This window comes from Cinclus cinclus, chromosome 8, assembly GCF_963662255.1.
Source record: "Cinclus cinclus chromosome 8, bCinCin1.1, whole genome shotgun sequence".
Classification (NCBI taxonomy): domain Eukaryota; kingdom Metazoa; phylum Chordata; class Aves; order Passeriformes; family Cinclidae; genus Cinclus; species Cinclus cinclus.
The window spans coordinates 27,339,818-27,483,996 of NC_085053.1; the positions used below are offsets into that span (position 1 = coordinate 27,339,818).

At 41.8% G+C, this 144,179-nt stretch overlaps 4 protein-coding genes and 1 pseudogene across 7 annotated transcripts; all 5 read right to left on the reverse strand.

The window, feature by feature from the left end:
* Positions 1–28,601: 28,601 nt before the first annotated feature.
* On the reverse strand, positions 28,602–43,797 carry OMA1 (OMA1 zinc metallopeptidase). The gene is given in 9 exon segments (XM_062497778.1): positions 28,602–28,820; positions 34,794–34,943; positions 36,631–36,705; positions 40,129–40,257; positions 41,483–41,590; positions 41,675–41,848; positions 42,320–42,548; positions 42,910–43,441; positions 43,737–43,797. Coding segments are annotated over 9 exon segments (1,677 nt in total).
* An 8,388-nt stretch (positions 43,798–52,185) lies between these two features.
* TACSTD2 (tumor associated calcium signal transducer 2) lies at positions 52,186–53,115 on the reverse strand. The gene has a single exon (XM_062497835.1). It carries the CDS (start codon positions 53,113–53,115, stop codon positions 52,186–52,188), a length of 930 nt encoding a protein of 309 aa, XP_062353819.1.
* Positions 53,116–58,381: 5,266 nt separating this feature from the next.
* Positions 58,382–72,941, reverse strand: MYSM1 (Myb like, SWIRM and MPN domains 1). Of its 4 annotated transcripts, none has more exons than XM_062497355.1 (20): positions 72,867–72,941; positions 70,878–70,953; positions 70,612–70,682; positions 70,280–70,357; positions 70,123–70,149; positions 69,530–69,608; positions 68,947–69,045; positions 67,595–68,349; positions 66,663–66,793; positions 65,733–65,836; positions 64,793–64,870; positions 63,645–63,733; positions 63,271–63,325; positions 63,142–63,192; positions 62,257–62,331; positions 61,811–61,999; positions 61,488–61,620; positions 59,653–59,758; positions 59,476–59,533; positions 58,382–58,687 (listed from the first exon to the last, which is right to left on the reverse strand). In XM_062497355.1, exons 1-20 carry the CDS (start codon positions 72,923–72,925, stop codon positions 58,529–58,531), a joined length of 2,472 nt encoding a protein of 823 aa, XP_062353339.1. In that variant the 5' UTR covers positions 72,926–72,941; the 3' UTR covers positions 58,382–58,528. The 4 variants fall into 4 exon arrangements, with proteins under 4 accessions (XP_062353339.1, XP_062353341.1, XP_062353340.1 ...); XM_062497357.1 differs by lacking the exon at positions 72,867–72,941 and adding an exon at positions 72,547–72,641 and having other exon boundaries at positions 61,488–61,536; XM_062497356.1 differs by lacking the exon at positions 72,867–72,941 and adding an exon at positions 72,547–72,641 and having other exon boundaries at positions 59,476–59,530.
* Positions 72,942–74,808: 1,867 nt separating this feature from the next.
* LOC134047024 (CARD- and ANK-domain containing inflammasome adapter protein-like) lies at positions 74,809–77,083 on the reverse strand (annotated as a pseudogene).
* A 17,832-nt stretch (positions 77,084–94,915) lies between these two features.
* On the reverse strand, positions 94,916–97,041 carry JUN (Jun proto-oncogene, AP-1 transcription factor subunit). Its single transcript, XM_062497365.1, has one exon. The coding sequence runs from the start codon at positions 96,751–96,753 to the stop codon at positions 95,809–95,811; it is 945 nt and encodes a 314-aa protein (XP_062353349.1). The 5' UTR covers positions 96,754–97,041; the 3' UTR covers positions 94,916–95,808.
* Positions 97,042–144,179: the final 47,138 nt, after the last annotated feature.

Sequence of the window (144,179 nt, forward strand, 5' to 3'; positions counted from 1 at the left end):
GGAAATATTCAGGAGAAAAATGTTGCCTTTTTCTTGTGCTCTTTCCTGCAGAATGAATTCAATGCAGAAATGAAAATGCAGTACAGGAAACTCCAGGATTCTCAGCTTTGGACACCTGCCCCTTTCAGCAGTGCCTCTTGGACTGATGGAATCACTGGGAGCTCACAGATCTACTTTCATCCTCACAATGAAGTCTCTTTTAAGCAATGGCACATCCTGCTAAACTCCAGCCAGAGTTTCCCATGGCTTTTTTTGTTTTCCCTTTAGACATGGTAACTACAGCAACAGGAACCCAAACAAGTCTGTTCCCTGCATGACGTGGCTTTGCTGGGTGTTTCTTACAGCTGGAATTCAGCTGTGATCAAATGTCCAGGTGCAGCTCTGCTGGGGAGGTCTAACACACACCCAGCAGGACCTAATCAAGCTGCAAGGAAACCTGAGGAGATCAGAGCAGTGGGAGCTGTGGGCAGCACAGATGGATTCCAGAGTACTGCCAGCCCCACACAGCACAGGGAGGAAATCAATCGCTGTGACACTAAATAAAGATTAGAAATAGGAGTTTCTTCATCCGAGTGTGTAACATTAATCCTTTTTAGTGTGCTCTTTTATTGAAATGTGCTCTGGCTTTCAATGAGAATGGCTGCTGTGCTTGTAAGCAGGGGTGGGGAAGTGCAAAGGGCCATTTCTTTGGGGAAAATGTGTAAATGGTTCAAGACTCTCTGCCTTGGTGGCTTTTTCTGAAGGCCACTGTCCTCACCCTGCTGTCATGGCTCACTGGCACTGCCTCCAGCAGTGAGCACAGCAGTGCCTTGTGTTCATCTCTTGGGAACAGATATTTATACAGGTATTGATTGAGCAGGCTGAAGGGCAGGCAGACTGATAGCAGCAAGCTGCTTTTATAGTGTGGCTCACAAGCATGACAGTGAAATCTTCTTTATCCCTGATCATTACTTCTGTCAGTGCATTTTAAAGCAAAGTTACAAGATTTAGCTTTTGATCACCAAAGTGTGTTTAACATCCAAACACTAAATTTAAAACACATTCTAATGCATTTAGAATAAGCAAACAAATAATTAAATATTCAGCAACTCACTGGTATCCTCTAACAAACCTACAGGGCCTTTTGCTTGGAAGTTCTCCTTAAAAGGAAGCTCTGCAGCTGAGCCGTTCTTCCCAGGCTGTGGGAACATGGCTGAAGGCTGAAGAGATTCCTCTCTGGAAGATGCAGCCATCTCTAGATAGAATATGGTTCAAACACATCTTTCTTTGGACTTGAGTGGCCACACACTCAAACATCCAGGCCTGGAGTCTGGTGTCAGAAGAGAGACATCCAAAATTTCAAAAGATTGAGTCAAATTATATTTTTAAGCTCTTTTTCAGAAATCTAAATCCTGGAGAGTAGGTAAAGAAGGGTTGCAGAACAGGGCAGCTAAACGACTGCAGAACATTATTGAATACTTCCAGTCCTTCCCAGTGTACAAATAAAGATATATCTGTATCTGACACTGCTACTGCATAAAAATCTGCCCAAATCTCAGTGCATCCAATCCCACACCTTCAGCCTGATGCCTCCCCATAGATTCCACAATACAGGGACATGAACCCATTCATTAAGCACAAGCACTACCCAGCCTCAATGTAATGCAGCAAAGAATACCAAATTGGTCATAAAACTCCTCTTATGGTGTGATTAATTTATTCTGCATTCATACTTGTAGCTAATAAAAATAACATCCACTGATAAGTAACTCCTCCCAAGTTCACTCCAGTGAGAAGAACAGGCATAGCCCATGTCCCCATTACCTAAATTGTCCTGGAGATGAGTTTTAATTTGCCATAAATACTTTATGCTGCAGCCTTTACTACTGTATTATTAATTTTCTAGCAAAATGTGAGGCACATGGGAAAATTGCACATGGGAAAAGACAGTAGACAGATATTAGCTGGGACTTTTAAACTTTTCCAGTCAGCCTTCAGGGTTTTCTGGAAAGCAGGAAAGACTTCTGCTACTGAGAGAAAGTGGCAACATCTCCAAAAAGCATGCAAAAAAGTTGGGAAATACTTCAAGTTTTTTAGTTTTGCTAATCCAGACAACAACAGAAAGTCAAGATGTGAATTATATAAGAGAATAAACTCCCTCAGTCCTGGGAAATATTTCATTTAGATTTCAAATACTCTTGATTCAATAAGAACTCCAAAAGGAGTCATCATTTCACACTAAAAAAAAACCCCTAAAACTATTCATTTTCAAAAGTACATAATAGTTTTGTGTTTCTCCTCAAAACTTTACCCCAAACTCAACTATGCTCTAATGAGCTGACAGCTCAAAAACTTTCCATCATACTAAGTTGTTGTCATATTGTGAAAATACCTAGTGTGATTTGTTGATGCAAATCTTTCTTTTAAGAACCCCTAAACTGAACAGTTTGAACCTCTTGCTTTATTGCTCAAATAATTTAACCCTAACAATCTAAAGCATTTTAGGCAGCTGACAGTGGAACAGAACTTCCCAGTGAGCACACTCCTGGGCAGGAAAAGTGATCTGCTTTTCAAGGAGAAAGTTCTTGATTTAACATTATTTTTTCCTGACAAAAAGCACATTATACATAGCTCAAAGAACACAGAAGCTGTTTAGATTGGTTTTTATCTGATTATCAGGACCTAAACGTATTTCCTGAAAATGAAGGAAAATAAAATAAATCCCTGGTGTTTCCTAAAAAACAAGAAACCTTCAGTGATGGGCTCAGAAGAAGTATTAAGATTGAGACCTTAGAAAGCACTCTCAAATCTCCAGCTCTTTCCTCTCTCATCCTCAGATCCCTCTCCTTCCTCCCCTCTGGAAAAACTGTGCAAAAAGCCTCCCCTCAGCAGTGTTACAGAGTCCACCCTTGTCACAGTCCACAAATCTGCACATCTCAGCTAGGCAGGCTTTGGCAGACAGGAAATAAAAAGATAATAAAAACAACAAGGGAAAGAAGGGACTCCAGGATCCTGCTCCAGTCCTGCTGAAATTTGTTCTGTTTGAGCTAAAGGTGCAGGTCCTGTAAGATCTTTTCAGAATAACTGACAAGAACAAAGCCCACAATTATTAACCTTTCCACTTGTTCCCATAGTTTATTGTGACAAGACAATGCAATAAGCTTGAAGGTAATCAAAAAGCAATTTTGTAGTAGTGAGCTTAAAATGACAAACCTTTCCTTTTCTAAATAAATCACCATTATTCCCACACGGTCCATACTTGACAAGTTTGTTTCCTTAGTAACAGAGTACTTAAACAGGGTTTGTGTGCAAAGATTATACCTTTAGCCACAGAAGTGAAAGAGGAGACAATGGGACAAAAATTGGTCCACCTACCTGAGTGTGTGATTTCAGTGTTTAAGGACAGAATCCAAGGCTGTGCAGAAGCCCAGGGATGCTCCTTCCCTCTGTGCATTTTGTGGAATTTCTGGAGTGTGTGGACTCAGAGGGATTTTCAGCCTCCAGTGCCTAAACTGAATGTAACACTCCCTGATGTTTGTTCAATAGCTCACCTAATGTTGAGGTCAGCTGTCTTATAAATTATTGAGCACATTAACAGTGTTAGGACTACAATATAAATAAAGGGTATGTGCCAGGCAGAGAAGACATCCAGGGTGTCTGGCTCAAAGACAAAAGAGGGAACAGACAGAAGAAAAGACTAATGTGCCCTGGACATGTTCAAGAGCTTTCTGTTTGCTTTCATTAGTAATTAAATGACTGATTGCTTTGTAATAGTAGTGAATGTGTTTGACTGGGTACACAAAACCTGATGTCATGTACTGAGCTCAGTCCAATGCTGGAGAAAATCCTTCAGCCCCCTCTGTTTGTCAGTGCCTAATTCCTAACTTTTTGCCATCAAAATTGGTGAGCTCAAGTAAACACTATATGGCCAGGCCTTAGAATAATTGAGCTTGCTCTGTAATTAAGGGAGGCCACCTTTTTGAGCCACAAGTTAAATCAGTGAAAAACAGATTGATTTTAAGTCTTTCAGCAATTTTTAATACATTTTCCCCATTGTCAGCTGATGGGTTTAAAATTCCCCTTGATGAGGTGTAGAAGTCTCTACACAGCCAGCATGTTGATAAAACTAAATCAGATAATATGGGGTCTATCACTGCTACAGTCCTTCATTCAGCTACCAGCCAACAAAAAAGTCTACCAAAAATCCCCTGCATATCCAAAATACAATTCTCTCTTCCCTCCTCACCCAACCATTTCAGCAGCTGTCCCAAAGAGCCAAGTAACAGCAGTCTGTCAAGTGCCAAGTAATTTGATAACAAAAGAACAAGAAAGGGAATATTTCTATTTCCTGCATCAACACCAACACTTGAAAGGCAGTGTTGCCAACTCTAAGTAGCAAAGATTGTTTCTGCAGAGAAATTGTCTGCTTGAGTTCAAGATGAGATTCTGAACTTATTTTCAGATAAAGTTGTGAGATTGTAATGATGGTGAATTTTCTCTGTTGTTTACAAGTACATTTTCTCAGCATATGTAGATGGGTGTTTATAAATGAATATTAAACTCTGATTTATACAAAAGTAAGGCAGTAGATATTCTCCCAAGACACAGCTAATTTTAAATTTCAGAAGCAACAGATTCCAACACTCATTATGGCTTGAACTGATGTTCATCAACACTTCAAAATGACCAGGATGAACAGAATTCCCCCACTTTCTTACCCTTCCCAGAGCTGTACAGCTTCCAGGCTTGACCAGGCTCCTCAGGATTATAAAATGTGCGGCCACTCTCAGCAATATTGTAAATGCTACTGGCCAAGAGGCAACCAGGTAGGTGGGGTTGAAGGTCACCTGATGGTTACTCTTGAGGAGAGGGTTCTTCCCTTCTTTAAAGTCATCTGAAGTGTAGAGATGAAAAGGATTTAGGCAATTCACTTGTATTCAATCAAGAATTTTCACAAAATTCAATCCCAAGAGTTACTACTGAAGATATCAGGTGTATAGGAATGTTAAGTCTGACAGTCAGAAACTTCTTTTCACCTTTCTCCTGCCTCACGAGCACCCACTCTCCCTCTTGCATCTTTCAGTGTAAACAACATTCAATACTGAGATATAGGATGAAAATCAATCCAGAGTTTTGCTAGTTAAATATTTTCTCTCTGTTCATGGGGAATAATGAGCCCAATTCCTTTAACTCTGGAAATTAGGCTGCCTTTTTTTCTTTTTAATTTTCTGAAACATGAAACTTGCTAAAACTAAATTACCGACTGGATAATATATTTGGCCAAACATTCTTGGATGAAATGTAAGTTTGGAAGAGGCAGCAGATTAGATTCATCAGAAAACATGTTGCAGAGGAATTTACAAAATATTAAAATGTCAGCTTGTCTCCAGCCCTTCCTCTGAAATGCAAGAGAGGATTTGCTCAGTAATTCTATACCTTTGTTTCCTTTTTCCTCTTCCCACATTATGTTCTTTTCTAATTGTCTCCTGTTAGAAGAGAGGAGGAAAATGATCCATTATTCAATGTTTTGCTGTGTGTTTTATCTTTACCCTGTCTTATCAGGAGTGAAACTTTCCCTACAAGTACAACTTCCATCTTCTCAAGCCACCTACTGAGATTAAATTCTGTTGTTCTACACACTCAGAAAGAATTTAGCAAAATCCACACAATTTTTAAGAAATAAAATTTTGATATTCCATCTGTGACAACCCGAGATTTGGGAAGTCTTTCAGTAAGAATGCAGCATTCTGCATTACAGGGTTGAAATTTATATATATATATATATATATTTGGAAAAAAAATTTGCTGTTTGCACAAACTTCAAGCACTGCAGTGCAGATTTATGCATTTCCTACTGGTAATTTGCATTAGCAATAATCAGATGAAAAGCAGAGGCTGCAAGAATGACATTTCCTTCTGCACTTAAGAAATCAAGTGTGCAAAGCCATTTCCTAGCATCTTTAAAAGGCAGTTTTAATCCCATCTATGATAGTCATAGGTACTCTCAAACCACATATTTAACCTGTGGTTTAGAATGCTTTTTCATTAACCTTGGTTTACTTATTTATATTATTTTATGGAACAGCTAAAACTGAATCTTGCTGCCAAGCAAAGACTCCAGGTTACCATTTCTCACTTGTTCCACAGTTGTCCTGTGTTGATCTTTGGCTGATTACTTCCCTTATCTTTAAACATGAATATTTACACCAAGTAACTGTATAGAGTATTCAGCCCAGTAAGGGGAATCTTTAATCACAGGAAGGATAATCCACATTCAGATGGTCATCAGGAAGCCTATGAGTTCTACTGATTGGATTTAACCTCTGATATGGAAATCCTGACACAACTGGGAAAACAATAAACTATTGAAATAGAAGGCCTGAATCTCTGACCCTTTGACTACAAATTATTGATGCCAGTAACATTGTCAGGAGAGATCTCTCATGTAAATATTTAAACTGACAGAGGGAAGGGTCAGGATGGATATTAGGAAGCAATTCTTGGCTGTGCAGGTGGTGAGGCCCTGGCACAGGCTGTCCATAGAAGCTGTGGCTGCCCCATCCCTGGAAGTGTCTAAGGCCAGGTTGAACAGGGATTGGAGCAGCCTGGGATGGTGGAAGGTGCTGAAAAGTACTTGCATAGAAGGAATATTCATTGTTTGCGTTTGGGCCTTTGAACACTCAGTGTCAATTAGGAACTTCAGCATCCCATGGTAGGTTTTGCAGGTCCTTATGGTAGGAGCCTGTCCCTCTCGAGCCAGTGGGAAATAAACTGCTTATGGCAGGTGTCACTCAAACACTAAACTACTAAGGAACATTCCCTTGTCTTGCTGGCCAGAGAGAGGATAATCACTTGCAGTTTGAGTGCTCTTCTTCACCTCTTGTAACACCAAAGTCAAAATCTTCTATTTACATGCAGAGATGTCTGAGATCTGCAAAGTTGTGCTTTAATCTCAGCCATCATAACTGCACTTCACAGGAACTAAGGTGTGTGATAGGAACTGAAGTTTACAGACAGATCAGGGGCACCAGGTTATTAATTACCTCCTGTCTGTGAGTCTCTTTGAAATGCAATGTGTAAGCTCTAAGATTTATTAATAAATTCCCAGTTACCTCGCTGATGTGTAGTTCAAATGGTTAGAATAAACTGTTACTCTGCTTATTATTCAAATCACTAAGATAAACTGTAAAACCCTGGAATAGCATTACTGAGTGGCTGGCTGGAATCTAATGTGTTTTACAACTTGAAGTCCTGATAATCTGTTCTAAATGCAATTGATATGGTGGTGTCCATCTGAATCTGCAGATACCTTGAGACAGAGCTCTGAGAGATGTGAGCATCCACAGTTTCAAGACTTGTTCCTTGGCAGGTTCATCAAGAGGACTGGCACACACACACAGAGCACAGTGACATCAGCACTCCCAGCCCAATGCAAAGGGACAATTTTCAGCCAGTGGGGTCACTGTTTCAGCCAGACCCTCTTGGGTCTCCCTGAGGTTCAGTGATCCCAAACCAGAGGAGGATGCTGCAACCCTGCTGCTGTTAGGGAGCACTGCAGCAGAGAAGGTTCCAACAGACATACGAGGGCTGAATCACTGCAGAGATCTCCAGTCTGTAGAGTCCCTGAAACCCTGAATTGCTTCAGTAATCACTTTAGACCCAACTGCTTTTAGTGAGCTCTTCAGCCTCCTGTGCCAGCATTTCTTACGCAGATATACAATTTTAGATTAATTTCTTGATTAGAAGCTCATGGTTATCCAAGTCCTTTGCTCATCAGTAGTGTGACATTCACAATCTGCCAACACACCACTCTGGGAGATTAAGTAGAATAGATTTTAAATAGTATGCTATTGACATTTCAGTTATTTAAGTTTCAGTAGAAAGTGACCAGATGAGGTTTAGATTGCATGATTTGTCTCACAGAAAAGTTCTGCTGGATAGGAGCAAATGAAAAACAAGGGCAAGAGGTAGCTCAGGTGCCTATAGATCATGGCCGAGGAGAAGAGGGAGACAAGTTGGAGAGATTCACTAAGGGGATGGATCCAAAAGTGCTTTATTAAATAGTCAAAGGGATATAAATGTTTTTCATAAATACCTCAGTAACACAAAATACCTCAAAGAAGTAGTAGGAAGCGAAAGGGCATTAGCAGTAAGAATGCAATTATTTAGCCCCAAAATTATTGGTATAAATCAGCCACCAGCCAAATGAGAATATTTGGTTCTGTTCTTCATGAGAAGACCAAGACTGTGGAATAACGCCAGTGGAGGCAAGACAACCTAACTATTTGTGAATGGGATTATAACTCATGCTTGCCAAAGGCAGCAACAGGCAGTGCTCAGGAAATCTTTCTTAGCCCCCTTTTCCCAAGCACTCCATTAAAACCAATCATCCTATTACTGTTAGGAAAGTATGACATGTAAAACTACAAGTGATGTAAAGGCCTGAGATTCCTGCTCATAAAAATGAACAGAGGATATCTCAGGGTTACACAGTGTTCTGTGTGACAGCACCTGCATTCTGGCTGAAAGACCCCAACCATGAAATGTCAGAACCACTGAAAATCTGTCATTACATGAAATTCTCATGTAACAATCTGCCTCAGTTTCCTTAAATCCTTGGTGCAAATGTTCTGTGTTGTAAAAGGTTAAAACACCTGGCCAGAAATATTTGTATTCTTCTTGCTAATTATATGCTTACAATAGAATCAGATGGACTCTCTAAACAGGAATAAAATGTATGAGGTTTTTTATTTTCATCTACTAGAGAAATTATTTTACTAGTAGGTGATTTTCATCTACTACTACCTTCCATTTCCAAATAAGCATAGATGCACTGAACCTCTTGATGACAGCTGCAGGGTGGGAACAAGCAGTATTTGGGAAGTATTTGGAGGTTTTGTAGTAATAATTACAATAATTAAGACTGTCACTGGTAAGTACATGATGGCCAAAATGTTCAGCCATTAGTGTCTTCAGACGTTAATGCAGACATCTAATTCCAAATCCAGCCATATGAGCAGGGGTCTTCTTTTAGCTGAGCATCTCTGGTTTCTCTGGGGCGGATCAAATTAATCCAAATGATCATCCCATTTCTGAATAACTGCAAAATCATTTGTCTTTTCAGGAAAACACTTCAGCACATGCTTAAGTGCTGATGTAAATTGGAACATTATTTGGGAAATTAACCAGAGTTTGGTGCTTAATTTAAACACACAAGTTGAAACACTCTGGCATAAATTGTACATTTCTGCAAAGACACTCTTGCTCACACAAACAACCAATCAGGCATTTTTCTTATGCTGTAAGACCTCTTGCCAAAATGTGAAGATGAGGATATTCTTTTCAATTTTTAGAGAATATCTGAGGCACATTTACTGCCAGGCTAGGAAGAACCCTCTGGCAAGAAAAAAGGAAAGATTTTCCAAAGTTTATTCCTGAGGAAAAGGTTTATCATGCTACCTGAAGCCATGAAAAGAAAACAGTAAATATAATGCAGCATTAACACCCATCAGGCAGCATGTTTATAGGCAATTGTCTGCTTCACACACCTTGAGTTGTATAATGAGACACAGTGAGTTTTACTACCTCTGAAGTAGAGCAATCATCCTCAAATGAGCTGCCTGGAAAGCATTATTGCTGTTATGAAATTGAATTTATATGTAAAAATAACAAAACAGATTCAAGTATTAGATAGGTCCTTGTTGACACAACTGAAAACAATGAAGCCAGCCAAAAATAGCCTGTGATTTATCACAAATGAAAGTGAGATCAGGGAAAGCACTTTTCACTCTTCTACAGACCCTGAAACATTTATCTTTTATCTTGAACCTTAATTTATCCATCACCCTTAGGGCACCTTGAAGTTTCCATTAATAGCTAATTGCAAATTTGTCCCTACCTCAAAATTAGTAAATTCCTCTTTGGTCTTTGCTGAAACTGAATTTTTACAAGCCTTAAAACAGGTTCACAAAGCATCCAGTGAAGTGACTGCCAGTGTGAGAGACTAAGTCTCCAAGAGGTGCAGAAAGGTCCCCTCATATCTGAGAGAGCCTGGAGTAGGTCATGGACAGGAGCTCAGCACCATCCAAAACTGGCAGCATCACAGGCATGGATGTAAGACAGATTTAGGGACCAGACATCACTTTCAGAGCTTTCTCCAGAAGGAGGACTGAGATTCAGGGGTGAGTAAATGAAGGGGTCTGGGTGTGATTAACCAGCAGCTCAGATGCTGAAACCACTCTTCCTCTTCCCCTTTCCCCCTGGTGTTTGTCTCCTGATACTCTTCTGTTACAGAAAGCTCAGACACAGACAACCATCAAATGTTCAGCCACTGGTTATTCAGGGTGTAAAGATGGGAAAGTATTTCCTTTGTAAGTGCAAAGAAATAAAATCTGGGATTGGACTGCACAACAGATGTCTGATTCCATCTCCTCTGTGGTGAGTGCACTTCAGAGAGAATAACTAAGAGGGGCATCTCTACATGGAGAGCAGCAGGCAAGTAAATATGAAAAAATGTATAAGTGATGACATTTTGCCCCACATGTGGCACTCTGCACAATTACAGATTTTCTTTATAGGAGCAGAAAAGGAACCTGAGTGTTCTGTGAGCTAGGCCAGCTGTCATATGATCTCATACATGCAGCCCAGAGGATTTGTTTTCCTAAACAAACTTGCAATCATCTGTCTTTTTAAATATAACTTCTGTGACACATAGAGGAAAATCAGAAAGCGATGCTGAAAGCTTTCTATGCTCTATTAATTTTATTATGTAAATCCACTCCCCAATTGATATTTTCATTCAAAACCAGCACAAGATCCGTCATTATTCCTGATGTAAAGGGAAGCAAAACAAGTAGTATTCAAGCAAGTGCTCTCATTTAGATTATTATTTTAATACAGCAATATTGTCTGTAGGTAATTTTTAAAGCATGTTTGCACAGCAATTCAAGGCTGCTTCTTCCCAGAGACTATTTAGCTTTGTCAATATTTATTAATATTGCTTTTGTAAATACAATAGAAAGAAGAAATGTTTGACTTAAACCTAATAAGCAGATTGTGAGAAATGGACAACATTGCTTTTTGAGTTATCTGTCTCCATTCCTAATAAAGCAGCAACAAAGGGAAAACAAAAGTCACAAAGACTGAAATCCCATGGAAACATGAGCAAGGCATCTTCAAAGTTTGATCAGCTCTGCTGCTAGAGGTGAGCATTAAATAGTTGGTTTAAAACTGCTTTTAAGGTAGTTAATACAACACACTCACCTAGTCTGTGGATATACAGACAAGTGTATGCACTTCCTTTAAACACCACACTCCTTAAATACTTGTAAGAAGTGTTCCACACTGTCCTGGTCTATGATTGCACTTGGTCCAAAGGCCAAACATGGTTTGACTCCACTGTGGATATTGGAGCTCACTTTCTCAAACCAACACAAACATAAAGAAGTTAATTGGAATTGCCAACAAATAAAAGCAAACAGAAACTTTTCCCCTGCAGAAACACATTAGCTGTGTTTTCTCCAAAATACTATCCAATTGTGATTCACAGTACAGAAGCACCAGCATTTTCAGGTACAGTTTTTGACTGAGCGTTCCAAATACAGAGCAGGAATTAATCACCAAAGCAAAGAACTTCAAAGCAAAAAAAGACAGTAACAGTGGGGAAATCAAAGCAACACAAAGGCAGTGTGATATGCTCCAGCCAGGAACAGACCCACTCACCAGTTTTGTGTGCTGTTTGTCACAAACAATGAAATCAAAGTACAGCTTGTGAATCACATTTGATGGTTTCAAACCCTTACAGATTTACTGAAGCACAGTGTACCACGAGGGACAGGTTTACCATTTCCTAAGGGAATTTAGCAGCACCTAGCAGTGGCCATATCATGGATTTGCCAGGTTGTCTTGTAGGTTCTTTCAGGTACTGGAAGGCTGCAGTTAAATCATTCTGAAACTTCTATTCTTCACTGCCATTCTTTTCCACTATCTCCATTTGGGTCAGGGAACTCAACACTATCATATTCTCCATGGTTTTGTTTTCAGCTAGTTTTGAATAGAGCTTAGTTGCTTATAGTTGTATTTTGCTTATTCTTAAATGCTTTGAGCATGTTTTGGGTATCTGGATTTTATGGCTCAGTTATTTGCCTATGGAAAAACTTCAATAGGTCCATGTTTTACCAAAGAAAATAAGGCAAGCAAATTTCCCAGTTTTCAAGTCAATGTAGCATTTGTGTATATCATCATGAAGCTGTTAACAAAAATGTTACATTTTCATTAGCTAAAAAGCTATTTATTCCTAATGGGTTGTTAAAGACTGGGGGCAAAATTCTGCTTTCAGTTACACCAGCATAAATCTGTAATCCATCCATATGCCTCTGGATTTATATTGGTGTCAGTGAAAGAAGAATTTACTTGGAATATTCTACATGTTTCTATTTATTATTCACCAGTAAGGACCAATCAATAACAGTAATCAAAGGAACTTCTTCCCCCCACCATTAGATTTAATGGGTCAAAGTATAGAAGAGAAGCTGCAGTGGCCAAGATTTTAAGAATCTATAAAATATCACCTTTCTAATGGTATGAATAGTCTATGCACAATGTTTGTTTAGAGGCCTGTTGGCTCCAGAGGAGACTGAAGCCTAGGGTATTTGGCCACCCAAGCCCTCCAGGATGCATTTTTGACCTTTGCAGAGGGCTAAGAAGCCTTTGGTCTCTCAGTCTGATCTCGTGGCAGCCAACCTTACAGGTCTGCTTTGTACAGAAAGATTTGGAGGCAAAGAGGTCTATTTGCTGTCCTGCATTCTTGTACAGTGATAGTAGTCAGAGTAACCAGAAAGTATCACATTCTTGCTTGCCCCAGTTTTTAAAAGCCAGCAGACTCTTGCTAATACATGTTTTTCCTTCTGTGATTGATTCATCTATTCATCTATTGATTAATCTATTCCTTTTATCTACTTTCATCTATGGAAGCATTTGCCATCAGTAAACAAATAATAGAAATATAATTAAATGCAAAAGGGAAAGGAGATGCCTTGCATTGTATGAATTATCACCCAGGAATACATTATAATAAGCATGAATAAAACAATGTTTACTGTGAAAGAAATAGAAACATGCAGCTGTGTAAACATTTCTCAGTAGTAGTAAAAGTATGATTTCTCACTCTCCTTTTTTTGACTTAGTTGAGTTTAACTCTATAATCCCATAAACCACTAAGCCCTGGAGAGCATAAATACAAGTAGAGTCACGGAGGGCCAGCACTAATTCACATTACACGGCACAGTAAAATACTAATTTACAATGAAACACAGGGTTTAGGAATCACTGAGTCCAGCCTGAATATCTGCATGGAGCAGATGGGGGGAAAAAAGTCTTTTCAAGCTAAGAGAGGAGGTTCCTGTGACAATGACAGTATTTCAAGATGAAATGTCCTAGCATATACCTCCCAAAATATTTTTACTTTCTCTTGTTTTGATTGACAAGAAGATAAAGTTGCAAGCAAATAGGGACTAATGCCATGATAGCACCAAGCACCCTGTGGTCTTTGTGCATAGTAATCAGCTCTAAAACATGTGTTCTCCTATCCTGTAAAGGTAAGGAAGCAATGAGATCACTTAGTGCTGCTGGACTGCAGCACAGCTCCAGGAGCTCGATTGCCTGGGTTTGTCAGCAGGAAACCTGTGAGAAAGCAATGAAATTAACCCAGAACTCTTGAGTACAATCCTGGGGCTGCTTCTACTCTCTGGGGTGAACGGGTAGGAAAGTAAATCTGTTTCTTTAATAGCCTCTAAGGAAGCAAAAGGGAACCCAGTACATGAGCTCATGAGGTTTTGGGTTTGGTCATTTGTGTTACTGGAGGGTTTGCCCACTGCAGAGCACATGTTCATTTGTCAAACGTTTTCAGTCTTTGCTGAAATTCACCTTTCTTTGGTTTCCACATGCGCATTTCTCATTTTTTTACCCTCGTTCCCGCTGCCATCTGGGGTGCAGCCTTTTTTCTTCCCTTTATTCCCTTTGTTCGCTGTTCTCCCTTCTAACATGTTTATCACATCAAGCCAGTGGAGGAACTGTGCACCTGCTGCTGATGTGTGGTGTACAGGTAAGGTAAAATCATCCCACTCCTCTCTGTGTCCTGGATATCTGAGTCAGGGATAAATAAGGAATTGAGCAATTCCTGGCTCTCCTAGCTAAATAACTTGTACATTGTATTTTAGAGTCCTGGGAGAATTTCCTTTCTAATTCAAAGAGGGAAAAAACAGATTCACTATTTCCTCATTAAGGAGAATGATGTTTTTAAAGCCACAGGGCATGAAGCTCAAGCCTTTACTGTTTACAGGTTGTGATGAATAAGAATGTCACAGAGAATTAGCAGGTAGTCTTTAGAAAGCATGAGGGAAAAGTCAACCTTGAAAGACAGTCCATGAAAGTGTTACTGGGGACCTTACAAGTGAGCAAAAGTACTTTAAAATCAATATAAAATGTCAGTCATAACAAACAGATTACAGAACTGCACTTGGGACTGATGTGAAAAGTGAAGTCTGGAATCAAACCACCAAACTAATTGCAATTTAAGACTCAAAAGAAGATTTGACCCTGGGCCTCTCAAGCCAAAGACCAGTGGAGCAAATGATCAGTCCCTTATATTGTTTGTCTTCCTTCCCCATTTGCTTTAACTTCCAAGTCTCCTGTGACCTTTCAAAAGCATAATTTCTTCATCTCTAATCTTAAAGCACTTGCATGATCTTCCGAATGCCCTCAGTGCTTCATCAGCCAGCCAGACTTGTTCCAAAGCATCATCCCAATTCCTTTTAGTTTGTGTCTCTTTACACTTACTTTCCCATTAGTCCATGGGCCAGAATAAAAAGCAGGTTCCACTGAAAATACTCCTTGCACAAGCCCATGAAATGCAGCCTATTTCCCACTAGGATCTTAGCACATTTACTTTAAAAGCTGAATCCTATTATTGATATGCCACTGATTTATATCAGGAAGGCTCAACATCCAGATATAATTTATCTTAGCCCAGTGTTTGGAAAATGAAGCATTCAATATTGTGTCCTTTGACAAATGCACATAGGCACTGGATCCCAGAGGTAGCTCTAACAAATGGTCTCATTGTTGCATCATTCTAGAAATGCCTAAACCCAGCAGCTTCTCAGAATTGCTTTTGTAGGTTAATGCCAAGCAGTCTCACTGCTTTTGGAGAGATTAAAATCAAGCCACCAACCCTCAAGCTCAAAAACTACAGAACTCATTTATTTTTAAACAAAATAATTAGAAGAAAAACACTAACCACAAAGACTTCACCTTTAGAGTCAAAGAACTTGATTGACTTTTTCCCTGGAAATCTTACAGCAGTAAGGAAAAAAACACGTTAAAGCCCAGGTTTCCTTTCAGAGCGAATGTTCCACCAAGAAGTAAAAATCTCTCTTTGCCTTGGATGTAGTCATGTATCTAATCTTACCACAAATACTGCATGACTGTGTTAGACTGATTTAATAGCAGCCCCATAAATAAAAAAACCCCTTGACCTAAAGTACAGGCTCTGCTTCTGCCATGAAGAGGCTTGTTGGAGCTGAGGGTGTGGGATAGTCACAGAGCTGGCCTTGGAGACAGGATTTGGACACTGGAAACTTGGATCCCTCCTTCCCCAGTGGCTCAGGCTGAGCTGGGAGAGGGTGGTCTAGCACAAATTTCCACGTGCCAGAACACCATTTGTGAGTTGTTGTAAAATGCTGAGTGCAGACAGATTTACAGGGATTTCCATGTTGACATTTACAGCTGGCAGTGCTTTGTGCAACTGAGGTATTCAGGGCACACAGGGCACTGCAGGAACTCTGTGTGTGTTTCAGAGGGCTCGGGGCCTCTGCTCACTCATGTCTGGCTGTTCTTGGCTCCAGAAGAGCCAGCTGGGAGGACAGAGACAGCCACATTTCACAGCATCAAGGAGATGGATTCATGCTTTCCCGCAAAACACAGGTACCTTTGACCATGACATGACACAACAGCAAATTCTCCACTGGCTCCAGCCATGGAGCAAGAGTGACACGAGAACCTGCCTTGCCTGTGTCCTGTCCCAGCTACTGCTGACCTGCAGATGACCAAAACAATCACCTTTCCCAGAAGCCATATTTCCCATATATGTATGGTTTCTGCCAGTGGCAGGGAAAATTGGGTTCAGAGGATATAAAAATCCATTTTGTGATCAGTCCAGAGAAAAGGCTGGGCTGGGAAATGGAAGCTGAGCTTGCTGTGCAGCACAGCCATGTGTCAGCTGATGGCCCTGCCTGGGCACTAGCTCTGAATTCTCCAGGCAGCCTTGAAACACCTCTGTGGAGGTGACATCATGATATCAAAATGAAATGAGACTATTTAAATGCAAGACTATTGTGGTGCTGGTACAATGTGAAAATGAAACTGAGTCAATGTAACCCCACAGGGAGCAAGTTACCGTTTGAGAGAGAAATAAAATAATGTAAATGGATGTTACAGTGGACTTAAAGAGCCCGCTGAGGCCAGGGTCTGTTGCTGAATTTGTTTGGGCATTCAGCTTAATTTGTGCCATATATCTTGAGCTGGATGCATTGTTTTACTGAATAGCTATTAACTAAAATTAACATGCAGCCAAGTATGTTAGTGTGCAGGCAGGGTTTGACCTAAACTGTGAAAAGCAAAGACACCGTGGAAGTCTGACGTTTCCCTCCTAAGTGGGAAATGTCATTGAAACAACTCAGTGATACAGAATTGACACAATTATGAGTGTCCTGGCACTGTCAAAGAAAGATGTTTACAAAATCACCTGAAACTAAAATGTGAAAGCATAAATAATATGGGTGTGTTGGGATTCAGTGTGAATCAAGGCTGGATTCAGGGAAGGCAGGGAGAAGGGAAAATGCAGTGTCATCATCAAGTATCTGAAGGGTGTGCAAGAGCATAAAGCAAGTTTTAGTCCTCAGGGGAGCTATTGAGGGGTAATGGCATAAAATTGAGGATAAGAACTATCAGTCTGATTACCAGAACAATCCTGCATTAGTGGGATCTGCTGGGCTGTGAGAGGATCTCCCTTGGAAACAGCAGATTTCATCTGGATGTCTGCAAGGAGTGCTGGGATTCCTAGTACAGCCCTGCCTGTTCCTGTGCTGCTGAGAGTAACAGGGATGATGCACTCATAAAGCACATCCTGCAGCTGCCCTAAGCAAGGGCTAAGGAATATAAGAAAAACTTGAGTTTTTGGCAGCCATGTTTCAGGAGATGCTCTAGACAGTCCTCCAGACATCTGGAGGTCTTAAGGTCTGCCCAGGCAAAATGTCCAGCTGGAAAAAGGATATAAGCATGTAGATCCAGAGGTATGGACATCCTCCCACTGCAGTACATCTATTGCTCACCATTTTTATACATGCGATAGCGACAAAAATGCAAGTAGATATCAATTCCCCAGATAATCACAAACCTTAAGTGAATTAACCAGCAACAGGTGTACAAGACACAAAAATGTTTTACTATAAGTTTTTGAAGAAGAACCTGAGATTTATCAGCAATCTTCCAGGAACAAGAAGGGACACTAAAATTTTCCCTCTGTTTCCTATAGTGACAAAAGGGAGGAATTGAGAGATACATGAGTGAAATGTCCTAGGTCACCCTAATTCTTTTATTGACACTCATTACTGCAGTGACAGAATACAGATGCTCCCAAAGAAGTATTATATTCTACCAAGCCTATAATGTCAATAATCTTCAGGGAATCTGTAATCCAAATAACCAGGCTTATTTTAACAGGTCCTAAAGAGCATTTAGTCTATAGAAACTGGCCTTGCTACAAAATGCGTGGGAAATTTTGGCTTTGAACTACATGCAGCCACTACACAATTCCTGCTCTGTTGAAGTTAAATGTATCGGCTACTTGTTTAATGAAAACAATAATCTTAAAAAAGACATGAAAAATAACTCAGTCTAGATTAGGGATCAAAGACATGATCCATGTTACAGCAGTTTTTAGGATACTGGAGACTAAAATAATGTTAACACTCTGCTTTGCTGTCCAGCATCATCATTATGAAATTCTTCAACTTCCCTGCAAAGAACTAAGAAGAAAAGCACAAGGAAACACAGCTGGATCTGAAAGCATTGAACTGTGGAGGGAAAAAAAAGAACAAAATCTTTCAGATCCAAATCAGTTATGGTTGCAAATTGTCATTCTGACTGTACTTAAAGAACTTATTAAGGTGTAGAAAAAAATGCAGCTGAAGGCATAAAAGTCTCAGAAGAGGATGCAAAGTCTTAGCTTTATAGAAGGCAGAAATATGGAAGAAAATGATGAGACACAGAATCTGCACCTCATAACTCACGTAGTTGTTTGGCATCTGAAAGAGCTTGATAGAAACTCTGGCACTGGGGCAGGGATTCAGTCCAGGTAGTGCAGCTTTCTTAGCACACGTGCCTGGGTCTGCCTAGACATCAGCCAAAGTTTGTAACATGATTTCTATACCTTTCCTGCAGCTCTCCTAAAAAACACAGCACACTACTGCTTTAGAGAGAGAATTCCAAAATCAGTTAATTGAAGTGCCAGTATTCTTGGATATTGATGGAAAAAATGAGACAAAAACCAGAGCTGCAGGCTGGTGTCTAACATTCAACATGGAGAGAACCAGACTTTCTGACTGCACATCTTGCACCAGGCCCAGCATCCCTGCTCAAAGCAGCAAGGCTGCTCCCAGGTACAGCAAGCCTGTTTCCAAGGCCTGCGTGGATCAAGCTCCGGGAAGATCCTGATCTGGGGGGATGTGACAGTAACAAATGGCCAGTGCAGGCCCTGTGACAGGCTGCTCACTGGGTAACTGATGAGCTGGTGTCCCGCCAAGCAGAGCCCATGTATTTAGCGAATGACAGAAGTGCGATGTTGATCGAATCTATGTGAATAGCAAAGAAAAGCAAATACAGGCTCTACACTAAATGCCCATGATGGATAGATTCGTCTTGCTGTGCGCTACTCTGATTCCAATGTATTCATTCAAACTACACATGTAATTCAAAATTTTCCTTGAATTTATTCTTGTTTACAGGAACTCTGAAGCACTGTGCTTCCAAGTGTTTGCAAATGACAAAGTACTCCACTCTGCTCCAGGGAAGGATTTGAGTCCATATCCTGAATTAAGTCTATAGCGCGCTCTTGCTAGCTGCAATAAATAAAGGGTAAGCTTTGATTTGTCTACATGACAGTGTAAATCCAAGGAAGCAGAGGGAACAAAGCCCCAGCCACATGGCACCTACGAAATGAGGAGTGGTGGAGAACTTGGTTCTGCTTCTACCACAAAGCTTTGGCCAAAATCTAATTGGCTTTGAACAAGCAAAAATCTCAAACCTCCTGCTTGGAGAGACCTCAGACCCTTCACCTTTGTGTTCCACACACAGTGTACAAATCCACATATTTTACTGAAATAATTAAACACAATACTGAGCTTTTTAAAAAATGCTTATACCAAAGGAGAGAATTCTGGAAGATTTTAGGTTTCCTAGGTGATTAGTTTTGGGTATTTGAAGTCCACCTGTGAGGATGACAGTGACAGATATAGACTCTTTTTTCCTTTTTTCGTCTTTTTTCTTTCTATAAGTCACACACAGCTTCATGATGTAACTTTGCACCAGAATGTCTGAATCATCAGGAAGCCTGTGGAAGCTGTTTTTTGCCAAGGATTTGGGGGTTGATTTTTATTTTTGTATTCTCAGTGTAGGCAATTCGTGTGGAAGCAAAATACTGTAATTAAATTGTCTCAGTATTGACAGTTTCTTTGTTACATTTTTTCTATTCCCTTTTCACTGGGTCACCCTGATGGACTGGAGCAGATTAAAAACATGATCCCATTGAATTCAAGAAAGTACTGCAATCCAAACCTAGCAGCATTAACCTGAGAATGTTCTATTCCATATTATTCAATACAATTTTAAGAGATGCAGGATTTCCTAGGTTAGGAAACTAACAAAGATACAGAATACCTTTTTCCCACTGAAAGCATGAAATCACTCCTCTCTGCTTCCAAGACTGGTTTCAGAACTGGGAATTGCACAGGCCAAGCTGCCCATCAGTGCCTGTGATCTGGCAAAGGTTGTTCTCTTGGTGGAAGAGTTTTCTGACCTCCTAAAGATGGGGGAATCACTAAGCAGCTCCAACACAAGCCTTTTATCCCTGACCTCCAGGCTGGATTCCTGCAACTCATTAGACAGTTACAGTGCAACATGCTAATAGATTGCACATTCAGAGTCACTGATGCCTCAGCACCTGGGGTGAAAGTCTCTGCAGGCAGAGTTCAAGATGCCATTACTTGCAGTCACTGCCACATGCCATGGGTTAAGTCACCTCATCTCACCTGGGCTCTCAGCTGTCAAAGGTTTTCTTGTTATTTGGAAACAGAGGCAGAACAGAGTACCAAATAGTCTAATAATCTGGATTTATCTTTACAGTTTTCACAAGCAGCCAAGTTTAAAGTACAAAAGCAGGGTGTAAGAAAAAAGGTTAGGAGGAAGAAGCCTCAGAGGAAGGCAGAGATCACAAAGCAGCTCTGCCTAGTGGTAGAGAGGATGAGCTATGCTTAGAGCTCCTGCAGTAGAGGATTAAACAGGTGTGTTTTATTCCAGGAAGCAGAATTGTGTACACACTCCATAAAAATGACACCAACTCCCAGTGGCTGTAAGGAACATTTTTTTTTGACATATGAAAATGTGTAAACCATTAGAGCAGAGTGTTTCTACATAGACAAAGTTACACATGGCAAAAATGTGTTATTAGTGGAATAAAATAAGCAAAACTAATACAAATATTGTGTGGGGTTTTTTTTCTTCTAAAATAACAATACTTTTATTATGGCATCTTGGAGTGACCCTTCTGCTTATCAGCACTCACGTCCCTTCACAGCCATACCTGACTGCTCCTGGCAATGACTTACAGCCTGACTCCACCTCAGTGGCAATAAAAGGGAAAGTAAAGACACCCAAATCTGTTCCTGTTCAGGAAATGATCAGTGCTATCAGGTATCAGTGCAGGAGAACCTTCTGAATGTTTCTCTCTGCTAATGCTGTGCTCATTTTATTGGCTGTCTTTTTTATCCCTATCAAATTCAAGGTCCTCCTTCCAAAGTCCTAGATGGATCAGGTCATGAAACATCCTCCAAGATGTGATGCCTCTTGACATTTATGTCCCACAGGCACTATGAAACATTAAAGTGACAAACTGAAAGTACAAAGTTAAGAGATGGAGATTTCTTCAGGGACAGCCTGATAGACTGGGACCTGCTCACAGAGAAAATCAAGAGGTCTGCAGGTGTCAATGTCTTCCACAGCCATAACTGAAATCCACATAATTCACATAATTGAAAAGTTGTTTCAGTGAATCCTCACACCTACGATGATGACAGCAAAGAAAGAGAGGTCAGCACATCATAAGTTACTAAAAACCCAGTTTGCCAGAGCAAGAGAGACCACAAGGAATTGAAGCTGGAGCACATTTAAGTTCTACACCCCAAGATGGACATGAGAAGTTCTCTAATTCCATACAGGGACTTGTGTGATGTGTGTGATGTTTTCTGTGCCCACAAACACCTCTGGTCACTGAAGCTGCAGCTGAGGCAGAGCAGAGATGTAACAGATGTGGGAGTGATGATGCAGGACCACGCCTGCCAGCAGTCCCCGCTGAAGATGGGCAGCACTCTCAGCACAGCCCCAGAACACACTTCAGCTGAAGCAGAATGTGTCTTTTCATGGCAGAGATCATAACCCACTACATCACCCAAAACTGTGTCCATCAGTTATTCACAATAAAAAAGATTTCAGAGAAAGAACTAAATCCTTGCACTTATCCAAACTCTGGTTTAAGGACTGTGTGTGACCACATTGTGCCATCATGAATCACATCCTGAAGGAGCATGGGGTGAAAAGTCCACATGAGGAATACCTGATATCTGTGACTCTGACACACATCACCAACAGTGCGCAGTTACTTCATCTGGGTTCAAAAATAATACACATCACTTGGGGACATGCTAGTTTACTTGTCACCAAATCAACATAATTAATTTAACTACTATCATTACAGATGAACTTTCCAGCCCAGTCAAGTGAAATAAGTCAATTCCTTCTGTGTATTTTTTTTTATATTTTCCTTCCTCTGTGGCTAATTATTGAAGATTTTCTTCTAAGCCCTAATTCATGCCTCCTTCCTGCTGACTGCAGATAAAATGTCATCTGTGCAGGAGCTCATAATCAGCTGATTCTGACAAGCAGAGGATAAAGCACAAAAGGAAGAATATTGTTTTAAGGAGGGAGAAATCCAGATCTAACTACTGGGACCTTTGCCAGGGATTTCAGTGTGAACAGAATAGAGACCTCATTGAGACAGTGGAAATTAGACCCTGTTGCTTCTCAAGGGTTTTGTTTTCTTCTAGTTTTTTGGATGAAAAGATGATGAAACAGAGCAGTGTAGCCTTATCTGCATGATCAAAGCAAAAGGAAAGTGATAAAGCTGAGGATATAACAAAGAGAGAGTAAAATCCCACCAGACAGGGTGCTAGCTGAGGTCTTGAGCACTTTGAGGATTGTCTGCCATTTTGTTCATGTGCTTAAACAAAACATAGACACTTTCTCCATGCTCAGAATTTGAAGATGCTCTTCATATATCTGGCAGTTTCTAAAATTTGAAAAATACACGTTCAACTCCTTGAAACACCAAGACCAATGACTGCCCTTCAGCTTCTTAGTTCAAGAAATGCCTCACATGGAATGGGGGGGAGGGAGGAGAGAGAGAACACCGAGCATTGAGACCAGAGAACAAAACCGGAGTCCTCCCATTTCATCCCTCTGGAACAAGGTCTGGCTGACCTCTTATTCTCTCCATATGCTTCATCTCTAAAAGGAGAATTCTAGAGAAGAAAATAAGAACATCCTAGCCTAATACGTTCATTTTCTCCTCCTGATGTTTCGAGTTCACTCTAGGGAGGAGTCGCTGTCGTTAACACTGAGGGGAAATGGCCAGGATAATTTACTGAATCGGGACTGAACCCTGGTGTTGCATCCATCGGCCTGAGCCCAGCTCGGGCAGCCCAGCCGCCACCTGGTGCCTGGAAACTCACACTGCGTTATTCCCTCTGCATTCGCTCCATTACTTATTCCAGATATGCATGGAATAAATCCGACGATGTATCCCAGGTAGGAGGAAGGAGCTCCGATTCTCTAGAGTCCAAATATACAATATAGATCAGTGTTAGAAGGGAAAAAGAGATAAATTTAATTAACTCAAGTTTTAGATTGCAGAGTGGTAGGAGGGGGAGTGGTTGGGTTGAATCTAAATTCAGGTACTAAAGAGCTTCCTCACATCTGTGCCTCCAATGACTTTCCACAGGATGGAAGCAGCAAAATTACTGCATTCCAAACACCCATTGCCCTTCCCTTTGTACCCTGCAGTCCTGACTGGCACCACTGTTCTGAGCTCTCTCACAGATTTGCTCTGAAACAGGTGACTTCAGTAAAAAGATTTGCAAGCTGAATGCTACGAAATCGATTCCAAGGGCATGCATTTTGGTGGTATGATCAAAAAGTGCTCTCACTCAATATTTTAATAAGCTGTAAGAAAATGTTTAGGACCATCATTTATAGAAGGCAATAGATACCAACAAACAGAACACTGCTTGAAAAATGTTTATGCTTAAAATATAATGACTACTGCATATATTCTTTTCAACTTTCACCTTTCATGCTCTAATCAATGTATTATAATTGAGCTCTACTGAATTACTTTTCTAGTGGATAAATACTGTACACGTTGTACTGTGAAGAGACATCATGTAATGTATACTAATTAAGCCATTATATCTGTAGAGAAGATCGTATCTGAAATATCAAATTAGCAGGAATTAAACATCTCAGAGGATTAATGAAATGTTATGGAGCCATTCACTTCCAGGTCAACAGGTTCAATTTCAGCTTAGTTTAATAGTTATAATGAATTTATGTGCTGGAGATAACAATTCTCTGCATATGTCCATAAATCAGGGTAAGAGCCCCTGGCTCGTACCAAGAGCAGCAGGCTTGAACCAGCACAGCCAGAACAAGGGAGCCAGGAATATTCTGCTAGGCCTGGGTTTGGCACACAGCCTGGGGCTTCAGGAGATCAAAGAGCACATTTACTGCATGGCTGCAATGTGTATAGGCAGCAGCAGCGACACCAGAGACACTCAGTCAGTTCTCTTTACAGACCTGCCAACAATTGTCAGCCCCAGCAATAAAGTTATCACAGGCACAACATCCAGCCCCATCTCCTCTTCGACTCAGTGAGGAGCCCCTTCTGCTTATCCTGATTTCTCTCTCAGCAGCCTTTGCTGTTTCCAGCAGAGACACATGCAGCTCTAGGAAAACGTGGGGCTGGGGAATGGAAAAGGAGGAATTGTAACCAACTTTTAGGTGGCTTTATCTGACAGCTAATGAGACAATAACTACACAAAACAACCCCTGGTTTTGTTGTGGAAACACAAATTTGAGACTAAACTTTTTTTTTTAGATTAAATAACCAGCATGTCAAGAGATGTAGGCATGAGATCCTTAGTGAGGATGGGCAGTGAGCAAACAACAATCAGTTTATGGATAAGAGAAAGTAGCTAAGAAATAATCACATTAAGAACAAATAACTCTAACCTAGTGGAGTATGCACAAAGAGGCACCTCCAAATTCTGCAGGTAGACATTGAAAGGAGGCAAACTCATAAATGCAGAGATCACCCAAACCCATCACTTCAGTTTGCTGTGAGGACTGGCTTGTTCACACACAACCACTGTAAGCTAAGGAATGGTTCAGAATGCCAAAGTTCCTGCTCCAAATTTTTTATGGAGTTTCTGTGGAGCTTCGCTAAAATCTCCATCTTACTCAGCTCCAATATCTCCAACAGAACTGCTAGAAGGATCACCCATACAGGTAGTATGGAAAAACTGTATTTATGAGGTGCTTCAGGTGATTTAGAAATGCAAGTTGTTAATACCAGTCCTTCCTGTGAGTGTTTAACCCACACTCTGCAATATGGACAGGAAACCTAAAGAAAACACCCTGTACTGCTGACAGGAAAATCATCCTGTCATCTCTACCATCACCACACTGTGATCTTCCTGCTCCCCTTTCAAAGGCTCCCAAGATCTAGAAAATCAAAGATCTTTACCAGAGAGAATCTGGATGGCTGTAAAATAGCTTACACAGACTATTACAGAGAAAGTAGTTTTTCAACCAAGGGTATTGAGATACAAACATCACACCAGAAAGAAAAGCTCAGGCAGCCTACATAATATATGGAAAAAGCATGAAGCTTGCAAGATTGTTCTCTTTTAGAGACTACAAACAGAATTGGAGAACAAAGAGCATTCTAACTGCTGTTTGCTTTGCTTTCCTGGCACTTCTGTCTTTCAAGTTTAAAGACAAAAAAAAAAAAAAAAAGAAAAACCTAACCAATGGAAAAGAGTAAACTTAATAAACCAAAAGGTAAAATGAGCCATTTTTATTGCAGGACTGCCTTGAATGCACATCCCCTGGTCACAAAACCTCTCAGCATTTCCACTACAGTAAATGCATTAAGAGTGAAATTTGTACCATGTATTCACTCTTCCAGCAGGAAGCTGTGAAGTGCAGCACAAAGTACTGGGGGTGGAAATCCAGATGAATTTTTACTGGTCTATATTAGCTTTTTTCACTTTAGCCACTATTCTCCCTCCTATATGCTGTGTTTTCCAAGCACTGAATTCCTTCAACAGCACTTCTAGATCTCCTTTTCCTGTGCCATAGTGAGTTACAACTGCAATAGATAGTTTCTACAGATAATCAGAAGCTTGCAACCACAGTCTTTTCCTAAGGGATATAGTTTGAAATTATATTTAAAGAATAATAATAAAATAATGTATTATAGTTTATATATTAACATATTTTGCATATTCTTATATATGCCCACACAAAATTATTATACGTCCTTTGACTTTAGAAGTGAAATGTTTACTATGGAAGGCAACAATTTGTAATTTTTCTGTTCAAGGAAGAAAAAAGAAAATGCTCTAGCAATATAGGCAGATCTACTCTAGAGTATTCAGTAAAAATTTAAGAAAAAAGTGCCCTCCAAGAGGCAGATGAACATAAGGCATTTTCTGTGTTGGATACAAGCAAAGTACAAAGGAGAAAGCCTTTCCAAAGCACTTGGGAAAAGTATGAGGGATGAATGAAAATGTAAATTAAAACCTGGAATTTTCAGCATCCCACATTATATGTGAAACTATACATTTGAAGCAATCTAAACAGTATTTGACTATATAGTGTTCTAGTATAGAGGCCTAACTCTTGTGTGTGTTGTGTGGGCACTTTATATTTGTGTGTGTATGTGTTGGTAAAAAGAGGGGTGTGTTTTATTAGATAAGCATATTTGGAAAAAATACATAATCCCCTTGTCAGTCTAATATAAGCAATTACCCCTCCCTTGAAAGCTTTTTCTCTCACATTACCATGGTCATGGTTACAAAATTATTTACTTAGAAATTCTGAAAAAATCTCCCTTGGTGAACTTGAAAATTGCAATCTCCTCTCCTCAACTGCAGTACTTCAGTCACTTAAAACTGACAGCAGAAATATGAAATTTGTGCAGTTTCATACTTGATCCTGAATGCTATAAAAACTCATTTGTTCTCCTTAGTCCTACCAGACACAAGCATCCAGTTGCATGTCAAGCAGCAGCCCTGGATAACAAAACAAGCTCTGACACTGGAGCGAGAGAGAGGCAGCAGCGTTGGGGTTTTGGTGCTGCAGGATAAACTCTGAGGTCCACAGGGAAATCTAAATGGTGTGTTTTTCTGTTTACCTTCAGGTGACAATGTCCAAATGCTGCAACACATCACTGAGCGTCGGTTACAAAAACTCCTGTCACGAAGAATAACAATGGATGGATGAATAATGGTCAGGCTGGACCTTCTGCCTCCTGGCAGCAGGACTGAGCAGAGATTTAAAAACAGCTTGTAAGCAATATGCAGCCAATCTAGACCTATATAATCAGATCTAGAATCATCAGCATTACACAGACATCAACTTACCTCTGAACAGAGACCAGGGACTTGCTGGGGTTTCTCAAAGGACCCAGCCTCATCGACTGAAGTCAGTGAAAGCATTACTTGTTTCACAATCTGTTTTTCCAACTGAAGTCACTCACAGCCCTGAATAAGTTATTTTTTCCTTCTTAAAAACTTACATTCAGATTTAATTGAAGAAATATGATTAAGTCTATCCTCTTCCATATAGAAAAAGAATGTTTCACATTAGGACACACTGTAAAATATTTTGAATGTTTTCTTCAAGTAAGACACTACCATTAGTGAAAAAGATTTTTGTTTTGATCAAATGAGCAACAAAAAGCATAAAAACAAATACATCTTAATATATGAAGGAACAGGATTTCCCTTTTTTATTTTCATTCACCACCACCTCTTTCTACATCTTCCTTAAAGACCAACATTTCAGTATTTCCATTAACTGCAAAGCAAGGACAATTCAAATGTGTGCAAACAGAGATTAACATGCTGGGTACAGCAGCTCACGCATCCTGAAAGGCAGAGCTTTACCTACACTGTCCATATTTGTCTCCAGGGTATAAAAAGTGTGGTTTCAAGGGAAGGGAATGAAGGGAGAGAGGGATGCTCAGCATTAGATGCCAGTTTCCTGAAGAGAAGTCACCTGTCATGATAAAGTCATCCGCAAAAGCCGTGCAGTCAGGAAACTTTGTATTAATATCCTACATAATATACTCCACATCAGCAGTCATTTCTATCCAAATCAAATGTTGTGGCAGCAAAACTGCCCTCTGATGAGGCTCCCTGATCATTTAAAAAAGACAAGAGGCATCTTTGTAAAGCATTTGGTGCTACTGTGATTCTTTCAGTGATTCTTTCAGTGCTTCTTCCAGAAGGAAGAATCCCCTGAAAATTATTTCACTCCTTTTTTTAAACTGAACTTGGTGCAACCCTTTCAGGTTACTTTGAAGAAAAATGTTGAATCAATTCACATTCTAAAATGCCTCAGAAAGAAGCAAAATCCCAGCAGTAAATCCACCTAATTAAGTGAGGGTGTATCTAGCCCATAGCTATTATCTCTTCTCAGCTTAATATTTTTAAACACCCTGTATGTGGAGCAGGCAGTAAGCTCTTCTCATTATTTCTCAAATGAAGCTGAGTAGATCTAACCCAAATTATGGCAAGATAAACCAGACAACTTAAGTGATGAAAATTCTACTTTTCCCTCTGCTTTAGGGACGCTTCTAGCTCATCTGTCCTCTGATCAAGGTGAGCCTGATAAAGCTGAAAATTACACTGTGTGACTGGATTGTATGAGATTATCTTTCCCCTGAGAAGTGATTTATTTTAGTAACTTTTAATGAATAAGAAACTTTCTGCTCTAACACACTGCTCTTCTTGTGTGGGCATGTTTCCTTATTGCTTTGAGTGAGAGATCACATAAAAGGAATAGAGAATCTGAGTGGCTACATCTTCTCCATGGTTCAAAGACAATTTTGTGTTATAAGACAGACCTTCAGGGACCACCAGTTCCATAAAAAGTGAAAATTAATGTCATCAGTTTGTGGGTTTAACTGCAAAAGTCACTGGCATATCTTCCACTTTTTGAGTGTGAGGAAAGTCCAGTTTTGGTTTGGAGGGATCTTTCTTTGTAGAATTTGGGGGTTCTCGACCTTTAGATGATTCCAGGAGATGTTGCATGTTAAGTCTGAAAATAAGGCGAGGATCTGGTCCAGAAAGAGATGGGCAATTGCAGCTCTCTCTTATTTTAAGAGCCTGTGAATACATAGGAAAACAAATCAAGCTCATTCAAAGAGGAAAAGCAAGAAAGGTTTCAGTCAGTGACTTTGGCTTTCCAGTCAGGTTTGCATTTGCACATTGGTTAGTGTAATCATGAGCCTGAATTGTTACTGAGCAACATCTCAACAGAAACCAAGAATTCCTGTGACAAAATGTAGCAATATGGTAAAACAATGGGAAAAATTAAGAGTGAAATTATTTTCTCACACTGTGATCTCCAAGGATGGATACTCTAAAAGGTACAATATAATTAGACAGGAAGTTCTCCAACGTTTTCTGTGATACTTGTCCACATCAGTACCTTTCAATTTACATTCACATGTAAACGAAACTTTCTGCAACCCTTTCAGGCTACTTTGAAGAAAAATGTTGAATCAATCCATATTCCAAAATACCTCAGAAAAAAGAAAAATCCCAGCAGGAAATCCACTTAATTAAGTGGGGGTGTATCCAGCCCACAGGCTATTACTGCACTCAGCTTCATATTTTTATATTTATATTTACATTCAAATGTAAATGAAAATGACAGCATCAAGAAAAAAAAAATGCTCCGAATAATTTACTTCCTCTGATATATTCTATTATTGAAGTAACTATATATAGATGTCTAACCCAAAAAAGGAGGGAAAATCTCCAATAACATAGTGGACTTTTAACTGTTTGGCACAGAGGTCCAGATGATTCACCAGTATAGTTAAAGTCCTGTTACACAAGTGATGTCATCTCCAAGGAGCATTTGGAGTATTCTAAGTTTCCAAGTACTACAAGCAAATAATGTCACAAGAAAATATTGTATCTAGAATGTAACAGTTTCTCTGGATAAAAAGATCAGCAGTAAGAGAACAAACTTTAAATTAATCCTGCTCACTGAGTAAGTGCCACTGCTTGCATTTTACAAGTAAGAAAGTAGGGGCACAAAGGAGCCAGAGAATCTCCCAGGGAAACAAAATTCATTAGCACAAGCACATTCCCCCCAGATCGTCCTGTCTGGTTGGCAATCCAAGAAAGGTACAGCAGTGGATGAATCTCATGTCTCAAAGGCACTATGGAGAAACTGAGAGCAAACTGTTCAAAGGATGCTTAAGTTGTGTTCATTGTCACAAAGCTGAATATACCTTAATTTGACCACACAAACTGGCAGCTCCTGTGCTCAGCACACAACAGTGCAGTGCTTTGTAAGCAGCTGTACAGAGAGCTACTGATATCCCTGGATCCTCCTATAACTCATTTCAACTAATTAAGAAATTATGTATCATATAGCAAAATATTACATGTAGAACTCTAGAGGGTTCTACATCTCCCCTGAGAACTACTTTTCTGAGATCTGGAAAAAGAAACACCAAGACCAAAACAAGTCTGATGGTTACCATTAATTGATGGTCACTGTGGTGTGGTCACATTTTATTCCATTTCATAATCATGGATTCATGAAAAGCAGTGGCCAGAGTTGTCCTGAGTTGTAGCCAGGTGCCCCCTGGCCAGTACTTGGGACTGTCAGCAGAAAACACATGCTGATTAATTTGTTCTGGATGGATTCATGAGGAGGAAGAAAATAACACAGTTTTCACAGCAGTCCTAGCGCTGCATTGTAGACAGAGAAGAAATTTTTAATCTGCTTTATATCCACTAGCTTTGTCTGAAGCATCAAATCAAATCTTCCAGTACAGCTCTGCATAAGTATTTGCCCATCATTTTGAAATGCTTTGATATTCTTCCACAGGAGGCACTGAAAACATCTTACTACAGCAGATTTTAAAACAGTAGAGCAGAGCTTTTTAACTCTTTTTTTTTTTAAATAAGGAGGTTCCAAAACATATCTCCTCTAACTTTACTACAGTGAATTGATAGAGTTTGCTGTAAATGGCTAGAAAAAACAGAATTTAAAATTAACAAATTGTTTTGGGAAAAGATATTCCAAAAACGTAGCAAGAGTTTCTCCAGTTGTTTCTTGCTGAAATGTAAAATTCAAATTACTGGATACACAAGTCTGGACTAGGCATGGAAATATAGTTCCTGTCTAAGTTTTAAAAATATGACTAAAGCTTTCAGAGCTTGTTTTTCTACAGCATGGTCATCCATGTAGTCACCAAATGTAACTGTGCTGCTGAACATTCTTCTGCTTCAACGACCAATTAATTTCTAAACTGACATTCATGATAAACCAAGAGTTTATTAAGAGTTTGCTCTTGTTCTCTTCTATAGCATAAGCTGCTCCAAGAATGCATTAATGACAAGCAGTGTTATTCAAGGCAAATGGGAATACAAAGATTTAGGCTGTATCCTGGAAAAGGCAACATAATCCTCTTTTAAACTAATTTAGCAATTTTTTATCTCTGGGATTTCCTGGCTATACAATGCCTGACCTATTTCCACGGTTTCACTCACCTAAAGTTCCAACAGCAAAGATGAAAACCACTACTTCAGGTGAACATTTTTACCCTGTGGACGTCTGAGTTCCTGCTAGACATAAAGCTGTGCAAGAGGGTTGAAGGCAGCTATTCAACATCATCACCTCACATGCCTCTGAAAAACTCCAGATATGGAAAGAAAAGCCATGTTACCTTGTCACCTTCCTGCTCAGGACAGCTGTAACTACACATTCCAGTGAGAGCAGCTACCTGCCTGCTTATTGGTTCAGGAGATCCCAAATAAAACATCCAAACTCTTGCATGTAGGTTACAAAGGCAAAGCTGTGTTTGTTAGCTGTACTATCACAGTCACCTCCTGCAATGTTTGGGAGCAGGGAAGGCAGAAGAATTAGGGAGGTTTCCCTCATCCTATCACCTTCATGTAAAGCTACCAGCAGAGACAAATAGAGAAATAAGTAATTTTTAGCTCCCAATATTAATCCTTCACACTGTGACAGACACCAGGCTACCTGCTGGGTCTCAAGCCCTTACAGTTTTAAAGAAGCAGCAGTAAAAAGATGATTAAAGGAATTGACAGACTTTACTAGATAGAGAAGAAAAGCAGCTTATATATAATTTTAATACTTCCAACCTTCCACTGATATTGGACTAGGAAAGAAAAATTGTGAAAAATATTTAATAACTTTATAGGGAGGATAGAAATGCAGGTCAGTAGTTTTTATTCTTGTATCCACATTGATAGGGCTCAATTAACATATTCTTGTACTAGAATTATCTGAAGTAATGTTCACATCATAAGCAAAGGGCAAATATACCAATCCACTTTTGAATAGGAAGGAATATAAATGTATCACCCATATCAAAAGGCAGCAGAAGAAAAAGTATTAACTACACAAAAATTAGTAAAAATAATCAATAGCCAATGTGGATTTGACAAAAACAGGTGTTGCCAAAGTAAATGAATTAACATTTTCAGACAAGTGAAATGACCTAGGAAACAAGACAAGCAGTGCAATTGATATATCCCAGCTTATTAGTCTCTAAACGATCTCACCATGGCATTTCCACGAGAAAGTGGAAACAGGACTTACAGTGAATCAAAAATGGAATCTGAGCCAACAACATGATGCAAAATGTCACATCAAGATGAATTTCTGTATCACAGACAAGACTCAGTAGATAACCTTCTGCTTTATTCAGGTTAGCTTCCACTGATGAGCCGTGCTGCATTTGAACAGCACACTTGGAAACTGACACAGTAGCAAGTCAGAGAAAATGAAAATAAAACACTGAGATGAACTAGAAGATCCTGTATCTTTTCTCTGGCACTACACTCCCACAGACTCTCTGTTTCCAGAACAATTATCATCGTCTCCCCCTTATACAAAATTATTTTAAGATTCCTTTTTCTGAAAATAAAATGCCTCTCTCCAGCCTCCACGTAGGAATTCTAAGAAATTTCAGTTTCCTGTTTAAAAGTAGACTCTGTTTTCCTGGTTTACAATCCAAACACCTCCATGTCTGAGGGGGAGTACTTTAAAAACACAGCAAATCTTTTTCTCTTGCTTTATTTCATTTCTAGGACAGCAGCACTATTTAACTGCTTATGGCTCTCTTGTTCACTGACTCCTCAGAGTGGCTGTAGCTTCCAGCTTGCTCAGTAAACTAGATGTAACATCTTTAACACTCATTTGATTAGGTCTCACTCTTTTAATGACTTGAAAGGGATCTCTGTGATAGTCCCCCTTTAATTTACACTTCCTGAGACTGTTCAGTCATCAAATTGAGATGTGACATTTCATTATGTGAAGAAAAATTCTTACTTTATACGATTGCACCTTACAGGGAACCTGCTTACAAGTCTGTAGAGAAACATTAGAGAAGTCCAAAAGCTTGTCCCTTTTTGTCCCAGCTCTAGTAGCTGGTCTAATAAGAGACATATTGTCCTGAAAAGCATTTCAGCTCCAAAACCTGCAGCACATGAAACCTAATAATGCTCATGATGGAACTGGCACTGAGTCTTAAGAAGTACCAGTTTCTCCACAGAGGGAAACTAGAGATAAAAAGGCCTTTTTTTGATAATCTGTCTTTTCTCCTGGGCTCTGAATATCTAATGGCAATTAATATATGGTAAGCATCCTGTTCTAAAAAGCTCAAAGTACATGAGCAATGAAACAAAAAGGGGCTGATACTGAGCAACAATAAAAACATGGGATTCTCTTTCCATGCCTGAAGGCAGCAGCTCCCACAAGAAGGGGAGTCAGTGCTTCAGACAAGAAGCCTCCTCTACACATTTTCTTCCATCTTTATTCCAGTTTTGTAGTGCCAACCTCACTTATCTTGTGAACTTGCTAAAAACAGGAAGCCTTCAGGCCCTGGTTTCTCATTCTACTCCAAAGAATGTTTAAGGTAAAAGGCAAACAAAAACATCTCCCCTCAATTATCTTTTGGAAGATTTTCCCAGCCTCCACTGCTCTTGGAAGAGAGAGTAGCTGTAAAAAGATGAGGGATGCTCCACCTGCTAAACTAGGAGAGATGAGACAGAAATAACAGTTCTACACAGTTGCTCAGTTATTTAACTTATTTGCTCAGGCCTGGGATAGAACATAAGAAGTAATTTATTTCATTACCTCTTTATAAGCCAGTCAACAACTATATGAAAATAAACGATCCTGAACCCTTTATGTTCAATCTAGCTAAAACTGAGGCTCCACAACAAAAATAATTTTCTATTCAGCTGCTCAAATGTGTTAGAAAATCCATCAAAAACATTCTCCCAGCCTGCTTTTACAAAGTACACACTCTGTGTGTATTAATTTGAAACATCCAGTCTAGCCACTCTCCAGCCTCCTCTCCCTAATGCTGACTTTGATTTATGCCATCGTTTAGAATATTTACTGTATTCATTCTCATCAAAGGATTCATGAAACTTTTTTTCTCCTTTGAAGTCAGCAAACACCTCAACATTTTAGTGCTCCCTCTGCCAATAAATCTTCAAGTGTCTTTACAGTTTGGAACTGAGAAAGACTTAAAGTGACAGAATTTAAAAACAAAAAAAAGAAATTACTAATTGGTTATAAAAAGAGGATTTCCAAACACGGTTTAGATTGCTGAAAAACAGTGTCACAGTGGAGCCCTTTAATATTCTATTTTAATTTCTTATTTGCTACAAAAGCAAGAGAAGTCAAGACAATTTAGGGATCCAACTTAAAAACTGCCTTTCCAAAATGGCAAAAATATAGACAGAGTGGATGAGACCTGTGGCACTGTCACATCTATATCAAAAGGCCATTCAAAAGCAAAAATATTACACTTTGATCAGAAACCAGAAAAAAAAATCCAAACCACTTGTAATACAGTTACATTTTATCTGTGCTAGCTTACTTTTTCCTCATTTAATAAAACCTTTAAGCTTGAAAGCTTTGCAATGGAGAATTTCTGTAAAGATAAAGAAAAAGATAAGCATTGTTCTATCAGAATAAACTGTGAACCAATACCAAAGCAGCTAATTAATTAGTTAATATCAAACTACTTCTGGCAACTTTGCTAAGAGGAAGACACTTCCCTGAGGCCTGCTCACCTCTGGGATGAGGCGGTCCAGGTGCTCAGCTCTGTTTTCATGGGAAGGGTGTGTGGAGAGCCACTCTGGCACCTTGGGCTGCCCCTGAATGGTTTCTGCCAACTCCATTTGCTGCCAAAAGACACTGCTGGCTCTGACATCCACACAAGCCTGAGAACAGAAGGGAAATGGAAACACCAGTGTGTGTTTAAAGTAATAAATACACAATTTAATTGATATTGAGTTATAAAAGACATCTTAAATTTTAAGTCTATAAAGCCTGATTAGATGGTCCTTGTACCTGACAGGAAAAAACTGTTCCAAAAATATGTAAAAGCAATAAAAAAACTCATGCAGACACAGGATCTATTCCTTTTAACACATGTGCCTTAAAATCTTACACCTGAAATAAGAAAATTCAGGAGGAAGAAAAGGTTTACAATTTCTGGCATATACTTGTTCTTTAAAAAAAGCTCAGCTGCAAATTCGAAGTTTTATTTACTAGAACAAATTAATCATCCCCACAGATTTAGGCAAATTTACAGGAAGAAGTTGAGAGTCAAAAACACAAGGTGATAATAATTAATACTTAAATATACCTAAAAAGTAACTGGAAAAGCTTTTCTGTAATTGATTACACAGCCTTTCATGGGTGATCCGTGGAACCCCTGACACAGTAAAACAGTAATTCTGTATAATTCCTTCCTCCTTTCAAAAAGTATATATTTAACCATAGAAAAATCACAGAACAGTAACTTTTAGAATTGCTTTTGTGTATCACCACAGACTTCTCCATTTTTACATTTATGTAGAGAAGAAAAATAAATAAGATTCCTTACACTGACTTTTATTTGCTAAGGAAAAAACAGGAACTGCTAAAGAAAATAAAGGAACAAGTAGTCAGAAGATAAGAAAACTACTTCTTCCTATTCCCCATCTCAGGAATAGATGTGGTGCTTTATCCTTTGAATTTATTTATTTTAATTATTATTATAAAAAGGTTATCTGCACAAGCAGAGAAATATTAATATGTCACTTCACTTATTTCTTTCTGGTATGACCCTACTTTTTCAGTATTAGAAAGCAGTGAGCACAAACACAGCAATTAAATTTTTTTAAGGGATTGTATTATTCCCTTAGACAACTTCAAATTACAAATGCGGTTTTAATCCCAGAGTCAAAGTTAATTTTAAAAACCTTTCCTTAAAGAAACATTAATAATTATTAAAAGGAAATTTTGCTTATGAAATATTAACACTAGATGGTGCTGCTCTCACTGGTATCTCACACATAAGTCTATTGCACTTAGGCAGAAATCAAAGAGCTGCTTCAGTTCCTTTTATATAGAATAAAATTCCACAGGGGGGAAAAAATAATTGAAAAAATAAACTATGAAAAAATGCTGAGTAGCTTCTGACCAAATGTTTGTCTTACTTTAACAAAGCTGTATTGTTGTTATGGCTGTATTTAGCTTAAATCTTTAAATCTTTACATACAATTAAATCCTACTTTTGAAAGATCCTTATTTAGAGTTCTCCTGTTTACAAATAAGTTGGATTTTCTTCTAATAGCAATAAAATACACAGATAGGAGACTGTGCAGGTAATGCACAACTTTACACACTTCAGTGTTATTACATACAATTAGTCAGAATGACTTTGTCTTTCCCTGAAAACTATTTTATTTCCCACCAGTTCATAAAACTTCATATCTTCAAAAATTTACAGTTTATCTCCATATGAAGAATGAAACTTCCTCTGATTGTAAAAGAAACTGAAAAATGTCTGGTACTTTTTTTTTTTTTTTTTTTTTGCTAATTCTATGTTTATTGCTAATAAAACCAATCAGTTGTAGTTACCTTTGCTGCAAACTGAAGTCCCACTTTATCAGCTTCAGCCTCCAGGGTTCTGCTGTAGGGTCTATCAAACATGAACTGCAAAGAAACACATCAAAGGTCTATTCCTTGCTTTGGAATGTGTACAAAGATAGAGCCTCATTGCTGTCTTTTAACCTTCTCATAGGAAGTGGGGTTTATCCATCATGCTCACATTGCATGTGATCAGTATTAATTTTCTTAATGCAATCTCTAATTCCATTATATGTAACTCATTGATCCTGTATTCAGTTGACATTAATTCAAATTAGAGATATTTTCATGGGCACTCTCAGCAGCCAATCTCATTTCACAGCAACTGAAAGCTAAATACCAACTTTCACCAGAATTTTTTCACTTCACTCTTTTATTGACATCAAGATGTTTCTTGCAGCAACTGTATGCAAAAAAATCCAGTGGTTCCCTAAACTTTTATGATGCCTTTAAGCCTGGTACCATCTATTTCATATGGCAAACTGCCCACAACAAGGAATGCAGCCAGAAATATTTGCATGTAGAAATCACTCCTTTGCCATGACTGTCCCTAACACAAGCTGTAAATTGTCCTTGAGAAATCAAACTAGAAGACATAAAGCTGACCAAACTCCTCTCCCATTTTTGTAGAGCACTAACACACACTAAGAGACAGTGGTGGTTTTCTCAAATGTAATTGATGCAGATTTGGGCAACCTTACCCTACTCTGTCACGTTACAGTAAATTCAAATCAGGACTTGTTTAAACAGCCTGCTCCTGCAGAGATAAGGAACCTGTCACAACATCCTGCTTTAGTCATCCATTAGGAAATGTGAACTGAAGAATGGCAAATGTGCAAGGTTAGAGAAGAGAGAAAGGTTTATTGGCTCAAAAAAGTTTTATCAGCTCTTTATCTAGCTATAGAAATTTGTCCTCCTTAGAAGTTCCAGGAGAAAAAACACCAAAAACCAAGCAACAAACCAGTTTGAAATGAGTACCAAAGACGTGGTCCAGTCCCTTGAGTACATAAAGGTAAATGTAACTTCTTGCTGCTTTCCAAAGCAGTACTGATAGCTTTTCTTTGCTAAATCAAATATAGAAGCCAACCAAAGCTGGCTTTAAAAGCCAAACTTGCTGGTTTAGAAGTAAGCAGAGATGAGGTCACTTTCCAAATTCTTAAGTTTCCATACAGACCTTAAAAATTGCAATTAGAAATACATTGTTTAAATCCTCTGATGACAAAGTAATTCCTCGAAGTGGAATACATGTTTCTATTGCCTTGAAAAGTGCTCCAGGTCTGTTGGTGCACACATATTCACTAAACAGCCAAGAAACCTCATGCTAGTCTGTCATATACTCCTGAAGCACCATTTCTTAGTTAGCCAGATAAACTATTTGATTAATTATTGAACACTTTTCAGACAGGGAAATTTAATTGGTAACCTACAAAAGTCGGAGGTATCTAACATACAGCGATATTCATCAGCTAGTGAAAAGTTAAATTGTTTAAAAAATCTTTTGTGAATGTGCTGGAATGAAGAAATAGAACTTCAAATTCTGATCTAAAATCCTTGTCAAAAAGTGGACACAAAAAAGAAGATGAATTTATTTTTCAAATCAATTATCAGAGTTGCCTGTGTATGTTGAAAACACAGGTGTTCCAAGGATGTTGACTACCCAAAATCACCAATTTTCACATGAAATACAAATCTTAAGGTGTGAAGTGGACAAGAAAGGAGTATGAAGTACTGCATCTGTACATACTGATGTGTGGGACCGAGTGAAACTCAGAGTCATGCTTGGTGTTATTCCAAGAATTAGTCCTAGGCTTTAGTTCCCATATAAAATAACTGCTGCTCTGTAACAAAGCCAATGTGCTTCAGTCCAGAAATACATGTTTAAGGAACAACCTCAAATAAATGTTATAAGAAAAGTTAACAATTTATTAAGGAAAGAAAATCCATTAGCTTTGGGGGAAAGGCAAAACTGGAGCTCACATGCCCGAAGGCCTACAAAGAATCACTGGGAAACACTTAGAGTCAATAATAAAAAATTCACAATAGTCAGCAGGTCAAAAAGTCAAGCCTCTAAGGACATAAGAGAAAAACAAATATTGAAACAGAAGCAAGTACCACAGCATGGCTTAAATAACCCTTTCACAGAATGGGATGTTAAAGCTTAAAAAAAAAACAAAATACAAGAACAAAATACAAAATGGAGGAAGAGGTAGAGAAGCATCCTGAGAAAATGTGCAGTACAATTCACTTTCATGTAGGCACAACAGGCAAATACTGAATGAGGGAAACAGGCACTGCCCTCCTGGGTGACTAAAAAAAAACTAAATTTTCTATTCAGCTTCTTTTGTCTATGGGATGAAAGCTTTGCAAGTATTTATCACTTCAACATTACTGAAGTTTGATCAGCCTTATAAACCAGGATGGTATCCCATAGATGATGTTTCCCTTGCACAGAGCTCGGTGCCTAAACCCACATTCTCTTTCCAACCTAAAGCACAGCTCCAATCCATGATGCCAAAATACCCATTGTCTGTGGAGAGAAGACATGCTGACAGGGAGTTGAATCTTGCTGTCTAAATTATGAGCAGTCTCAGGATTCATTCACACTGTTTTGCCAAATTCAGCTCTTCAAAATGCTGGCTAGCATTCATCAATGTATTGGTTTCTTAGCTACTTGTGCAAATATCCAAGCTCTTTAGAGATAATTTATGTTCAGAATCCACACATCTACCCATTAGCATAAGAACTACCAAAACAGATTGGTTATATTTAATTTCATGTTTTTGAGGAACTGGGGGAAATCTCAGGAAAAGTATCAAGTCAAAGAAACCAAAGAGATTTTTCACTTTAATTAAGATTCCAGTTTTATGATCTAAGCAAATTTCTGTTTTAAAAACACACTTTTTAAAAAATAAATGGATCCGTAACTGTCCAGAGAGTAAATTAAACTGCTGAAGAAAACTGGCAGCAGAAAGCCTGTGAATTTTACTTTGCTGAAATATTTGCTGGCTGAAAAGATTATTTTAGTAACTTGTACTATAGTATGATTTATATAAAGGGTGTTTAGATTCTCAATTTTTTAATCTTGGAAACCATTCTTTCCACTAGCAATATATTTTAAGAAGTCCATATATTTGATTTGGTTTAGGAAGAATTTAACAACTACTTAAAATAAAACCATGGCATTTTACCATATACAACTTTAAAGGGCAAGTTACCTTTCTAAAAGACAATCATCTGTCTTAATTGGCAAGCATGTTCCTGGGCAACTAAATCCAGTCATTTAGGGAAACCTAAGTTCTTCAACATGACAAATGAAAACCAGCATCAAATCTACAAAAACATATCTCATTCCATAACAGACTCAAATATTAATTTTTGCTTACATTTCTCCTCTTGCCTTTTCCCCCAGACTTATTACTTAGTGTAGCAAGAGATTAAAAATATCTTTCCAAGGAAATCGGGAAGGACAATAGAAAATGTCAGTCTTACCTCCTGCAACTTGCTCTGAATCCACTGGCCAACAACTGCCAAACTATCACGAGGACAGATGGCCCAAATCATAGTGAGAAAAATGAGTGAGAGAAAATCCAAGAAGTGAACCAGGCTGGCTTTCTCTGCCTGTAAACAGAAATTATCCCATTTTCATTCCTTACTGTCTGACATTTCTTTAGAACATAACAGAATTTGGAAACACTTTAAAAACCACCAATTTCTTTTTCTTTTTTTTTTTTTTTGTGCCTGTGGAACCAGAGGAACAGGACAAGCACAACATTCCCTGCTTGTCCAAAAGAAATAAAAAATCCAATTGGATACAAGGCACCTTCAGGCATAAGCTGCACAAATACAGCTGGAAAAAAATTAATTCTGCCTATCAGCCTCTCTGAGAGATTCAAAGCTTGAGGTAGGATGGAGGCAACAAGCAGAAAAAGTTCTTCAGTAGAAAGGTCATTAAATACTTCAGTGTGAATGAAAAATCTACAAAAAGTCCTCAAAGACTGTTCTTTACATGAATTTGAGAAGAGATAAGACATCACTGAGACAGGATCACTAACGGGATAAGGGGACAGTAGACATGATGTATTTATCTTTTATTTTCTGCTGTTTTCCTTTAAATTCAGAAGCCAAGTGATTATCCCGTTTTCCAGAGTTCTATTTGACATTGCAACAAATTGATCAGAACATTTACAAGCAGGATCATGCAATACTTCTCTCTGAGCCAGCTGGGTGACACAGATGCCATATAAACAAGACAAGTTCTTTCTTATTATCAGAAATATTTTTTAGAAGTTTAAACAGTTGGTTGGCTGAACTGAGCCCAAGAAGCCACAATGTGAACAGTTGCTCCCCCAAAATCAGACCCAAGAACCAAGCTCCAGGTACCCTAGAATTTGACATTGTAAAACTGTGTGCTACAATAATAACAGGATCAAGTATTTAAGATACTTTTTAAAAGTATCCATTTCTGCAGGTAGAAACAATTACAGGAGTGACAGAGTCGCTGAGTACCTCCAGTTCCTTATGTCTGTGCTTTCTTTAAGAGAGGGATCTGCAGACCAAGTTCTAAATGACTCTTGAAAATGAGTCATGATCCACCTGTACAGCTGTGAATAAAGCCCTGGCAGCCTTTGTGTTAACAGAGACCACCACAGGTCTTCTGACAGTTATTAAATGCTACACGAATAATAAGGATCTACTGTAGCAGACTACTCATTTCAAACTCAATTTTGCATTAATTAGCTAGAGTCACACTGAAAACTTGGTTGGTAATGATAGGGAAAATCATAACTAGAGTAATTAGAGTTAATAATTTAAGAATATTAGACAGCTTTCTTTAAAGACTTACTGCATGTTCCAGCACAGCGTGAGCTATTTCATGTCCTAAAATAAATGACAGCTGATGAATATCAGAAACTGCATCCAGTAACCCAGTAAAAACAAACACTTGACCATTCTGCAAACAAAGAGAATAAAAATTAAATGGAAGACATATGAAGTGCTGTTTCAATATTAATTTTTTGTGTGATGTACAACTTACTGGAAGCACAAAAGCATTTACACCTGGTTCATCCACCACATGGATAACCCACTTGAGATCTGAGACTTGAGGGACATCCTTGTTGCTTTCAGACAAATGCCCAACAACTCTCTCCACAACCTGGTAGCGTGCATCTGTCTTAGGTAACATTTGGTTTTTGAATTGCTCCATCCACTGAAAAAAAAAAAAATTAATTGGTCCTAATTTTTAAGGTGGACAAATCTATGTAAAACACATAATTTGAAAACACCCTTCTTCAGTTCTTATCTCGTGTCTCTGACAGACAGGAATATGGATACATTTGGATACAATTTATCAAGTTTCACTTTACAACAGGAAATCACAGAACTCAAAATTACAGGGACTAGCTCAATGGACAAAAAACAGTTAAGAATGTTTGCTACATGCATGTCACTTGCTTTGTAACCATTACATGCTCCTGGTGGAAAGGGAATTCTAAGGAAGGATTGGGACAAGAGGAGGAGGTAACAGATGAAGGGACTCTGCAGAGCTCTGAGCATGAAGTTCAAAACTCATCAAGGACACTACAAGGTTTGTTTGTCCATCCATTAACAGGACTATCTCCTCACTAAAAAAAAAACCAACAGTTTTTGAGTACTTTCCATTTCTTGTCTAAAATCTTACCATATCATATTCCATCTGTGACAGTTCCCTAAAATGCTCTTTGCCAAACACCAACAGTCGAGCACGCCCAGTGATGGGTGTCTCCTCCAAGTGGGTAAAATAAAACATGACAAATACAACTCCCAGGCTGCTGACACCCAGCAGGATCTTCCATTTGTTTTTTCTTGCACTTTCTTTGAAGAGTTCCCGTTTATTAGGAGGAAGTGCCTTCCACCAGTTTCTTATGCTCCTGTAAGATACAGTGTTAACTTAGGACATAGGTAAAAAGGAATTTTTTACTGTATTCTTTATTATAGACTCATCTCATGTAGGAGCTTATGGGGGGGTTATACTGTAACTGGCTTCTACTCCACTGCATTTCTTCCCTCCCACAGGAAAAGAAGGAATGCCCCTTAGTGTCTTGGTTCATCTCCCTCTACCACATGTAAATGAGAAGGAAAAGAGAAAAAAAAAACACCTCTGAAAATGGAAAAAATCACACCTTGTTGAGCAAACTGTCAGTCAAACACTACAAACACACCTGCCATCCTACCCACACTCACACTTTGTATGATGGGTCTCTTGCTGAGAGGAAAGTAACAGTACTTTACCTGCCAAGAATGATGGCAAATAATTTCTGAGCTGGCTTCACAATAATCCAGAAAAGAGGAACTGGTGCAGCCTGAAGTAAAGGTGATGTGTGAAAAGACCCGCTGATCTGAAGGTTCCAAGCAGGAAAGTGACGTGGGGATTGCCCTACAGAACTGATGTGGAGGGATGAGATCTTCTCCCCCAGTGGCTGAGAAGACTGGGAGAAAAACTTTCCCGAAATATGGTGTGCATTCCTGTACACTTCCTGTCCACTTGTATGTGGGACATCCAAAAGACATCTCAGTCCTTTACCAAACAAGTTTCTATAAGTGTCAGGGTTTCCAGTCAAAAAACAATTTTTAGCATTTCCACTCAAATCCAACCTTTGGCATCTATTTCTGTCACCCTGAGTTCGGCACCATCCTGTGTAAGACCTAAAGAGATTATTGCACTTCTCCTGCTTGTACAGAGAAGCCAAATGAGACAAAATACAGTTCCTGCCTGACAGCTTTAGACCACAGATGATATTCATAACTTCTTTGGTTGGTTAACCTGAAACAGAAATAAAAGGAACAGATTGGTGTTAAGAAGCCCACCCAAAAAGAAACTGCATCATTATTTCATTTTCCCTGAGCAGATACTAGTTTTTCAACATCTGCATTTCATAAAAAAAGGTCACAGTTACAACTGCATCTGGTTACAGTAGTGAGACATCAGTCTGCTTCCGACTGAGAAAAATACCAGCATCTTGCATCGCTGAGAAAAAAACAAGGTGATTTAATTTTTTCCTTTCACTTTTATTACCACCAGATCAGAGTGACAGCAGGTGACCCTTGTGGGTCATCACCTTTCCCCGCTGGACTCGTGTCCGCCGGTGACATGAGGAAAACCAGGATCTGTGAGCACATTGCTCATACTTTACCTAGCAACAAAGCACAGCGAAACCAAGTCTCCGCCAGCCGGGAGCCTCTGGCTCAGGGACATGGAAATGCCTTGGCACAGAACAGACCCAGGCCCTCCCGCCTAAGGGGTCCCACCGCTGTCATTTTCACCCTCTGGCTCCGATCGCGGCCTCTGCTTCTCCCCCAGCCCCGCCACCCTCGGGGGTAACCGCGATTATCGTGACATGGGTTGATATGAGGAGCCGGGAGTGGGGAATGAGGGAGACGAGTCACTCTGAGGCGCCCGCTCGGGTAATGGCGGGCGGGGAGGCGGGGGACAGCTCCGGCCGCCTCACAGCTGCACGTCCCAGGGACCGGCAACAACCTCCTCCACCGGGCTCCCCTACTCACCACCGCGGGAGGCGGCGGCGGAGGGGCTGGATCGCGGAGCCGGTGTCGATACGGAGCCGGGGCGGAGGGCGGGATGCGGGACGGGCGCTGCTCCGCTGCAGCGGCCGCCGGGGCCCCGCGTTCCTTCCCTCAGGCGGAGCCGCCGCGTTCCCGCCGCCGCCGCTCCCCTCAGGCACCGCCCGCCATTTTGTGGCAGCGCGGGGAGCTGGGGCGCCCCTCATCAGGCGCAGAGCCCGTTCTCCTGAGTGTCTTAACCCTGGCCGCGCCCGCGGTGTTTCCGTGTCATCTGGTTGCAAAATGTGGAACATGTCAGGATTATTTTAAATCAGGGTGTTCTCAGATGTAAGGTATGATTTCAAGCCTAAATCAGGCAGCAGCCAGCGTCCCCTCGTCAAAGATATCCGGGCACTAAGAAGGTTTAAGGATGTAGCAACTCAAGGCGTTGATGTAAGTCCGTGTATACATTGCTAACTCGGCAGAGCACTCTAAGTTTGCGTACCCTATAGCTGAACTATGATCATTGTAATAATAAAAATCCTGATTTTACGAGTTAAAAATACCCTGCCTAGGTGAAGACCCTTTCCCTGACCACGTGTAGAAGTCAGCTGGGACTTTGTAACTCGGAAGTAAATTAGTCATCAATCATAATAGGGGGGGCTGTTCTTGGGAAGTCACTAACTCTGAATTCCTGCGTATAAATAATGGCGGGGAAAAGCTGGTTGTCCTGCTTTATTGAAGTGCAGCTCTGAAATAGAAAGTATCTCAAGTGTGTAATCATTGCCTTTTTACACACCAGGTAACAATCCCATTTTGTGGGCAACAGCCTCATGACTGAGAGTGGCCATGAGTCAGGACCTTCTCACTTTTACAACTCCCTGAAAGTAGTTTGGAGCCAGGTGAAGATCGGTCTTTCTCCCCAGGAACAAGTGTCAGGACAAGAAAAAACGGCCTCAAGTTGTGCCAGAGGAAGTTCAGGTTGGACACGAAGATCAATTTCTTCACGGAAAAGGTGACTAGACATTCTAATGGGCTGCCCTAGGAGGGGTTCAAGGAATGGCTGGATGTGGCACTTAGTGCTCTGGGCTGGTTGACAAGGTGGGGATCTGTCACAGGTTGGACCCCATGGTCTCAGAAGTCTTTTCCAACCCCATTGATTCTGCAATTCTTTTTCGGAGGATCTGAAATGGGAAGTGGTTGCTGCTGTCAGAGGGCTGGTGACACTCCTGGGCAGGGAGAAGTCAGATCTGCTGCCATGGTAGGAGCAGAGGTGATGCTTTTCCCAAGCAAATGGCAAGCTACTAATAATGTGTAGCTTTTGTCCTACTCCTCTGGCCGACAAATACCTCTTGAGCGATGTGATGTGAAAAACAGGTTATTTGCTGAGGGAGGGTGAGGCTGGGATGTGTGGTAATGACAGGGCAACCCAGGCTGCACATAAGCTCTGGTGCCTTGAATGTAAACAGAGGCCCTGTTGTTGTGGAAGGTAAAGAAACAAAAATCTTTGCCTTCCAGAGCCACATCCTCTTTGTATGAGCATAGCTGAGTGCTGGTCAGTGTTTGTTGAGGTGCTCCCTATTCCACCTTTTTTTTAAATTACCGAAGCCCTCCTGTGACACTTCTTCAGCGTTGATGTTCATTGCCAAGGGAAATACGTAGTGACCAGTTGTTACAGTCCAGGCCAAGAAGGAACTTTATTTAGTGATAATCTTATAATTTCCTCTGAAACAATTCCTTTAAGACCTGCCCAGGCTCCACCATCATAAGAAGCACAAAGAGTAAAATCTGTCAGTAACACAGCATTAATTTTTGTGACTGTCTGCTCCAGTCACAAAACCAGCTGAGGTGTAGCAGCAGAAAAGCACTTTGTCTAACACAAGGCTTATGTGTGTCCCAGCTGTCAGGAAATGAAGAACTGAGATGAAAGCTTTCATTAATATCCTTACTAGACTTCGTATTTGCTTACTTTTCTTGTTTTCTCTATCTAGAATTCTCCATTCCTAAGCCATTAAGGCTTTCTACTATTTCCTCTTCTGTCATTTTTCCACCTCAGTGTGTCCACTTTTCATTGAGTCTGCTGAACACGTACTGGTTTGGGTGTTTTTCTATGAATGTTTCTTTTTGCAATTATTTGTTTCTCTAACGCATTATTTAACTCTGTCTTCATAGAGGATATAGCAGCTATTCCTGAATTCCTGACTTGGCTTAATTCTTAAAATCAGTGGATGTTTTGAGTGTGCAAGGATGGGGCTAAAAGTTGTGTTCTATGTTCTGCACTACTAAAGTTTCCCAAAGTATCATCACTTGCAATTAAAACTTCAAAGCAGACAAGCAGCAAATACAGCACAGGTAATTGTAGGATCTATCAAATACCAGCACTAAATATATCTCTAGATGAAAATCTGGTAAACAGTTGAGCAATAAAGTTGTAGTGTGTTATTTTTTTTTTCTCTAAATAGATGTGTAGTGGAAAAAACATTCTAACTTGTAATTTATATTATTGCTTTTCTTGAATTTTAATGAAGACGTGCATACAACTTTATTTTTCCTTGAGGAAATAAAATAGAACATTTTATTAAGAGTAAGATGGAGTAAGACAGTTTTGTAGCTGACTTTTTGCTTACAAGCCTCATCTCTTCTAAAAAACCAAGATTAATTCTCATTAGAGAAGAACAGAAAGCAAATTTAAAAAATTTAAGACTGCAGAAGACTTATTTAGAGGTCATAAGTGATTTCCTAAGTACAATTAAACAATTAACACCTTAACAGGTACAATTTTACTACGTGGGTGTATCCATTAAAATTTGTGTATCTCTTTATATAAGTAGTTGTTCTGAACCAAATGAGGTTTTGCATCTGTATGAAATTACTCACACAAGCAATTGTTAAATCCAATTAAAGTAATGAAAAGTAGTTTAACTCTGAATATAAAAGGTATTTTTTCTGTGCTTGGTATACAGATACTTCTGTATTTGGTGCTAAAGTCTCTCTGGTACCAATTTTGATCATCACAATTAAAATGTTGTCAGTTAAAATAGATACTCTTCAGCTTAAAATGAAAAACCTTACTATAAAATATTAAAATATTTGCTTTTTATATAAATCCAAGGGAAAACTAATTATTAATTGATAATATTGTAATTCAAGTTTCAGTGTAATTCACTTCTGCTCATGAATGCTTGGCTAAAATCTTGGCAGAAAAAATGTACTCCATCACTTTCTGCAAGTCAGAAATTCGATTTTATTCCACTTAGTCTGTTTGGCCAGTTGAAATACCAGGAGTTCACGTTAATTTAAGAGATCAGACAGTGCTTTTCATTAATGTCAAGATTTTTTTCCAAATGCTGTGGACTAGATTATCCTGCCTTGATCCACTGAGTGTGTTGTGCTATGTACTGACTGTCCTTTGCCCTCCCCTACCCCACTGAGATACTGGTTAGAGGATGCTCTTTAAGAACTGAATAGGTGTTAACTGTTGCTGCACATTATCTCTGCTGCTGATGTTCTTTTAAAAAAGTAGACTTAAAATCCAGAAAATGGAGTTACTGAAGCAAACAGAAGTTCACTGTAAAACTGTTCCTCTAAAAGTTGTCATAAAATTCAATGCCAATTTTCATTCCAAAATACGTGTGAAGAGGATGTAAATAAGGAGTGCTCTTTTCATTGCCTCCTAATTGTTCCAAGTAGCTTTTCTGGGTGCAACCAAAGCAGCAAAAGTTATGAGATTTCTCACTTCAAGGCTTACAAGGGCATAAATTTATCTCAAAAGATAAATTCCTCTCAAAAGAACCATATGAAAAATGTTGGGTGCATATACTACCAGTACTTCTGGGCCCACATGTAAAAACCTCAGTGGAAAATTAGCAATGCTCATTTTCATAAGTCAGTCTTTCATTTAGATAATGCAAAGTCTCCCTAATTGTTTCTGTGGCACTTGATTGGTGCTGGAGCAGGGCTGTAGGAGTGTTATCACTCAGGAACCAGGGATCATCATGCAAATGAGATGTGAATCTTGCAGATTAAATTTTAACTAGGTAATGCCTGGGACAAGAGATTTGGTTAGAACTGCCGAAAAATACTAGTAAAAGTTCTGAAAGCTCATTTTTCCTGCTTCAATAGCAATGGTAATGACTAAAAGATTAATTTTAACAGTGACAAAATAAAAAAGTAATTGCAGTATTTAAAACCCTGAGGCAAATCAGTGGAAATGTTTTGGAAAGGATAATTATACCTGCATGAGGAAGAAGATCTGTTTAATAGCATTAACTGGCCCAATTAAGGAGAAGTGGAGGAAGGGCCAATCTGTTACTTCTTTAACTGTTCACTGAAAAAGTGATTTCAATATTCAAGCAGTAGAAATTGGTTTGGCTTTTTCCAGGGTGATTTGCCAAGGTTTAAACATTATAAGAACTATTGATTGGATCTTGTCTCCAGCTGTCAGTAACATCCCAGAGGTGCAGGTGTTTCACCATCCCAACTACCTTGGTGTATTTACATGGCAGTTGTTACGATTCTCATCAGTAACCTAACCTAGCATAATGCCAGTGTAAACATCTCTAAGAGATTATTCTTGAGTGGGGGAACATGGGACAAAAAGGGGATTCTTTGCTGTTCCACAACAGCAGCAGGTTTGACTGTTTTACCACTGGTAAGAGCTGCAGAGTGATGAGTACAGAGGAGGATCTGCTGCCACATGGTTTTCCTGAGGGCCTCCCTGCCCTGACCAACAGTGATGTGTGTGTTTTTAATGTAGGTGTGGAACACACAGGCGTGTGCACACACCAGTACCTACAAACCAACACGGGCATTTTGTGTCAAAGAATTCCAGGGTACATACTTAGAGATACAGGCAAACATGGATTTTACCGGGGGAGTAGAGGGAAGAGAGTTTAAGAGACTTTTAATCCTTATCTTTCTGTAGTGCTCCCATTGCTCATGGCACTGTCCTCAGCTTGTGAGTGGTACAAAAGTTTTAGATGAAAGCAAAGGCCAAAGCTCACTTTGTGCAGTTGCCCAGGGGTAATGGCACTGTGTGCAAAGGGCAGCACTGGCCTCTTCAGAGATGGAGTGCAGAGAGGGGAGTTTTTTCTCTGCATGTGTTTAATTTGAGGTTTCCAAGGCAGCCAGTTGGAACTGCAGAACATAATTTAGGCAACAGCCAGCTCTGGCATTGTTAAAGCAAGCACACCCCCTCTTTAACCCAAGTAGGCAACAGCACAAAGGCACTCTGCTGTCACCCACAGAACCCAGAACACGTTGCAGAGAGCACAGGGCTTAATAACTTAAATAAAATGAGCAAACATTCCATTAAAACAGGATCCTGTAATCAGGAAAAGGATAGCTAGAAATTTTAGAGTAAATGACCTCAAAATCTGAATAATAAAAAGCATTCTTATTTTGCAAAGTTTAAAGCTGCAAAATGAAAAGTTTAAAGCTGCACAAGGGCTCATTGTCTCTTTTCCAGTGAGAACATCAGGAGTGGTAAGAAAGTTGAGCAGGCAGAACATGATGGAGTGTTACAGTAAAATCCATGATGTGCCACGTGCAAAAAAGATTTGGTGTGAGAGGTGGGAAGTGAGAAACAAGTTGTCAGCAGGAGCAATGGGTCTGGTTTCAAGTCCACATCCTACAGCAGCTCTACACAGATTTATTCAAGTACAGTGGCCTAGTCCAATGGGAGGTTCTCTGAGCCCTGCACTTCAGTTAATCTCATTCTGTTGATTAACTGCAGATACCTTATCCCTCTTATTAACCAACACTAGTGCATTTCCAGTCCCTGACCAGTGTGCAGTCCAGTGGTGCTGAGGGACTAGCAAAGAGATAAAAAAACCACAATTCATGGCTTTCATGGGGCAGTCCTTCAATGAATCATAACAATTTGAATGGCACCACAACAGCCTCTTCTCAGTCTCAGCTACTAAAAAGAAAAGCAGGAGCTGAGAAAAGATGCTGACACTGTTACCTGTTAAGACTTTTTCCAACAATTAGTCGCTTTCCTACTGAATATTATGTCTAAATATTTATATTACAAAATCTCATAATCCACCTTGAAAATAATGTCTTTTCCTATGATGGAAAAGAGAAAAAAGCAAGGTTTTTAAAAGACTGGGGAAAGCCACCATAGATCTCCAGAAAAGACTGTACATCTCATGATTCCTGATCAAAAGACAACAGCAGCCTCTCAAACACATGGCTTTGATCTGCTCTGCATAAGTTAAGAAATTGGTTAAGCAATGTACTTGGAAAAATTTTATTCTCATCCTACATTTCTCCATCTGAGGGCTGCTCAGCTCTAGATTTTTAATTCCATTTTATAAATGGTGACTTGCAATACCTTGTGAAGTTAGGCTAAGTTCTGAGTCTTCCTATGACATGGAAAGATCCAGCCTAGATCTCAAATTCTCACTTCATCTTCTCTCAGACAAGTGTGTATTCCTGACTGACAAACAACCAGCTTCATTGTGTTGCTGTAAGGCACGCAATGAATTATAGACCCTGCTCCAAAACTGTGAATGCATTAATGCTGCTGCTGCAATTGCATAAAAAACTTACTTTGGGAAAATAGTGATGCATCTGCCCCAAACTATGCACCCAGAATTTCCCAGAAGTGAAAAGGTGTGAGGTCAAATGGAAATGGTGTATGTTGAACCAAATGTTATTACCCAGTGGCATCTACAAACCAAAGGCAGGAACAGAATCAAAACCTCTTCCCTTTTTCCCCTGATATCCTTTTCATTCAGCAGAACTAGAGCTGCATATTTAGTGGTTTGCTGTGGAAGTAGCACATTCCTGACTGTTGTTAGAATTACAAACGAGCAACACAAACTAATTCAGAGAAGAAAAGAGCTGCTGGCCCAGTGGCAGTGCCCAGGTGGAGCAGGTGCTGCTGAAGGAAGCAGATGAGAGTGATGGACTAGACATCCATACACAGCATAGAGAATGGAACTGACAATATCCCAACATTCAACAACCAGCATTATTTCCTTTAAAATGTCCTTCACAGTGAGTATGACTCTCCAAACCAGGAAAGCAGCAGATGAGTAGGTAGCAAAGCAGTCCAATTGTGTGCTGGCCAAATTCCAAGTTCAGTAATTAGACTCTGCTCTTAAACTCCCCCTGCAGCTCAGCTGGGATAAAGCTCTTTTCAGACTGTCCCGGAACATTGTGTAGTGTTTCTGTGAAGCTGTACAATGCTGAAAAATATCTCCTCCCATTAAAATTGCCCAGGGAATTTAGGTAGACAGAAAGCTATTACCAGAGTTGGAATGTGGGCAGAACATCAGGGTTAACTTACACTTGCATGGGGATCAAGGGATCTTTGCTGACGAGGAGTGTCAGACCCTCATTAAAGAGCACAAGTGGGAATAGCTCACTGTGCTGCCTGAATACAAACCCGGGAACTTGGGATCTCCTCACCTGGAAGTGAACCAACACTTGGGATGTTTCCTAACAAATCACTCTATAAAAGCCTCTGATGTTGCTGAGTATCTTATCATTGCCTTATTTGGTTATTTAGTAATATTTATGAAAGTATTTGTTGATAAAATAATTCCAAAAGCTTTAAGACATCATGAACTATAACCAAACTGCATTTTTAAAAAGTCTACCAAGAGAAAAGCAGCAATAGTCCAAATATGCTGAGGCAAGTGTTTTAATTTCAGTACGTAGATACACCAAGAACCCCACAGAGTATTTAAGTATTTAAGCAATCTGAGCCAGGCCTGCAGCAGGAGTGAAAGCATTCTGTCTTATGTTAAATAGACAGCTGTAACAGTTTTCTTACTCTCCAAAGTAGGAGTCATTTTAAATATTTAGGTAACTGACTCCCAAGTTCATTTATACCCCAAAAATTTTTTTCTTACTAAACAAGAATACTTTAGAACAGTCACTGTACAAATTCCTGTAGGAAGGGAAAAACTCTAAATCCATCACATATACTGAGTCTGTTATTTGTATTTTGTGCCTTTTTTTTCTTGTTCCTTCTGTAGTTGCCTTTCTTCTTTCAGCTCAGGGCAGTTCTAAGCTTGGGGCTTTAATTTCCCTCATTTCTTTACACTCAAATTTTTTATACGTCCTTGTGCGCAGCCACCTGAGGACGAGCAGCACGGTGATGCCAATGCCAGCAGTCAGGACCACCACGGTGACCACAGCACTAATGCCAGCTGCCAGCTGCCTCATGCAGAACTCTGGGGGCTTTTCATCCACATAGTAAATCCAGAGCTTTTCAATAGCCAGAGCATCTCCATTGACCAAGACAGTTAATTTACTGTTGGAATGAAACACGGAGTCATTGTTGATATCTTTTTCAAAGTAATAGGCCACATCAGCTATATCTACATCCCACCTGGGTTTCTTGTTCTGGTCCAGGCGGATTTGGATGAGTGGGGGGTCGTACTTGATGGCTGCGATGTACTTGGGGTGCAGCTTGTACCTGCTCTCAAACAGCTGCCTCAGGGCCTTTGCCACATCGGGAGCGTGGAAGGCGTTGGAGCTTCTCTTGTGTGTCAGCTCAATGTAGATCCACCTGGTCCGGACCAGCTCGCTGCAGTTCAGGCTCCTGCCTCCCTTCTCCGTTCTCCGCACGCCCGCAGTGTTCACACACCAGCAGGTGCTGGACTGGTTGCACTGCCTGGCTTTAAAGACACCACTGTCCTCGCAGTCGGGGTTGTAAATGCCGTCGCCGTCTGACACCGCATGGGGAGGTCTCCAGAGGCGCTTCTCCTTCAGGGGGATCATTTCTGCCTTCATCAGGAAGCATTTAGAAGTCAGAGTTGAGCAGTCTACAGGGTGATCTGAACCTGCCAGCCTGCAGGTGCAGTTCCCAGGGCCGTCCTGGGCACACGCTGCCCACTTGTTGGTCGCACAGGTACAGCTGCCGTGGGCTGGTGAAGCGACTGCCAGAATCAAACCCAGCACAACCCCAAACAGAGGCTCCATGGTGCAGGAGAAAAGCACGGATAAATTCCTGAGTGACACAGGCAGCATCCAAAGCTTGAATCCACTGATGGAAGCTGCTCATTCCTACACGCTGGCTCTCTCTTTATTGATTCAAATCAGACCCACCAAACAGGTTCTTCTTCCAAAACAACTGGCATCTGCTTCCCAAATCCCAGTCAACAGCTTCCCAGCTCTCTGTACTTCTCAGGGAGTGGCACCTGCCTCCAGCTGCCTCCCTCGCTCCTGCTTGATGAGGAAACAACAGGGAAGAGACAGCAGCCAAGCTCCTGCCATGGGCTTCCGTTACGGATTAAAGACAAGCAGCTGGCCCTTTTCCTGCTTTAGACTTTGTATGGGCTGTATGCAAATGGCTGTTCAAGGAATTTCTTCCCCTTCTGCAGGAAGTCCTACTCCTCCACTTCCATCATGGTTGTTCCTGCTTCTTTCACTGCACAGCATCTCTGTCAGTCCACTGTCTATATTGTTATCAGTTACAAACTTTCTACTTTCATAGCTTTATTAAATAAAGCCTTTGGGAGTTTGATGGTTGCTGCCTGGAGCAGCTGCTGTTTCAAGAGGAATCACAGCTAACCAGGTTGATGGCTACTTTTCTGCAGAGAGCAGCCTCATTTTCCAGCATGGAAAGCTTCTCTCCCACCTCTCCCTTGGCACATGCTCGTCCCAAGGCAGCACTAGGAATACTGATTTTCATGCTTATGTTACCCTTACTAAGTTGTTTGTTACTTCTGAAGAAATTTTTCAATCTCAACTTTAATAAGGCCTTTCACAGAACACTCCAGTGGCTCCCAAGTCTCCCAGTGCTCTACAAACCCATATTACCATTTCCATGTGCTTTGGCAGCAGCTGACAAAGATTTTCCAGTTTGCATTGTCGGTGCCATTCATTGGTTTTGTCAATGCCTGTCAGACTCTTTACATACAATTATTTTGAGACCAGTAATGACCACAGAGCAGTGTGTGCACCTGCCACGTGCCTTGCAGTCAGCTCCTACCTGTGTGCTGCTTACCTGAGTACTGCCCCACTTCCAGTCGCGGCTCTGTGTGCACACTGGGAAGGACCCTGCCTGCCAGGGAGTGTTCAGAACTCAGAATAGGTGTAAAATCAGAGCTCCACATGGAAATGGGATGTAAATACCCTCTGCCAAAGCAGGACACAATCTGGATAATCCTTCAGGTAATAATAACTGTAGTTACCTTTCTTGGAAAAGAATTGAGATCTACAGCTAAAACTATTATTAAAACTGCCAAGTAATTCAATTTGTCATGTTGATGATTCTATTATAGTTTAGCAACTCTTTTCCCATTTCTAAGTCATTCATTTGCCCACACTACAATAATGTCCTTTTTTTTTTAATTTTCACATCCCTCCTTCAAAGTCAAAATCCATTTAACTATCACCTACCTCCTCATTTCTTGTCTATATTTTATTTCATGTTATTTAAATGCCAAATGTGAAATACAGTTCAAAATAAAAGTGCACTTCTTCATTGATTTTTCTTTGACTGGTGGATTTTCCCCTTTGTAAATAAGGAAGGAGCAGACTTAGATTACAAACAAGTTTTTCCAACTATGTATCTCCCAACTACTCATATATATTTAAATATATTTAAAAATGTAATGCCTCTATGACATCAAAAAAAATATAATTTCTTTTAATCCATGCTAAACTGCAACAGTACTACAGGAGTTAATTATTTACAACAGCAGGCTGTAAAAGGAATAATCCTGTAGGAAATGTGCAGTGCATTATTTCTTTAGTGATCTCTGCTTCCATGGTAACAATTTCTCAGCACAATTCTAAACCCTGTAAAAGTAGGGCAGTAGGTCTATGTAAAACAGCAATTAAACAACCCGAATACTTTTATCTAGGCCATTAAATACTTTGTCCAGCATCACATGTGATTACAGTGTTTGCTGGGATGTTAAACCACATCCTGTGGGGATGGATGAAGTCCTTATCCCTCACTTCCTCGGGGGTGCACAGCACCAGCACAGCACCTCTCCCTCCATGCAGACACTTGGGGTGCTCAGCTGGGCCACACCCTCCTTTTGGGGAGCACTGTCCTCCTCCACAGCCTCTCTTCCCCCTACACACACCCTGTTCTCAGCCCTGCCCAGCAGAGCGAGTTCTCTCCAGCACAGCAGGAAGGAATCTGGTTCCAGAGCTGGGACCAGCACACTTGGATCAGATCTGGGGAGGGAATGTGGCTGATGGAAATGGAGCTGTTGGCCACCTTCAGGATTGCCCATGCAAACCCCTCGCGCTGCTGCTTCAGGACTGTGACACGTGTGTGGCAAACACTGGGGCACCATCGCAGCATCCCTGTCCCCCAGTACCGCTGGATCACCTTCCGAGGGGGTCTAAAGCACAGGGGTGTCAAACCAATGAGGGAAACAAGTCCCTAGCGAGGCGCTCCCGTCCTGAAAACGCTCCCTGGCCAGAAGTTCACACACACCGTAAGAACAGCTCTGCTCCCAGCGTCAAACCGCTCCCGCAGCAGCGGAGACAAAGCGCCCTCTGCTGGGACCCAGCTTTGTTCTGTCCTTGGTCATTGCCACCGACACGGGACAAAGAAATCCCAGACCCGGGCTCAGAAACAAGAAGCTGTTACAAATACAGGCACATCTTTCAGGGTATTGCATGTACAGTCTTTATTAGCAGACTCTTGTCTATCATCAGTCAGAAACAGCAGAGAAGCAAGCAAAGGAAAAAAGTACTGAGTATCAATGGCAACAGCATTAACTTTACTTGGTTATGGATTTTAGCTTTTTCAACTGAAATGTTTTTGGCAAGCTGGTTAGTTTTAAAAAAAAATAGGGATGTTCCCTCCCCTTGGACACAAGTTCTGCATCCCTCTGAGGCAACACTGATGGCAACTGGGAGAGCAAAACATGATTCAGCCAACAAATGCCCCTAGGGATATTTGCCAGAAGTGACATCTTGGGGAGGTTGTTTGGGTTTATTTTGTGTTTTTTTTGTTAATTTATGTTTTCCTTTTCTAACCTGTTGAATTCCAGTTTCAACTGTATCATTCTACTCACTACTCTACAATTTCTTATATCCTGAGCAACAACTTGGTAAGGTGTAATAGTAGTCCTAAGGAAAGGAACAGCAGATTAGTCCACACAGGTCTATTGAAACAAGGACTGGATGAGGGAAAAAAGGCTTTATAACATAAAATTTTCATGCATAAAATGTGTTTATATATTAGTCAAATGGATCTTTATTTCCTGGGAAGCATGCAACTTCCAAACTCATACCATTAACCACTCAGTGAAACTAAATTATGAAAAGTAGGTTAGTTTATTTTCTTACTCTGGCTTCTGTCAACAGAATCATTACTCAGCATCACAACTGTGCTCTTTCCAATTCCTATAGAATTGTGTGCTAGACTGGATCCTGATGGATCAAGCATTGTATTTTCTCCCACACCACCCTGCAACAAACACTTGGAAATCTGAAGCCTTTATGTCCATGTCAAAGGCTTAATCCTGCCCCATGTCCTCAAAAATCACTTCAGAAGTCTGGGTTACTCAAAAATCTCCTTATGTAACACCACTGTTAAACACAATAATACAAGTGTGTGACTTTACCCCAGTGACCATTAAAGAGGGAAGCAGCCAGGACATTGTTACTACTCCTGGGTAATCCTCCTGAGAAGAAGGAATGCTCTCCCACCTGGAGTGTAGCTTAGTCAGGAATCCAGGAATCCATGCAATAAAGCCCCACATATGAGAGTTTACAGTAAATGCAGACCGAGTCAACAGGCCAGAGAGAGATGGATACACCAAGTGGTAAATTACACACAGTAGTGGGACCTAAAGCTGTGCACCAGCACATCTGAATGTAGAGAGTACACACAACACCCACCAGTATTTTTGAGGCCACAGCTCTTGAATGTGGGAAAATCACTGAGTTTTGAGGGTTCACATTTTCATCTGATCAGGTTCTGCTCCTTCCCCGTAGTGACAGAAAGAGACTCAAGAGGCCTGATAAAAATGTAACATTAACTTCCTGTGAAGGACTTCCCTCCTTGGGATACAACTCTATGATTTTAAAGCTTTTCAAACTCTATACAAACAAAAGTTGAACCATATAAAATCTTAGAATTCCATTTATGTTATGTAGAACTATACACACACACACACACATTTTCATAAAATAAAGATTGGGTCCATTGTCTCCCCTCTAGATATAAACTCAAAGACTTGCTTGAGACTTTCAAATATATTTTAGACCTCTCTGAGAAACTCTGCCCAAGATAAACTTCTGTAAATAGTAATACCTGTAGACAAGTCAAGTTTCCTTACTATTTAGAAAGCAACATTTAAAGCACATTTTTTCTAAAAAGATTCACAGTGATACAGCTCATGAAGCATTTCCAAGTTGCAATCAGGAAACTTCTCCATCATGATCAATCTGTGACTGATTTATCTAAATATATACCTGTATGAAATCATAACTGAGGAACTGATATAAACAAGTGTTTTTCTATTGAACTGTACATTATAGAGAAGACTCTGAATATAAAAGTGTGGATTTTTTTTCTTCAGAAACACAAATCCTTTCCTGCTCGTTGCACTCAGTTTGCCATCCATCAGGAGCTCTTGTTTCCACAGGAAACAGTGGCAATTAGAAGTGGACAAACCACAATGATCTGGAGAATAACATAAAACCTCCCTGCAGAATGGAAGGTCAGAAAGAGGCAACCTGTAGTAAGACAGGAGTTATCATTTCCACTGGAAACAAGCACTGCCACTACTGAGGAGTCATGAAACTCATCAGCTTTTTCTCCCCAGTACAGAAGCAGGATGGCAAAGAATGTGCCAAAAAGCTACTTGACCATCAGAATCAATGGGGAAAAGCGGTAAGAGAAATAATAGTAAAAAAAGAAATCGGGTGATGTATTTTGCTACAACAGGATCAAACCTCTTACTGGACACCAGGAAAGTTTGAGCTACAAAACTCCCATTTCAGTTAAGTTTTCCTTCTGTGAACTCATTCAAACTTACACTCTCTAAAGCAAAGGAACAAATTCATTCTGAGTTAGAGGTGCACTTGCAGATAAAAACATTAGAGAAAATTCCCAAACTGAAAGACTTGAGAGAGGACAAACTCCTTGAAGGCTGATGCACAGCATTCTTGGCAGGGTGTCCTCCTTCCCAAACATCAGGCTGGTCTATCATTAACTCCATGGCACTCATTAGCATTAAGCATTCCTGGGCACACAAATCATACACATTAGGAGTTTTCAAAGTGTTTTTAAACCACAACAGTAAGATGGCACTGTCTTTTTAACAGTCACTATGAAAAGGAGTAACAATTCTGAAAGAGTTGACATAATGAAGAAGAGGGGAAGGAATTAAAAAATGAAATCAAAATTCCAAAGCCATCACACTGGCAATTCGTGTGAATGTTCATTCTCATTCTCTTCAGCATTTTTTTCACTCTTATAAGTGGAAAGGAACAAGTTTTCTATCTGAGTCAAGAACTCTTCAGCAATGAGGCAGTTTGTTACCTTGCCCAAAGTCTTCCTCATGCACTCCAAAAGCTAGGCAAAAGAAAAGGAAATCTGTTTTAAACTGTCATTTTCACCCTCTTTTATCTGGTAAGTATTACAAAGAGATTTTTAATTATTTATTTAGGATGAACACAACAAAAAGTGTTTGTACATTATACATTTAAAAGGAACAGGGTGATCTAAACCCAAACCTTTAAAACCAATTACCCAACAACTAAATTTCAGAGCATTCTACCAACTCAAGTTCAGATTTTCACTTTACAAGCAAAGATTGAGAGGAAAGAAAAACATTTGATGTGTGCAATCACTGTGTGCAAGTTTTCTGTTTATGTCTTTTGCTTTGGGCAGCGTTTCTGTCTTGTTTGTGCAATAATGGTACAGCTGCCATTAGTCAGAGCTCCAGAGCAGTGACTACACTGACTGGAAAATTAAAGCTCCTACTTATCTATAATAAACATGGCACAGCATTATTCTATTGATGGAACAAAGACCAGGAAGGCCAAATCTGCTCTTGAGACACGTGCAGGTCTTGACACCGAAAGCACACAAAATGCTGAGGAGCCCTGAGTAATTAATTGCCATTAATTCTCCTAACTGAGGGTTAAAACCTAGTGTCTGCACTTAACCACACTCCCACCTCTCTCAGAGGAAGATCTTTATTTTCACTGTGTTGTAAGTAAATAAGCTGTGCCACAGAAATCATTTATTAATTTACATCTCTGATTTGTAAAAGTGTGACTTCAGGTGACTTCTGACATGAAACAGATTTGCATTTAAAAAAACATCTAACATAAAAAAGTTAAGAGAAGAAAACTTACCTTCTGCAAACAAGTCAGGTCAGAATCTCTATGAAAAATTTTATCCATGGGGACACTACTGTTGGAAGAAAAACAAACAGGAGTGCTGGAGAAAGCAGCCACAGGTCTTGACTGAAATGTAGCAATAAATGTCTAAAAATTCCAACCTGGCTGTTTGTAAGAGAAGTGGACACATACCTGTGGCAAAATCTGTATTTCTCGATTATCCACCTTGTTTTTTCAAATATTAATTCCCACTGAGGCTCCTCCAACATCTGTTCCATTTCAAATCTGTAGGGCAGGCCTGCAATCAATTGAAGATCATTATTCAGTGTTTCTGCTACACTCCACTGTTTATTTCCTGTTCAGTTTAGGTGCAATCCCTTCCTTCCCCATAACTGTTCCTCATTTATTACTGACTGCAGAAGCCTGTAGTTCTGTTACTTGACAACATTAAGGAGGTTCAAGGATGACGTGTTTTGGATTCCAAATTTAATTCTGGTGGGAGTAGGAACAAATCTGTTCTGCTCCCTGCCCTTGCCAATTCCCATTCCATAAGGACACAGAAATCTACAACAAACCCAGAAATGGAAAAATTAATTGAGTGTTTCTAACTTAGTTGCACTTTTGTAGTCTAAGAGTTATATGGTTATTAAATTAATAAAAAAGATTTGGTTCTTCAGTATGAATGGGCTGATAATGAAGTGCTGAATATTGTTTTTGATTTCAAAGGCATTTTCAGAAATGAAGAAATTCTTCTAGTTTACTCCAGGTGGGGGAAGAGAATTCTATTTGCAGAACACAATTTGTTTACTAAAAATCAGGGAGAAGAGACTGTGCATTTCAGTAAATCATTTCTAAAGAGCCAGAGGAGATGGCATTTTATGAAACCTTGATTTCAGGAGCTAAACAGAAATCTGAAATCCTCTGAAAGAAAATGCAAATGAGTACAAAAACGTCTAATTCCTGGGGCAATAGAATTAGTCAGTATTTTAGCTCCCCCTCACAAGGGTGGGATGTGTAGGAAAAGAGGATAATAGTGCAGGAGTCCTAGTGGGGTAAACAGGAACTGGGGCACAGCTGTGGCCACTGCTCCCCCTGCCCCAGGACTGCAGTGAGGCTCCAGGCAGATGGGCTCCCTTGTCAGCTTGCACAGGAGAAAACAGAGGGAACTGTGGGCTAACAAGGCCTCAGCCACTGCTGCGCCAAGAGAACTGGAAACCTTGGAGTGTGGATGCAACAACCAGGACTTTATAAATAGAGGGAGGAGGAGAGAGAATGGGCAGCTACCAGAACCATCTACTGTTATCAGGAGAATTTTCATCAAATCCATGTCAGGAAAAGAGCAGATCTAATCATCACTTGCAATACAGAATATTTTATGTGCTATGTCCTTAACAATTCAAGGAAGGAAAGGGTCCTGTTTTCGTGAAATGCCAATGGTATTTTTAATCAGGAATTTGTTCCCTTAGGTGGAGGTTCATGCAGCACCATTTCAGCTTTCGTGCCTTGTGTTCCCCTAGCACATTTATTTGATCCTCTGACCTTCTGAATCCATGTTACTCAAAAATTAAGGATTTTTGGCCACTACAGCAGCCAATTCTCTGCTATCTACTTCCATCTCCTCAAGCAGAGAATCTGTTCAGAATGTTGCAAGTAAGACATGGGAAGCAGTTTCTAAGCTGTTCACACAGATTCTGTATGTAAATAACAGAGACCTGTGTCCCAACCCTTTCACTTCTTCCAGGAACTGTGAGCATTACTAACACAGAAGATCAATCTTGTACGTATTTATGCTTGTGTATTCCTGTCTTGACAACACAGACAACCCACTGGGTTAACTCTCTCAGTGAAATTCCTGGGTTTGTCCAGCACATATTACCATTATAAAATTACACCATTTATACAATGCCATCATACTACCAATATAAATACATAAATACCGATCTCTCAGGTTCAAAACCAGACATCTTCCCCTTAACACCCAAAAGGAAAAGGAGAATTAAGACACTGGATTAACCAGGGGTACTTACGATAGGAACCGTCAGAACTGATCTCGTCACTAATGACCAGACAGGTGATCTGGGAATAGGGAAGAGGATTATTCCTGTTGTAAGGGCTTATGATCATCCCGATGAACATGGCACCACCCCTGGAGAAATAGCTCTAAAAAACACCAAAACCACCACATACAACAATGCAGCGTTATTCAGAGCAGCAGTGCTAAAACGCAAAGAACAGCTTTGACGTCCCTTTACGCGGAGCTGACGCACGAGGCGTTGGCGCAGCAGCGAACTGCCCTGTACCGCCAGGGAGGCTTTAGGGGCGCGGGGGATTCGCCGTGCCTGTGCTGTACCTGGTACTTGGCCTGCGTGTCGATGTCGCGGATGGAGGGGTTGGGCTCGAAGGCTGGGTGTGAGTGGTACCAGCCAATGACCTGGAAGCCCCTGGCTGCCAGCGACTCCGAGGCCTGAGTCTGGGACACCGGGTCCATCTCGCACTGCAGGCCTGTGCTCAGGCTGTTGCACGGCTCTGCTGCACGCACCTGGGGAAAGAGCCTCCAGCTGCATCAGTGCAAGGAAGCTCCAGCAGTTACAGAAGACTTCCAGAGTTTTAAGAGTCATTTACCAGATCTTCCTCGTGATGCGGCTGACACTTAAATGTAAGCTCAACTCACATATTTCAAGATTACAGTAATGAACTTCAGCTTTGATATTTAAATAAGTTGCCTTTTAGAAATAAGTTACACTTATTCAAATTACAACAATGATTATTTCAGTTTTAATATAGAGAAACACTTACTTCCACAATTTTATCAGCTTCAGAGTATCTTCCACCAAGCAGCCCAATCACTTCTGCCAGAGATACGTGAGAGTGCTGGAATGAGATCAAACAAGCAGGAAAGTCCAAGTTGTGGGATTTCTCACAAGGCAGTGATTGTAGAAGGAAAACTCAATACAACTCGAGACTCCCAAATACCCAGTACTTCCATTTAAAGCAAACAGAAAAGATTAAATCTGCCTATTATACACACACCACAGAGGTAGTGCAAAGGTACGACACTTCCATACATGAGGCAATGGTGACTTCAAAAACTGCAGCCTGGGCAGTGCTGAACAACTGCACACATTTTGGTACAGCCTGTTATTCTTGGAAAAAACCCACACATTGCTTTGCAAACACAAAATCAATTCCCAGAATGGGAGAAAATGAAGCCATAGATTTCAGAAGGGCAATCTGTTTCAGAAAGCAGCTTTAAGCAAATTAAAGTATGACAGAGGATAGCAAGTAGTAAAGCTCTCAGTAAAGCAGCAAAGCTCTTATTAGTTTTTCTAGAAGGTCAATAGCTGTACATTAAGCACAATACAAACCCATTCATTTTAGGGGCTTTATTTAATACTAGATTCTCACTTGTAGGTCTGACTGGAAAGAATTACAGAATGGTTTGGGTTGGAAGGAACCTTAATGATTATCTCATCATCCCCCCTGTCATGGGCAGGGACACTTTCCATTAGAACAGGTTGTTCAGAGCTCCACCCAACCTGGCCTTGAACACTTCCAGGGATGGGGCAGCCACAGCTTCTGTGTTTTATTTTCTTGGTCTCGTTATGTTGTTCATTAAAAAAAAGAACCAAACCCACAGCATACACATCACAGATTTTTTGAAAGACAAAACTTAATGCTCACCAAATCCATGATTAAAAGTGCTTCGGAAGACACTTTCACCTGAAAGGGCTCCTGAAATGATGGACACAATAGTAAGAAAAGTAACCCAAGTGATGGAGCCCTCTTGCTTATTCACTCAGAGGTACATACCTGCTTTTCTTCCGAGAACAAGCAGCATGGTATCAGCTGAAAGGGATCAAAGGAACTATAAAATGAAAGAAAATTTCTCTAAAGATGTAGGACAGTCAGAAAATTTTTCAAGTTTCCCACTTTCTCCTTGGCAGAGGAGGAATAACTTTGTTTTCTTCACTGGATTGTCTCATCCCACATTAGGATGACTTCCACCAAATACAGAAATGTCACCTCCCACACTCCTGAATTCCAACATGGAACATCTGAAATGCATCCCTGCTATTTCAGACCAGGATGCATATTAATGCTGTGCAGGGTTCCAGCCTGACACTACACAGGACATATGTCCCCTTTCTAGCAGATCCATGTTTGAACACGATGCAAACCAATACCTTTTGATTTGTTTTGAACCTTTAGAAGATTTTGCAGGTTTCAGTTTTTCCTCCTCTCTCCTTCTTGCTAATTCTTCAGCTGAGAGATGCTGAAAAGATTTTTTTAAAAATTGAATGTTTCCGTGTCTGAAGTGTTTTTTCAGCCCTCATTGCAAAACCAGCCCAGAATAATTCTTGATATCCCTGCCCTCTTAATATAATTTGTGTATTACAAGACTACTCAAGATAGAGGTGACAGCCATGGCAGAACTAAGCAGTGTACAAGGAATGACAACCTGAGATCAAATCTACAAGGTGCCTGACAAGAGAATTCTCTCACTCTCCAAATCACTCAAATTCACTAAAAGCACAGCCCACATCACAAACCAGGTGTAAATCCAGGTGTGACAATTTGCAAACCACCAACCATGGCCAGAATTTATCATGTCCCCTCCTTAGGGATGAATGTTCTCAACCTTTATTTCCATCCAAATACATATTTTCCAGGAAGTGTTGGAATTATTAACCCACAGTTACTCAAAAACAGGTAAGGCATGATACCATTATGGAAGTAATTGTTACAGGTAATTGCTGGAAGAGTGAAAATTAAGAAGGTTTTCTATACCAGAAAATCGAATGCTTACAGTTCTTCACTTTTCATGTAATTTTTAATTGTAGGAACAGACATGTATTTTCTTTCCAATTCTCCCATAAAATATTTAACCTAGTATGAATTTTTTTAAGTATTTAATAAACCACGGTATTACTGGGGTTATGGCTGGTAGCAGAATTAATATTAGGAACTCATTATCACCTACATAATGAGCACATGGAAACCATACGGGACTGAAAAAATAACATTTAAATGTTATTCTCCCACCCCCTACCGCTACCCTAAAGGCACTTAACTGAAAGCAGCAGGTCATGAAATCTCCTATAAGACAAGGCAGAGTTTTATGGGCATAAAACCCCTGTGCAAACCCCAAATGCAGCTGTATTTATCAGAATGAAGATGTACCAGCTAGTGCAGTACTTTCAAATTACACTTCCACAAGAGAGGTTAAGTCCCTATGACACAACTGTTCCCTTGTCTGTTTGATGCAAGAGTACCTGCCAGCAATTAGCAAGAATTGATAATTTAAGGGAAGTTTAGAACACAGGAGGGTTACCTCAAATGTCTGTCCTTCCAAATCCTTTGCATCACACCAATTTCCCCAAGGGTCCCGCACTCGCCGTCTTCTCGTGCGCTGAGGCAAGAAACCACCATGAGTCAAAGCTCTCACCCTGAAAAAACTGCATTTCCTGCATCCAGGCAGCCATAAGGGCCAAAAGGTCACTGCCCCAGGAATGGTACTGACACTCCAACATGGTCCCAGAAAGTAAAGAACACCCTGGTTTTCTGTAGAATTAGGGTAGTTCACAATCTGTCATGAATTATCTTCAGTTAAGTTTACGGGGTTTAAGGCTTTAGCCTGTTAGTGTTCCATGGAATATCAGCACCCCTGACAGCAATAGGGCATTCATATCCAGCTCTGAATTAATGTTCAGACAACACACAAAGCTATAAACTCAGTGTGTTTATATTTAGTGTATGCTATAGTTCTTTACATTTCAGTTTATTATTTTTCAAGTGGGATTGACTTAGTTTTTCTCTCATCAGCTGATTTACTTTGCTGTGAAGTACTTAAAAATTAAGTGTGAATACAGAAATTAACTCTGGCAAGCCTTGGTAATTCATGCAGTTATGAATGAGTTACTGCTGCATTTAATTGTGTGCATAGGGCTCTCAGTAGGTCATAACATATACCAACTGTATTTAACAATTGAAATGCAAGCAACTTAATCACACACTGCGATGCACTTCACTATTTTGTGGCTAATAAATTATGGAGAGGTGGGGAGAAGGGGGGTTCAGGCTGCAGGGACAGCTGGAGTGAAGTACCTGAACATGTGAGTGTGCGTGAGACACCCGCACCAAGACTGAGCCTGAACCACAGAGCACTCTAAGGAAACTGCAACCTGAGTGAGAGGAGAAATTCCCTGAGGTGCCCTGGCTCGGGAATGCAGGCTGGGAGGATTTTGCCCGTTTGTGCTGCCCCCGGGCTGTACCATGGACTGCAGGCGCTGGGCCAGCTGATAGGCTTCCACCGTGTCCTTGGCCTCCCTGCAGCGGCTCCTGTCGGCGGGCTGGGGGCGGTTGTACACGGCCTGTTCTGCAGGACACACAGGGGACAATTCCCGCGTCAGCAGAGCTCAGGGCCACTCAGCACTGCCACACGCACGGCAATGAACACGGGTAAGGGACAACAGCAAATGGCACACGGAGAAAGCAAAAATCCCTCACGGTAAAGATACCTCGATAGTCGTTATCCTGAGTGACAACGTAGTCCTCTCCCAGTACACTTTTAAAACAACAAAACCTCCTTCTTGTTAATTAATTTTGAATAACACTACTTCAGACAAAATGCAATTGCAGGATATTGCTCCTCTTCTAGGTGACTGTCATTCATCTTTGGACCAAAATTCATTCAGAGCCAGTAGACCAACATCAAGTTACAGGCACATATTCACTGTTAACAGGTCTAATTTTAACACTTGAATTGTTTAAAAAATAGCCCTGAGGATGAAGGCATTGGTGTTTATTTGGGAAATAGTTATAATTTAGTGTGGGAAAAGAAGCAATCACTTGAATTCTGCCTAATAAGAAGGAGGGCAGAATTTCAGACACAGCTGGTTTCAGGACACACAGAAAATCATGAAACAAAACAAACATCCCAACAATTGGTGTGTGGTTAAACATGAGGAAAGGGAATTAAAATTAAAAATAGAAGGTTTTGTGTAAACCCAAAATTCCTAGTCCTGTTAATAGGTTACAAGCTCCTCTAGATTCTCCGAAGTTACAAGGGACAATCTGTCAGGAGGGTCTTCCTATCAAGAACGAATGTGCATCCTCAGTGTGAACAGCACAACCTAATGCTGGGCAGTCCTTCAGCACTGCACCAGAAGAGGCTTTTCTGCCTCGAACAGAACTATCTTTACCACAGCCAAAGTTGATTGCTCCTATCAGCTCCAGGTACGTGTGGATCCGCCCGATGCAGTTGACGTCCCCGCAGTTCTTCAGGCCTGGACGCACTGAGGTCTTGTTCAGGTATTTGGGTTTACATCTCTCCCTAAAACAAAGCACAGCACCTGGTCAAAGAGCAGAACAAACCACGGGGGGCTGAGGTTCTGTTTTCACTCTCTATGCATTTATTCCTTGCTTTAAACTGATACTGAATCTTCACAGTTCCACACTTCTCTGGTGTGGAATGGCATTTTAGTCTCTCTTCGCAACTAGAAGCTGTCAGAGCACAAGATAACTGAGTGATAACAGAGTTAAACTCAATAATTCTTTCTACTTCAAAGCAAGCACAAACCAAGACTGGCAACCCAATTATCTTGAGCCTCCTACCACAAGTCACTACAGTTCCTTACACAGATTTGTTGGAGATGGAATATAAAGCACTGCTCCAAATTGATTCTTAATCTGAGGCACTCTTTTGCTCTACATCATTTGCTCTAGCACAGACTATTAGCTCTTGCTGCCCTTCTGTAAAGGCATGGTTACAGAATTTAATGTAGTTGGTTGATTATTTTAAGAAACCATTTATTAAAACCATTCTTATATATAGGATGGCAAAAATGGCAAGAAAATAGCACAGCCAAAATAAATGCAGCCTGTTCTGGTACAGGGCATTCATTTTCTTAATGCTTCAAAGTATTTTCATTGCTCAGCTTCCAGAATGCCAGAGAAAAAAAATCAGGAACATGCAAAAGAAGCATTAATAATGAATGCTCTTTGCTGGCAAGCTACCACACAATTAATTTCACTCTATTCAGAAGTAAGCTATTAGTGCTAAGCAGTGTTTTAACTACATCAAACCAGGGCATCTTAATCACTTATTTCAGTAAAAGAAATTAATGCATCTCACCACTGATCCAAAATATAATTCCTGATTTTCAAATAACGCTCTGGTGTTTTGGCCTGGCGCCCTTCAAAGAATTCAGGAATAGCCTGCTTTTCTTCTTCCAGAATGATGCTTCTGTCAACCTCCACTTCTTGATCAGGTGGCTTCAGCTCCTCTGCTTCCTCTTGATGATCTTCATCCACTTGGCAGGAAGAAGGAAAAAGCAATCCATTATCAGCCAGGCCTCTTTGAGCCTCACTGAGCTCCTGATCAGTTCCTTGTGCAGTCTCATGACATGTGACTGGCCCACCTTGTTCAGCTTTCTCAACAAAATTATTGTACTGCTGGCAATCCAAATTCACAGATTTATTCCCATTCAGGTGCTGGGAACACGTTGCTGCCACAGCAGGAAATACCAATGCATCCACTGTCTCTGGCCTGGTGTGCTGATGATTTTCTTTAGGCAAAGCAGTTGCAGTACTGTGGCCAGCAGATGAAAAACCTTGTTCCACTGCTTTTTTTTCTTCAACTGGAGTTTTTGGGATAACAGATGATTCAGATTTTCCTGTTTCTTGCTGGAAGGCAGGAGTGAGTAGTTCATCCATGTCATCAGTTATGTCCACTTCCTCATCATCTGACAGCTTTTCGATTTTCACCGCGTTCAGGTTGGGGTCTGCACGGCCTCTCAAGTTTCCAGCTTCCACCCTTATCCCATCTTCCATGGGAAGGCTGCTCCCACACTGACTCTGCTCTTCTTTTTCCGCATCACCATTTTTTGCCTTAGGAAAACATAAAACACTTTTAGGAGGGAAAAACAAACCAAAACCATCTGCCTCCCAAGTAATCAGGACAGTTTTATTTGAACAGCAGATATTCTGAAGTGTTTCTTCTTCAATTTATCCTTTCAATTTAGTTTAATCCACGGCGTTGCAACTGACTCTTACACAGCATTATAGGTATACTTTAGGCCAAGTGTAAATTTACAGGTATTTCCAGTCAAAAAACTCTAGAAAGTAGTTATTTCTTCTTAAAGCCCATGAAATCTCAAATGAGGATGAAGCTAAAATACTACACACATCATAAAGAGCTGTGTAGTAAAAAAAAAAGTATTTCCAGACTAACAACCAACAGCATAAGGGACCACAATTATACTGCATTTATTTAGTTACACCAGCAATGAAAACAGTGGTCACTCTAGGAATTTGAAATCAGGCCTGACTTTGCACTTAAATCTGCAGATAAGGATATTCCACTACTCTGAACATGGGGATGATTAAAGTACCTGTTTTGACAGCAGTGCCCTGAAAAAAGCAGATTAAAACCAAGCTACCCATTGGCAAACACCTTTTGGCCAGCTCCAGGGATGCTCCATTTACCTTGTTCCTGAAGTACTGCCGAGCATAGCTCTTGACTTGCAGAACAGTTCGAGTGCTGATCAATTTGGCAATTTTTGTCCACCTGCGGCCAAATTTCACCTGAAACACCAAAGCACATGGAAGTGAACCAAACTCTGACATCCCAGACACTGCTCTGCATGTGACAAGTGAGCTCAAAACCTCATTATTCATTAAAATGCACACACAGTACAGCAAACTCATGGTAAAGAACCGCACTATTGATGTTCTACCAAGAAGGAAGCTGCATCCAGTAGTAAGAATTATTGTTATTCTTAACTAAAGGATCTTCTTCACCCATTTCAGGCACTCTGCTGCCTGCTGTCCCAAGGAATCCTTGTGCTTGGCAAAGCAACCTTTTTACAATTGGCACAACCATATAATCTCTGCAAACCTTACAACAGTAAAGGATTTTACTTCATTACCTGATTTGCCTTCAGAACACACTTCTCATAGTTACTGCAGCATTGTGATTATGCAACATGCTTGTTCGTGTCAACTACTTTACTGTTCAAGATAAACTCATTAATTCAATTTAAAATATTTTATATATAAACAAACTCACCAGTCCTTGTTCAAACAGCTCTTTTTCCTCTGATGTCCACTTCAAGGAGCAGCCAGGTGATTTTGTAGGCGAACGCACCCTGGGAATGCAGGAAGCAGAAATCAGTACTTTCCCAAATCCAGATATTCTCCAATCCCAGTCACTCAAAGCACCTTCTGACAAAAGGATTATTCCCCATCCTTGGCAAAACTCAAAGTATTGCTCTAAACATGAATGTGATTCATAAATAAAATACTGAGAATCACATCAGCTTCTCCATCATGATGGAAGATTCAAGGGAACTCAATATTCATCAGTGACCAATGGCACAGAAATACATCAAAACAGGCAACAGAAAAGTTCAGGCAAAAAGGCAAGTAGAATTAAGATGTTTTTATCACAAGGACTACTGTGCTACCAAAATACTCCCCAAAACCCGGTTTACTCTAACCTCTTGTTACACACAACAATATTTCTTCCTGTTGAAACGTCTCTTAAATAATTTTATACGGCCAAACAAAAGAAACTTTGATTTTTTTGAATTAGTATCTTGTAACTTAATAAAATCAGACACCACACCTAAAAATGCAATTCAATTGTTAAAATGTACATACATGACTTTTCCAGTTTTCTTATGTGGGCTGAAAATGCAAGAGTGAAAATAAAAATTATTAATTGTGCTGTTGGTACCTATCCAGCAAATAATCTTATTTTAGAAGGACTTTTCGTTTCTACTCAGCTAACTAAGAATTCTTCCCAGACAGATCTTACCTTTTCATAGATCTTTTCTCCACCTCCTTTTGGTTGAGCCATATTTTTTCAGAAAGGGATTTATTAGATAAATAATATCTGAAAAAGTCATTAAGTTTTCAAAGCATCAGAGATATTTACACATGTGAGAAATTTAATAATCAGATAAATTATAGTGCTTCAGAATTACACAGCTGTAGAAAAAATACTGCAGTTTCTACACCAGGATTTCTGCAATCTACCTAGAAGGTGACAGGGCTTCAGTTACCTTAAAAGGGAAAGATTTGTCCAGTTCTTTTGGAAATAGGAGGTTTTCTAGCATTCTACGTAAAACCAAATCAGCAAAAGGATACTCTTCTTCCAGCAACATCTTCTCAATGACAGCTCTGTTTTCATCACTAATGCTGCTGTCCAATGTCCAGGGCTGCAAACAACAGAAATACATTTTAATATCTGAATTCTGTCACACTGTACTTGAGTACTGACGATAAATAGTTTCTAAAAGTAAGAAAGAAGCACTGATTAAAAACCTGAAAGAGCACGTACATGGAAAGAAGACAGAACACAAAAACACTCTGATGACCTTGGTACAAGCAGCATTGATTAAAAAAATACTTACAAGACTGTTGCCAGTTCTCCAAGATGAATCAAGATAGTGATCCTGCAGCAGGCTTGATGCTGTGTTTTCATGATCTCTGAAAGATTCCATGTTCAGAACCATTGTGTTTTTAATACTGAATGTCATTGTATTATCTCCACTTAACCTTTCTACAGCTTATTCCCAATAAAGTAAAAGCATTTTCTTGTAAATGCAAACTGCTTTTCCTGCTGGGGAGAGCTTCTACTTGCACAAGGTTTAATAGAATCCTGTCATACAGGGCTGTCAGAACCATAGAATAAAATCCTGGAATGGTTTGGTTGGAGGATCATCTCATTCCAACCCCCTACCATGGACAGGGACATTTCCCACTAGACCATGTTGCTCCAAGCCCTGTCCAACCTGGCCAGGGCTCACCACCCTTACAGGGAAGAGTTTCTTTGCAATATTTAATCTCATGCTCATACAGACTTCATCCATCTTATATTGAATCTTTTCTGTAAAAACTACTAATTAGAGATCTGTCACTGATTAACATCAATGATGTTAATCATCATCACTTTTATTTTCACGCAGCGTAAGATCTCCTTAGTAATTCGTGTAATTACTTGTTTTCAAAAATCTTTATTTCCAGAACATTCAGTCTTGTCTAAAGACTAATTGGCTCTATATTCCCTGCAGTGCTACTAAATAAAACTCACCTACTGCTCTGAACTGCTTTGTGCAGCACTTTAAACATCTCTTTATAGGAGAAAGGATCAGGATGATTCTCTGTGTCCAGAGATCAATACAACTCCTGCTTCTATTTGAGCATACCCAGGAGAGGGTGGGATCAAGAGCCCCCTTTTCCAGCAGTCTGTGTGCAGCAGTGGCAGGGGCTGCCTGAGGGCAGTGTGTCTCTGGTACAAACCTCTCCTTCTCTCCCAGCACCTGCAAGTGCTTGATTTGAGGCATTACAGTCAGAATCCCTTATCTGTGAATCTGCTGAAGCCAATAGAATCATCAAAAGCAACATAGCCAGCAGGGTTTTGCTCTGGTGAGACCTCACCTGGAGTGAGGTGCTGCATCCAGCTCTGGGGTCCCCAGCATAAGAAGGCCATGGAAGTGTTGGAGCAAGTCCAGTGGAAGCCACGATGTTGATAAGAGCACTGGAACACCTCACCTACAAAGACAGACTGGGAGAGCTGGGGCTGATCAGCCTGGAGAAGGTTGTGTGGAGACCTGATAGCAAACTTCCACTACCTGAAAGGGCTACAGTGAAACTGGAGAGTTCTCTTTGCAGGAACTGTAGCAACAGGACAAGGACTAATGGGTACAAACTGAAGGAGGGAAAAATTAGGTTAGATATTAGGAAGAAATTCTTTACTTGAGGATGGTAATGCCCTGGCACAGGTTGCCCAGGGAGACTGTGGATACCCCAACCCCGGCAGCATTCAAAACCAGATTTAATAAAGCCTTGAGCAACTTGATCTACTGGGAGATATCCCTGTTCGGGGTAAAAAGACCTTTCCAAAATTTTTTGGATTTTTTTTTAATTCTTTTTTTAGGATTAAAAGATCTTTTAGGTCCCTTCCAATCCTTATTATTCTGTGATTCTACGAAACCGTTTTCTGCACCTCCCTCCCGGCGTTCATCTCTCTGAGCCTCCCTGCCTCCGCGAACTCGTTAGCACAGTTACACAACCCAGCACCTTCTCCATGGGCATTTTAAGGATTCTCCCAGCAGCCTCGCAGCGCTGTTCCGGAATGCCATGACGGCGGTTCCGCGTTCTCCTCACACCACCGCTATCACAGCCCCGGTCTCAGTGCCCATCCCGGCGATGTCCCACACCGGCGCTGCCCCATCTCCACGGGCACTCCGTGACACTCCAAGGTCTCTCCCGGAGCAGCGGGAAGCGCCCGGCCTGGGCCGTCCCCTCAGGAGCGGCTCTCCCCTCACGGCTCCCGCCCGCCGCGAGGGGACGGGGAGCGTTGGCCGAGCCGCAGCGGGACCCTCGCAGCCCTCACTCACCCCGGCGCGGCCGCAGGGTCCCCCTCGATGTCCACCTCAGGCTCCTCCGCCGCCGCCATGACAGCGGGCCCGGCGCTATCGCGGGAAGGGGCGGTGCGGAGATGGGCGAGACCGGCGCCCCGAGGAGAGGCCGCGGCGGAGGCGGAGATGGCGCTGGGGTAGGCGGAGCGCGGCGCGGCTGGGGCGGGCGGCGAGCTGAGGGACGGGGCCGGGCGGTGAGGGGACATGGCCGGGAGCTGGGGGGAATGGCCGAAACCTGAGAGGTCATGACCCAGAGCTGAGGGGCCGTGACCGAGAGCTGAACAGTCACGGCCGGACTGAGGGGATATGGCCGCCGCTGAGGGGACGTGGTGGGGTGCAGAGGGGACATCGCCGGGAGCTGAGGGGTCGCAGCCGGACTGAGGGGACGTGGCTGGGAGCTGAGGGGTCATGGCCGGGCTGAGAACGAAGGGGAAGGGGGTGGCAGTCAGGCAGGGCCTGAGGGGGAGTGCGGGAGGCGGCCATGAGAGGCTGAAGCAGACGCTGGTGAGGGGCACCCTCAGAGATGAGTGCGGGTCTGGGCCCCTCACTGCCAGAAGGAGGTGGAAGGGCTGGACGTGTCCAGAGCTGGGGAAGGACCTGGAGCACAAGTGGGATGAGTGGCTGTGGGGGCTCGGCCTGGAGAAAAGTAGACTCAGGAGGGATCTTTTTCTCCACAACTCCCTGTCAGGAGAATGAGCCGGGTGTGTGGGGGGGTCGGGCTCAGCCCCCAGGGAACAAGGGACAGAGCAAGAGGAAACGGCCTCAGGTTGCACCAGGAGAGGTTTAGATTGGATATTAGAAGAAAATTCTTCACAGAAGAGGAGATTAAACGTTAGAACATCCTGCCCAGGTTGGTGGTGGAGTCCCCATCCCTGGAGGTGCTTAAGAAAGGGCTGGATGTGGTACTCAGTGCTCTGGTTGACAAGGTGGTGATTGGTCACAGGGTGGGTTCGACTATCTTGGAGCTCTTTCCCATCCTAAGTGGTTCTGTGATCCTCTGAGCCCACACGGGCTGTGTGTCCCTATGTCCTTCAAGAATGTGGTGGTGTCTGTTCCTTCACCAGGGCATTGCAAAGGTCAAGTTAAAGTGTTGTTTTATTGATAACAAAAAGTCAGTTTTTGTCTCATGCATTCTTAAATGCATGTTTTGTTTCCCAAGAGATATTTGGGTGTTTGTAGTAACTTGGCTTGTAATCTGAAGGGAAGTGTAAGGGTTGATTATCATTACATAGGAAATAACCCCAGAGAACTTTCTGTTGACTCAGAAAGCGTTTCTGTTTATATTTGTGTTGTCATCTCAATACAAATATTTTGAACCAAGAAACTCTGTTGCAGCCTTTTTATTCTACATATTTTAACTTTGTGCTGGAGTGGATTTGGAAGTGAAATTAATAAATGGCAAATGCGATTGGTTTTGTTCTCTCTACTTAAAAATGCAAAATCAAGACAACGGTACAAAAAAGAGAGAAAGAAAAATAATTGTTAATAATCGTTGTAGTCTCAGGAATACCTTGAGGAAATACAGACATCTTCCTATTCATAATAGACATTTTTTTACTTGAATTTTTGATTGCCAAACAATGCCTAATTAAGCTATCCATGCAGGCTAATATTCACAGACATATGAAAAGTTATTGTCTAACTTTGCCTTGATTCATACTAGAAGAGTTTAAACACAATCTGTTTAAGGCTAAAGCACTTAAAATAGGTGCCAAGTATGCAATTCAAGTGGCAAGTAGAAGACTAATCAATACTTAAAGGTTTAACAGTGTCTATAAGATACTCTTTTTTCCAAGATCACCTTTGCTAACTTAATTCTGCCAGCTCAAGCATAATTCTCAATCATATTTCACATTAGGACTATCCAAATTACATTAAAGGAAATCCTGCACTTAAATGTAACGGTTTTTTCTTTACATCTTCATTTTGTTAACATTTTCTTTCTCAACAGTGTTAAAATTCAAGCCTGGTTTTCTGTCCCATGAAATTCTGCTAGTTGCAGTGGAGTCTTTCTGAGGCTGTTCACAGCGAGTCAATTTGCTTTTTGTGCTCATGACCAGTTGAGGAGGGCACTCACAGCACAGAGGTGCCCGGCCCTGCAGGCGCAGGGCAGGGCAGCGTCCCTGCTGCTGTCCAAGGCGTTGATGGCAGCCCCGTGGCTCAGGAGGAGATTTATCAACTCTCCATGACCACACTCTGCTGCAATATGCAGGGCTGTCTTCCTCCAAATGTTTCTGTCATTGATATTTTTATTTTTCCCCGAGGCCAGGAGAACTTTTACGATGTCTGTGTTTCCTTTCATGGTGGCGTAGTGCAGTGGGGTGCATCCATCCGTGTCCTTAGCTCCAGCTCTCCCCCTGTTGACCACCAGCACTTCCACGATGCTGAGGTGTCCTCTCAGAGCTGCAGCATGCAGGGAAGTCTTCTTCTTCCTGTCCTGTACGTTGGGATCAGCTCTGGCCTTCAGGATCATCTCTGCCAGTGTTTTGTGTCCCTGCTCAGCAGCCAGATGTAAAGGGGACTTTGCCTCCTTGTCCTGAGCATTAACGTGAACTTTGTGGTGCAGCAGCTGTGGGGCAAGCTCAGCATGACCTCTCAGACTTAGCACGTGCAGGGGGGTAACAAAGTCTTTAGTGGCAGCGTTAGTTCTGGCCCCAGCATTGACTAGAAGGCCAACGAGTGCTCCGTTATTCTGGAGCGCTGCAATGTGCAGCGGGGTGTCCTGGGCTTGGTTCCTGAGGTTTGTGTCCTTCCCCTTGCTCAGGAGCAGACCCGCGATGGAAGCAGCCCCAGCCCGCACTGCCAAGTGCAAAGCCGTGTCTGCAGCAGGAGTCCTTATTCCCGAGTTTGCTCCTTTATTTATTCCCTTATTCCCTTTTCCATTAGAACCTCTGCTGACTCTGCTTTGTCCATTTCACAGGCCAGCAGCAAAGGAGTGTAATGCATTTTGTTGTGGGCACTGGTGTCTGTGCCTCTGTCAATTCAAGCTGCTACAACAGTGTGCAGATTCTTCTGTACAGCTCTAAAAAGAGCTGACTCCATTATGTCAGCAGACAGATCTTTAGAATATTCCAGTAGTATTTTGAAGATGGATGGGTGGTCGCTGTTGAAGGCTCTTTCAACCATGTTGGAATCAACAGTGGCTCCAGCTTCTAGGAGTACTTTTGTAGTGTTTTCAGATCCCTGAGAAACAGCATAACTGAGAGCAGTCTGTCCTCTCTCATCCTTTCCTTCAGTGGAGGCACCAACCTCTAAAAGCATTTTGGCCAGGCTACTCTCATCTCTAAGAGCTGCCAAGTGTAAAAAGTTGTGCTGATTCCTGCAGCTCCTTGCCTCTTCTTTTAGGAGCATCTTCAGTATGTGGCTGTGGTTATTCTCTGCAGCCCAGTGAAGTGCTGTCTTGCCTTCCAAATCCTGAGTGTGCATGGAAGCACCACCTTGGAGAAGCACCTGGACTGCCCCTCCATGGCCTTTCTCAGCAGCCCTGTGCAGGGCTGTTCTCCCTTTCCTGTCCTTGGCACCTGGCCTTGCACCTTTGCTGAGCAAATATTTCATGATGGATAGATGGCCATGAGCAGCTGCAACTTGCAGAAGTGTTTGGCTGGAAGAGTTTAGCACATTGAGATCAGTGTTTTCTCTAACTCAGGAAGGGAGCCTTTAGCAACTCCAGCAAAGATGTTGACAGCAGCAGGATCTTTTCTAGGCTTTGTTGCCCTTGAAAGTGGAGTTACTTTTGCTTTCTCCTTAATAGCCCCATTGTGTTTTTTTTCCCCTGGTCTGTCTTTTTTCCCCCGGTGCTGCTTGCTGCTAATTTCAAACCAAACTTTATCTTTTTCAAGTTAATACCCAACCAACTGTCTTCTGGCATCTCCAATGCTTTCATTTACTTCACTGAGGTGTTTTCTTATCTTGCTGTAAAGTTTTGGCTCCACTTGCTTTAAACATGGATAAAAAAAGAGCCTGCAGGCTCGTTTATCTTGAGAAATGAGTATGTCTAAAACCCGAGAGTTCTTTGCTGTTCGTGTCCTGTGGAAACTCAGGACCAGCTTTTGTTCTGGGGTAAAAATACCATTTTCTATCAGCCAGTGCAGAAGCTGGTCTGGGTCATTTATGCCTTGTACAAGTTCTTCTTTTTTAGTCCTTAGGACTTCAGTTGCATATGGATTTGTAAACGGGTTGCTTGGATGCTTGATCATGTTGCTAATCAAAAAGTGAATTGAGGTATTGTTTGATGGTAAATAGGAAATAGCAAAGCAAGCTCACGTAATTTCATTCTTTTCATAGAACTATGAACCAACAACCACTGTAGATCAGTGATAAATCTTTAAAGAAATCAAAACCCCCTCACCTTTGAGTTTCTAGTTGTTAGAAGTCCTTTGATCTTCTCTTCTTCCTTAACAATGAGTACAGCTTGATAACAAAACAAAAGTCTGTGATATGGAAAGATATCCATATTCCACACTTGGAATGCTTCTTCCAGATTTTTAATGCATAATTAGGGATTTTAAAAAATCCTTTTGTGAATCTGGTATTTGAATAGGAGATAGCTGTTAGTCAAGTTTCTCTTTTCCTCTGGCCAAGCTGGTTCCTGAATGACCAGTCAATTAAACATGACAAAAGAAAATTCACAGTATAGTTGCTGTTGCCATGATCACACACCTTGTGTGATCTGAAATGAAAGAGTACACACTGCCAGCTATTCAGGTGAAAACCCTATAAAGCAATGAAATAAAAGCATGAAGACCTAGATAAAAATAAACTGTATAAGCAGATGGTTATAAAAAGTGATCCAGCCTTTCTAATATGAGCTACAGCTCCAGTCAGGGGTATATTTAAGGCCATTTAGCTTGTCATTCCTGCTCTAACTCAGAGTCTGTCTGGAAGTTAATTCTTTTACATGAGATGGATCAAGGTGTGTGATTCAGTGTGCAATATTTGAAATATAATTAGAGCTTCGAATCTGTGTAGTCTTCCATATGGATGTAGGACCTTGGGATCTAGCTGTAATTAATTTAACTTATTGGTGTTTAAATTCCCTGTGGAAGAGAAGGAAATAAAATAGTAATTATCCACACATTTTGAAACCAATTGAGAGAGAAATTGAGATTACAGAGTTTGGGAAAAGCTAGAGGTAAAATGAGCTGAAAAGCTGAAAGCTTGACCTTATTTAAGCAAATGGGAAATTTTGCCATCAGTGTCTTACTTCAGTACCCTTTCTGCTGGGTCCTGCTCCTTTTGCATCTATTTTCTTTAATTGTATATACAAGGTGACTGATAAGATTTTTAATTTTTTGCTATTGACTTTAACTTCATAAGTAAGATTGAAAAAAAATATTTTATTTAAAAAAAGAAGTTTTATTGAAGAAATAGCTGGGAAAGGCAAGACTTTTAATATATATTTTGAAAGCCAGCCAGTTACCAAGTCAGCGAATTTGACAGCCAATTTAAGAGCCCAGTAATTCCTCTGAAATGCAAAGAAGGGCACTACACCAAGAATAGCAAAACCTTTGTCATTTAGTTAATGATTGTTAACTCATAGCATGGAAAACCATGGTTTAATGTGGACTGAATGGTGTTCCCAAATCTGCCACTGACTCAGTAAGCTGTAAATTGTTGAGTCTTCAGATTTGACTTAACCAAGTCCTGAAGATCTCTCTGTGCCTTGAGTAAATCAGTCCTAACTCACTCTGGGGAAATGGGATTTTTATGTTGTCATTTTTATTCTTCCCGTGCTAAACAGAAATAACAATCCTTGATCACCTTCGCAGGAAAGTTGTGAGCTCTGGCAGTGGAAAATGTGGGTGCTGAGCAGAGTTGTTATAGATGCCAGAGGAATTTTTTTAACTCCTGGGAAAAATAAAAAAAGAAATGGTGATATTCTTTAAGATTCCATTATCATGGCAGTAGTTTGCCAGTGTTGTGAATGCAGGAATTTCTCTAGTAAGCAGGTCCTAGGAGAGATGGAAGGGTGCAGTTCTCCTCCCTGGCCTTGAGGAGGAACATTTGAACAATATTTGCAGTCAGTGTCTCTTTCAGAGCCACCTCACTTTATTTTGGAAAGTAGCAAGCAGCAAATGATGTGTTATGAGATGCAAATCAGTCCTCAAAATATAATTACACTTTTTTTTTTTTACAAAAATGTTTCTCATAAATACTTATGAGGAAATTCTGTCTTAAAGCAAGAATCACATTTGGCAAGAATGTTTTGGAAGCTTATTGTATACATTCATTTTAAAAAATTGTGCTTTAAAAGCCCTTATTTTTAAATTACTATTTTAACCACTTTTAGAATTAAGCCTTTGTTCCAGCAGTGGCTTCATAAAGAGATTCAGAATTGGCTATTTGAAGTGTGCTTTTTTGTTTATATCTTTTTCACTTACTAACACACTTTATTTGACATGTGAATGTTTTAGAGAAGGGAAAAACATTAAGGCTCAACAGCTCTTCCCTTTTAATTAAGTGCATGAGACCACAAATGTGTTGGATCAGCAGTAAACTCCACATTAAAAATAAAATTGGCGGTATTTAATATTACTAGAAATCTAAGAAAACAAGTACATTGGAGAGAAGGAAGAGGCAAATCTTTGGGTTTCTTTGTTATCTTTTGCATTTATTTGTTGTCAGAGGGCCTTAAGGTACTTCACACACCACTTTTGTTTCTGCTGGCTTCTTTAGCTCCATGTGTCCAAGGACTGGATTGTAAAGTTTATATTTATTTATATTTATATTTATTATAAAGATTATTTAAAAGGCTATTTATTAAGATACTTAAAAGAGAAAATTGTGAGCTTTACTATATTTGTAGATTTGAAGGGCAGGTAATGCCCTTGATAGGAAAGATATCAGTTTTGGCGTCTGCTGAATAAGTGCCTGTGCAGGGAACTGTTTAAATCTGGCTGTAGCTGGGACACTTGAGTCAGTTATTTCTGACATGCAATCTCAGTTTTACTCCCAACTTGTGTCCTTGGGCAAATCCCTTAATCCCTGTTCCCTGTTTACACAAGCATTAAAAAAGGAAATTTTTTTTTCTACCTCACAGACACGTCCTAAGTGTTTATTACTGTTGGTGCAGTGCTTTGAAGTTATAGAGTGCTTTGAAGTTTTTGTCCTTTGAAGTATTGTTTTCTGACTTCTCAGCAATGAACATTTATTTCCAAAATTAACGCATGCCCGTGTTCTGTAGCTGATTTTATGTTGCAATGTCATCATCAAATATACATTTAATTTTCTCTATTTTAATTTCTGGAAGATGAAAGCGACCCAAAGTACACCTTGAGTGTGGTGGAAGGAGGCTGTGAGGGGATGTGGCTGCGGGATTGAGGCACCTGCAGAGGTCACCATTCCTCCACCGAGGCTCTTGCCGAGCTGGCTTTTGGGAACGTATTCCGCTGTGGGATAACCAGCCTGTAAGAGATAATACAGCCAACATCATTATCTAAACATCGTGAGGGGTGCAGAAATATCTCTGGGTAATCGAGATATTTTCCTTAATAAACACGGCTCATGAGTAGAGCCCTGTTTTGGATAACCAGAAATCTGAGTGTGACCAAGCTGGTTGAGCTGGAACTATATTTAGGCAGAACTAAACTGAGAAACAGCAATGCTGGAGGAGTTCATGGTGATGATTACAGTGATCTTCACTTATTAGAGCACTGGGAGGGCTGAGCAGTCAGGACGTCTGCAAAAGGCAAAGTGCAGTGCTTGGTTTTGCCTAAAGATGAGCTGCAGTAAATGAGGGAAATCCAAAGGGGAGTTTTGGTGCTGAGCAATGGGTCTGTGTCAGTCATATTTCTGTGCAGAGCAGGCTCAGGGCCTTCCTGGCTGGTGGTTAGGTGGGAGATGTTCCCTAGGAAGTGCCATCCCCCATGGCGCAGGCAGAGCAGGGATCAGGGGCCTGAGCTGAGGGCAGGGAAAGCTGATTTGGGCAGTCTGACAGTGTTCTGTGCCTGACTCAGGATCCCATCCCATCCCATCCCATCCCATCCCATCCCATCCCATCCCATCCCATCCCATCCCGTCCCACACACCTCTTGCTAGCACAGAGCCACCCCTGCAAAGCCTGTGGCAGTCACAGTGCTCAGAAGAGAGACCTGCAGAAGCCACAGCTTCCCTCATTTGTCCACTGCTCATGGATGCTTTCAAAATACCAAAAATGCAACAGCTGGTATAATACCCCAGGTATTTTATTCTATTTCCAAAACAAGCCACAGTCTTATCTCAGCACTGTAGGGCTGTTTCCTCAGGCATAAACAAATGAAGGTCACGCTAAGCACTGCAGCCATGCAATGCAAACTGTTCTTTTTCCCGAAGATTAATGAGTTCTTCCATGGATTTCCCAAGCTGGGCTAACTGTGAGTGGACAATGCACATCTGCAAAGTGCCACTGATGGCTGTAAATGCCAGCAGAGCAGGCTGGCTGCATCCTCCTCCAGGAATGAGGCTCAATAAACACATAACTCAGCCAAAGTGAGGATTAGGATTGTTTTCCAGTTTATCATGCATTTATAAGTGAATTGAAGAAGAGGGACCAAACTACTTAGGAACATTTTTTGTGCCGTTCAGGTTTTGAATAATTAAAGTATTTTTCCAAAGTTCTTCATGGTATTACTTGTCAGGTTGTTTTCTAAAAAGCTACTTGGTGGAGGTTGAAGGGAAAGAAAGGTAGTTTAGCTTCACAGAGGTAAAGAAATGTTCTTGTTTCAGAACATAATAAAAGTTGGTTTGAAAAAATCACAAAAAATGTTCTGATATGATGAATTATGTATTTAGCTACTGCAACTTTCATAATGCAAAGTTGAAACAAATTTACAAATTTTGTGTCTAACTGATTAGTATTACTGGTTATTTGTTTCTGTACATATGTATTCTGCAGACATATTTACTGTCATAAGCTTCATTTAAATTTAAGAACTAATTGTATGTCAATCTGTTGGACTAAACCTGGACACTAATTGGTTGAAAGCTGTATCAGTGTCATAATTTTATCTCATATATAATTTTAGAGCTTTGAATGTGTCCTTTCAGACCAAAGCTGACAGAAAACAGCTATGGCAAAACACAAGCCCTCCTATCATCAGGATAAAATGCAGAAGATGTGAAAGTATTGAGTTAGTATGTGCTGAGGCAGCTTCAAGGATCTGCAAAACCAAATGGCAAGAGGGACGGGGTTTTTCTCCAAAATGAGCAGGTTTTTTGCATTGTAAACCAAACAAGCCCTTGTGATTTTGAGTCAGGAACATGCACTTTGTCAGTGAAATCTTACAGAAGAAAATACTTTATATACTGGTGAAGACAGTGAGGATCTTCCTCAGAGTCCCAGCATTGCTCCCAGAAGGATCTGGTGCTGTCACTGCATCTCCCACAGAACCCTTTTGGCCAAATTTGCTTTACAGAGGTAGAGCACTTAGTGAAAACTATTCTGAATTTACACCAGTACCGAGCAGCATTTTGTACTTAGTGATCATAAAAATCTGTCACCAGTACATTTTCATGTTCTATCTAAATCTGTCTATCTATAGCACTTTCCTAGTCTTTAGACAATTGAAATTACTCAAGGGGCTAGCTTGTAACAACATCAAAAAAAGTGTATTCTTTTCCTTCCTTCTTCTAGGAAAAAAAAAATAATATGGAAGCTATTGCTTATTCATTTATTTATTCCATTTGCCTTTATTATCATTTAGTTGTACTCCAATCTGATCAACTGGTTAAAGTTATCTTGGCTTTTTAGTTGCATTCAGTTTATGTTTGTTACACATCAAAATTAAGTTTGACTTTCCTGCTGTAGCAAAAAATCACAGGCATGCAATTGTTTCTTTCTTGTTAGTGTTTTAGTCTGTTCTCAGTTGTGTAATTTGGTATCTTTTGCTCAGTCTCACAGTGTTTCTCATTCAGAGGGATATAGAGTTGATTCTTTCATGTTATTTCCCCTTCCCAGTTCTGGTCGCTTCCCCTGTCCTCTGAATCCTCTGCCTTTAACTGGCTATTTTGGCTCCCCCAGAAAGTGTCTTCTTGTGTATCAGGGTCTGGATTCCTGCACCTCACCTCAGCTCCAGTTCAGCAGAGGATATGGTTACACATCCAGCTCCAGAGGGGTGCCTCAGAGAGGACATTAGCAACTCCTATTTTTTTCTGAATTCTGAATAAAGTTCTATCATTGAGGACCTGATTAACTGGAGCACGGGCTCAGGACCTCAGCTGTCCTCCTGTCTGTTTGACTTGTTTGACTCAGTGAGAAACACCCTTGTTGATTTGGAGAGCTCCCTAAATCACAAAGTCCTGACAACTCCTCCAGATTCATGGTGTTTGCTTTCCTTGGCATGTCCCAAAACACCCTTCTGTGTTGGGCTGCACCTGTGATATTCCACAGCTCCCTTTGTTCCCAAGCCATTATGTCTTCCTACTCAAATTTCCATTCACAGAGTGATTCATGCAGCAGGGGAAAGGCATGACCTGGCTGCCCCCTCAGTTTCCATCACTGTGCAGATCATGTGCAGTCCCATCTGAACTGGAGCTTTCATTTCAGACTTCTCTATTCCCATGCCTGGAACTAAGTCCTTTATTCCTTACTCCTCTACTCTGCACTGGGAGCAGAGAATTACTTGCTGCTTAAAGAGGCTTTTGGAAAACAAACAAACAAACAAACAAACAAACAAAACTAGTTTTGGTCGCAGGAGTAATGCAAACACAGCAGCATGGATTTTCTTTTCCCTAGGAATGCCTTTTCTCACAGCACACAGGGCTGGTACCTGTGCCACAGCAGCTCTGTGGACAAAGGTTTGACTCATTATTTCAGCATCCTTTTTATTTAATAAATAATAGCTTCCATAACTTGAATTTTTGGTTCTGATGTCCAGCTGGAGAGAACTGCACACCTCCACTAGCAGTCTTTACAAGAGCTGCATCTCTTCAGGCATCCTTCCTGAAGCTTCTGATGTCTTCCATTGTTCCTGCACTACTTTCCTTTTCATCCTTTGAGTATTGCTGCCTTATGCCTTTCTGAGTCTCTTCCACACTGTCCCTCTAACCTCAACACACTCATTTGTAAATTCAGTTTCCTTTACTCTGCAGTTGAAGCATTCCCTGTTTGAGAAAGTTTTAAAAGTTTTTTTTTTTTTGTTTGTGATTTTTTAAATTTAGCTTTATTTTTGGTTGTTTTCCCCCCCACCCCCATCCTTGCCTAAATAGCAGTTCTGGGTTTACAAGACTCTAAGGTTTAAACTGAGTTCTCTGAGACCTGTGGGACTTCTGTCAGGTGACATGGTAGATGCTGAACAACCTCACGACCCACTGTAATATACCTGTAAATGTATATTTAAATGTAATGTAAATTTATATATCATATGGTTCCCAGTGAAGCAAAATCCTTGGCTCAAAAATAGAACAGTAAGAAGAGTAATATGCCCACTAGGGATTTTAGAAGACTCAGATTAAGGAAAGAATAGTGATTTTTAATAGCTGGAATCAACCTGCTTTTTCCCTTGTGTCACAAGACACAGGGAAATCTCAGTTTCAATTAAAAGTTAATATTGCATCATGAAAATGGGATAAACGTGACATTAAGAAGTGAATAGAAGGGATACTGTAATAACAGCTCAAGTGCTTTTAGTGACTTCATGTTTAATTCAATAAAATATCTCTATTTAAACATTATCTGAAGCAGACAGAACTTGCAATAGAATTCAGAACAAACCTGCTGGAGAGTGTACATGGCCATGGCAGGTTTGCTAGAACTATTGGCAAATTGTACTTAATTGTAACAGATTACATCGCAAGTTTGCATTTTCCAGTTTGGTTTGGTTTCTATATTACTTTGTTTTTGAATCTTCCAAATCAAAATCAACTTTTGTGTTCCCTAAGTTTGATTTTTTGAGTTTATTTTACAACAGGTTGAATCAATGTCATCTAGATGTGACTTCCAGTTTTGCTTGAATTTACACCAAAACCTCTGGGATGGTTGTTTGTTCTCCCCTCTTTTACTCACTGGCATAATTTCCATCCAGCAAAGCTTTTCAAAAATAAATAAGGAAAATGTCTTCCTGTACAAGCTACCTGTGTATCCCATCCAAATATGAAAGACTTGTGTAAAAGCTTGGCAGGCAATCCCAGCATATGCCATTTAGTGACTTCCTTGGTTTATGCTATCATTCCATGTACAGAAAATGAATCTGAAAATCAGAGTAATTTCCATTCATTTTCAAATACAAAATTGTAAGTGGTAAATTTCCTATCTGTGTGTAACGCCCACATTTTAAATCAAAAGTCTCGAATGCTGACAGCATTAGTCATAGGAAATCCTGTATGAACATCCAGCACTTGAGTTGGACCTTCCCCTGGATCTCACCGTAGAAGGAGTTTGCAGGAAAACATTCTGTTACTCTCAAATCCTGTGTTGATTTAACCCTTTACCTGCCAATGACTCTGGTATGACACTGCTTTTTTTTCTCTAGAGGCCATTTGCCATTTTCTTGTGATCAGAATGGTTTTGAAAAACAATATATTTCAATGCTGAAACTGTCTGTATTTTAATAATACATCAGATGTGCACTTCAACACCCTCCCTTATGAGCACAGTCTTCAGTCTATGCTGTAATTTGAATTAAAAAGCCTGTTTAGAATATTATATTGTTATATTAACATTCATGTACTAAGTATCAGCATGAAACAAAGTGCACAGGTCAGTAAAAATGCAAAGCTAAGAAAGCCAACATAACTTTGTACATTAACCCATAACATGGCCAATACAATACCAGTAACAAACCCAGCTGTGTTGCACAGGATCATTTTCACATTACGTGTCTGAACCAACTGTGACAATTTCTTTGCCTTCATTTAAAAGGAGCCATCTCTCAATGGGCATAATATATCTTTAAAAATAAAAAAATCCTACTCATCATTTTCATCTAGTGGGAAAATCCCACACATGTTGAGTTATTGTGGAACAGCTGGCTTAAATTAAAGCTTAGGACTTAAGGAAGGAATCTTAGAACATAAAGTATCAAATAATAGCTAAATTCTAGATTAGGATGAGGCTTTTAATGACAGGCATGGCAAGCATATATTAGGCAAATGGACTTGAAGAATCTTAGGGTTTTTGTAATGCGGTGAATCTTAATATTCCAATTTTAGATCTAGACCCAGCAGTGTTTAAACACAGTTTAATCTAGTTTGATAAATAAATCAAAATACATTTTAATACAACATTGTTCATGTGGGACAGACTTTGGACTGTGAAATACCGATGGATATGCACAAAAGAAATAAAAAGCCATTAAAAATTCTCAGTAATTGAGAGCTCTGCTTTCATTCTGATTCTTCTCATTAATTTGAAGAGCCTTTCATTGATTTCTTTGGAGCATCATAATTTAATTGTAATTTTTACTTGTAAGGCAAAAGTGGTAATTTTTACTACATGGAGAGTTTGCATTTACTACTCTTTCAACATGGAGAGTTTGTTTTGAACCTGTACTTACACAACTTTTCTTTTTGAACTCAAAAACTCATGGAGTCATTTAAATCAGAGGTAGATCTCTGTGAAGTCACTATCATTCTGAAGATCCAAACAGAGGGAGGATTTAGACCAAGACATAGTTGTTTGGTCTGGGGCTCTTCAGCTTTGTTTTTTAAGCCAAGACCTGGCCTGCCTGGAAAAAGGAGAATTAAGCTTGGTATTTCTACACTGCAGATCTCAATCAGCAGTTATGGAAAACCGTGTGTGCAACGATAAAGGAGCTCCTCATGTACAGCTGTAGCTGCAATTAGAACCCAAATTCATTGGTGATTGTGCTCTTAGCTGGTGTGGTATCAGCTGCAGCCCAGAAACAAGGAGGAATCTGGGTTTATTATTGTATGTTATTGGCGAGGTCTTGCTTGTTTCCTGTTTCAGTACAGTTGTAAAGACAAGGAGTTTTATTTATTCTTAATTGCCTTAGATCACGACTGCCAGCAGAGGAGTGAGCCTCTCCTGGAGGCAGGAAGGGGTGAGATGGTTGGCAGTGCTTTTCCGGATTGATGGGGCTGTGCTCCTGTGCCGGGATGGGCAGTGTGTTATAAAAGGGATGATGGGAGCTTTACTTTCTTAGATTGGGCTGTGCAAGTGTCAAAACACGTAGAACTAAATTCCAGGAGGGAGCACCATTAGAAAGGCTACAGAAAATCGGGTGGCGCCGAGCTGCTGGTGGCCTCATTCCCGACAGCTTTGAGAATTGGGCTGTTTGTAACAGAAAAGAAGAGTAACTTCAGAAGATCTTTCTTTCCCTGAGCTCATTACTTTGTTGCTTTTGTCCCTATGTTGTCATTGTTACCTTTCGAGTTTGTTTGGAACCGTAGGTGGCTTTGCCAGTAGCAAAAAGGATTTGTAGATCCTAAATGTGAGAGCTTTTCATTGTTGCTACATTCAAGCCACAGCAACAATCATTAACATTTAGCTAAAATCCAAGACTTTCTCTTGTTGCCAGATTGGCATTTCCCGTGCAGCGAAAAACAGGGGAGCAGTTTCTGCACGTGAGGATGATAATGCAGCTAACGGTGGGGGCCAAGGAAATAGCTTGAAATTAATTGTGGGTGTGGTAGTGTACTTTGTAAGTAAATTCAAAACAGGCATGGAAGCCAATATCAGGAACATGTGCAAGAAATTCCATTTATAAGACTTGGAATAATAACCTCATTGCCCTCTTAAATAATTTTAAACATATATGCATAAAGTTATTCATCTAACAAAAACAGTTTCATAAGCAGGTACAGTAATGTCTCACAGTTCTCATTCAAGTTAATGGCTGCATGAAAAATGTTCCCTGGGAAATTCAAACGATGTTTTTATAGGTTTGTCCATATGGGAAGCTGAGCTTGTTTAACCAAAAGTGTGAATTCAAATTAAGTTAGTAAAACTGGTGCAAAATCTGTCTGGGCATTTTTTGTACTGTAAGTTCCATTGAGAAGAATGAATTTAGGAATTCTGGCTCGATTTGTGGCAATCTGGATATTGCAGCAGGCATTTCTTTCAGGAGATGCCACATCCTCACTGCCTGTACCTGCATTTCTATTCCACCTCCCCTGTTGCTCCCTGTCGTTTCAGGTGTTTATAGAGCTCTGTGAGTAATGGAATAAGGGGAGCAATGCAGGTGAAATATTCCCAAAAGCACTACCAGCACAAAGGGGGGTGGGGTGGGGTGGGGAGGGGGGAATAGAAAAGAAAAGGAGAAGGGAAAAGGTGATTGCTCAGGCTGACAGCAGGCTCACACCGAGGTACAAAAAATGCTTATGCACATCAAAGCTGAGCTTCCTAAGTGCAGGATGTGCATCTGTCGGTGTTTGCCTGGCAGCAGCAGCCCCTGCAGCAGCAGTGGCTCCTGCAGGCCACAAACTGGCACAGAAACCTGAACTGCTTCCTTGGTACCTTCACACACACCAGCTAAAGCTACCTGAGGTCATTCAGCGAGGCCCCGGGTTGCACAAAAGGACACACTTGAACCAGTTCGAAAGCATCCCTTTGAATGAGATGGGGCTCTGTGTAACTTTCTTACAAAATGAACATTTAGTCTAAGATAAGAAACAGCTCAGCTCCTGGTACAAAGTGTTTTGCCTTCCTCCCTCCCTCCCTTCCTTCCTTCCTCCCTCCCTCCCTTCCTTCCTCCCTCCCTTCCTTCCTTCCTTCCTTCCTTCCTTCCTTCCTTCCTCCCTCCCTCCCTCCCTCCCTTCCTTCCTCCCTCCCTTCCTCCCTCCCTTCCTTCCTCCCTTCCTTCCTTCCTTCCTTCCTTCCTTCCTTCCTTCCTTCCTTCCTTCCTCCCTCCCTCCCTTCCTTCCTTCCTTCCTCCCTCCCTCCCTTCCTTCCTCCCTTCCTCCCTTCCTCCCTTCCTCCCTTCCTCCCTTCCTCCCTTCCTCCCTTCCTTCCTTCCTTCCTTCCTTCCTTCCTTCCTGTTTTCTTTCCAATCAGTAGCCTGATTTCCAAAACTGGGATATTCAGCATCTTCAGGACTTCTGCTACTTTGTTGGCATCTGTCACTATTTTGAGAAACAGCCAAATTGGTCAACTTTATTGTTACTTCTCTAAAATTACACTGAGCCTAAACTGTCAGTAGTTTGAAGTGTAGTGAAGGGCACTTCCCTAAATATACTGAGCCGAGGTGGTTTTTGGAGTGCAGAAGTGGGAAATAAAATCCAGAAGTCTTTAACCACACTGATGTATTAAAAGCACAGATATATCTGCCTGCTTTTCCATAGAAAAGCTGCCTGCTTTTCCATAGGTCACACTCCTGGAAACTGGAATTTGTGCTGTACCAGAAATCTCCAGTACTGGTTAGAAATCTCTGCTTCAAAGAGGAGCAACCTGGGCAAAGAACATTAAATTCTGCTTACAATTCATCATTTAAAAAAGGAAATTTGATGTTAACTTTCCAGGGGTTGGTTTTGCTCAGTAACAATTTTGGAGACTAACTGCAAACTCCTGTACTGTCACTTCTGGAGTCAGCTGCACTTACTGTATATTTTTACATAGTTTTTATGTAATTAAATATTAAAAAACTTGCTTAACTAATTAAAATATATGTGCTTATAAATACTTTATCTTGTTCAGTCAGGAAGCAGGGAGAACAATCTGTATGATTGAGAGCAGAGCCAAACAAGAAAATTGGGCATGGATTTTGCCTGAAGAATTCAGGTTCTTTTTTTTCCCTTCAGGTATTTGGGTCAGACACTTGGTGATTATTAACATGATAAAGATCATATCTTGACTGGTGCCCTGAGACACCACTGGAGGGTTCATTGTAAGTTTTGTTTTTAATTACTTCTTGCAAGGAGTTTTGCACAGTTAATATTTGGGGATAATATTTGGATGGGGAAAAAAAAGGTGTACATTATGTATGGGCTGCAGCAGAGTAAAGCTTTGCATATGGAAATTTGTTCATCACTAACATGTGGTGGATGTTTGCAGAAATGTTCTGTGTAGTGAATGTCTCCTGATTCTAATCAGGTAATTATTGCTCCCTGGTTTCAGCCTATCTGACTGGAGGCTCCTACATTAAAAAAAAAGAAAAAACAAACAAAAACCACTCATTGCTGAGGCACAGGCACTTCAACCAGCAATTTAATTTTTCCAGATCACTCTCTGAAGGGGCCCGTGCTTTTCTGTCACCTCTAAGGAGAACCTGTGGTGCCTCCTACCCCAGCTTTGTTAGGTGTCAGAAGTTAAACTGAATAAATCCTGAGCTGTATCTCTAAAGTGTTACGGATTTTTGTGTCTGATTTCTCAAGGTGAAAATAAAACAACCTCCAGAGCTTGCAAGGTGTGTGCAGCAGCTCACAATTCTTGATGCTGTTGAAAGTTCTAAAACTGCTTTTGAACCCAAATGAAAATGAACTTTTCATAGTTGCCAAGGTGGTTTGATTTGCCATCACACAAGTCAGCAACTTTGAGAATCACATCACTTGAAATAGGTAGGCCCCAATTTTGGTAGTGCTTGGCCATGCTTTTAAACTTACCAGTGATCCATTCAGTGGAGATTCAAAACTTGTTCAGTTTTCTCTTTTCAGTACAGTGAGGGAGAGGCTTTTTGAGTTTGGATAGCAACGTTACTGGATGATCCCCGTGTCCTGTGTGTTCCCATGACTCCTTACCTGGGACAGAAAGGTGTGCTAACAGCAGCTATCTAAAAGCCATGCCAGCCAAGCCATGGACTGCGGAGGGGAATTCAGGAAAACAGCCATGGACACCCAGTTTGAGCTCTTAGTGTCCTCTGAAGTAACTTTGGTTATTCTATGACTGAAATCATGCAGGACCTCCCTCCTCAGTGCAGTGATTATTTTAAGAATTCAGGAAAGCTGTTAAAATTATTCTGGTTTTAGCACACTTATATGATAACAGGTTTCATCTGAAGTCTTTTTTGGCTACAACACCACCTAAGCAGAGGCTCCTGTTCCAGGCATCTGTGCAGCTGGTTCCAGGACTGTTAGCTTTTGAGCTCCATCTGCTGGAATTCTATCCTGTTTCCCACATCTTTAGTGTTATTATGCTGCCAGGTCTCACAGGAATTGGTTTTAATTAAAAAGAGAATCAAGGAATGAAATTCACAGTTCAGAGGAATTTTCAGCAAGTTGCTCATCCTTTTGTTTAAGGGTTCAACTTATTGCTTGAAGAATATAAGACTCAAAACCAGAAAATAATTGTGAGACCGAGGAAAACAGATACTAAGTTTCCTCTGCTTTTGTTCACAGTTTCTAGGTATTTTATAGAGATTTATATTAATCAGGTCAGTCATGACCTATCAAGTTCTGTATGTGATTTCAAAAACAGATTATTTGCACATTTTTCTGAATTAGGTTTTTGTTTGTTTTTCCCTGATGTCTGTTGTTACTCTATCACTAAGAAAATTAGCAGTGTTTTCAAGATTTAATTAACTTTTTAAAAAGCCATTCTTCCCCATTGTAACTGTGCTTCTAGTGTTTCGGATATTTAAGGACAGAAGGGACCATGATGAAAATCTAATTTGATTTTTGTAGTTCCATTGTTTCTTAACAAAAAAGTACTGCAAAGAATAACGTGCAGAATTGGAAAAGAGGGCCCTGCTGTGCAAAACCACTCTAAAAGTGTTTCAGTAGTCAGAGGCTTTCACGGTAAATTATATCATGACTTTCTACAAGTTTCCTTTGTAAGGAGCACATTCTCTGTTCAGAGGATATATCATCCTGTTCATGTCAACAATAACAGATCTGTGTAGAATTAGGATGGCCACCAGCCCTTGGGTGCAGGCTCTGGTGTTGGCAGCGTGTGTAATTCCAAGGAACAAGCTCTTCTCTGGAAGAATTACCTTCCCAAAAAGCAAACCATCTGCCTTTCAAAGTTTACTTTTCTTTACTTGTAAGGCTAATACTGCCTTCCCCTGTCCCTCAGCTGGTGCCAGATGTTCCTAAGGTATCTTCTGTTTCATAATGGGTTTTTGTGCATGGTAATTTCAAATATTTCCTTGCTGTCCATCTGCCTGTTAGCAATATTTTTGTCTTCATCATGATGTTTGCAACTTTTATTTTCTACACAGCAAACTTTGCCTGAACTGGTTTTAGTTCTTGATGTGGGTAACTCCATGTTGTTATACAGGAGTCTTGGGAATAAGGGCAGGGAAGAAGAGGTGGAGAACAGAGAAAGTGCTAGGCTTGATTTTAAAGATAAGTGGATTTTTTTCAGTTCTGCCTTGTGCTTCTCCTGGACACGGCACTGCCCACGCCATGGTGCTCTCCAGTGGTGCCTGAGCTTGTTCCAGCCTGAGCTGCTTTTCAGAAAGTAATTATTGGAATGGATTTCTTAGACTTCTGCATGGGACAGAACTGTCAGCCATTTTTCACATAGATTGGAGGGGTATTGTCTGGATTTCCTGACAGCTCCCTATAAAATAGAGATAGCTGAGGAATCTCTAGTTGTTAGACTTCATTGTTAAATGGGTATGTGCTGCCTTGGGCTGGTATTTAAAGTCCTCTGTTTTGAGGTTGGTATTTTTTAAACCTACAGATACACAGGGGTCTGGACAAACTTCCACTGTATTCTGAAGCTGAAAGTGGCTGGTAACTCTAACTCTGTCCCACTAGAGAATAAGTTAAATTGTTACTGTTCTTCCCTGTAATGAGAAGTAGTTTGGATTTTAAATTATTCAGTGAGTAATGATGGTCAAATCCCTCTTCGTAGCTCACTTCTGTTCATGGGATAGAAGTGTGAGGCTTCTATTGGTTTCAGTAGAGACCCAAATTCTAATTAATATTCCTGCATCCCAAACATGTTGTTCTGATTAGAGGCTCTTTGCCCAAGCATTTCTGTGTAGCCTGCCCTGTTTGAAACCCTGCCTTTCTCTGACTTCACTTCCTGAATCCGTTGACAACACTCACAGCCAAACAAAATACATGTTCACAATGCTGTTATTTGCAAAATATTCCCTTGTGAGTACAGCTGGGGCAACAAAAAGAGTTTCTCTCTGAATCTCAGAGAGAACTGCCTATTCCTTGTAGCAGTAAGGCCCATAGTGCATTAGGCAATTTTAGTCTTGGCAGTTAAGTAAGTGTTAAAACTTTGCATTTCACCACATATAAGTGCAGGCAGGTCTTTCATTACCCTTGTGTGTATTGATCACACAGTGATCTACTAAGAAATACACTGAGAGTGCTGAATTTTAATCTAGGCTGAGGTGGACCAGATAGCAACAGGCTCCCGGCCCACCGCACTGTTTACAAAACAGATGGAGGAGGAAAGAATATAAACTTACTTTGCCCTCTTTTAGGCCTAATCCTCAAATGTGATGAGGGACTGATAAAAAGGTTCATCTGAAAGTGCTCCTCATCTCCTTGTGAAGCTAACTGGCACTAAACCCCACCTTGCTTGGCAGATTCTGCGAGTGGACAGCCACCAGTAAAATATTGGCATGAGAGGAACAACCCAACCCACGGTGCCCACTGACCCAGCAGTGCCAGTGCTCAGGAACACAGAATGTCACCCTGAGAGAGAACACACAACTGCACTTCTGAATGTCTGTGTGTGCACATGAGGCCAGGGTGGAGCAGACCGTCACTCAGCTGTGTTTAATTAACATAGTATTTTATGTAATGTATTTATTTTTTACGTAATTAGGTGATTAAGCAAAATGCTTGCTAGTAACATCTCTTCCATAACCCAGTGCTGCTGAGAGTTAAACATGCACCTTTGCAGGTAATTAATCTCCTTGCCCTGCTTATTTTGCTAGTTGGCACTTGCTAAATCCCTGTAAAACCACACCCAGCAGTGCTGTGTATTATCCCTCTGCTGTCTATTCCTACATATGGTCAAAATCAACTTACCTTCCGGGTTGCTGACATCAGCAAAATGTACTCTTGGCAAACTTGGGAATCCTCCTAGTAACCCTTTGTTTGGTTGGTGTTGTTACAGTTGTATTCCTCTGACAGCAGCAAACACCCTCCAAACGGTGCCTACCTGGACAGTGCTTGGGATATGGAAGGACTCTACTAAATTAGCATATTTTAAACATTAAAACAACCCCTTGTGTGATAAAACATGTGTAGATGGGAGCAAAAAGCTAGAGGATGGTACTTGTTTGCTTCCTGTAAGGAACTAACCCACGGTAGTTGTAAGTTTCAGAGTATAATTTTGATAACAGTCAAAGTGTGTGTGTATAAATATATCTACATAGAGCTATCTAGTCATTCTGTGAAGTGACCTTAACCAACACTACCACTTCAATTAGAATTAGACTTATTCCAATTTAAAGGGAAAAAAAAAAAAGACTTTTTTTTTTTAAACGCCTGCTTGAGAATAATGATTTCTAATATTTTCTGGCAGTATTTTGCTGTCATCTATTTTCTCTTAGCTGTTTGGCTCCAAATAGCAAACAGGAAAACATCTGGTCTCCTTCAAATGGGTTTATTAAACAAAATTAATTGGGTGCAGTGTTTAAAATCCTAGTAGCAAAGCTGGTTCCCACCCCCTCAAGTAAAGTAACATGTTTCTGAGATATACCTGTGTATAGTCATTGTACTAAGAATCAGGATCGTTTTGTAAAAAATACCTGGGAAGTGCCTGAGAAGTTGCTATTTTCAGCAAATTGCTGGAAACAAGCAACAGGAGTTGCTGTTTTTCAACAAGTTGCTATTTTCATTTCCCACTAGGTTCAGTTTTCCCAGCCTTTCTATTGCCAAGAAGGTTAGAATCCAGAGTAATACCCAAAAGGGAAACTATTGAGAGGCAGGGGAAGGGTTTTAAACTTACTTTACTGTTGACAGCAGCATTGCCATAAATATTAACAGACAAGAATCACCTCCTACCTGAGAAAACACAGGGATAAAGGTGAATATTTTTATTTTTGAAGCCTACAGCATAATTTTTTTAATACAACCACCTGCCTTATCTTCTTGAGGGCATTAATTTAATAAAAAGCATGTCAGATCAAGTAGCCAGTTGTTCCAGTTATGGAACAATTTCATTCCCTGCCTTTCCACCCCTCCACAACCCTGCCTGAAGTCAGATGTCTAAGCTGGGCCCCAAGAACGCGGCAGGCGAGGCAGGCAGGCTGCAGCTGGGGACTACAACTACAGGACAAACCCAAAAGTTGTATGAGTTTAGTGAGCACGATCTGGCTTCTTCCTTCCCCTCCTGACAACTGCTCCAGGATATGTCTGGAGTTACAGAGTAAGTTCAGCATAATCCCTACCCTTCAGAGTGCAGCTCAAAGGGCATTTTCCCAACTTAGGTGCTAGTCAGAAAAAAAAAAAGTGTGAGGGGAAAATACATTTTAATTATTTTATTTTTCTTAAATATAATAGAACCTTCTAGATTTTTTCCAGAAACAGAAACATTAAAAAATTATACTTTATTACAAATGGTAAACTCAGAGTGCTAAAAAAAAGCCTCTTATTTACAAACAATACTGGGCAGTGCCCAAATAAACAACATAAAAATAACTTACAAAGTCATGAAGTAGTTTATTGACATTAATCAACTTTCATAAAATAAAATAAAAAAAGATATGTACATACACAATTTACTTGAAGGCAGGCAGAACAGTTTGTTTTTTTTTTTTTTGTTTATCAGCCTCCCACAAACCTCCCTCCCACTTTGTTTTTTCTTAATGAATACTACATAAAGCAATCTACAGTTTCTATTGCAGTTTAACCTTTAATACTGAATGATCATCGAATGTTAGGTCCATGCAGGTCTTGGTCAATGTTAAACGAAGATCTGACATCTCATCCGAGCAGGAACAGCACTTCCCGGAGCAGCGCCGGCCGCTGCACTCCCGGCTCCGGCTGAAGGCTTTGCCAGTCTTTCCACACATGCGCTTTGCGGAGCACAGGCAGAACTCAGCCTCCCAGCTTTTGCCATTAGCTTTATGCCTCTGCCACTTTGGATTTTTCCCGTTTTAGTTGTACCACAACACACAGTTCTCGCTGAAGAGTCTCTTCAAAACGTCTGCAACTGCTGTGTGAGCATGAGCTGGCACCCGCTGTTGACGTGGTTCATGACCTTCTGCTTAAGCTGTGCAACCTGTTCTCTGAGCATGTTGGCAGTGGATGCCAGCTCTGAGTTCTGGGCTTTCAAAGTTTTCACTTTTTCTTCCAACCGGGCAATCCTTTCCAACTTCCTTTTCCGGCATTTGGACGCCGCGATTCTGTTCCTCATGCGCTTTCTCTCGGCTTTGATTCTCTCCTGTGACTCCATGTCAATGGGGGACAGGGGAGGAGTTTCCCCCGGCATTTCAGGTACAGTCTGCGGCTCCTCTTTCAGAGCCTGGAGCCGGGGATGCTGCACGGGCATCTGGGGGTTTATGTGATGCTGGGGCGCGTATCCCATGCTGTTGGCGTTGTAGTTGGGCGCGGAGCTGAGCGCGTTGGGGTTGAAGTTGCTGAGGTTGGCGTACACCGGGGGCTCGCTGTGCAAACTAGTGTTGAAGCTGGTGCTGCCGGCCATGGAAGACACAGGTGCCATCCCGCTGGTGACAGGTTGAGCCGCCGAGGTGACGCTGGGCAGCGTGTTCTGGTTGTGCAGCTCCGCCAGAGCTCTCACGAAGCCCTCGGCGAACCCCTCCTGCTCGTCGGTGACATTCTTGGGGCACAGGAACTGCGTCGGGGTCGGCGTGGTGGTGATCAGCCCGTTGCTGGACTGGATGATGAGCCGCTCCAGCTCGGGCGAGGCCAGTTTGAGGAGCCCCACGTCGGGGGAGGTGAGGATGTCGGCGTTCTTGTTCCTCAGGTGCGGCTTCAGGTTGCTGGAGGGGTCGGACAGGTTCAGCGTCATGTTCTGCTTCAGCACCTTGGCGTTATTGTATCCGTATCCGCCGCTCTCCGGCGGCGCGAAGCCGGCGCTCAGCGCATCCTCGTAGAAAGTAGGCTCCATCTTTGCACTCATAGAACAGAGTCCGGGGAGGGGAAGCTGCCCGGCCGCCACTCAGCTCCCCGCGGGCACCCCGACCCTCCCGGGGAAGGGGAACGCGGAGCCGAGGAAGGAGAAACGCGGAGCCTTACTGGATCGCTGCTGCCGCCGCCGCGCTGAGAGCCCGCCCGGCCTGGCGGGGCGCCTCGCCGCCCTCCTCCTCCGTGTGCCGGCGGTGCCGGGACGCCGCTCCGCCGCCACAAGTACTTTCCCTGCCCGGCTCCGCGCTACTCCCGCTCCACCGTCCCGGAGCCCGCACTCAGACGCGCTCGTTTCGCTCCCGCCCGCCCCGCGCTCTGCGCCCGCTCCCGCCGTGCAGCCCTTCACTTATCAGCGGCCGCGAGCCCGCTAAAAATAGCGCATGATGTCACCCCGCGCGCTCCCCATTGGCTGCCTCCGCCCCGTCCCCGGGGGGGCGGGGCCAGGGCCCGGCGCGCGGACCCGGCCCGGGTCGCCATGGTCACCCCCCCTCAGAAGCTTCTTGAGCGCGCGGGGCCTTGTGGGATGACGTAATGCCGGGGGGGGCGCGCGCGGGGCAGTGTGGGCTGACGTCTTTGTTTTTCAAATATCTGGTTACCGCGTCCCGCGCGCGCGGCGTTGGCCGCCGGGGCCGCCCGGTCGCCTCCTCGGCGGGCACCGAACCGAGCGCGGCGGGTCCGCGTTCGGCCCCGGCCCGCCGCCGCTGTGCTCGCGCCTCGCCTCGTTTATTTGTTTGTGCGCTCGCTCGTTTGTTTGTTTGCTTGGCGGCCGCCGCCTCCGCCGGGTTTCGGGCTGTGGTGTGTTCCCCCCCCCCCCCCGCACCCCCCTTCGCCGCTCCTCCCTCCCCCGGCGGTGGTTCGGCCCTTCAGGTGGCGCTCCCGGGGAGCCCCACGTGGTTTCCCCGTCCCGCCGCCCCCGCGGCTTCCAGGCAGCGCCGGGGGCGGCACCGGGGGCAGCCCGCGCTCCCCGCCCCGGGCTGGGCCCCCGCGGGGCCCGCGCTCGCCCGCCCAGCCCGGCGGGAGCCGCGGGTCTCGGCCGCGGGTGTTCGCGTACGCCCCCACCACCTCCGCCCCCCGGAGCGGCTTTGCCTTTACAGAGTCGGGACGTCAGTTCCCGGACTCGGGAATAAACGGGAGAATACAGAGGGGAAATAAAACCCGACAGGAAAAAGCCGGGCTGCGGATGGGTTTCTCTGGACTCGTCCTCCAGGGGGAGGGGACAGCGACGGCCTAATTTTAGACAGTGTCCCAGTATTGCTGTGGAAGTGCAGGTTAGTCGGGAGGGAAAATAAGGGCTGGAGCCGGAGGATCGCGGTGGAGGAGAAAAGTCTCTGCTGGCATGTTCCCCTCGGAGCAACAGATGGGAGCTGTCTGGTTCGCTGGAGCTGCCCTGTGCGAGCGGCGTTCCAGGGCAGAGCGCTGATAAAAGGGATTCGTTTTCCTTACCTTGCCTCGCACACACCCTTCTCTCGGGGTGATGAGGATTTGGGACTGCTGACAGGCAGCTACCCCAAATAATAAAGTGTAGCAGCTATTTGAGGACAGACGGTGACAATACGGGGTGGCACAGGGACTGCAAACTACTTGTGTGTTTGATTGCCAGCCGTGCAACAAGTGCTCCTTGGAAGCCTAATTCCAACAAGAAGCTGTTACTTGCTATTCAGCTTTTTGTCGGTGCAGAACTTGGTCTGTCAGCTTCAATCCATTCTTATGATGTGTGAAGCTAACAAACTTAGGTCCAGTTTTGAAAACACACTTTCAAATTCTCCATTGCGATTTTTTTGCTGGATATAATGATATAATTATTAGTTACCGTATAGGAGGGAGCAGAGAAGCAAACAGAAACATCAGCAGCTGTGAAAGAAGAGTGAAGGTCCAGCTCCCCTCTTTGAAGTCATTGGGTTTTGGTTTTTTTTTCCTTCTGTGTTTTTCCCTGGTGTTCCCGCTTGACTTTGGCCACACGGTGGGCACTGGTGTTAACGAGAATAATGGAAATAATACATGCAGTGTGTTAACAGTTTGTGGCACAAAATGCAACGGTTGGACTGGATGTAGGGGTTTGCTGTATGCTGCTGGTGTCTGCACGGCTTTCACAGAGGCAGCATCTCTCTGGGCTGCAGGTAACTCAAACTTCAGCTGCATAAACTGTTCAGCTGAACAGTGCTAAGTTACTGCACATGCGTAAGAAAATCTCTGAAATTCATTAATGCAGTGAGCACTCAAAGCATTTGTTTAATTCCTTTTTAATCTTTACATACAAGATAAATAGGGAGCAGTGAGTGACTCTTCTGGCCGCAGAGCCAAGGAGCATCAAATGAAACTGGCAGGTTCTGAATAAACCAGAGAAATGTCTTCACAGAACTGTGGTTCAGCGCTGGAACTCCCTGGCAAGGGTGGGCTGAGGGATTTTAACGTGATTGGATGAATTCACAGAAGAGAAATCACTTCAGGTCTGTGAATCACGGAACATCTACACTGGCTCTGGAATTCCCGGAGCTGCAAATGACTGGTGCCTGGGGGGGCATCCCTGGTTTCTCTGCCTCCCTGGGGACCCACTCCTGGCCCCTGTCAGATGGGTATCTCGTCAGACCTGATGTGGCAGTCCTTGATGTGTTACAACCCCCGGAGATAGCCCATAAATGATATCCTCTCTCTCACCCCGAAGTTTTTATGTTTATAAAGGGCAAGGAAGAAAATCTGGAGAAACGCAAGACTTGTATTCTAAGTCATTAATGTATGTAGTTTATATTTCCAAATACAATATTTTAAATATTTCCAAATAAAGTGAAAAATGGGGGGTTGTTTGTGGGTTTTGGTACATAGGAGGTAATAGAATTAATTTGACATACAGATAAATACTACTAATAAAATTTATTTTGATTAACTTTATGTATTTAATTGGTTGTGTTGTTTTGTTTTATCTTTTGGGGTTTTCTTCTTTTTTTTTTTTTTTTTTTTTTGTCCTAGAAAGCAAAGTTCAGACTATGAGGAACATGCTCAGTGTAGCTTAAACCACTCTTTATTGCAGATTTGTATAACCTGTTAAACTGCCTTTGGAGTCCACTGATATCAGTGCAAGGTTTTGATTAGCTTCAGTGAAGATTGGACGGGGCTGGAGGGATTAATTGAATTTAATTTTTTTTCCCCTCCACCCATTTCAGCTCTGTGCTTCCTTCCTCTTGCAAAGGCGGGGTTTCAGGAGCAGACATTCCAGTTTGCTGGAGACGTGTAGGAGCTGAGGCCCTGTAGCTGTGGGGGACACTCATTAGTTAATTGCTGCTCACTGGAGGTTATTTGGTCCAGGCTGCAATAGAGAGTCAAGGTGAAGCTTGTGAGGGCTGTGGGGAGCAGGAGAGCACTGAAATCAAAGACAAGAGCTCTTGGCTGCTCCCAGGGGATTTTTCTGCCTAACTGAGGATCTTAGGGAGGACTTGGCTGAGATTTCAGTCCCAAATTCAGCATCTGAGACCTTCAGAGTGGAGCAGAACCAGAAGTGGGACTCATGGATAGTGATTCTGTGTGGCCACTAGCCAAGGAGCTGGGAATTCTGGTGGCTATACCCTGATTTATTAAACACCTATTAATTCCGGGCTTTTATCCCCCCTTTTCTGACGTCCTTAAGAAAATATTCCTTTGGTAGGATGATGGAACACTTCCTGACCTAGGTACAAACCAGAGCCATTTACATGGCTCAATAAACAAACTTGTGGCTAGCAATTGCCAATCCCTGCCCTGTATTTCTGAAAGGCGGATGCGTTGAGCAGCAGTAATGCACATTTTGATTTATAAACTTCTCTAATCAATCAATAGAAGCCTGAGCGAGGCAAGATAATCTGAATAATTAAATGGCTTTTCAGGGACAAATACAAATTTCTTACATACAACACATCCATCTAAATTATATTTGGTGTCCAGGAATAAAAGGGTTTGTTGTTTTGTTTCACTTCTGCATCTCAAAGGCTTTTGACTTATTCCAAAATCATTTGGAAAAAAAATGAAAGAAAAAAGGATAAATGTCAGCTTCTGATTTTTTTAAATATTGGAAATGGTGTGCACAGAAAAAACTACTTTTTTCTATATAATATTATTACATGTATATTAAATATTGAAATATATAGTTTTCTTTGGACTTGTTGGGCTATTTTGCTTTTTCTCCTCAGAGAAGTTTCTGTAACATTTTTACTGTATAGAAAGTAATTGTATAGATTTTCTGCCTTTTTTTCTTTTTTAAAATAGAGGACTTCACGCTTTTAAAATGTCATTTCCTTTTTCACATCTTAAAGTGAATAAAACTGGGAATTGCTGGATTTCCACACACTGCTTTCCACTTGCTTAAGGCATTACTTACTATACACCAGATTTCTCCAATCAGAGGAGACAAAGAGTTTGAAGAGTCAGAAAGCACAAGTATTTTTCTGATATTTGCTCCATCACAGCATAGTAAAAGCAGGTGGGAGTGAGAGGGTCCGAGGAACAGAGTTTTCCTTAGGCCAAGTGGAAGCAAAATCATCCCAGGGTTCTGCTGGTCCCAGTCCCTTGCTGGTTCCCCAGGGCGTGTTTGCGTCCTCAGTTCAAGTGGGTCCAAGTCTGCAGCACAGCACAGGCGTGGCAGAGCTGCCACCTCATCCACCCCCGGCTTCCGTGGCCTCTCCTCCTGCTCTTTGCTCCCAGCAGGACTCCTGTGGCCAGGTGGAGATCCAGGAACTGAGTCTGAAATAAAAACCAATCAATACTTTTGGGGACACAGGGGAAAGGTGGGAATGTATAGGGCGAGGGAAGAGTGGGACTCACAACTTGACATGGAGGACCTGGAACCAAAACTCTAAAAAAAATCCAGCCAGTCTTGAGCGAGTCTTCATTTTGCACATGAAAAACGCTCTTCAGAACCACAGGCACTTGTAAATGAATATCGTGTCCATCTCCTCCACCCTCCATTAGTCATCGCATAGCCAAGCCATACGCACTTAGTCCTTTTCATCTTTCTTCTTGTCAAGCCCTTTGGCCTGTCCCCCTCACCTACTCATCCCACCAATCATTTTAATTAATCTCTGAATTTCTTTGAAACTAATAGTTTGTGGAATGGGGGAAAATGAGTAGGTTAGAGAGACAAGATTGTGAATGATGGAGGTGGGGCAAAGTTAGGAGGCTTTGCAAGACCTGTTGGGTTACCTCTGGGGCAGGACAGCAGTGCTGTAAACACACAGAAATGCTACAGAAGTGAGGGAGGAACCACTAAAAACACTTCCAATTTTCCTAAGAATGCTGCCTGAGCGATTCAAACCCTGGATGCTGATGTGCAGCAACATCTGAATGAAAGATGTGATATCATTGTCTTTAAAGTGGATGGGATGACCTCTTCACTCAGTAGTTGTACTAAATTTCTCACTATTGCACTATAGAGGATTTCAGTGCTCACTGCAAGTGCTCAGAAATATATTTGCAAATAGGTAACGAACTTTATAATTTTTTATTCAAACACTTGTATATATTTTTTATTTTTTTGATCAAAACCCTGAGCAAGTAGAAGTTAACCACATTGTTTAGAGATGAGTCTGAAAGGAACCCTGGGGCCTCGTTTCCCATGCGTTTTAGAATCCTGCAATGGCTGGGGTTGGAAGGGAACTTAAAGATCATTTTGTCCCAACCCCCTTGCCCTGGGCAGGGACACCTTGCTCTAGAAGGATGTTTGGGATGTTACAAATCTAAATGTCACACCAATAACGTCTCTGTGCTCTTTATTTCTATACCACAGCTTAGCTGGTGCTCTGGCAAATAGAGAGTTGGGCAGAGTTCCCATCCTGTGGAGCTTGCAGTCGGAAAAATCCTCTACACACCAAGAAGGCTGGCAGAGTAGCAGTTGATCCACAGTGGGAGCCCAGAGGGGGAAGGTAAGCAGGAGAGGAGGCACTGGAGGACGGGTGGCATATGGGAAGCAGACGGCTCTGCTTGGCATTGGGAGCTGGCAGCAGGAAAAATGAACCATACAAATAGAAGCATATTGATGCTGAGTTCTGAGGAGGCAGGTGAACGCCTTTGAAAAGATATTTATTGTGTTCGGGGGGAAAGATCCTGCTGGAAGCGTGCATATGTTCCCATATTACTGAGGTGGTGTTTCGCCATGGAGAACTGAAGTTATCTTTGTGGTCTTTGGGTATTTCAATAAACAGACAGTAGTGTCAACAAAATGGATTTATTTGTGATTGCCAGTTGTGACTGAAAGTCTCAGAATAACTGGATTTAACCATTCAGAGCCCTCAGTAAAATAGCTCAGTTTTGATTAGGGTCTCAGGACAGATACAGAGTGCTTAAATCTTTAATTAATAAACAATCTGGCATCCTGTCAAAGTTGACACCTTGCTCTGTCTTAGCAGCTGTTGGCACAGTAGGCTCCTGGCAACCTGGGATAAAGCAGTACTTGCAACAGGAGAAGTGGAGGAAGCGAGTCTGCATGAGACCAAAACTGCCCAATGAAAAGCAGCACAGAGCTCTGGGATTTCCAGGGAGCAATCAAGCTTTCCTGTTTTGTGCTGTGGGCTCAGGCTTGGACACAGACAGTGAGTTCCTGTCCTGAATGTCAGCCGTGGCTGGTGGGTGACAGATGTAAGGACACCTGTCTGAATTCGGGTAAAGGCCCTGACAGGAGGAGCAGCAAACAGAGAAAGCATTCAGGAGTGAAAGTAGGTCCTGCAGGTTGCTCCTTCCCAGGGATTAGTGTGGTGGAGCCTGTGGGGAAGTTTACTGAGTGCCTGCTCACGTAATTCAAATGGAAACATTCACTGTGGATGACAGTCATTTGTGTTGGAGTCATGGTGTGGGAGCAGTTAGGGTTGCCAAAGAGCCAAGGAAGGCAGTGTAGGGAGGAAAGGGCATGGCCTGGGAAGGACAGTGCCTGGAAGCACAAGCAGAGTTCAAGGTTTCTGTTTTGGAGAAGGTGCTGCTGAACTGCTACTCTCCCTCTGTCCCACCTGATTAATAAACAACAAGCTGATCTCTGATCCCAGCTGAGCTATCACACAATGACGCAGCTGCTCCTCCCTGTCTGGGCAGCTCTGTCCCCTCACTGGCTGGGAATGTCCTGGGCTCACCCACAGCAGACCCTCAGGACTTCCACAGGAGAAGAACCAGGATGCTCAACCTCTCAAAATTGCTGTTCTTGGCAAAAATTGTATGCAGCTGCAACACTAGAGCATCTCTATGTTCCCTTGTTTCAGGAGGAAGAAGAAATGAAAAATTTAGCCCAGAATCATAAGGGTCACTACCTGAGATTTTGTGTTTTTACGATGGGTTCCCATGTGTGCTAGAGCAAGTCCATGAGCAGCTGGCAGTGCCTTTGGCAGATGGGTTGCTCAGCTCTCAGGACTATTTACAGTCTGTTGAGAACATATGAAACATATAAAAGGCCATAACATTTGAATATGTCAAAAACAAGTTCATAAGATCAAGGAGAATTTTCAGAATAAAAGGACAACGCTGAAGCAAAGGCCTAAAGGCTGTGATGGCTGTGAATTGAAATTCAGATTGATTTAAATTTTACTTTTTTTTTTTTAAAGGAAACAACTAGAAAGCCATTCCAGAAGTGGCTGTTTGGTGTTTAGAGAGCTGGGTACCAGCTGCAGCATGCACAGATTTCCAGAGGTTTCTGTTGAGTGAGAAGAGGGCTGTGGGCTCAGGTAAGTCATGTGAGGGAAGTGAAGCACGTGTGTTGTAAGAGTTAATGGTACAACGCAGCCTTGTTCTACATAAGCACGTTTTGTGCTGATGTTTCCCAGTTCCTGCAGCGGTGTAGGAAAAGGTGTGTGGCTGGCAGAGCTGCAGGCCCAGACAAAGCTCTTCTGGGTGTGGATGCTCCCAGCCCATTGCCAGGTGCTTCAAATAGGCATTTATGTCAGAGATCTGAGGTCAGTTCAATGATAGCCAATTTCAGCTCTGAATTATTACATAAATATTAATAAGAACAGAGGTATATTTTCCATTTTTGTTATTGGTCAGCAGAGTATTCACCTAACCCTTAAGCAGTACTTATGTGGAACATATTTCCCTTCAAGACAACTAAGAAAACTTTTAGCAAAAAAATTGGCAAAAAATTTTGTTCACTTCTTTAATATAACCTTGTGAGTTTAATGAAAAGTAATCTTATTTTCTGTATACCCAAAGAGGAAAAACAGGAGAAGAGAGTCAACTGAAATGGGAATCGCACTCTTCCCTGCTTTTGCCTCCCAACTGAATGACCTTTAATCACCTTTAGCATCTTTGCAGCTTGATTTCCCTCCTTGTAAATGGGCATAATGAGACTGAAATCCTAGTAAAGCAGGGGAAAAATTCCTGAGGGGAATAAATACTGGACAAGTTGTATGAACTATTTTTATGTTTTGAAATGCACTAAGGAATAGGTATGGAGAAGCAATGGACTTAAATCTGGAAGAAGATCTAGGATTAACCTGTTGGTATAAAATATTTGCTACTGTCCCCATTTGCTTTTAGGCTATCAATCAATGGTATTTTTATTGGTTCATGAGCCTTGTAATGCATTTTGAATCTGACCCAAGACTGTGTGAAGCGTATACTGGCCCTGAGATTTATGCCAGTTTAACTCTCTGGTCACTCTCTGACTTTTTTGACCAAGTATCTTCCAGTGGCTAAGGGCTTGCTTTTTGTCGGGGTTGTTTTGTTTTCTTTACATTCAGAGTCTCTGAAAAATGATTTGGAGTTGTTCACGTAGGAGGAATTATCACATGGCAGTTTCCTAGAAGGGGGATGCTGAGGCACAGCCACCAGCGCCTCTCCACCTTCCCACTGGTCGTTTCCAAAATAATAAGCCCTGTTTCTCAGTCTAAACCTCTGGCGAGAAGACGACCACATGAAACGGAATTCTCCTGCTTTATACCCTGAGGATGGGTGCCACGGCCTCAGGAGTGGGGAGGTGAAGCTTACGGCCCTTTGGTCACCTCCACCCGATAAATCTGCCCCGGAACTTCCCTGGCTGTTTTCACACCGGTATTCTGTTGTAAGCCGCTCTCCACCTAGCCACGCTTTTTAAGGAGAAGCGAGGAGCGCTCCCGAGCAGATGTAAATCAGCAGAGCCGGGAGTGACGTCGGGCTCGCCGTGTGCTCGGCCAGCCCTGTGACACAAGAGCCCGTCCTGCCTTTTCCGGCTCCCACGCTGTCCCCTCCCTGGCGCTGACACAGCCCTGAGGTGAAGGCTGTTGGGAAACACGTCCCGCTCAATCCAGCCCAGCAAAAACCTCGGTGGCTGGGCAGAGAGGAATTTGCTTCTTTTCAAGGTGTCACCGCATATCCCGGATTAAAGTCCTCGTGGAACCACCGAGTGAGTGCCAGCCACTGCTCTGTGAAAGCCAGGAGCTTCCCTAGTTTGTCCCAGCAGCTCCTGGCTAAAAGGGAATTGTGCTGCAGCTGGAAACTCGATCAAGCGAGTCTCAAAGCATTTCTTTCGCCCTCAGTTGATGCTTAATACACCTTCACTCTGGCGGGTAGTGCTTCCTAAGCCTTGTCAACATCGCAGCCGAACAAAGGCCCGTCTCGAGAGTGGTGTTGTGTAAATAAATCCTGCGCCTTGCAGGGTGTCACGGAGTTAATGGGAAGCCTGGAGAGGGGAGGGCGTGGGAGCAGCACGCCGGTGTTAACGTTCTGTTTTCTTCACGGGATTGCAACAGGATTGCAACAGCCCGGCCTATCTGAGCTGCTGCACGTCCCGACAGCGCGGCTCTGCTCCTGAATTTGATTGGGGTGCTGATAGAACAATGCACCTTTCTGGGAAATGGCAACGCACAGCAGGACTTCGGGTTAAGGAAATTCTGAATAAACCATAGCAGCTTTCTTCTCAAAGTGCTGATGGTTTTCAGGTGGCCCACCAGGCAGCCAAACAAAAGAATAGTAGTTCGCTCAAAGCTGAAAGTTTTGGGGTAAGGAGAGGGAAAGGTTGAAAATCCCATGAACTTCAACAGTTGTACTTCTGTCTTTGTGGTAGCTCTGTGTCCTTCGCTTGCTTCTCACAGATCAGTAATCAGGGGGCAATTGACGGGAATAACCCCTCAGGTAAAAATATAACAACTGCTTCTGAAACAATCAGCGTTTCATATGCAAAACTGTGTGATAAAGGGCGTGCTCAGGGTGTTTTTTCAGACCCCATGGAAAGTTTTACAGAGACCGAAGTACCTTTTAGCAAGTCCTTCTCTGTTAGTTTCAAAATCCTCTCCTGCTTTTCTCTAGAATGATTTTCTCCACAAAAGGTGACAGAAACCATAAGAAAAGTCTCAGCAGGGGTTACTGCTCCCCTACCCCCGTTCTTTCTCTCCCTCCTCCCGCAAACACTGGGAGCTCTCAAAAAATATTTTAGTATCCTGGAGATTAAAACCAATGTCTTTAATTTGTATTTGTCTTGTAATAGCTCTTAACTTTCACCGCCTTGTCCTCCCCTTTATTGGGAGTACATGTGTGAGCACTCCCTCTAATGTTGTTTATACGCCTGCTGTCAGGTTCAATAAGCAGTTTCTTAACAGGGCACCTTCCCACGTGAAGGAAATATTTCCAGTTCTTGTCCCAGCTCCTGCTTCCTCCATGGGCAGCGTCATGACATGGAACAACAGAAATGAGTATCAGTGATGTCTGTAATTCTTAGCTGATAAATGGAAATTAACTCTAGAACCTTATGAATCTACTGTCAGCTTAGACGGGGGGCAGCTGTTTACAAGACATTTTATAGGTATTCCATTTATGTGAGTTTTACATGGTGCCTGTTATTAATTGAGCCAGTTTGTTAGCAGTGGATCAGGAACATTTTTGAGCTACAGTACACTAATGCACCTCTTAGGTAAAACTGAAAAGAATGTAGTAATACATTGAAGGGTTCTTGGTGTAAATAGAAATGTTGCTAAAGAGAATCAAGATAAAGTGTAAATGTGAATAATTGCTCCTAAGATAAAGAAATATTGGCAAGCAGCCACATGGAAATTGGAAGTTTAAATTTAACTAGTTTTATGCCAGTAAATCATACTGGTGGAGTCTCAGGTCTAGTCCAGTGAATGGCAAACCCGCAGGTAACTTGCAGGACCAAGGATTTCCCCTTCATGAATCGGTGTAGATAAGTAAAATTTCCCAGAGCAGAAAAGCACTTTGTAGAAGTGGTCGGATTTTCAGCTTTGAAGTAGAACAGATACTTTCATTTTCAGTATCTCCATTAGAGCTTCTTTTTGCAAGACCAGGAGTGTGAACTCTTGTGTCTGAGCCAAAATTCCAACCTAAGCAGAATGTACTCATCTAAATTTCCCTTTTGGTTTCATTTGGCCAAGGTATTCCTTGGTGTAGAGTTGCTGTGTACTGTTACAGCAGTTGCTGTGTTGGGAGCTTGGGAAGGCGCCCGCCTGGAAGAGGTTACATAAAACCTAAACCATAATAAGCCCAGAGAAACCCCTGAGTGTGATGATTAAAAAGAGAAAACGATTAGGGAAAACACATCAAAGAGGCTCAGTGAGAGTCCTAAAAGGAAAAATACTGATTATATTTGTTTTGCTTTTGTCTTACATGAGGTAAAAGGCGTGTGGTGTGTCCTGGGTCGCCACCCTAAGGGGTGTGTACTTAAAGACAACAGAAGCAGACTCCAAGGCTTCCATGGGGTTTATTTTGGTTGTAGGGCTGGGGAGATAAGATATAATTGTAGCATATACATAGTGGTGCTATCAATCTGATGGATTACCCTTCCCATACACCCTGAGCACCTTGCCTACCCTCTGCTGCTAATCTGTGTCTACCAGGAGAATTTGCTTTCTGACCTTTCAAGAAACTTTCAACTGTGATCTTTAAAACAATCAGAGAAATGTTTTTCTTTCTCCAAACCTGGAGTTCCTCTCTCTGGTGAAAGCATTCAGAGGCATCAGATGGGTAGCATTGATTGCTAAAGCTGGCATGCACATTCAGTTCAATAAATTGTGAATCTTAGGGGCTACAATTGTTTAGAATTCCACTCTGGGTCTGGGAATAAGAGTAGACATTTATTGACAGTCCTGTTTTCACACTTCACTGGGTTCTGTTATTTTAGAATAATGTTAGATTCACTTTTTGAAGTTTTTTTTTAGACTTGGTCTGACCTGGGAACCAGGTTAGAAAAGGTTTGAGCAAATAAAATATGCAAAATGTGGTTTTAGGACTCTCCTTTAATGTAGAAAGAGGAAGAAAGGTTTTAGTCAGTCATAGCAAATCCAGTAAGGGAACTGTTTACTTAGTTCTCACAGTTATTTATTTTAATTTAGCTTCTCAGAAGTTTTCAGCTGGGTTTAGTTCATGTGGGCTCACATATTAAAGGATGGTTTTTACTGATATGTGTTTTTCAGTTGTTACTCTGACTTGTTACAGCTGTTTTCTTTTGGACATTCTGATACAGCAGATCCCAAAGGTGAAAGGAAAATTGCTGAAGAAGGCTTTGGAAATGGGGAAATATAAAATATAATCCCTATATACTTAGAATTTAGGTAGGAAGATAGCATTTATTTTCCCATGAATGTAGCTAGCATATATAAATTCCTGATGCAATAGTGCATATTATTTTCCTAGATCAATAAAAATAATTGTGAAAATTGCAAGGAGTAGGAGCACACTGTATTGGTGCCAGATGGGTGATGCGGATTATGTGTATTTGACTTCAGCCTTGTTAGAGCCTTCTGAAATTTGGGTCCAGGCTGCAGAACAAATTGACTTGTTCTTTATAGTTTTGCACATAAAAAAGAGGCAGCTTGGAACAAAACATTCCAGATGAAAGGTCCTTGTGTTGTCCTTATATCCTCCTGCCATCTTGGTTTGCTGCCACATGAAAATCCACCTGCTCTCCTGGCTCCTTTGGGCCTCTAGAGAGCAGGAGGTGAATGGGCCAAAGGAGAGACAGAACAGAGAAAGGTATTGGAGCAACACTTTCCCTCATGCCTCACAGGCCCAGAGAACTTTTCTCTGTCTGGGATGCCCTGTCCTGGTACATTGGGTACACTGACTTTTTGTTCAGCCAAGGAGTCTAACCTTTTTTTCCCTTCTTGAAAGAACTAATACAAAATCACTCTGTTTGTATTACCAGTGGACCTGTATTAATTTAGTTTTGGTCTGATCCTCACAAAACATCAGAGCTGTTTGCAAAGCTAATAGCAGTGTAATGACAAAACCAGCAGTGCCCAATATATTTAGTCTGGCCCTTTTTCGTCTTAATATCAAAGCTGAAAACATGGTCTGGATTTATATGCAGGATTACTGATGTTAAAGCTATATAATAATACATCTAAAGCTTAGAACAGTTTATAAATACACAAAACATGTACCTTAATAGTTATTTGTGCTGAATCTTTTATTTTCCTGCATACTCTGTCCTACCTTTGTTACTGAGGGCACTAATGCTGCATTAATGTAAGCAGAAACAGCTGCATTCATCTTCATTTTATTCTCCCAAGTCACAGCAACATGCTGGAACGAGAGCCATTGTCTGGAGCAAACCTTCTGAAAGTCTTTTAAGGGCATCCATCTGGGCAGACTTTGTGGTTATAGAAGGGCTGATGCTGTAAGTATTCATCCCACTAATGGTCTCATTGATTTTTATTTACGCTCTTTGTAGGTTGCCCAGAGTCTCAGTCTGAGTAAGAACTGCAGAAGATGTGCTGAATTCAAGAACTGCAGGCATGTGTTCAACTAAACCAGGTTTCCGTATCTGTTTTTAGGGTGCTTGATTGAAGTGGGACCTCCAGAAGAGCCTACTCTGTTTGCAGAGAAGCAGAGAAGTGCACTTGGTGAGCAGTGTTAAAAAACAGGTGCAGAAGTTTGAAAATGTTGATCCAAATCCCATTATTATAAGTAGTAGGGAAATGTCAAGACTTACTGAGATTAAACAAAGACCTGCTTAGAATCTTGTGACTTCAGCTCATAAATGGATTTCATCACTCATTACAGCTGCATAAACAAATGCATGTGGTACATATGCATGTTTTGTTTTGGGAAGTTGTTGTTTTTAAAGTCCCCTCAGAATTTTGTTTTTAATTGCTCCTAATGAGCCAAGGCTCCCTGGTTCTGGAGCGATGCCTCGTGTACCTGAACAGCACAGCCCACTCGTTGCTTTTAAAAGGGAATAAAATTTCCCAGCCTCTCTCCCCTTCTGGCAGCTGAACTGCTTTGGCAAGCAGGTTATTTTAAAGGAGAAATTTACAATATGAAACCTGGTGTCAAAACTTTTATTCCTTTTATGAATGTAGCCTTGCCCTGGTGCTCCTTTGGAGCTGTGGAAATGTAATCCCAGCCCAGTCAACAACTGAAGAAAGTCCAATACAAGTCTGAGCTCAGACTAAGTTTGTCACATATTTAATATATTTAATGTATTTAATTAATGTAATTTTGCCTGTTGTCCATGGCCTCATTTCTCTAGGAATCCTAGAAATGGATGCCCTGTGGTTACCCAGGGGGAATTGGTACTTCCCCCATATTTTCTTGACAGTATGTTGCAAGTGGGATGTGGCAAGAGGAATCCAAGTTTTGGGCTTCCTGCTGTGGTTGTTACCTGAAGGCACAAATGGTGCAGTAGTTTGGGATGCAGAACAGACACTTCTCTGTGGATTTAAAATGTTGTACAGATCAAAACTGTCAAGCCATTCTCATATCTTTAAGTTTAAAGTAGCTGCTTTCAGCTAAACCCACACTTTTCAGCATCTCCAGGCAGGCAGCTATCAAAGTTCAACCTCAGAAAACTTAAGTTGGCAAAATATCTTGGAAATTCTTTGAATTTCAATGTGCCATTTCATAATCACAACTGAGAAGCTGGATTAATCCTGGGTGGGTAGTGTCTCTGTTTAACTTTACACTGCAAATTATTTTTTAAACTGTATCTAAAGGGAAATTACTATTTTATTTCCCCAAAGGAAAATACTCAAGGATGCTCCATTTTTGTGGCCATTTTTCTGAAAACGATTCAAGAATCAAATTTTAAAATGGATTTGCTGGGGGGAAGGGGGTACTTTCTTTCGTTTCAGTCACAGCCTCCTCTTTTTACTTATAAAAATCAGAGTCAGGAAAGTAAAAAGAGCAACAATATGGGAGAGTTCATCGCCAGGGCTTCTTACATGTATATCCTATGGATGGATTTTTCCTGAAGTGCTTTAGTTTGTTTCGCTCCATGGAAAACCAAGACAGATAATAGCAAGAAACCTCACCGAAACGGAATGAAACCAAAACCTTTTGCCTTTTCTCTCAAGCAGCCTTAATTTTAGGCCACTGGGTAGGAGTCTTAATTGTGTGGGTGCCTAAAGATTGCTTAAACAAATTGCTGAGTGTCTGAGGCTTTGGGTCCCCTGTCCCTTCTGTCAAAGCCCTTGGAGAATCCAGTTGTTCCTCACCTCTGGAAACCTTCCCTCTTATGTAGGCAGCTGAAAAGATGCCTGACATTCGAGACTTGCGCTCCAAAACGTTGCTGTGAATGCCTTAAAATGTCACATTAATATCAAGAACGGTTCACCCACAAACCATCTGGCTTTGCAGATCTCAAAACGATCTTCCGATTAGTTAATTAAGCTTCCCAGTTTCCTAATAAGGCCTATTTGAAATGCTCTGAGGCTGGGGACAGTGGGGCTGTAGGTCTGCACTGGGCAGGTGTGGCAGTGGCCAAGGGTCCCCCTGGGCAGCGGGAGATCCCGGCAAGTCCTGCCGGGCCTTACCTGGGTGCGCTGGCTGGGAAAATACCTGGCTTTGTCCTTATAAGGCCAGGGAATTGCTGCCGGAGCCCTGATCCTGCCCCAGCGCTTCCCGGCCCCGCTCAGCCACAGTCCTAAAAAGGCAGTTCCTTGCTCCTGCTTCCCACAGCTGAGCTCCCCAGGGAGGACAGCACTGCCGAGCCAGGCATTGCACTCACAGGGAGAGCCGGCCTTAAGGACAGTGCTGTTGCTTCTCAAGGCAGATGTTGTGTTTAGGGGTTTAGGGGCACTGCTGGGCTTCTCCTTCCTCTTGTTTAGTGAATAATCAGAATATAATAGAGAGCAGTGTCCGGCGTGCCAGCTCGTTTGGGGGACAGGAATGATCCCTGTAGGATCCGCACAGGGAAGGAGTCCCACGGTGGGAAGCAGCTCAGAGTCTTGAAAGCATATTAGGTTATGGTTTTATAATAGAAAGTGCTCAGCAGCAATATGAGCTCTAAGCAATCCGTGTCCTTTTTCCTCCCTCCCCTGGCTGCCAGTCCTGCTCTTTGCTTGTGCTTGCTCAGTCCTTTGTGGGGCCATGCCGGGCTCTTGGTTTCATTCGTGCTGAAAGCCAGGAAAGGGTTTTCTGCTCAGATTCACAGAGTGGCATCACAAAACACTGTGCTCGTGTAACTGAGCGAGTGGTGAGTAGGAAAGGGGGGGGGAAAGTTATTAATGCCCCATGCTCTTCCTATTGTGAAACCTTTTTAGGTGCTGTGCTCTCATTCTGAATAAAAACTCTTCAAATGCTGGGTGTTTTATGGGACAGTTTTAGAGGTTTAATTGACATTTTCTGAAGGATCTGATTATTGGCTTATTTATTCCACATGCCAAGTGACAAGCTTAGTTACAGTCTGATAGATTTTTAAGGACAAGTTCTTTACTGGAGCCAGATTTTGGAAAGGCTTGAATATGCTAATTCAAAAAGGGTATTGCACGGGATTTTTTTCTTCTATTAAATCAACAAATCATCCTACCTTAATTTGAAATAATAAAGAGGAGTGTTATTGAAATTTAAGATCTGTGAAATTCTGGCACTGAGCAGTCACATGCTCATTTCAGAAAGGGACTTAATTCATTTTCAGGGGATTTTTGGGAAGAGTCCCTGGATAGTTTGTGCTCTGTGGAGTGTGGGAGAGTTGGGGTGCAGCTCCAGGCTCTGAACATGTTGTACTCGGGCACAGCAGTTTGTCTGCTCAGAGCCACATGCTTCCTTCCTTTATCAGGCTGCTCCTGGCAATCCTGCTCAACCTTTGGACTTTATGGCCTCTCTCAGGATGTAGCATTGGTTCCCTAATATCTCTTCTCTTGTCTTTTGCCAAGTTTCCAGCAGGCAATGAGGCCACGGCAAGCAGGGTCACAGGTGTTGAAGGAAGTCAGCAGCACAAACAATTATAAAACTGGATTCTGCAGTTGCAGGGATGATATGCTGGTTTTTATGAATCTGGCACACCATCCCCATATTTTTTTCTGAGTTTATAACATGTTTTCTAGCTCCTTTTCTATCAGTGCTAGGTGTGTGCTGTGGATTTAGTAGGCGGGGTTAAGAGTAGTGATGGTATAGAGTAAAAAAGAAAAGGAAAAGAGATTGCCATGCACTCACTCACGTTGTTAGGTGAGATCTGGTCTGCATTTTTTACTGCTGGTTTCTGAAATATCTGTCATGTAAAATGTTAAAACAGGTTATTCCCATGTGTGAAGGGTAGTAAAGGAAATATTTAGACAATAAGGAAGAGGGTGATTAGAGGGGATCCTTGATCAGGCAATAAGGAAGAGGGTGATAGACACTTTGGTACCACGAGGCAGGAGGTGACACACACCTATGGAATTGGATAATGTAGGAGGACCATTTGCAGCTGTAGGCTTAGGACACTAAACATAGCAAAGAAAAGTTCAAGAAAACAGTGGCAAAAGGATGCTCTTGCCTCTGCCAGACAAGGTCAGGTGTAGCCAGAACAGATTGTGTTGGAATTTAGGGAATACCACTCAATAAATAAGTTCTTCCCCACAGCATTTCTGTTTGGCTGTTGGTTGTGGTCCCAGCATACACCTTGTGTCACGTTTTGTGACCCAGAACTTCGGAAGATGTGTGTTTTTGGGAAGACAAGCAGATGAAATGGCAGTGGGAGGACTGCCAGAAGCACACTATCTATCTGAATTCATAAAGTGCCCTCATGTAGCTTTTGAGGTGAAAATTGTTGCCTGTCTTACATTCTCTATCCTTAAGGCAGAGCACCTTCAGAGATGTTGATAATTTTTATAGACTACTCCATCTGCAATCCTTTGTCTGAATGTAGTTTTAGTGAAATCAAGGACAGTTTCCTTCCAGTATATGAGTTAAGTTAAACTGTAGAATCCAGAAAATATAAACTTGCTTCAGAAGGTTTCACTTCTTTAACCACACTGATAAAACAGTGAAAAGCAGTGATTTGAAGGTGACATTTAGAAAACTTGGGGCCCTTTCCACCACAGAGGTGATCTGAAGTCCCATGGTATAATGGAAACCCTCATGTTAGCCCTATGTGCAGGCTCAGCCCTTTGTTCATTGTCTGATCGTTAATCTTCAGTTAATTCAGTGAGGCTTGTGATGGAAAAAGGTGACTAAAGGTATCTGAATTTGCCCTTTTGCCAAAGGAGGAATTCAGCTACTGTTCTGATAACCCAGGGTAAAGCACACTTTAGAACAAGCCAGCGCTGTTAAACTCCTGTGTAGGATCTGTAATCTGTGTTTATAAGTGGGACCATTATCAGGAAACGTCACTAAGAATCTAAGGAATCTTTAACCAATTGCTTATTGCTTCCAGGGATGGGCTCTGTGGGCAGTTTATAAAGAGCCAACATTTTACTGTTAGTATGTTTGACCAGGAAGCAAATACGCTTTCCTGGTAAGGGTGTTTCTGTGTAAACTGTACAAACCCATGTGCTCAAGGCTGGCAATGGTGTTGCCACTTGTGGAGAGCAAACTTACAGAATTTAGAGAGTCAACCACTAGAGTTCAGTTTATTCACTGCTTAGCAGAGCAGATTGGAAATCAGAGGAATTAGTGCTGGGGAGTCTTTTGCTGTTGATTCACTCCTGCTAGTCTGTGGATCCTATTCATTGGTATTTCAAAGGCTGTCATAATTTCTTTTTCACTAAGTGCAAATTCTTCTGTTTTAATGCAAAACACAAACTCATCAATGCTTACAACAGGTATCCTAAAGGCAAATGGACCAGTCAGCGCCTTGAGTGACCTGGTCTGACCTCATAGCTGGTTCTGCTTTGACCAGGAGGTTGAACTGGATGTCTTTCTGGGGTTCCTTTAACCATGAGTTATCTTATGATTCGGTGATTTGAAAAATGGTGAATGTATCTCTTAATTGTATCTCCTCTTGGGTTGTCATACTTTGAACCTTTTTTGAGATGGTTGCTTTCCAGAAAAGACTTCAGCACTGAGCCCTTTCACCTGCCTAACTCTTATCTCACAGTCAGTCCCACTGCAGTGAAATGCCATGGTGTCCTTTGAACATTGTTCCTCAACCCTTTTGCAGAGAACACAGCGCCAGCCACAGGTCCTAGTGTTCAGTACATCACAGGAGCCAGACCATGGGTTTCTTATCCACTTGTAAAATGGCGGCTTAATAAGACTCACAGGGCCTGAGCTTTTTTTCATGAGCCCCAAGAGCAATATATGGTGATCCTGAAGGAATTTACCAAAAGGAAGATGGCATTTCCCAGGGCTCTCCTCACACATGGCTGCATCCCAGCTTTAAAGGTACTGACTAGAAACACCTTGAAGTGCTGGGCTGTAAACTACAGCAGCCCAGCTGCTGTTGTGCAATCTGTGTGATGCTTGTGGTGAGGATGGGAACCTTAAAAATTGGGCAGGTAAAGAGCAGGAAATGGGAGCCATTACCTCTGTCCCAAGGGAAGTGGTTCCCCCTGTGAATCACAGCCCGGGTTTTGTTCTGCTGCCTGGGAGTGGTGTCCTGTCTCAGGTGGATATTCCCAGCTCCTGGGGCCTGCCAGGTCTGACTGCTGTAGGGGAAAGGAGCAGGACAGCATCACTCCTGTGCAGCCTTCCCCCATCATTTGGGGAGCATGGAGGATGAGGATGTGTCAAGCCCTGTATGCTGCGTGAATTGGTGTGGTCCTTTGCTGTTAGGAATGGCCAGAGAGGGACAAGGACTGCAGTCCTTTACTCAGGAGTTTGGCCTTGTGCCACACAGTCCCTGGGTTATCCCTTGGAGAACAAAACCTGCTGCTGTGTGAGACAGCCCAGGTTGCCAAGTCTTGCCTTCTCCCCCCCCCCGCCATGAGTCACCGGCTCTGGCAGAGGCTGGAGCTGGAGCCCGGCTCACAGTGGCACAGGAGCCTCCTGCCCTGGCTCACAATCCAACCCTTCCTGGAGGAAACCCTCAGCCGGCTCCTGTGCCCGCCCTGCCTGTGCCAAAGGGCTGCCACGCCCCGGTTCTTGAGGCTTTCTTATTCATAACAGAGACTGACACCGAAACCAAGCAGTCCCTCCTCTGCTCCCTGGGCTCTGTGGCTCCCACAGCCTTTTCCAGTGCCCTTTCATTTTGTTCTGTCTAGTCCAAAGCCTCTGCACAGGAACTGTTTCCATCCCTTCTTGGGAAGAGAAGGCAGGAATGAGACAGATCCTGGCAGCTGATTGTTGGTGGTATTTATCCTTCCTAAGCCAAATAATGGGATAAATCCCCAAACCTCTGTTCATCCAAGGCTGTGTGTGTTTCCTGGAGCAGAACAATTAATGACACAAGCCGTGAGTATGCACAATGTGAAGGGACAGAACTGTGTCTTCCCTATCTTTCTGCTCTGATTAAGTGCCCCTTCTTCCACCTCTGATGCTGGGGTGCACAGAGCTGCCCCACAGCTCACTCACAATGAGGAGATAATTCAGAGGTTTCTATTGTTTGTAAATCGTGGTGAAGAGAAAGCATCCAGGTCCCCAAGTCTTCTGGAAACATTGTGGCTCACCAAAGATCTTTTATCTCAGCCCTTGTTTCTTACTAAGAACTTATCCTCATCATAGAGCTAGAGGTGCAGCAGAACCAATAATTTTGGGAATTTAGGTCTTTGATATAAATTGAAGTTAATTTTATGATATTAGCAAGCTGATGCAATGGAATTTTTGTGTCATGAGATGTCTTTGCAGCAGCAAAGTCTGTCATTAAGTCTGAATGGCAATTCATTTAAGTGCCTGCAGTTTTGGACAAAAGGTGGCACTTATCTAGTAAAGTTAACAAGGGAGTGAAAGCCTCTAGGCCTGATAAGAGTGACCCAGGGCAGGTTTGTTGGTCTTTTGTGGATGGACTTCAGCTTTATCTGCTCATATGCCAAGATAGCCAGGTGTAAACTATTTATATTAGAGAAGTTAAGTGTTCCTGGTAAAGTAGCTTGTGGCCTGAAACAATAATCCTTGCTAAGGGCCTGAATTTATTAAGTCAATAATTAGCTTATTAGGCATATAGCTGTGCCTGTGTAGGTGTCTGAAGTTTATGTTCCATCTGGTTTGCATCTAGTGAGTTCAGGTAATTTGTAAAAGATAGTCCATGTGTGCAGTGAGGAGCTGCAAAAAAGATTTGTAGAAGAAACAAAGGGGGAAACCACACATAGAGAGTCTCAGGCTATGTGGGAGGGGAGAAGAACTGAATGTATCTTTTCCACAGAAGGCAAGTTTAGCCAAAGGGCCAGTCATGAAGGTCAACAAAAGGCCCCTGGATGAAAGAGTTTCGCTCTTATTCTCAGGAAGGAGCACTGAAAAGAGGATCCACATGTGTGCTTAGAAAAGCCAAACGAGGTTATGCTTGGACTCACACACTGTGGGTAACGTGGGTTCAGAAGTTGATGACATGTTCAAGTAGGGAAGGATGGTTGGATCTGTTGTCAGAGCCAGTGAATATCTCTGGTTTCACTGGCACCTCAAGAAAGGTGCTGTCAGGTGAATTCCCCTCCTGCCTGTAAGCTTAGGTAAGAAAAAACAGGCACATAACATGGTCTTAATGATAGAAAGGTTCTTACAGGGAGCTGGAAAGCATGGAAGGGATTTCAGGGGTGGAAGTACAATACTTTCTGAAAGGCAGAAAAATACTTGCAAATATTGCATCTATTCAGATGGAAATAAGTTATTTTAGGAACATCTGATAATAATTTTAACAGTCAAATACAATTTTTACTTTGAAAGTGTGAAGAGATACTTCTGCTTTAGATAGGCAGAAAACAGCCTGAAATCAACCCCCTGATACCCCTCAGAAAATGGCATTTTCTTGGTAACTGTAGCATCTTGGAAGTTTGGAAGATTGTCCTCCATGATAATAGGGGGACACCTTTTATTTCTGAATAATAAAAATCTTCCAAAACTGTGATAAGGTTGTACAGTATGTTGAATCAAACTATCTACTGAACACAAACCCTACCAATCTTACAGGGTATTTTGTATTTGTTATTTTATGGGTTTGGTAAAGACAAAATAGTCAGTAAAGTCAGGAGGGGAAGTGAAATTGCTGTCTACCAAGTTTTAGTTGTTATTTTTAATGTAACAGTACCCCATTCCTGGATGGGGAATAGGCATGGGGTGACAGGTGGATGCAGATGGAACACCAGGAAACTGGGAGGTCAGGTCAGGCCACCGACACCAGGAATTGAACAAGAGCTAGGGTTGAGATTCCCAGTAAACCTGCAATTAGATATTCAAGTTAATGAAGGAGAGGCTTAGCCTTAAGGACATCCTCTTCCTGGTGGTTTCTTGTATTCCTGGGTGCCAAGGCTTGTGGTGTTGTGAGCACAGATCTGCAACAGTGACCTTAATGAGAGTAGTTCATATGTCTCCATCAGTCCAATATCACTGCAGCTTTAGAGGCTGAGTTTGCAATTCTGATCAGCCTCTGCTTTTTGTGCAAACACCTGTTCCCAGGTATTAATCTTTGCCTTAGTGTAATGAGGTGGAAAAGCTTTAGATTGAAATCCAAGCAGGATCTTAAAAAACAACTCATTTTTGTCATTGTTTTGACCAGTACTTGTTGGATTATTTTTTGACTATGAAATGTTCTCAGACTGATGGCTTGTATCTTGTGTTTTATCTTCCAGAAGAATTTTTACAGTCTCTAGTTATCAGCTTTAAAACCAGTGTAGGTTTATAGCTGTTAGACTGGCAGATGTTTAGCTGTTGTGGGGAAGTTTAAATACAGCTGTTAATTTTACATGCTGGTATCATGTGAAGCAGCACCCAAGACTGCTGTGTTATAAGCTGTGTTGGTTTTTAAGGATCCTGGTACCCTAAGAAATTATTTTGGTCTCTTTTGCCTGTTCTTTATACCTCTTTGTAATGCTTCCAGTGACTACAATCCTATACTTAGATAGAGCTGATCTACTGGAGCCTTACCCCGGGAATGAACTCCACTAATCAACTGCTCCTGACTCCAACAGATGTTTCTGCTTATCAGACAATTGGAACCTCATGTTCTACTATATTTCTTAATTTTTTTTTCCTTCTTTTGATACTGGCAGCAAATGCCCCATTACACATGTGAGCTTCAAAAACTTGTCACATGATAGCAGGAACAAATTGCTAAGCCAGTCAGCAAAGTTCTGGTTTGAAGTGGTGGTCCACTGAAGGCAACAGGGTCTTAGAAGCTGAAGGAATCGTTTATGGAATTACCATGCTGTGGTTTTGTTGTAAATGCCAATATTTTATTTCAGCATCTTGTATGAAATTTGGAAATGTAAGAAGAACTCGGATCACAACTCTTTTTTTCGAAGACTGAATCACTTTAGGATGTGGAGATAAAGTTAAGTGATTCTTCTGAGGATATGAGTATTATCCTCTTGAAACCACAGAAAGTGGATGTGAATGGTTTATATGATTTTGTTATATACACTTTTCTCCCATGGCAGGTCAAAATCTGTGAATTTTCAGGCATGGTGGAAATACAGATGTGAAGAATTTACTTTTTCCTTCAGTTTGTGTAGTCTATTGCACTTAACTTCCATTTCTAATTGATAAATGACTGATGGATTCTTGATCAGTCAATATATTTGTATGATTTGGGCAAAAGAAACAATAATATATGTAGAAGAGATGATAGACTGTCACTCCACAAAGATGCAGCTTATTCCACTGCCAGCAAACCCAGAACTGCTTTGTGGAAGTGAAACACCTGTTACAAGAGTACAATGGGACCATACAAATTGTAGGGACTGGAGATACTTCTTGGGGATTAAAGCAACTCATTTGCAAACCATTCTTCTGTTAGCAGTGAGCAGTTAATCATGAACCTTCCCCTACCCACAGCTCACCCACACCGCTGATTCAGGAGCCATGGCAGGGCATGGCTAAAAGGCACAGCCAGGAGGTTTATCAGTATTCACACTTCATTAGCCAAGCAGGAGCCTCATGCTTGTGGGAGACCATAACCAGAACTTGTTCCTTTCACCTGTTTCCCATAGTAAATATCTTAACTTGCTGCTGTTGCTGGCCTTGGTTGGGATGATAAGCACAAGTACAAGGAGCAGTGGAGCTGGAAGCTCTTTTGTTAATGGGAAAGGTGAGAATGAGGGTAGAGAGGGTCAGTGGCTGCCTCTGCAGCCCCTCAGTACCTCTGACCATTTCTCATCTGATGAAGGTGTAATCAGTTAAGAACATGGCCAATAATACCCACTGGGTATGTTAGCAGTTGTTTTCAAGCTGCTGATACACTCTCTTCTTTAAACATCATATTTCCCCATTGTTTTAAAGCCAAACTCCAACCTCCTGGTGCCATTTGCAAGTGTTTGGTGGAACCTGAACTTGGGTTGAAGGTCTGGAGTGTAGAAGGATTTGTGTCGGCATAGAGGTATTGTAGTTTTTTTGTGATTGTGGATGAGATTTCTTCTTTGCTTCTTGTGCTTTCTGTGTAGAGTAGGCAACAGAAAGCTGGTGGATGATCCTCATTAGAACATGTGCAGGCGTGGTGGGAGTGGGAGAAGAGGAATCATTAGGGGAAAGAATCATCTAAGCCAAGGGAGAAGAGCTTAATTAGTAGTGCTGAAGTTGGCCGGCAAGCTGTGGAGAGAAAAATTGGGTATTGATTTGAAACTTTAGTGCAATTGGAAACTGTGAGAAGAATGATGTTGGTGGAGCCTCCTTGGAAAGGATTCAGAGAATACAGCTTGATTCCATGTAACCATAATGTTAAGAACAGACCTGGGGTGTGTAGAGAGATCAGAAATCTCATGTCCAATGAGAATAATTTCAAGTGGTCCATCAGACTCAGGAGAGCTTGGTTCAACTAGTTCCCAGGCACAGAGAGGTGAGAGTGAAGATATCTGGTTGTCCCAGCAGCAGCATTTCCCCACCCCGTTCTGGGGCAAGAGGAGTCAGTGAACCAAAGCCAGCTTTGCCTGTAACCCTAAGGAACTCGGGTGGGTTTTTGGTGGGGTGTGACAAAGCTTTGTTTCCCTCTGTCCTGCTTCCAGCCTTGTGGCCGGGGAGATAGGGACATTCCTCCTCCGGGAAGGATTTCCAGCGGTCTAAAATCTGCTGTAGGGCTGACTCGTAATCCCGTGTGCGTGTCCGGAGCACATGACCAGGATGAACTGGGAGCACGGTGATGGGAGATGTGCTCGGGTCAGAGCGGGGGTTCCGGGGGTTAGCTGGGAGAGTTCAGTCCCGGGGGGTCCGGGCTGGCTCCTCTCCCTGCGGTTCATGTGTTCTCTCACACACACGGATCCATCCAGGAGCTGTCATGTGCCGGCTGCACGCCCACAGCAGGAAGGAAACGGCTGGTCCCTCAAAGTCAGGAGTAGTAAAAAAAAAAGAAAAGGAAAAAAAAAAAAGGCAGCAAACAGCAGGCAGGCTGTGTATTGTCCCGATTTCTCCCGGACTGAAGGAATCCTTTGCCCCGTGATTCATGCTGAGCTGTCTGCTCCATCCGGCAGGCACGGAGCATCCGGCAGCCGTGTCAGGCAGCCTCCCACTGGAACTGGGTGCTGCTGGCACCGCAGCCTGCAGCGTTTCAGGATTCTTTTGTTAGTCAGGGCACTGGCACTTCCTTTGGCATTTGGCTCCAGGAAGGCTTGTGTGTGAGGAGGGGCGCTTTTTTTTTTTTTTGTCCCTTTATTATTTTATTTCATTATTTTTTTTGAAAACATTTCTGTTGCTATTTTGTTCAGTTTCACATTTGGAACTTGAAGTTTTGGTCCAGACGTCTCCCTCGCCCCCGGCGCTCTGTAGGTCAAAGTCTCTGTTTTCTGATGATTAGCCAATACCAGCTGTTCTGGCAATGAAGATGTCTCAAATCAATCCTATCCTGTCTGGCTTTCCAGGAAGAGCCAGCCCTCCCCTCGCTCTCCACAGCCCCTGTCATCCTGGATTGAAATTTATCAGAGCTGCTGCAAGCAGGAAATTAGCTCCTTTACATCTTGTTCTTCACTGCTTCTTATTCATTTTATTGTTTTAACATTTTCCAGAAAATAACGCAGAAAACAAACCTGCTTCCTCTTTAGAAGATTTGTGCTGTTAACCTGTGAAATGCTTATTTCCTTGGCAGACTACAGATTATCTTTATAGCAGAACCATAAGATTAAAATCAGTTAAAGTTGAATTTAGATAATGAATAAAACACTGGAAAACATTTAGTCATCCATTAGGATCCTGAAGACAAGGATTTCTACATATAGGGATCAAAGCTGTGATGAACACCAAGAGAGGGATGGGCTCAGGAAAAAATGGAGTGAGGGGTGCTGCCCACAGACTCAGGAATGTGCTTGTGAGGAACTTATTTGGGGGTCTGGGTCTTCAACACCTGTATTAATTGACTTGACTTTCCTGAAGAGCTGAGCACCTGCCACTTCCATGTACGCAAAACTAATCTTAAAACTGCATTCAGGTAAAGGAAAAGTGGACTTCATTTTATATCTGACTTTAGATACAAATATATTAATATTTTAATGTTTTCTATGTGTCTTTCCAACAGCCACATTGGAAGATTATTTTTCAGAAGGAAGACACTCTCTTAATTAGTATCAGACAGTTTTGGTGTTGTTCAGCATTAAAAATAAATCTCTGCCTTTGCCAGAAGTAAATTTGGCAATTGTGTCTTCCCTGCTGCAGGAAAACAATGTCTCTCTTTAAAGCTCTGAACCAAGCTTTGGCAATGAAATGGGGCCCAATGTCCATTGATCTCAATGGAAAACCTATTATTAGAAGGATCACTGTGACCACATCCTGCCATCATTTTGTACCCAGAACCACCACTGAGGTCAGCAGGATTTTTGTGCAAATATTTATGGCAGGATACAGCCCACTTCAGGGCATTCTGAGGGCTGACAAGCCCTCAGCTAAATTGTTCCTTCTTCCATGGTTGATCCTATCAGACTGCTAAAATCTGAGCCATGGACAAGTCAAAAACCCCACCATCCAAGTTGGTGTTGACTGAAACCCAGTAATGCAGTCTGGGCAATTTGAACTCAGACATGAGGCAAGACTCTGGCATTGCACAATGTCCTGGTGGATTATGCCATACCTTGGACACTGGATGGGTTGTGTCCTTCTAATTCCTCAAGAAAGCAACAAGAAACAACTTTGATAGGTCTGTGGCTTGGGCAAGTGAAAACTGTTGATAATTGAGTAATTTAAGGTTTTATTTTTCAGCAAATGCTTTGCATGTGTGACTAGTGCAGCGAATTTCCTGCTTGCCAAATTCAGTTCTATCAACACTTATTGGAACCATGAGCTGGGCTAGAGGGAAAGCTCTATCCTTTATCCTTTTGATATGGGGAATAAATGAATTCTTTTCAGCTTACTGTACATCTGTGTTTTCACTGGACAGCAGAAAACTGTGTCACTGACTCACTGCTTGATCTTGGGTAAATCATCTAATCCTGCCTATCCCAGTACCCTCATGTGCTTAAATAATGTAATGACTTTCATCTGTCTTTAGAAGCTGTTAGAACAACTTGGTTTATGTAGTTTTAGCTTCACTTTAGTCTTTCCCACAATGTTTTATTAGTGAAAGAAGGAGGCTCTTAGCCAAGTCAAAGTCAAAAATCGGTCCTATCCCTGCTGGGTCCTGAAATATTCACCATTCACAGGTTTAGAGAATTTGCATAAATGACAGCATTTTATCTGAAGTGGTTTTTATACCTGTAGGGCCAGACTCAAAGTAGATATGTATTTGACACCACAGAAATTTCTCTGCTAAAATGACAAGCTGGCATTCTCAGCAATAGCTGCTGAAGGCCAGCTGGATGTCTGGAAAATAGGAACATCCAAACTCTGTCCATGGATTTCCTGTAAAAGGTAAAAGAGGCACAACAACAAATTGATCCTCACCTGAATGTGGAGTTACCCCTTGGATCACATGAAGAGTGCAATTTAGATTGAAGCCAAAAAACAAATTCAAAGCTTAATCATTTTCCTGTGTATGAACATCCATAAAGAGAAACAAAAATACCAAACCAAACCCAACAAAAACCCGAACCCAGAGTGTGGCTTGAAAACACAAATGGTCCACTCTAAGATACCAAGCCTGGAGGACATTTTCAATTGTAGATTGCACAAAATGGTTCTTTGCATTATATAATCTGCATCTTGACACCCAGGAGTAACATGGTCTGTGGCCTATTCCTCCTGCATTTTATGCCTTAAGAGAATGCTAATCTCTGGGAAAGAATGACTTGCTACTATCAGAACTTTAGGTAGAAATATAATAGTTTCAAAGGAGCTGGTCTGTTGGAAACCTTCTTCACTCAGAGTTAAAACTTGTGGAGGGAAGAGACTACAGGATATGAAGATCTGAGAGTACAGGGGATGGGTGATATTCTCACTAAGAGCACTTCTAAGGGACAGGAGGGAAAAAGGTTTGTGTCTATGCTTTGATAAAAAAAAATCTACTTTTATATTAGCCCAGCGCAAGAATAAAACTAAGTGTAAAATCTCAGAAATGGTTGCAAAAATTAATTCTTGTTTTCCAGTCAATTCTGGGTCAGAATGATTCTGGAGGGAAAAACTTCCTCTGAAACAGAAAAGGTGTGGCCCTGCAACTGCCCCTTAGTCAGAGGTGTCTGCCTCCCCAGTGGAGCTGCAGTGGAGCAGTTTCCAACTGATCCCACACAGCATCCCAAGCACAGGCAGCAAGTGCCTCATGGACACAGCTCTGTGGTTAAAGTGCTGAATCAGGACCCAGACTGGCTTCAGTTCTGGCTTGTCCTGAGATTTTGTACTTCATCTTGAGCAATGCGCTTAATGCCTGTGCTTCAGTTTCCTGTCCGTGAGGGTTCTCCTGCTTGAGGCATCAGGGACCTGCTTTAAGTACAGATATTTTCATTTAGTACAACCTGTGACCATTATAAAGTTAATTTAAGCTTTTTTCTTTTTTTTGGCATAGATTTAAGCTTAGTGGAAGTAGCAAATTTTCAACTCAAAATACGTGTTTTGTGGAGGTGCTTCTAAAAATCTGATTTAATCACGGTAGTAGAACTTAGAGGTCCATTAGAAATATTTTAGGCAATCCTGGAGGTGTGAGTTTACCAACATCTGTGTTAGTTGGGGTCACATGGGCTTCCCCAGCTGAAATGGGGAATGAACCTATATTCATATAGGTTTGTAGGGAGAATGGAATACTCAGACTTCAGGAAGGGTACAAAACCTTAGGATCGAGGTTTCTTATAGGGTTCTAATAAAAAATGAAATCTTTACATTGGTTTTCACCACTGCAGAGGCTAAAACAGTAGGAAACTCAAAATTTGGTGATTTTATGGCTGTCCTTTGAATGAAAATGTGCAGGTTTAGGCTACACAGAGAAGCTGCATCACTGAAACAAAAGGGAATCTTGTAACTGCTTCCTTCTATTGTCTTCTCCTACTACCTGCTTTGCCACCCATCTTCTTTTTCTCTTTTTCTTAATGCCATGTTTTTTTTGTTTCCCAGGAATAATAATAGCAATAATAGAAAATTACTGCTTTGCAAATAACTGTGGAAAATACACACGGAAATCTTTATGAGTGAAAATAGCTGCAATGAATGACAGTTGCTACTAGCAATGGAAATGTTTAGCTTAAGGTATGAGAAAAAAAGGCATGAAAAAGCATGTCAGAGTTGCTGAAATTTCTTCTGGAGGACTGAGTGCACTATCTTCTCAGGCACAAGAAGAAGAATAGAGGGGAGATTGTCAATACCCCAAAGTCCTGACCCGCCTTTGTAAAGTTTTCCTTACCACAGGCACTAAGTGTTCTTTAATGCAAGTCAAGCACTGCAAATGAGGAAAGAGAGAGAAATTAGTCTGAACAGGAAGCTTCAAATATTCTAAGAATAATTGAGTTTAGATAATTAAGGGGTTTCAAAGCAGTAATTCAGAGGAGAATGGGAGGGGAGGACAGTTTAATTGAGATTGCCTGTCCATCTGTGAATTCTCCGTACATCCTTCTGTGGCATGTCCCTCTTGTCATTCCTTCTGACCTGAAGGGGCTGATGTCATTCCTGTTGACCTTATTAGCTGGCAGCACTGCAGGCTTCCCCTTGCATTTCAGAGCAGTTTGTGCCCTGCCTCTGGTGCAGGGCCTATGTGACAGCTGCCTGTGCTGTCCTGTGCTTTGAAATGCCCTGCCCTGGTGCCTTTTGGGTGTTTCTGGGGTCATGCTGGGAGTTGGAGGATGAGGAGCAGGGTTTGAAAGCCACTTTGTACTTCAGTAGAGGCCATTCCATATGTGTTGGAGCTAAGTCTTCATCTCTGCTGCAGCAAGGCAGCCAAAATTGGAGTCAAGACCCAGGCCTTTGCTGCTAGGAGTAGATTGACAGTGGTGCTAAGCCTGGCTGGTTCAGGGAGAAGGTTCCCAACAGGCTTGCACTGACTACTACTAAGAAAACAGCTTTTTTAATGGATGTCAAAGTGTGTTCTGCACCTTGGGAGTGCCTGTGCTTTGCCAGCTGCGTATGCACCATGGATCCCTCCTGACCTACACCTCCCTCTGTGGATGCCTCACAGACCCACTGCCTTTAAATGCAGAGGGTGTGACAGAGGCAGATCCATGTGGCACTTTGGACACCAGAGATTTGAATACAGTGAGCATGAAACAGGGGAGTGAGACCGACCTGTGGTACAGGAGATTCCATGGTTGTTGAGGATGGTGCCCAAGGACTCCCAGCCATTGACTCAACCCCCCTCAAACAGCATGGGCAAACCTGGAGCGCTGCAAGCACGGTGGTGACGTCTCAATTTTGATTTAATGTCAAATAATCATTTATTTGAAACATGATGCTAGAGCCATGTCCTGCTCCACCATCCCTCTCTGAGGCCGTTTCCACCCTGCAGGTGAGTGCCGTGAATTCTGATTTTACTCCAACTGGTGCCCATAGAAATTGCAGTGATTTAAAGAAGGCTGGCCCACACCATGCCAAATGTAATTCAGATCAAAATGCTGTTAAAGCTGCAGTAGGACATGTTTCTTAATTTAGAAAGCTGCAGCAGATAGTGAGAAGAAAGGCCTTGGAACCTCTACGAGCCCTGACAAATTGTAATGCACTTCTTGGGCTGCGATTGTTACAAGCAACTTGACTCAGTGCCATAAGGACCTCTGAGAAAATGGTAAAAGCGCCTGCAAGTGGATTGGCTGTGGTTTTCTTCTTGTCTCATGCTCTTTTACAATAGTTGCAGTGGAGGAGTTGCAGCAAAGCATGAGGGCCCTTTCCTGACAGACCATCCTGCTTGCACCAGGAATCTGCTCGTCAAAAGCGAGGAAACAAACTCCAGGATGTTTTCATGGGGAGAGCCAGGCAAATGCTCTGTACTAACCTGCCATCAGCAGGTGTTTTCCTAGTGATTGTCATTGTTACTGTCCCTCTGGGGCTATTCGGATATGGAAAGTGGAATAAATAATCAAAGAGGATGTTCCTAGCTGCTAATTTTCAGTCAGATTTGATACTGGTCCAAGATTTAACACTTCCTTTCTCTGCCAGCCACATACTAAAAATAACATATTTTCAGGATATTGGAGACCACTGGAAACCTGTAGTATTTGGCACTTGAACATTGCCTTTCCTCTAGAGGTCTCAAAGCAAAAAGTTGGAACCTCATCACATCTCATTGGAATTGGGAGTATTTGAGACATTTTTGGAGCTACTTGAGATATAGATAAACAGGAGACAAATCTCAGAATGGCTCAAAAGATCTGAATTTCCTTTTTGAGTGACAGCTATTTAAAAAAATGGAAAAGCATATTTACTTTGGCTTGTCTCACGGATCTTCTGGCTGTGCCCCAGAGAAGGGTTGGCCCTTGCTGGGGCCAGGGGAGATGCCCTTGGTGGATGTAATCGGGAGATGGTTCCCTCTGCGTAGATTACTGCCCTCAAGTATGGAGAGTATTCTTGTTAGTGGATTCAGTTCAGTTTTCTTTTCTTTTATTTTTTATTTTTTTGTGTTTTGTTTTGTTTTTTTTCCCCTAGTTAATCAGGGCTTTAGACTGCCTTCCAATAATCAGACTCATTAACTAATACTTCTGGCATAGGGAATGTTTTTTTAGAAAGAAGGGGGTTTTTTGTTTGTTTTTTTCCTTTCTTTCTCTGTGCTTTATTTTTCTCTTTGGTCTTGGCCATTGGTTAACATAGAGATTGTGGAAGCAACTAAAGAAATGAAAGCTCTGGCCGTCTGGCAGGGATGCAGCATTTTGGGTCTGTTTGTGTGGATGGGTTGCCATGTCCCAGAGCCAGGAGGGTTCCCTGCCTGCTCTGCCCTGAGCATGACGTGTCAGATGGATCTTCTCAGGCCTTGGGAAAGCAGCTGCTTTTGCACTGTTGGAAAACAGCACATAGGTGGGCTTCAGCCAAAAGTCCAGTGAAAGAAATGAAGTAGAGACTGATCCAACAGGCAGGCTGAGAGCAGGGCGGAAGTTCCCCAAGGAAACAGGATTTATTTGGATTCTCTCCTCAAGTAATTGAGCACTTTTCTCCCAAGACTCAAAGTTGCTGCAGAGCCTCTTCCCTCTGAAGGACAACCGATGATTTCTTGTGTATGATAGTTTTGGTTGCTCTGCTCATTTTGATAATTAATTTAAGTCTCTCAGAGTGACTGTAATTTAATCAAACTGCCTGAAAAACAGCAGGACTATTCATGCCATGGTGGGGTGTGCACAACTGCCCATGGAGGCCCTGGGAAGACAAGTGATTCTATTCTTGTGGTGATTTTCATCTTGTGCCACCTCTCACAAAACAGAGGTGGGTCAGGCCTTGAATTTCTACAGGTACTGGGGTGTTTTCCTTACTGGAAAGGGGCTGTTCTTACTCTTTGATGTTGGTGATGTCATGAATTGGACATAACTGCAAGAGTCTCCTTATGGTGAGCAAGCACTTGGATTGTTTATTTGGCTGAGAGAATGAAGTCACCTGCCTGATGAGAGATCTAAATGTTAGCGAAATGTCAAAACTGCCCACATCTATTTCATCTGCCAAATCTCAGGGAAGTTACCATTTCCACCCTGCTTGGGGAAGCTGTTTTTGTTATGTTAAGCAGGGTGGCTGTGCTACACTGTCTACCTGACTACACTAAACCAATCTGTTGTTTTCTCCTTGCCTTTTCTCATCCCATCCTGACAGATGTGAAGGAGTACAGGTGCATCACAGATCTTTTCTTTTTTTCCCCAGTGTTGATGATAAAGTACCAGGTCTGGTGAGAGATATTTCATGCCTGACTGTTGCGTCATGCTTAGTGACCTTCAGACTCTTGCTTGTGTGGAGACTGTGGGGACCTTTTGATTTACAGCACTACTGAAGTGGCTGCACACCTTGGCAAGGTCCAAATGATTATTTCAGTTCATGTCTGTGGGTGATGAGTGAAGAGACGCATTTTGTACTCCTCTCACACTTCTGAGAGATCTATTTATTTTTGAATGTTACAGATTTCATTTGAAGTCAAGAAAAACATTTTTTTTCCTACCGAAAGGAGAAAAAGCCTTAATGAAACATTTCTGTGTCTCTTTACTTCTCACTACTCAGGGGTTGTTTCCTCAAGGAATCTCTATCCCAGCTTTTCCTCCAACTCCTGATTGTTCTGGGCTTTTTCCTCCATGTTAGTAATTTCTGGCTCCTGCTTGGGCTTATTCCAATACCCTTCGCTTCATCTCCACTTGAAAAAAAAAAAAAAAATCTTTCCTTTGCATCTTGCCTCTCTTTTCCCTTGGCAGGAGACAAAAGGGAGGCACTACTTGTGGAAAAGTAACCCCTTTCAGACCTGTGAACACGAAGTGAAGCTGAGAAAATCCATTGCTCTGCGGACCTGGAGATGCTGTGCCTGATGCAGACATGAAGAGATGTTTGGGGGATTCCTGGGCTGGGGCTGGAGGAGCAGAAGTGAAAGACAAGACAGCTGTGGTGGGGAGCAGGATTCATTCCCTGGCTCCCTGTCTGCACTCCGTGGCCTTCTCGGGCGCCAAGCAGGTGCCTGTGGGCTGAATTGCAGTGGGTGTTGCACAAGGAGCTGCAGGCTGGTGGAAAGGCTCCAGGGAGCCAGCTTCAGCCTACGGACTGGAGCTTTGACTCCCTTAGTCTAGACACTCTCACGGGGATTACGTCAGCAATAATTTGTCAGTCTCTGTTTATTTTCCAGTGGCATAGTTAGTATTTACTGGTGCTGAGATTCTCCTCACACTCTTCCATAGTTTATCATGCAAGAGGCACTTTGGGCAGAGCAGCTTACTAGGCCACCATTTCCATAGGTTTTTGAATAATAGTAGTGATACTCATGCTTAGGAGAAGGAAGGGTACCTAAACACCCATAGCCCCCTGAGGGGCAAGAACATCTCCTGTGTATTTTGATGCAGCTGGTTCCCCAAAAGTCAGATATTTTAGTCAGAATTGTACATAATCAAATATGTTCATCAGTCTTGAGAATAAGGTCTGAGCACACTTTGCTGTCACTCTAGGAAAAAATTCCTTCAGTCTCAAAACCATTTATTTGTCACAATCCTAGTTTTTTACACAACAAACCTACCACTTTCAGGTACAGTAAATACACACACAATCTGTGGGGAATGTATCCAGAACCCAACTTTAAACAGGGATGTTGGTGCCTAACATGAGCACTGTCTTGGGTTCTCTGGGTTCTTAATGAACAGATGCCTCTGAGTTGCCTTTCGCAGAAGCTTTTCAAGTAAACTGCTGTCCTGACACACCCTCTGGAAGAGTTTTCCTCTTTCTATGGACTGGAGAGAAGGACTGTTATAGTCCTATTTTGTACAAAAACATTCTATGCTATAAAATAATTTTATAGTATAAAAAGTTATTTGGACTATTTTATATTAAAATACAATTTAAAAAAAAGCTGTGTGAATAACCACCTTGAACTTCCTCCCTTCTTTTCACAACTGGGACTAAAGTTCAAGTGCTGATGACATTTTATGCCCCAACTTCTGTACTCTGCACCTTCCATGACGTTTTGTCAAGACTCCATAATTCAGAGGGGATAGCTGAAGGTTGTGAATATTAAAGATCTGATATGAAATATTCCAAGTCTATAAAATGTGAACTTCCTTGAATGTGTTTAGTGGCAAGCTTGGCTTATGCATCATGACAATACAAATTTCGCAAGACTTGTCTTTCATGTTTTGGATTTCCCCCCAAAGTACTGAAAGGGCATTAAACCACAGTTTAATAAATAAAAAATAAAACAGTTTAACTCGTTGGTTGTTGGGGAAAGGGGAAACCCATAGAAAAGTAAATCTTTAACTCAAAACAAAACTTTTCTCAAACTCCGAGGATCGATGTTGTTTTATTATTAAACCACTGTGCTGTTGTTCCCCTGGAAACAAAGAAACAAATACTTGAAGCTGTGTCACACCTTCCACCAAAATTCCAGTTAAGAATGTTTTGGAAAGTGTTTGTGTCAGTGACAGTGCTCCTGTGCTCTGAATGACGGCTTTGTGCAGCCTCCTGGGCTCCTGCACAGGCCACAAGGGTGAACTCCCCATCGAGCTCCTGAACATTTCTTGTCTTTACAACTCTCTACAAGGAATTCATTGCACCAGGAGCTCTGTACCCAGTACCAGCGATGAGTTTGAGGCTGCAGCAATGACCCAGATGAAATCTATGACAGCGGTGGCGTTTGGTCGTTCGCTGTTGGTTTGGGTGGGGCTTTTTTGGTCCATAATTTTCTACAGATCAATCCTATTAACATACCAGATGATTTCACCTTGAACCCCGTGGGATCTGTTCAGAAATGGAAGGGAAAAAAGCCCATGAAATATAACTGAGATTTTGGCTTACAATAATATTTACTTTAGTGAGATAATATGATCCATCTCCTCATTACCAGTGGGAAGAGATCTTTCCATGCTGCCAGATATCTTTTACCTGAGGCACCCCATCTGTTTAGTTTTGCAAGCTGGGAGGGAAGTGGAGGAAATCTGATCAAAGTTAGCAGGTGCTCCTTTTTTATTTTTTATTTTAAATAGTATGCTGCTCTTGTTTTCTTTTTGCCCATTTCTTTCCCCTCCAGATCAACCATCACATTTTAACTATTTCAATCAGAAAATTCTCTTGTTGCCTTGTTTTCCAAGCAAGGGGTTTAATATGAAGAAGGAGAAGTAAAATACATTGACTCTAGTGTTCTGTGTTGGGTTTTTTCAGTGAATATGAGGTCAAAATTGTAATTAAATATCTCACCACTGGGAAAAGCATCATATTTCTAATTTCCAGCATGGAAAATAGCCGATGATGTCTCATTAAGGACAAGCCCATTTTGCAACCTTTCCCTTGCTGGAAGCACTAATCACCTTTTTCTTGCCTATACACATACCTATTTTCACACAGTTCATAGAAGTTTCATATCTTAGAAATCTCTTCTGTGCTGTTAAATGTCTTTGAAATCTTCTAGTTGGTTCAACAGCTATTAAGGCTGGAAGGGGAGAAGGACATTTGTATTATGTTTTTGCACATTAGGCTGAAATATACTTTTCTGATGTGTGAGGAGACGTCACAATGAATTCAACTCCATAAAACTGAGCTCCTCTTCTGAACCAGAAGGCCAGGTTGGATGGAGCTCTGAGCAACCTGGTCTAGTGTTCCTGCATGTGGCAGGGGGTGGAACAAGATGATCTTTAAGGGTTTATTGATCTTCAACCCAAGCTATTCTCTGATTCCATGAACTAGAGCTTCTTATGATGCACTTCCTTCATGTAGTATCATGTGTACAAGGATGCTGGAATGCTCTGAATGTGAAATAAAACAAATAGTTGTTTAAAATTTTCTAAATTTTAATGGATTTTTTTCTTGTATTTCCCCCCCTAATGAATGCTGGCATTATAGTCCAAAACCTGCTCAACGTTGGAAGGCTTAAATTGTAACCAGCTCTAAAAATCATCCTTTTCAAATTATAGGCCAATGAAAAGATCCTAGCATGGGAAACCTTCCTTCACTGTGGGGTGAGTGAGCAGCTCAGATGCCTTTGATGGGCCACACACTGCAATGCCTTCCAGTATTATCAAATAATAACTTGGAAACTCTGGGCCACGTGTTGTTTGAACTGAAGTCAGAGGCCATGTTTGGCCTGTGGTCCCTGGTATATATCATGACAGGTGGAATATGCTGAAATGAGGGGCTGGGGAGCAATGTTTTATTTGTAAACCCTGCTTAAGATAATTACAGTGGTGTAGAGCAGAAGGAAGCCTTGTGCCCGGGCTGGTGGTTATCTGTGTATCATGGCCCAGCACGTCTCCTGTGTAAAGGAATATGTAATTCAAGAAGTGTCCCCAGGAAAGGGAGAAGCAGCTTTTGTTCTCAAACCCAGCGTTGTCCTGATTGAGGCCACATGTTCCCTTACAGCCCCTAATCAGTGTGGGGCTGATTCCTATTTAGTTGCTTTCAACCACTGTTATTCAAGCTTTATGCTGTTGGAAATCTGCTCGTTCTCATCAACTTGTACTGCAGGGATGCTCTGTGCCAGCTCTGGAGATCCTGATATTCTTTCTAGTGCACTTTCACTGCCTTATTCAGGGGGATATTTTTCTACATAATGATTCACAGCAGCTGTGCCTCAGGCATTGGCTTGAGGTAGGAGGTTAAGCAGCAAAGCTACTTTAAAACACTGATTTTGGTTTTTAAAAGATCTATGAAAAGGGAGGAGATTCTTGGGCTGAAGATGGACGACACAATTTGAGCATGTTGGAATACAGTGAAAGATAACCCTCTTCTTGGAGACACTGTGAAAACTTATTGTCTGTACACTCAAATCAAGGTGGCAGTGCATTCATATTTTATGATGATAGCTTATTTTTGTAATTTTGCTAGAAAATGCAGTTATCACTGTTCCCAGTTAGTTTTAGCTTTAATTTATCTGATAACCCTAATATTTTCTTAGTTGTGAATGCACTGTGTTTTATCAAATACTCATAATTAGATTTAGAATAAATAGAATTTAAAAACTCAAATCTAATGAAGGGAATCATTACCCAGGCCATAGAAAAGCTGAGTTCTAGTCCCTTTTCTCCAGAGGACCTTGAACCTCTATCTCCAGCTTTCAGGAATGGTCATAACTACAATAACACACTCCACAACAGCTGCTTTTGAACCCAGTGCGGAGGTATTTCAGCCAACGCAGTTGTGTTTAAACCAGTCAACTAATGACCAAATTCACAGCTTCTAATTGCAGAAAGTACATGGTGTAAACACCATGCAGATGGCCTTGCTACCCTGTTAGCTTCAAATGGAAAAAAAAAAATAAAATAAAATTAGCTGGTCACTTAATTCTCTGTGCAAATCTCAGCCTGATATCATTAAAGGGCATTTGTTGACTGGGGAAAGGCACTAGGGTTTCCCTTCTTGCACTTTTACATTTTCTTCAGTTAATGTGATAATTTTGAATTTAATGTCGGCTGCAGAATTTGCAGAACTTAAACATGTAATTTTTAGAAAAAAAAACCAGAGTTGCTATGCAGTAGTAAAAATGATTATTTCTCCTCTAGCCAAAGTTACTCACTTAGCAACAGTCCTAAACTAGATCTGCTGAGCCTGAATGGATGTTTCTGTGTAGCTGTTTGCCTGTAAAAAATATGAGCATTTTTTTTTTTCATGAATGCCACTAGTATCTTCACTTCTTGATTTTGTTGGAGACAAAATTTGTCCCAGCTAATACCTTTCCTTGATTAATCCACTTGGGTAATGAAGCACATGGCCAGCTACAGCAGCCTGAGCAATATGACTAACTAAGGTGTGATTCCTCTTGTATTTAAGATACTGTGAATATTTGGGTGGGCTGGTTCATGCTTTAATGTAGTTTTTGTAAGGGTGGTCAACTACATAATTTTTGGTGTGTATTTTTTACAAATTATCAGGACTTGGATAAGTTCTGTAAAAGAGGAAGGAAACACTTTTCAGGGACAAGCTAAGAATCAAGCTTTTTCTTCTGAAATAAAGTGTTTTGAACCCTGTGGCCAATCTGCAATGAGCTCTGGGAGACAACAGACTTCTTGGCTGAACATGTTCCCACCTATGGCACATCTTTTCCCACATACAGTCCAGTAGTGCTGCTCTCTTTCCCAAAGCAGATTTTGGAACAGAAGAAGCAAGCAGTGGCACGTAGGAGGAAAAGTGATGTTCAGAGGGAGCACTGGGGTCTCTGACCACCTACAGAGGGGTCAGAACTGCCGTGGGAGTGCAAGGAAGATGATGCAACATCAGCTGTAATTATTGGAGTGAAATATCTCCCCATCAAATGTAAAGAGCTTTGAGACCTTGAAAGTCTGGTTTAGTTCTTTGTTTGGGCAGCACCTCAAACACCAAAGCCTCTGACTCAGTGCTGCTGCAATGTAAAAAGTGAAAAATACTATGAAAAATGCTACTGGGACAAAACATGAGATTCTCTGTGTTCCTGACATTGCAAGACACAGGAATCTAAGAATGTTTGACAGTCTGTCATTGTAACCACTGAAACCTTAGAGGTCCAATTAAAACCTCATAAAGAGTAATTCAGTGATGTTTGCATATGTAAAATAAAATGCTTTCATAGCTCAGCTTTATGAACATGTATAGACTCTAAGAATTCTAAAAACATTCATGTATTTTTATGAATGTCATGAACTCAAAATTATTTAGCTAATTTTGACACTTTTTTTTTCTCCGCAGGCTTTCACCATTTCTTACAGCCCAAACCACAAATAAAGCATTAAAATTATGGATGTGAGCTAAACAGGAGGGCTACTGCCAAAAATAGCAGTATTCACTCAGGCTCATTCTGTGTAGCTCTGAAAAAATTATTCCCATGCTACAGCAACGATCACATTTTTTCCTTTCTTCACTAATAGCAAAAATATTACCTTTCAAGTGGTCTGTTATTCCTGCAGCTGGGGGATAAGCAGGTTGGATGAAATTTAAGGTAGCTAAATGAGCAAGGCTTGCCGACCCAGCCTCCTGCTAATACAGTGAATGATTTATGACTCTTTTCTCTCCTGGTGCCTTCCCACCCCCTATTTTTCCCTTCAGCATGACAGCAAAATGAGGCAAACAGGCAAATGAAACCTCGTAGTTGACCTAACTGAGCTGCAGGAGCTTTGCTCTTTTTTCTTCCCACTTTAATGGAGAGCACAGCAGCTTCAGAGCATGGTTGGATTCCCAGGGAGGATGTTCAGAGGGGGTGTTCACAATCCTGCCTTGCTCTGACCAAAGAGACACTTAAACACCAGAAAAAAACAAGAAGAATTTTGGATTTGAACAGAATGCAGGTGTGTACACGCACAGGCTTGTGTTGCACGTCTACATCCTCAGAGAGGTTTGGCAGTGATGGAAAGACACTTTATCCTTGGATAAGAATCCCATGTGTGGTGCTCCCTTAAAGCCACGATCCTCAGCCTGGGCAACCTCCTCCCCCAGATCAGCAGCAGCTGCTGCTTGGTCTCTAAATGACCTCCACAGTCCTTCAAGGCTCCAGAAGGGAAGGAGGTGTTTTATGGGGTTCAAACTGCAGCCCTGGGAGCTGGAGCACTTTGTGCCAGGCAATACCAGTGGCAGGAGGAGCCCACCAGGGCCATGGCAGGGGCAGTCAGGAGACCTGTGGAGACAGGTGGAATCCACAGAGAAATATAAGCAGTCAAATAAAGTGTTTAGAAAGAAGGTGAGGCATGTCAAAGAAAATTGTCTGAAAAGAATTAAATTAAATAACCTCATAATCCTGAGGTTTGTTACGGTTTTGAAGGGAATGAGAGACAAAGAATTGTCCTTTGCAGTAAGTTACCTTTGATAGTACAACTCTAATCACTAAGAAAATGCACTTTTATACTTCCCTCAGTTGGTGAGAGTTTGGCTTTGTGCTAAGCAGTGCTGTTTTCTTCTGAGATTAAGCAGAGCACATAAACATGGATTTGCTAGCTGGTGCTCCAGGGGATTTAGAAAAAACTATTTGGGGAGCACATTTTGGATCTGTGTTCTCTTACTATCAACACATAGGTTTGTAAGAGCCTCACTGCCTGTAGTAACATGAGTATAACCATTCCTTCTCTTCCCCAGATGATTTTAAAGGCTACATTTATTTGTGTGAGATTATAGGTTTTTGAGATCTTAGAACAGTATCAATACAATAATTATTGCCAGTTTTAAAATCCATCCTATAATCTGTGATTCAGAAATAAAATGATAATGAGCAAAAATGAGAAAGAAACCTGTTATCACTGTGAAGTAAATCTCAACCACAGAGAGCTCATCAGAACTGAGTTAACAGAGAAAATGGACCAGTGCTAGTGGTGTTTCAGCAGTGACCCTGGAGTCCATCCTGCCTGACTGAAAGCCAGGCTTTTGTGTCTGAAATCAGAAACCCTGGGTTGTACTCCAGCCGTGGACAAACACGGGATGATTAAGAACTTAGTAAGCATCTGTGAAGTGAGACTGAGATCGTTGCAGCCCTCGCTGTTTGTAAAAGGTTTCCCCTTGGAGAACAGCAGCCACAGGAGGCAGGGAGGGCAGGGGAAGTGCACGGGGAGAAGCAGCGGAAATTCTCTCCAGCAGGGCTGGGAGAGAAAAGCTTCTTAATCTGAGGGAGCGGGGGCAGTGAGGGTAGGACCCACAGAAAAAGTAGGATCCTGGGGGAGATGTGTATATCCAAGTCCCCTGCTAAATAATGAGGAAAGAAGCATATGCACATCATTGTTGTAGGAGTCTCTCTTGTTAGATCAAAAGGACAGCACCACAGCAATCTGTTGTTTCTGCAGAAAACACAGCGTCCAAGAGGAGGAGGGGACACATGTGGGCAGCAAGAAAGCTCTTGGAAAACAACTAAGGAGGCAGCAGGAAAGAAACAGCTCACGGGTGGGGTCAGAGCAGTCCCAGAGTAGTCGGAGAGGAATGAGCAGGCAGATGAGTGGGTGAGGACAGACACCCCACTGAATGTTGATTGTGGCACAGCCTCCATCTGTCCTGCCTTGGTGCACCCACTCCTAGTGCTAGGAATAAGCTGTCATACCATGGAATCAGATTGCTATTTGTCGTGGTAAAACTGCTGCTGAGAAATACTTTGAGAAGCTTTGTCTCCTAGTGAGAGATAAAGAAACAATAATAAATGGTGTTTATAGGCCCGAGTTGTGTATCCCACTTTGCAGAAGTGCTCCTTTTTTACTCCAGACTGTTTTGCCTGTGCCATCACAACCTAGAGACTCTGTGAACTACATCCATGGGTGACTTCAGCTTCACTACATCCATGGGTGATTTACCTTTCACTACATCCATGGGTGACTTGCCTTTCTTAAGCTCCAGTAATTCATGGCTGCGAGTCCAAGGCACTTTGGTACCAAACAACCTCCACAGGAATTGATGCTAATGCAAAGCTACATCCTAGAATTCAATAACTTTCACTGTTGACAACCCAGTAAAGTTTCAGGGCAGGAACTGAAATTTCTGTCTTACTATCAGAGTAAGCGAAGAACAGAAAAGTCAGACCAAATTCCAGATCTCAGGTTGCTGTTGGATTAGTTCTGTCTGGACTTGTGTAGTTCTCTCGACTCCTCTTATGATGGCCTTGAGACTGAGGATGTCTCTACAGCTCCAGATGTCTGAATTTTGTGCTGCTGCTGGAATCCTGTTTCAAAGAACAATCCTGTCTAAAAACCTCAGGAGCAGCTGTGCAAAGGCACAATGAAATGTCTGAAGTAAAGAAACGTGTTTTTATTTCAGCACTGAATTTCCTTTGGAAGTATCAGCCATCACTCATGGAATGAGATGACTTACAGCTCGACATGATGGTGTTATCATGTCCTGAACTTGATTTTAATGTCAGGAGAGGTCACCAGCAAAGGTAGGCAGTGGTACCTTCCTGACGTAACAGAACGTGGCCCTGGGAGTCTCTTTTGTCCTGTTTAAATTGAGAAAAAAAGAAATCCAGAGGGAAAAAAAGGTAGCTAAATCTTTATGCATGTTTTCTTTTTTGGGAGGAACGCCTGTCTGGGGTAATCCTTCGTTGTTTGCATTCACGAGAAGGAGGAAAGCAGCTCTATTTGCTCTGACTTCATTAGTGGCAGCCCATCTTCTCAAATGAGCACAAAGTTTCTTTTTTTTGCTGGCTCCAAACAGATAAAATTACTACTTGGTCAATTCCACATAACATTTAAGGCTTTCAATCACAGCGGTGAATGCTACTGTGTCCCAGGTCCTGCTTTAACTAAATTGTATTATAAGCACCTTAATTATAGTCTGTGCTGTCTGATGGGCCACGGAAAAGGTCGTCTTCCAGAAAACACACGATAACAGGGGTGGAACGATCCTGGGCGCTTTTTTTTTTTTTTTTTTTTTTGTCTGTTAAGAAAGAAAGGGCTTTGCAGAGAAGATTAATAGTAAACAATGTTAACCTAAATATATCTCAAGGCACAAAATATCACATTCCTTCAGGCTTGCCCTCTCAGGGGGTACTGGCATTACCTCGTTACTGCGGGGATCGCTGCTCAGAGCCAGGCTCCTCCTCTGAGCAGAGCTCAAACGAGGTCTGCCTTTGTTGTCACTCCATGCTGAGCCGCAGCAGTACAGCGAAGTCCCTCACTTGTGCTGCTTTTAGCAGGCGAGTTCAGGGCTCCCAGGCTGAGATCTAGTTCAAGGGCAGAGGAGAGAACAGAAACACTCTCAGGGACTTCACGGTGATTTGGGCAAATTCTCCACACCATTGCCAGAGAGAAGCACCAGACCTGGGTCTCACAGATGGATTAGTGCCCCTCTATAGCCCGTGTCTGCCTCTCTACTTATTTAATTATTTTTATAGGTCAGATCAAATATAAGTTGGAGACAGCTTTTAAAGTGTGCCGTACTCAGTAGAGCAGAGCATCTGGCCGGGCGATCGCGCCGCTGCCGCCCCTGTTAATGGCACGGCTGTGGGCTTGGGGCAGGCAGGCTATCCTTATCACCTTGGCAGGCTGCCAGCCCCAAAGAATAATCCATTAACGTCTGCCCCGCTGGCATTCTTGCCAAATACAAGGGATATCTTTAAAATAAACATTGGCAGTTCCCAGTCGCAGGAAAGAGAAAGGGAGTAGAGGAAAAACAATCCTTGACATTTCAGTGACTTTGCAGGGCAAGCTGACACCTGGTACCACCCTTATCTGCGGGTGTTTGTGCAGAGCTGCAAAACAGCTTCTTCTCTTGGCCCTTTGGCTTTCTTTAAATAGAATTGGGAAGACTGATAATGGTAGGAGTAACTTTCTTGGATAGTTGTTCTTTGCCTTTTCTTTTTCCAGGCTAGGGAGACCCTGTGTTAAGATATGGGCTCCTGTTTTCCTCCCAAGTACAGCAGAGTAGTGTGGCAGCTTTCCTGCCTCAGACTCTGCCAACAATATTTTTTCCCACAGTTTCCCTCCGCGGTGGATTAGATACAATGTGGATTTACTTTCAGGGTGGCACTTTCCCACCTGACTTCCCATCTCTTCATCCATCAGACTGAACAGCCACATGGATCTGCCACGAATCAGAGCAACTGGGGCTTATCCCATCCTCAGCATTACTCAGGAAGGGCGCTTTTTTTTTTTTTTTTTTGTCTCTGTAGTCAAACTCTTCATGAGAGCTTGAGGTTTATTTTTCCAGCTATTTTCCTTCATAGCTATAAAATTACTTGTTTGGATATTTCATTGTATCAATAAATGAGCTGTCAAGATTTTATTTTTGCAGTCCAGTTAAGATAAAGAGTAGGGTTAATTTGTCCAGAATACAACTGGGAGACAGTAAAGTATTTGGTGTTGAAAGAATAATATAGGGACAAACCTAGAGTTTCCTTTCTGCTGGTTTTGCCTTGATTCACTGGTGCTGCCTCAGTGTTCATCAGAGGTAAATGAGGGCATAAACACTTTTATTTCATCTAACAAGTTAATTAAAAGATTGGACTGTAGTTTGAAGGATTAAAAATATTGATTGTAAGGGTATTTTGGTACTAAAGTCTCTGCTGCTAAGGACTTGGGACTTAGCATCTACTGCCTTGCCAAAATTTCCTCAAAATTTCTATCTGTAAAATATTGTATATTTGTATTGATTTTGCAGCACTGTATTTTGCTTGCTCCTTTTCATTTGGGTGTTGAAGCTATTCCTATCTTTCCCTCGGTTTCAAAATCAACACCATCCACACCCACAATTAAACTTATAAGATTAGCACTATTAGTGAATTTTCTGCTGCAGCTAAAAGTTTCCTCTAATGCTTTTATTTGTGTGTGGGATGGGGCAGAGGAAGCACCCTGCCTGCTGCAGGGGACAGGCTGACAAAGTGCAGAAAGCATTTTTTGACCAGATCCTCATTTTAGGGCATTAAGCTTTTACGTCTCAACACTTCCCTTTTTGAAGCATGGTGACATTTGAATATGTCAGTGTGTTTTCAATGAAGATAACTTAATCACCAGCACAGGGAGCTTGTATATCTCCTAATTAAATTGGAACCAATCTGAATCTCCCCAAACCAATCTTTGCTGTATTTTTAGTTCAATCTGTCACTCCACCCCTGGCCAGCCTGTATATGGCAAACCTTCTGCTATTTCCTGCTTGGTTATTTAATGCTGGAGCCAAGCTACTTTTGGTTCCTGAAGCAGAACCAAGCAAATCAAATGTGGTTAGCACGGAGTTAACTGGAAACATTCCCAAAAGATAGAAGATTTTTTCCTAAACACATACTGACCCACCTACAGTGGAAAAGAAACATCATTTGCAAATCATAACCTCTTCATTCTGGGTGGCTTCTGTCCGGACACTTGCAGACCTTGCTGATAGTCTGTACTTAAAAAGGATTATCAACAAGACACTGTAGGCTTTTCACAATCAGATTGTAATTGAAAATGTAGTGGAAGTAATTCAAATATTGCAGCTGGTGTGTGAAAAGAGGCAAGAGAAGTGTATCATACTGAGGGACTGTTTAAAATAGGTAAATGCATATTAAGTAATTGTAGGTCCCTGTACTGGATTAAGGTGACACAACTATTGCTCTACTTTCGTTGTTTTGTTAGACTATACCAACAGGGAGTGGTTTTCTTGCTGGCCAGGGAGATCCCTAAATCCAGGTGTGCTCCAGTAAGGACAAAGGAGGCAGCTGCAGTTGCTTTGTGAGCCAATAAAACCCTTCAGTGGGCATGTTTAGCAGGGAGAAGCACTTTGTAGCCATGTCCATCTGAGTACAAATCTGGAGCTGCTAATTGAGTTTAGATCAGTCTGAGAGTCTTCTCCTCCAGGGGAAACAGCATGGTTGCCCCCTGAAGTGTGAGGGTGAAAGGTAAATAAATATAGAATTGCTGCACTCAGTAGAGGCTATTGATTAGTGCCAGGTGAGGCCTGTGTCCTGCTTTCCCAAAAGAAATCCTAACAAGTTCTTTGTAGAATACTCCAGTGGGTTCCTGTACAACTGTCACCAGCACCTGCTTCCCTAGATGATAAAACTTGCAGGGCAGAGAGGATAAAGAAATGTCTGGATTTCTCCTCCAGTAACTTTTCAACCTGTTCTTCCAATTAAGGGTAGAGGTCTTGAAAATAAAATCCCACATGTTTAGTGAAAATAGAAAGTTGAATACAGTACAGAGGCCCAAGTTGTGTCTTCCTTTCTTGTGCTTCCCCCTGTCCCCCTCTATTGCAGTAGAGGAAAAACACTAGACACTGGGGAATCCATGTAGGAATTTGTCTTAAGGAACAAAATCAATAACAAATCCAGCTTCAGCAGCATTTCTGTTCACAGGGTTAATTGTTTAAATGAAGGAATGCAGTAATAGAGACATTCTGCTTCAGGCTTCTCCCTTTCAGAGACCCTGCAAGTATTTTCTAACCCAGATTTCAAGAACAACAATGTGTAGCTCTGCTGGAACAAGTGCTATTTTTAAGTTTCCTGTGGTTTGAGGAATTGTCAGATTTGTCTATCTGAAGGATCAAGGGATCCAGAAAGCCAGTTCTGAGTTCCTAGTTTGAAGGTTGAAGGAATACAAAAATGAACAGACAGTGATTTTCTGCACTGTAGCAGATGAAAGAAAAGATGAAAGATCTCAGCCATGCTCATGTCAATCCAGAGCAGCTCCAGCAACTGCAGACTTTAGTTCAATACATATTATTTAACCTAGTTCAGGAAAATCCCTCCACTACAACAAAACAAGTTTTTCCACTCTTAGGGGTCGTGACCGTACCTACGGAAGCAGCCCACGCTGATAAACTGTTGCACAACTGATACTGAGCAAGTCTTCAAAGAGCAGAACTGCACCAGCTGAGCTGGGTCTGCCTGGCAGGCCAGGCCAGGTGAAGTGATCTCATCTGCCCTCCCTGTGCTATGGAATTCCAGCCAGT

What these genes read in the sequence shown, in the direction of transcription:
- TACSTD2 (XM_062497835.1), bottom strand. Translation starts at nt 53,115, where the DNA reads ATGGAGCCTCTGTTTGGGGTTGTGCTGGGTTTGATTCTGGCAGTCGCT.
- MYSM1 (XM_062497354.1), bottom strand. Translation starts at nt 72,608, where the DNA reads ATGGCATTCCGGAACAGCGCTGCGAGGCTGCTGGGAGAATCCTTAAAA. An exon ending in CACTTTTAATCATGGATTTG is followed by an intron (nt 62,332 to 63,141) that starts GTGAGCATTAAG and finishes ATCTCATTCCAG; the next exon opens with CACTCTCACGTATCTCTGGC. An exon ending in AAGCTGATAAAATTGTGGAA is followed by an intron (nt 62,000 to 62,256) that starts GTAAGTGTTTCT and finishes CTCTTTCCCCAG; the next exon opens with GTGCGTGCAGCAGAGCCGTG.
- JUN (XM_062497365.1), bottom strand. Translation starts at nt 96,753, where the DNA reads ATGAGTGCAAAGATGGAGCCTACTTTCTACGAGGATGCGCTGAGCGCC.